We start from the raw sequence: 144,179 nt of genomic DNA, 5'->3' as shown, positions 1-144,179 counted from the left end.
GCAGCTATCCAAACTGTTACGCCTGATATGCTACAGAGAGTGTGGAACGAGTTGGAGTATCGGGTTGATATTGCTCGAGTGTCTGGAGGGGGCCATATTGAACATCTCTGAACTTGTTTTTGAGTGAAAAAAACCTTTTTAAATACTCTTTGTAATGATGTATAACAGAAGGTTATATTATGTTTCTTTCATTAAATACACATTTTTAAAGTTGTGGTATCCTTTTTGAATCACCCTGTACAGTTAGTTCTGGCCCAAAAAGCCATTTTAAATGTTTTTAAAGTACAACAAACAGTAGCATTTCTACTGTAATTTGTAAGCCATGATGAACAAGTAGCACATAGTGTGAGTTTGCTGCCTTTTTATTTCTGTGGGACCTCGCTATGTGTGTAAACCGAAAAATTGCTTTTCGAGCTGAAACTAGTTGCTTAATTAAAAATATTTTTAGTAACTCTATTATCTTAAGTTGAAAAATATCATTTTCATCCAATGACATTAATAATTTTTGTGTCCTCTTTTTCACTTTTGCCATATGGGTGTGTTCTGAGAAGGTCTATCACATGTTTCTTTCTAAGATTGGTACAGTTGTTTTCTGTCATTAGTTATTGTATGCTGCTTTTGACCACTGAGAATCAAATTTTTCAACTGTTTAATATCAGGATTTAGCAGTAAGTTTTTTTACTCAAGTGTTAAAAGGTGTTGTATCTAACAACTATTTTTCTGATCTTCACAACTATTTTTCTGATCTGAAGATTGCCATGCAGGAACTCAACAAACTAGTTCTGATCTGATTCAAAGATTGCATTCATTTTGTTGGTAGAGACAGTGGGGAGCTGTCCTCTTCAGTCATCATTATCCAGAGGTGAAGCTAGTTTCTTTCAGTAGTGGCTGTCATTATTGACTTCAGTCTTCAAGAGTGTGTCTCAGAAATCATTAAATCAGCAGCAGACTGTTGGTTTATTGCATGAAGAGATTCCAAATACTGCTTTAAATTCACTTCTATCTTAAATTCAGTGCCATGTATGAATGTCTTCTTTTAAACTCCATTGCTACCTCAGTCTAACTGATGTGTGTACAAAAGGAGTGAACAAGTGGCCCGTGTAATATGCCTAGTGTGTTAACAGTGTACACCACTACACATTGTCTATTTTAGAAAATGAATCACTCTGCAGCAACCCAGAATGTCTCAGAATTCCCACACTATGCAGTACAGTATCCAAAGATTGTTATTCTGTGAAAAGAAATCCATTGGTGTTAATTAGATGTGTACTGTACTCTCCATTTAATGTACAAAAGCAGTTGTCCAGTAGCAATTCATTGCAAGAGAAGGGACAATTTCCAGTTTTGTTATTTATTTTATTTGGCCATTTAAATAAAGCTGACTTAGGAATTTTCCCTTATGTGGGGACTGTTTGTACTAGATAATGTGTCTGTTTGAAGTTCTATATTTGTGTATTTTGCTGTTCATGTCACTTCTGCGTAATTTTTCATTGATTGTATCGATACTTGTTTGAATTCTGATATGTTGTGAAATTTCAAACATTTGGGAATCCCGTGATAAACTAGTACTATTAGCATCAATTGTAGGCTTAAACTAAATTGTGCTCTTTCGAAAATTTTTAGAACAGTATGCCCATCATCCTCATTCAAAATAGTCTGTCTCTTATTTTGTTGTCCAGTTATGTGAGAAATAGTTTAGTTTCAGAATTTTGAGATGCCTGCAAAACTATACTTTGTAAGTTAGTGCTACCAGTGTTTTGTATATGTAATTTACGTAGCAAATCAATGCTTTGTGGTTCACAGCTCAGCCAAAGTATACATCACCCCTGAATTTCATTGTATATCAATGCAAATAAATGTGTATTTTTGAGAATTTTCGGAAGTTACCATTGTCCTTTGTGTAATCTGTGAGCAGTCGGGGTTTGTGATGTAGTTCCTGTAGCAGATTTTCTGCCAGACATTTTGTGTTACATCTGGTTTTCCCTTAACCCTTTACTGGCCAAAACTCTATTGGATCTTTTTTTTTGCAAACTTTTATACATAAATATGTTACATTGAGTGATAAATTGAATAAAAAGTTGTTTTGAAAAGTTTATTAGAAGTTTATTAGAACAAAAACTACAGAAGTCCCATGTTTGCGACATTGGCCAAATGCGCTATCCAAATTCACAATCTTTTTCTCCATGCATAATATTGTAAGAAGCAACACAAACATTAAATAAAGAATATTTTAATGTTATGGAATGTATATTCAGTATGAAATGAAGCAAAACACTTGTCATGTACACCAACATTGCACCTATCACAAATTTTTGTTGTTTTTTTCTTGCAGTAAGCACATCTCTTCTGTGTTTTACTTGGCACAAAGAAATGATTTCCTGGATCTAGTCGTACATCTGTGCTCACCCGTCCTCCCATCAATTTGCTTCCTTGTGGTCCTCTTTGTTTTGGTACTGATCCTTTTTTCTTTGATAGAAAAAACATCAATATTCTCTGTCGGACATCCAAAAGTAAGAGCTTCTCATTAGAGTTAGCAATTTGGTATGCACGCCATGTGTTTACTACGCAGATATATACCATCTGTGTGAATAATGGCCACCACCATTTCTTTGACCTTATCCTCGTCCTATAAAGTGATATCTGCTTGTCCAGTAGATATATGCCACCCATATGGGCATTGTATTCTTCAATGATATGTGGCAGTGTAACAGATATTTCCTTTTTTTTGCCCGTGAATATCTTTTTGTAGAACTCGAGGAATAATAATACTGTTATTTGTCACTACACATACTGGTTTGTTGTCACTCCATTTCACAACCAGAACTTCATGCTCTTTGTCAAATATGTAGTCATAGAATCCTCGTTCCTTACTTTTGCCATTCTTTTCGAGTCAATCAAAGGACATGCATTAGTTCGGATCTCTGTTATTGTTCCTGCAGCTTTCATTTTACTCTTTCCGAGTGTGATCAGTGTGTCAACACTGGTGAACAAGTTGTCAAAGAAAAGCTTGTAATTCGGATACTCTGATTCTGGAATCAAGCTGGTTAGTTCATTTATTACCCTTGCACCTAAAGGCTCCTGTTTGTTGTCAGTCTTGCCACAGTATGGTGAAAAATTATAAAGAAAGCCATTGGAACTTGTAAGACACCAAATTTTATATCCAAATTTGATAGGCTTTTCCCTCAGAAACATTTTAGCTGAATGTTTGCCATAATAATGTACCATTATTTCATCAGTTGAGAGTTCTGAATGAAATACGCCAAATTTACCAAATTCCTATTTCAGCATTTCAAATTATAACCTCAGTTTGTACATCTTGTCGTTTCTGTCTATTTTGGAGTTGTCATTGAGATGAATGAATCTCTTTATTTCCCAAAACCTATTTCTTGACCCGGAGTTGAAGACTAAAGGAACACCGACATCAGGAGCCTGTTCCCAGTACTTATTCTTGTGGGGAAGCTTAATGATAACCACTCAGAAGTAGTACGCCAATAAATAATTTTAGTTCTTCTTTGGTTAGCAGAAAATTTATTCTGTTATGTTGGCAAGCATAAATTTCGCTTTGTTCAATAATAGTATCCATTAGTTTCTCAGAAAAAAAAAATCCTCAAACACCTGGGGCACTGTGTTATTTGCTAGACATTCCGCATCATAATGTTTGTTGCTCTTCCCTGGTTCACTATTGTTTGTGTACGTTGGTTGACATTTATACCACTTACATATATATTTTTTTGTAGATAACATACCACTTTCTCCTCCACCTCCCAACGCTTTCCTTCTTTTGGCTTCTGGATGTACAATTGTAGCATTAACTTCATCTCAGCTGGTTGTGAGCTCTAAAGTACTGGCGTCATCTTGTACAACAGTACATTTTCGTCAGTGTCTTCTTCATCTGTTATTACATCTGCATCGGGTGGAATAATCGCCAATTCTGTATATCATCTTCATCGTCACTCTCTTGATGGTTCTCTAGTTCTGCTAGAATTTCTTCAAATGTAAGTTCACGCGGCATGTTTTTGTCCTGTTGGAATCGTAAAATTCGAATAGATTATGAAAAAAGCAGATATAAAGAACATAAAATGCAATTCTTCTCTGTATATTATGTGTATACAAGAATAGGGCACATCAACAATAAATGATAGTATGATTATATTTATATAATAGAGGGAAAAACACACAGGGAGAGGGTAAGGAGTCATTCCAATCCCGGGAGCGGAAAGACTTACCTTAGGGGGAAAAAAGAACAGGTATACACTTGCACACACACCCATATCCAACCACACATACACAGACACAAGCAGACATTTGTAAAGGCAAAGAGATTCGGCAGAGATGTCAGTCGAGGCAGAAGTACAGAGGCAAAAATGATGTTGAAAGACAGGTGAGGTACGAGCGGCGGCAACTTGAAATTAGCGGAGGTTGAGGCCTGGCGGATAACGAGAAGAGAGGATATACTGAAGGGCAAGTTCCCATCTCCGGAGTTCTGACAGGTTGGTGTTAGTGGGAAGTATCCAGATAACCCGGACGGTGTAACACTGTGCCAAGATGTGCTGGCCGTGCACCAAGGCAAGTTTAGCCACACAGGGTGATCCTCATTACCAACAAACACTGTCTGCCTGTGTCCATTTCCCCCCTGCGGGTTCGGGGGTTAGAATAGGCCCGCGGTATTCCTGCCTGTCGTAAGAGGCGACTAAAAGGAGTCTCAACTGTTTCGGCCTTTAATGTGATGGTCCCCATTAGGGTTTGACCTCCATTTTTCCAAATTCAACAGAAGTAAGAGCCTTTTGGGGAAGGACCCCCTACGTGGTGCACCATCAGTCCTCTGTGCCCTAAGACCTTGGCACTCTTTATCGTCTGGGCGTCGTAACTGCACCCTCCATCCCTCATTTTGGGCATACACACCTGATGGATTGTGTAAGTTACGCCCTTAGTGCATCATCATCTGCACCCACGATCACTATGGACTACCCATGGCACCCAAAATCCAGCACGGTAGCCAGCCCGTTGTGGTGGGGTCGTCATGTACCCTCTAGGTTGTAGCCCCCTGACAACACAGGGATCGTACTGCCGATGCCTGAGCTGCCGCCTCCCCACGTAAGCCAAGGAGTAGATGCCCGTCTCTCTGGGGCATCAGGACTCCCGGCAACGGCCATCCTGCTAGGTGGCCTTCGCTGTGGCTGGGTGCCACCCGTGAGGAGAGCCCCTGGTCGGAGTGGGTGGCATCGGGGCGGATACCCCGCAATGAAATGAAATGGGTACAATCTCAATCCGGTGGTCGCACGACCACCAACGTCTCTAAGCGCAATAAAGTAGACTTTAACGCTGTGGCATATAACCCCAAATCATCCCCTTCCCTAGCCACGCCCTGGGAGGGACGCAGGGCTGCGGACAGACAGGAGCCATATTCACCGCGATATCTTGTGTGCAGCAGAATTGATGGGGATTCATTTTTGGGGACTAAGCCTCTGTTCTTTGTGACCCATCTTGAAGATAAGTTCGGGGAAGTGGCCTCTTTCCAAAATGCGGAGCGGGGCCATTTTGATACAAGCACCTTCCTCTGCACAGTCAAGGGCGTTGCTCGCCTGTGAGAAGCTTGGTGACATACTTGTTAACGTCACTCCCCATAAGTCACTAAATTTTGTCCAGGGGATTATCTTTCATAAAGATCTTCTGCTACCGTCTGATGACGAGCTACGGGAGAACCTGGCACGACGAGGTGCACACTTCGTTCGTCGTGTCTTTAGGGGACCCAAGGATAATAGGATCGCTACCGGTGCTTTCATCCTGGCCTTTGAAGGCGACTGCTTGCCTGAGAAGGTCAAGGTCATGATCTACCGGTGCGATTTCGAGCCCTATGTCCCGCCCCCTATGCGATGCTTCCAGTGCTGGAAATTCGGACACGTGTCCTCCAGATGCACTGCCAGCCCCACATGTCGCGATTGTGGACGACCTTCGCATCCAAATGCTCCGTGTGCTCCACCTCCCACCTGCGTTAACTGTGGGGAGCATCATTCTCCCTGCTCGCCAGACTGTGCAGTCTACCAACGAGAGCGGAAGATACAAGAAATTAAGACCCTGGACCGTTTAACTTACCAAGAGGCGAGGAAGAAATTAGAATGGCTGAACCCCACACCTATGTTGAGGAGTTATGCTGCTGTAACACCGCAGCCACCAGTTCCTGCAAAGACTCCTTTGACAGTTGGCCCACCGAACAGTCACGTTTCGCCTGCCCCACCACTGGTGGGGGCCACTCTCTCTTCCACTGCTCCCAAAACACACAGTTTGGGAGCAGTGCGCCCCAAGCAACCGGGGACGTCGGTCCCCACCTCTCAGCCGGAGCGGCGACAGCCCTCTCCGGCTCCTCAGCCGGGGAAGCGACAGCTCTCTCCGGCTGCTCAGCTGGAGACGCAACAGCCTCCTCTGGCCTCACTTGTTCGGAAGGGATCCCTTGGGGGAGTCCTTTCCAAGGACTTCCACAGTGTCTCACAAGACACTAGCCAGTGGCTGAAGAAGCCACCAGCTGCTGGTCGAAGGGCTTCACGCTCTTCCTCTGTTCCTGATAATGCGTCAGGAAAGCCCTCCCAGCATGCCAACCCTCCTCCGAAAGACAAGAGAGAGAAGAGGAAGCTCTCCAAGAAGGATAAGGACCCAGTGGTTCCCGCACCAACGCTTCCTGTCAGCTCAGCCTCTGAGGATGAGGTCGAGCTCTTTGCATCCCCTGATGACTTGGATCTCACCGTCTCCTCAGAAACGATGGCCGTAGCGACGTCCGTCACTCAGTCGGTGGCAGCATGTGACCCTGCCAAGTAATTTGCCTTTTCAGTGCCTGAATGCCTCTACAGGACGCGCTTTGTACAATCCTCCAGTGGAATTGTGGCGGTTATTTTAGCCATCTACCTGAGCTACGTCAGCTTGTAAGCTTGACACCTGCTTTATGCATTGCTCTCCAGGAAACCTGGTTCCCGGCAATGCGGACCCCTGTCCTCCGTGGATACAGGGGTTATTACCGCAACCGAAGCACTTACAATAGTGTGTCAGGTGGAGCCTGCGTGTATGTCCTTACCTCTGTATATAGTGCTCCTGTGCCCCTTCAGACATCTTTGGAAGCTGTGGCTGTCCGCGTAAGGACTACCCAGGACATAAACGTCTGCAGTGTCTATCTCCCTCCAGGTGGTACAGTCTCCCTGACCGAATTGGCTGCACTTGTCGCCCAACTTCCCATGCCTTTTCTTCTCCTTGGGGATTTTAACGCCCACAATCCCTTGTGGGGTGGATCGAAGATTACTGGCCAAGGCAGAGATGTCGAGAATCTCATCTCCCAACTTGACCTCTGCCTCTTAAACACTGGCGCTGCCACGCGTTTCAGTGTGGCGCATGGCACGTTCTCGGCCATAGATCTGTTGTTGTGCAGCGCAGGGCTTGTACCATTGGTCCACTGGAGAGTCCATGACGACTTGTGTGGTAGTGACCATTTTCCCATCTTCCTTTCACTACCCCAGCGTCGATCCCATGAACGCCTGCCTAGATGGGCATTTAGCAAGGCAAACTGGGAAACATTCTCCTCTGCTGCCACTGTTGCATCTCTCCCCCACGGTACCATCGATGTGGCGGTTGAGACACTGACTGCAGCAATTGTTTCCGCTGCGGAACGTACCATTCCTCGTTCGTTAGGGTGCCCCCGGCGAAAGGCAGTGCCTTGGTGGTCTCCGGAGGTCGCTGAAGCCATTACAGAACGTCGGCGGGCTCTTCAGCGACATAAGCGGCACCCGTCTTTGGAGAACCTCATTTTCTTCAAACGTCTCCGTGCTCAGGCACGGCGGCTCATCAAGAGGCGGAAACAGAAGTGCTGGGAGAGGTACGTTTCCACCATTGGTTCCCGTACTTCACCCTCCCAGGTGTGGATGAAGATTCGGCGCATCTTTGGAGTGCAGCACTCTACAGGTGTCCCAGGGCTTACCATCAAGGGGGCGGTATCCACCGATGCTGATGCAATCGCCGAGCATTTCGCACAGCACTATGTTCGGGCCTCTGCGTCGGAGAATTACCCGCCTGCGTTTCGCGCGCTTAAACGCCGGGAGGAAGGCAAACGGCTTTCTTTTGCTTCTGCCACCCTGATACGTATAACGCCCCATTTAGTTTGTGGGAACTCCAAAGCGCCCTGGCACAGTGCCCCGATACTGCCTCTGGGCCAGATGGCGTCAACAATCAGATGCTCAAACACCTGTCCCCGGTCTGTCAGCGATGTGTTCTTGCCATCTTCAACCGCATATGGGGCGATGGTGTCTTTCCGTCGCAGTGGCGAGAAAGTACCATCATTCCGGTGCTGAAGCCTGGTAAGGACCCGCTTACTGTGGATAGCTATCGACCCATCGGCTTGACAAATACTCTGTGCAAGCTACTGGAACGTATGGTGAGTCAACGGCTGTGTTGGCTGCTCAAGTCTCGGGGTCTTCTGGCTAAGTGCCAGAGCGGCTTCCGTCAGGGCCGTTCCACCGCCGATACTTTGGTCTTTCTTGAGTCTGCAATCCGCACTGCTTTTTCCAGGCGCCAACACCTTGTCTCCGTCTTTTTCGACCTCTCCAGAGCATATGACACGACGTGACGGCACCATATACTCGCCACGTTGCACGGGTGGGGTCTCCGGGGCTCTCTCCCCATTTTTATTCAGAATCTTTTATCTGTTCGAACATTCCGCGTTTTAATTGGCACATCCCATAGTTCACTTCATATCCAGGAGAACGGCGTTCCACAGGGCTCAGTATTGAGTGTGCCCCTTTTCCTTGCAGCAGCAGTTGGGTCGTCTGTCTCACCCACGTTATATGCAGACGATTTCTGCATCTTGTTCAGCTCCTCCACCATTAGTGTTGCAGAACGTAGGTTGCAGGGAGCCATACGCAAGGCGCAGGCATGGGCCCTAGCTCATGGGTTTCAATTTTCTCCTGCGAAGACTTTTTTTATGCACTTTTGTCGGTGTCGAACTGTCCATCCCCACCCTGAGCTCTATCTTCAGGATGCCATGCTCATGGTTGTTGACACTTACCGTTTTCTGGGATTGCTGTTCGATGCCCGGCTTACTTGGCTTCCACATATTCGTCAGCTCAAGCGTCAGTGCTGGCAGCATCTGAATGCCCTTCGCTGCCTCAGCAACACAACTTGGGGTGCCGATCGTAATACGCTGCTGCAGCTCTACAAAGCCCTTGTGCTGTCCCGGCTTGATTATGGGAGTGTGGCGTATGGCTCAGCGTCGCCCTCAGCGTTGCAACTGCTGGACCCCGTTCACCACTGTGGGGTTCGACAGGTGACAAGAGCATTCCGCACCAGCCCTGTGGACAGCATACTTGTGGAGGCAGGTGTCCCTCCACTGCGATTGAGGCGCCAACATTTACTGGCCGCTTATGCTGCCCATGTTTTTAGCTTGCCCGGGCATCCAAACTATCGTCTCCTGTTCCCGCAATCGGTCGTCCATCTTCCTGAACGTCGGCCCCGGTCAGGTTGTATGATCGCGGTCCACGTCAAAGAGCTTCTCTCCGGGCTTAGGGTTTTTACAGTTCCACCTCCTTTCCGGGCCACTTTGCGGACACCCCCATGGTGTGTTCCTCACCCTTGCCTTCGGCTCGACTTGGCACAGGGCCCGAAGGACTCCGTCCCTCCAGAGGCCTTCCGCTGCCGTTTTTATTTCATCTTGGCCACGTATCAGGGCTCTGGCGTTGTATACACTGACGGTTCGATGGTTGCTGGTCGTGTCGGATATGCGCTTACTCTAGGGGACCATTCTGAACAACGTTCCTTGCTGGATGGCTGCAGCGTTTACACAGCTGAGCTGGTCGCCATCTTTTGTGCCCTAGAGTATATCCGCTCCTGCTCAGGTGAGTCCTTTGTTATCTGTAGCAATTCCCTGAGCAGTTTATGAGCTCTCGACCAGTATTTCCCTCGTTCTCGTCTGGTGATGGCTGTCCATGAGTCCCTGCATACTCTTGCACGTAGCGGCCGCTCTGTGGTCTTTGTGTGGACCCCAGGCCATGTTGGGATCCCCGGCAATGAGAATGTTGACCGCCTGGTGAAAGAGGCCATCAGTAAACCACCTCTGGAGATTGGCCTCCCGGCGACTGATTTGCGGGCACTATTACGCCGCAAAGTTTTCGATTTCTGGGACACTGAATGGCGCGACCTGCCCGTGCCAAACAAACTCCGTCGTATCAAGGAGACGACGACTGTTTGGCGGTCATCCCTGCGAGCCACCCGCAGGGACTCAGTCGTCGTTTGTCGGCTCCGCATTGGCCACACCCGACTGACGCACAGTTATTTACTGTGTCGTGAGGATCCTCTTATTATGCGTTCAGTTAACTAAGTAGAAATTAGTAATATCTTATCTCAGTGAGGAACTTGAAACTTTCAGGACAGGTCAGGAGCATGTAGAGGTGCTCTTCCTCTACTTGAAAAGAACAGTTGACCATGCACTGAGTAGATAGGTTCCTAGTAGAACAGTTCATAATGGGATGGAACCTTCGTGGTATACAGTCACTGTAAAGAAAACGTCTAAAGGAACAGAGATTACTGCATAATAGGTGTAAAACAAAGTGTAGGATTATAGATTGAGAGACGCTGGATGAAACATGTTTGGCTGTCAAGAGAGCAATGCATGAAGCCTTCAATGACTACTGTAGCAGAATATTGTCAAATGACATTTCACAAAATCCAAATAAATTCTGGTCGTATGTAAGGGCTGTTAGTGGCACAAAAGTTAGTGTCCAGTCCCTAGCAAGTGAGACAGGAACTGAAATTGAGGGTAGCAAAGTAAAAGCTGAAATTCTGAACTCGATTTTCAAATGTTCCTTTGCAAATAAAAACCCATGAGAACTGCCCCAATTCAATCCTCGTACACTGAAAAAATGGACGAAATAGGTATTAGTGTCAGTTGTGTTGAGAAACAGTTGAAATCATTAAACAAAGCTCCAGACCCGATGGAATCGCAGTCAGATTCTATATTGAATTTGTGGCTGAGTTATCCTCTCTTCTCACTGTAATCTATCCAAAAAACCTTACCCAGTTTTTGGAAAAAGTTACAGATCACACCCGTCTACAAGAAGGGTTGTAGGAGTGACAAAACTACCATCCAATAGCCTAGACATCGATTTGTTGTAGATTCTTAGAAAATATTTTGAGCTCAAACATAATGAGGTATCTCGAACGGAACTACCTTCTCAATATCAACCAGCATGGTTTTCAAAAACATTGATGATATGAAATCCAACTCTCACTTTTCTCACATAACTTGCTGAAAGTGTTGGGTCAAGGCAACAGGTAGATAGTGTTTCTTGATTTCCTAACAGTATTTGATTCTGTTCCACACCTACACTGACTGTGAAAAGTACGATCATATGGGGTATCAAGTGAAATTCGTGACTGGATTGAGGACTTTTTGATAGGAAGGACACAGCATGTTACCTTGGATGGAGAGTCATCATCAGATGTAGAAGTAACTTCAGGTGTGCCCCAGGGAAGTGTGTTAGGGCCCTTGCAGTTCTTGTCCATTAATGACCTTGCTGTAAATCAGGATTTTTGCAGATGATGCAGTTATCTGTAATGAAGTGCTATTTCAGAGAAGCTGCATAAATATTCAGTCAGATCTTGATGAGATTTCAACATAGTGCAGTGATTGGCAACTTGCTGTGAATGTTTAGAAATGTATAAACTTAGTATCCTGTGACTATAATATTGGTGAGTCACTGTCGGAATCTGCCAACTCGTACAAATACCTGTGTGTAACACTTTGTAGGAATATGAAATGGCATGATCACATAGGTTCAGTTGTGGGTAAAGCAGGTTGTAGACTTTGGTTTATTGGTATAATAATGGGGAAGTGCAATCAGTCTACTAAAGAGATGCTTACAAGTCATTCGTGTGACCCCCCCACCCTAGACTATTGCTAAAGTGTGTGGGACTTGTACCACATAAGACTAGCAGGAGACATTGAATGTATACAAAGAAAGGCAGCATGGTCACAGGTTTGCTTAATCCATGGGAGAGTGTCACAGAGATACTGAAGGAACTGAAATGGCAGACTGTTGAAGACAGGTGTAAACTATCCCAAGAAAGTGTATTAGCAAAGTTTCAAGAACTGTCTTTAAATGATTACTCTAGGGATATACTACAACCCCCCACATATTGCTCTCACAGGGGTCATGAAGATAAGATTAGAATGATTACTGCTCACACAGAGGCATTCAGACAAATTCAGACAATCATTCTTACACGCTCCATACATGAATGAAACAGCAAGAAACCCTGATAACTGGTACAATGGGACTTACCCTGTACCATGCACCTCCTGGTGGATTGCAGATTATAAACGTAGATGTGAACTGACAGTCTCTTACATGTGCATGAGGGAAACAGCTAATCACCTTTATTTTACCAAGACAAAAATTATGATTTACTAAAGTTTCAAACCTTGACAGGAAATAATGGATTAGGCTGTCCATAAATTATAAACTAACATTATTGTGATGATGGAAAATCTCATATAAAGACGTGAAACAAATACTAACAAAGAGATAGAGGGGCTGGCCAGTACAGCCAATAGATACACAAAACATAACAGAAAATTTACGTATCCTAGCTTTTGGAACTTTGTTCCTTCATCAGGGAGGAGAGAGGGGAAAGAAGGGGAAGAAGAGAAAGTGGATTCAGTTACTCACAACCCAGGTTGTGAAGCAACAGGGTAGAAGTAAACAGGGAGGGTAGCAAAGATGGAGGCATGGGTGTATACTCTACAGTATGTCAACATGTTGCCTTGACCTGTTTGATCACCAGGTCTGGCTCCAATTCAGTGCACACGGGACATCATTGAACAACTCCAGTGTCTCCCAAAAACAGCATTAACCATCCCTATTTCGATGAAAATGTGAAACAGTCATGGAACTTCATCCCACAAACTCATATCCAGCACAATGCATGCACGTTTGCATGCTTACATTCGGGCAGTTACACTGGATTTCAATGTATTACTGTATCACATTTGCAATGGTGTATCTCGCACTTATATTATCCTGTGATCTTGCAACGTTAATCACTTAAATAAGTTACTTAGACATATATGTTCCTGAAATTTCATTACTCTACGTTAATTACTTTTTGGTGTTGCAAATTTTTTATTTTTTTTTTTTTTCAGTGTACATGATGACTACAATAATACATTATAATGTTTCTCCAGTGGTTTCAACATTAACTTTTTAACAGAAAAGATTTTGCTTACAGTTCATTTTTAAGTTAACGTTTCAAAACTTTTTAACCATCCATATTAAAGCTAGCAATAGTAACTATATTAATAATTGCTACTGTAAACAGTTACACATATGGACATCAGTTTTGAATAATGGGTTTTGAGTGTAAATAATGTTTTATGTAAGTGTTTGTATTGATACTTAAAATTAAATGTCATGTAATGAATGTCCAGATACTCATATAAAAAGTTTTGTTGGATCAAGTTATTTACGAACGCGATGTACTGTGTTCTTCCATTAGAGAATAAGACTGTATTGTTTATCGGTTTCATTACAAAATGCTAATAAGCTTTTAGTTAGAAAACCTTCTATAACTAGAATTATTAATATGAGAAAAATAGGAACAATGAAAGAACGGAAGATCAGTTGCAGAAACAAGAGTAGCTCTGAGTTGCAAGAGTGGTTGCTTTTCCCACACATGTAATTAACTGGCATTATCGCCACTATTAACTTACCATGGTTTCACATCTCATCTGTTCATTGTTCCCCATGTCCTGCCCTTCTGTTCCCCCTTCCTATTAGATCATATATGCCTCTGTTACTGTAATCGATATGTAAACAATATTTATCTCATGACCTTTTTTTGTTACAGGTTGTAATATTTGACATTGCAGCTTTTGAAAATGGAGCAGGATGTTGTGCCCTCTTTCCTATTGGAGTGTTTCTCTGTGATCAGAATTGGAGGCAGACAATTCACTTGAACGTCCATTGCTGTTGTTGATGTCTTTGAATCATGTTGTTTCTTTGTGATTAATAAAAAAATTATACAATCCAATGGTTTCTTCGCCTTGTCTTTAAAAATTCCAGACCTATTGTTCAAACACATATTTTGAGAGTTATGCATCTGAGCCTTTTTGTGGAAAGTGCGTTTCACACGTACTTTCAAGATAAATTGAATAATGACCCCCATTTTGTGTGTTGGGGAAGATAATTTGATACAGCTAAATGCATATACGGGTACACACATTTGCTCGCGCCTGAGACAAAGTGAGAGTGATTCAAAGGAAGAATTCACTACTTTTTACCTACTTTCTGAATAACTCGTACTTTCGTCAGAAATGTCACACTGCAAAGTTGATTAGATAAAGGGACAAAAATGAGAGTAAAATATAATTCGAATATCAGAAAAAATAACCACTTAGTGTTTGTGTAATGCTTTACGGCAAGCGTAAAATTAATTTTTAAACATTGGGAAATCTGGGATGGAATAACAATAATATGAAATAGGATAGCTTTCTGCTCCCCACCTAGAGGAGACACTGAGTGGCAGACTGGCACATTGAAGGAAGATTTTTAGATATTAGAAAGTATGGGACAGTCCTCATCAAGCAGGTGTGAGGCTGGGGTGGGAGCAGGTAGAGGCCTAGATATGTGAGACAGAGAGACTAGCAAAGGTTTACGTAACGGGGTTTACAGGAGTGAAGAATATGTCGCAGCTAAAGTTTCTAGGCTTCGTTCCTGTGGCCCCACACCTCAATGCCCTCCCCTGCTCCCATTCCAATCTCACACACTGTTACTGTCTCCCTAGTACACCTCTCTCTGTCTGTCCACCTCCACACTCCCAACCAGCAGAGACTCCCTATGCTCAGGTGGGCTCTGTCCATTAGATTACACTCGTAAGATAAAAATAAACATTATGCAGCATGAAAGAATTATCTGTGTGGGATGGAAATATGTAGATGTGATGTACGTGCACAGACACAAAAAAAAAAAAAAAAAAAAAAAAATTACAATGTCAGAAAAATTGAATGATTTATTCAAGAGAAAGAGCTTTACAAATTGAGCAAGTTGGTCCACCTCTGACTCTTGAGCAAGCTTGGCATTGATAGATTTGTTGGATGGCCTACTGAGGGACATTAAGCCAAATTCTATCCAAGTGGCGCATTGTATTGTCTAAATCATGAGCTGGTTGGGTGGCCCTGCCCATAATGCCCCAGACATACTCAGTTGGGGAGAGATCCCGCGACCTAGCTGGCGAAGATAAGGTGTGGCAAGTATGAAGACGAATTGTGTGTGGGCAGGCATTATCTTGCTGAAGTGTAAGCAAATGATGGCTTGTCATGAAGAGAAACAAAATGGGGTTTATAATATCGTCAACAGATGTCTGTGTTTTAATGGTGACACAGATGACAACCAAAGAGGTCCTGTTATGAAAAGAAATGGCACAGTAGACCATCAGTCCTCGTTGGGCTGTATGGCAGCCAGCAGCCAGGTTGGTATCACACTGCTATCTGGTGTGCCCCCAGGCACGTCCCTGGTCTGGAATTGCATTGACTGGAATATAATTGGCTTCAGTGATGAATCCCACTATGAACTGAGCCCCAATGATCAGCACAGATGTGTCTGAAGACGCCCCAGACGGTGGGATACCACCGTGAATGTCACATCCCATACGGTCCAACTACCAGGACTGATGATCTGGGGTGCGATTTCTTTTCATAACAGATCCCTTTTGGTCAACAGACGACTATGCTGTAGGGGTGACATGGATGTCACCCCTACAGCATAGTCGTCTGTTGACAATACTGTACATCCTATTTTGTTTCCCTTCTTGGCAAGCCATACGTTGCTTACATTTCACCAAGATAATGCCTGTCCGCACACAGCTTGTCCTCGTGCTTGCCAAACCCTACCTTGGCCAGCAAAGTTGCTGGATCTCTCCCCAATTGAGAATATAAGGAGCATTATGGGCAGGGCCGTTAGACCACCTCGGGATTTTGACTATCTACCGTGACATTTGAATAGAATTTGGCATGATGTCCCTCTGTTGGACATCCAACAACTCTATCAGCCAGAGCCAAGCTTGTATAAGGGCCAGAGGTGGACCATCTCATCCAATTTGTGATGCTCTTTCTCTTGAATAAATTATCTAGTTTTTTCTGAAACTGTAATTATTTTTCTGTCTTCACATGTATGTCACATTTACTGATTTCAGCCCTATTTGGTATTTGGATAATTCCTTCAGTACCTAAGTGTTTTTTTGAGTATGTAATATCTGACAGTTTCTATTTTTTTTCAGTATGCTTGTCTGCTGCCCATTGCCTGCTCTAACTGGTGAGTAGCAATCTGTCCTATTTCATATTGTTAGAATTAACTTTTGACACTCAATATTTATGATGCAAGCAAACTGTTATTGCCACTTGACATGATGGTGAATGGTACTCTGTTAGCCATTGGCACAAATGGATTGACATGATAAAACAAGGGTCCACAGCTTTTACAAACTCTTTGCATGTGATAAATACAGCTTACTACTGTCAATACTTTTGTTAATTACAATATTGATCGTTTGTTATTTTCAAGCATACATGTCGGGTGCCACGACACCTTTGAATTACTGCAAATGGACAAAGATGACCAGACTCATTTCTCTTCAGTAGAAACAACTATCGACAAGAGAAGAAACTTGATGTCATTCAAATCTACTTTTTCATTGGTAGAGATCTTTCACTCATGGGATTAGCAGCAGAGATTAAAAAGAAGCAGCAGCAAACAGATCCAAGGCATCCATTGTTTGGAACTCATGTTCTTCCATCACAACTCCTTATAATAGTATCAGCTCTGGAGAACTAAGTCCCGATTCATTTTCTTGTAACAAAATAGACTGGCATTACCTAGCAGTTAAAAATGGGAAGCTTTACATGAATGTCCTACATGCAGTTTTTTTATACTTGTGCTCTTTGAGTTCCAGTCCTAGAATACATTAAAATATTAAAAAATGTGTAAATTAATCTTTGAAACAATCCAAACCTTTCAATGGAAACCAGGAAAGACTTAGAAACATTATCATTTAAAAAAAAAAAAAAAAAAAATCAAGGAAAGGTAATGTAAGGAACAATCAGGGAAAGTCTGCTGTACCCTTCCTGTTGTGTACTGTGTTATTGTTATTCGTAATTTTTTAAAATTTGATAATGGCCATTAAAGACCATGCAGAATAGCAATTGCACATTACTAGTAGCTGCCTTTGCATTCTTCCTCCAACAGCCCGTTGTATTTGCTCAGCGTAGAAGCCTTTAAAGTTGTAACTCTGGTCGGTCTGAGACGCCGCCTAGATTTAAGCCAGCCTGTCAAAGATCCCTTTGTCATTCCCCTGAACTACGTCAGAAACTTTAGGGTTGTTTCCAAGAGTATTAAAAATATGTTTTGTCAACCTGACCTTAAAACTTTCGTCTTCCTGACTCGACAGGTGCAGGCAGTATTTCTCGATTTCTGAACAGCTTTTGACTTAGTGCCAGATCGATGCTTATTATCAAAATTGCTACCGTGAGGGGTATCGAGTGAAATTTGTCACTGGAATTGAGGATATTTTGGTAGGAATGACTTACATGTTATCTTGGCTTGGGAGTCATCATCTGATGTAGAAGTAACCTCAGATGTGTCATAGAGAGGTATGTTGTGACCATTGCTGTTCATGTTCATGTACATTAATGACTTTGCAGACAATATTAATAGTAAAGCACTCTTTTCACAGATAGTGCATTTATCTAGAATAAAGTACAGTCTGAAAGAAATTGTACAAACATTCGTCAGATCTTGATAATTTCAAACTTTCTTTTAAATGTTCAGACATGTAAAATCGTGCATTTTGCAAAATGAAGAAAACGCAGTGTGGTATGACTACAGTATCAGGGTGTCTTGCTTGGATTAAGTTTATTCGTACAATTACCTGGGTGAAGCACTTTGTAGGGATATGAAATGAACAGTCATATGGGCCTACTCAGGGGTAAGGCAGGCGAAAGAGTGAGATTTTTTTTTTTTTTGTAGAATACCATAGAAATGCAGTCATTCTACAAATCGTTTGTATGATCCATCCTAGAATATTGCTCAAATGTGTGGGACCTGTATCAAAATGGATTAATGGGGAATTGAACGCATGCAGAGAAGGGCAGATCAAATGGTCACAGGTTTGTTTGACCCAAGGGAGAGTATCACAGAGATGCTGAAATAACTGAATTGGCAGACGCTTTAAGATAAGATGTACACTATCCTAAGAAAGTATGCTTACCAAAAGACGACTCTAGGAATATGCTACAACCTTGTAACTATTGCTCCCATAGGAACTGTGAGGACAATATTAGATTAATTACAGCATGCCGAGAAAGATTTAAATGGTCTTGAAACATGAACAAGCTTTAATATCTGGTACAGTGAGATGTACCCTCTGTCATACTCTTCATAGTGGTTTGCAGATTGTGGATGAACATGTAGATAGCATCATCAAGAACGCAATCAATGTGTATCTGAAACTTGAGCTTCTCCTAGTGTGTAGTGTCACAAACGTTTTGACATTATTATACATGCTTCTGCCACTGGGGCAATCATAGGTAATGACTAATTTGGCAGTAATATGCAGTGCTAGATTTGTTAAAAGAAAAAAAATAGACTTCTTAACATGTATTTATGGTAAGTAGCACTCTATCATTTCCTATATTTCTAAGCTCCTACCGAGAGTTTCCATAGTTTGATTTAGACTTCTGAAAAAGTTATAACACTTTTCTGAGCTTTTTAAAAGTGTGAATACAACATTTGCATCTTACCGCTTCAACTAGAGCAAAAGTTCTATTGTACCACATCTCAAAATCTTTGGGTCCAATTTTTTTCGTCATCAGCGGTATACTGTCACAAATCAAGCCTTGGTTATGTGTATTGTTAGATTTTGTTTATTATTATTTATGTGGGGTGCATGAACAATGCAGCTGACTGGGATTCACCTGCTGCAAGTCATAGACTGACCGCTGCTGTGTTCACTGCCTGGGTCAAAGGTGCTGAAAGGATGTTCTCATTGATGCTATGGAGACACTGTTCTGTGTTTTATTTTAACGACAATTATTGTCAGTTTTTTCTTGTTTTGTTTATAAGAAAGGAATGAGGACATCATTAGATCTTTTGAAGAGTACACAACATAAATCACAAAATGTTATTTCTGTATTAGCAAAACATTGGACTACATTGTATGATAGAGATGAAAAAGAAACCGTGATTAAATTCTTTCTGTGTTAGATTTCTGAACCTGCCGATCTTTGAGAGAGAGAGAGAGAGAGAGGGGGGGGGATGGGATTTAATTGTATCTCCCCATGCAGCCGTAGCATTTTGGCGTGTCGTACATTGGTCAGATCATCAGTAGCTTGGAGGACTCGTATGTAGGGCATAAGCAAGACACGCACACACTTAATAATAGTCAAGAAAATTTGCAACCGCAAAATATTGCTTCGGTACAGGTCATAGAATCTAATATACAACACAGATATTTCAATATGCATATCCAGTTACTGGAATAGTGTTATTAAGAAAGCTGTTGAGAGACAGAAGTTTTTGCTTAAATTCTTATAATTTATACCAGATGATGTACAAAATAAACTCCAAATTACTGTAACAACATAGTGCACAAGGCACACATTCATTTTCTAATTACAACAATCATACCCCAAACTATAACAATTAAAATATTGAAGACCAGCATTTAATTTTAGCTGCTACAAAATTATGTCACAGGTAACAGTTATTTAATTCACTTCTTAAACATAACAATTTAATTTAAAAAAGACAACAAATAACATTTTTAAGTACAATATTCAAGTTTAACTGCTGCAAAGATGCATAACAATCATCTATATTTCAACATTCTTATAAAAAATACAACATAAAAAGGAAGACCTGATTGTAGATCATGGGTGGGCTACGTAACATAAATGACAAAAACCAGCAGCTGTAAAAGGCAGATTTTTTTTCCAACTACAACCAATTCCTCCATTTTACAACAGCATAAATGAATGCAGCTCTTTTTCCCCAAATTTGCTGCTTCAGAGTATTAGTGTCATAATGAAGTCTTTTAAGAATTAGGGGCACAAACAGATTAATAAATACAAACAAAAGCAGGAATATTCAATTTGCTCGAGGCTACCAAATGAAAGAAGAAAGGGGGCTAGGGAGGAGAAAAAAGATCACGTAAGAAAGAAATAAACTGCTGATTGTTTGCATCATTCCTAGACTCAAAACCCTAAGCAAAAGAAACAGTGATGATAGCATTGATTTAAAATCATGTCAGAAAAGACGGCAGCTAATTCTAGGTGATGCTCCATAAAGCCATGGTCTCACGTTGTCAAACCCCTGCAGGATTGTTTGAGGGACAATGATTTGACATTGATTGTTAAGTCAAAAAGGCAATGCATCTTTGACTGAAGTAACAATCAAAAATATATTCTTTTAATGGAATATTTACATTGCAGTGTACTGATCTGAGAAACATACTGAAAAGAAACATGACTATGTTGAGAAATTTTCATTTTGTATTTTCTTATATTTGTAACCGCAGTACATGAAAAAAGTGACACTCGACATTTGAGTTAACTGAAAGATGAAAGATTAGGGTTTCATGCCCTGCCGATCCTTGTCCCCAAACGGGGACAGCCCGCAAACAGTATTCTACCAGCCAGCTTGGACTGAAAACATAACACACAGGGATCGTGCCCGTGAGTGTAGATGGCACTCAGAATATAACGCAACACGGATACCCGAGGATGGTGTCTGTCAGAGCAGATTGCAGATGAAGCACGAAGGCAGAGGGAACAAATTACAGACCTGCTCCATATGACGATCAGTCTCAAGTAGCACTTTGTAAAAGCAACGACTAATGTCACCGAAATATGCGAGGAAGACAATGATGTCCGACTGCAAAGGACAACTCGGGAATTTCAGCAAACTTCTGGAAAAACCTGAAGAATTAAATTGACAGAAACCTGTTCTGGATTGGTAACTTACAAAATAAAACATTTTCAGTCTCTGGACAAGTCACACACAAGAAAGATAATAGGCCTTTAAAAAAGAGGATACCATACAGTGTAAAGCTGAAACATGTAAATTAGTCTGGCCAATATACTCTACACCTGAGCAAAAGTGTCAATGAAGTGGTGCACCTTTTAGGAACTGTTAAAAAAGTGTCATTTTACTTCAATGAACACAGCAATGACAACCTGATCCTAGGAGAAAAGAGCTGATACACACTATTTATTTAAGAATGAACACTTCACCTCAACTTTTCACAGCACGGGACCATCAAAAATTGAAACAATAGAGCAACACAGAGGACACTACCACACAGCTGGGGGAGGGCACAGAGAGAGAGAGAGAGAGAGAGAGAGAGAGAGTTTAATGACCGACTTACTCACTTTTTACTGGCAACAAGATAAGAGTGCAGGTGGTGTCATATCAAAATTGTAGAGAACATGCACGAGAAAAAGTTTTAACAATAGCAAATTAACGTACTTGCTAGTGCTTATTTTTTGTTTTAAATATCTCTCTCAAATTGATCAGGTATTGGAAAAAGAAAGATAAATATTTTGAATTAAGACTAAAAAACAGGATGGAAACGGGTACCATACTGGCCTGAATATAAGATACACCATTTCTACAAAAAATCTCCAAAAAAATTAGAGTATACAGCACACCCCATAAAAACTGGGACTTTTATGAATCATAGAAACCTCAACTGTAGTGCTTCTACTTAAGTTTGAAATGAAACAAAAATATCGCTACAGTTTGTAAATCAGTTGTTGTGTATGAGGTAGCAATGCAAACATTCTCTTTGTTGCTATCCCATTTAGGTAGTGACTACAGAGGGATCCAGAAAAATGTAGACATTCTCTGATAGTTATTACCTTTGGAACAAAGTGTTATATGGCTGCAATTTTGAGTGGTAGCATAAACCACTGTTTTCCCAACAGATCTTGTCGTGTGGGTTTCCAGCAGATGACAATGCAGCACTGAATGAAGTACAACTATTGTTTGAGCAATGCAAGGCTGTACTGAAACAACAATTTATTGTATTTGGTATAAATTTTAAGCCGACAATACTGTTTAAAATGTGCACAAGGAAAGGTCCTCCGAACAAGAACATCAACCTCCAGGTTCCAGCACTGCTGTATTGCAACATTTTTCTAGATCATCTCAAAAATCTATGAAGCAGGATGTATGGGGAAGTGGGGTAAGCTGATCAAGTGCATGATAAATTCTGAAGACTGCGAAGTGGAAAGTGTACATTCCAAGATTGTTTCACACTATGAATGAGGACAACTCAAATCGAAGGATGGAGCACTACGAGTGGTCTGAAGGCATGCTTCACGAAGATGAATGGTTTGCAGGGAAGGTTATCTGGCCTAATGAGGCACAATTCAACCTGAATGGTAATGTAAACTGTCATAGCTGCGTGTATTGGGCTGCTGAAAATTGTCATGTTCACATGGACAAACATGTTACTTCACTTGGTGTTAATGTGTGGTGTGGTCCGTCATAGTATTGTTTCTCTGACCCATTCTTCTTTGAAGGTACATAACTGGTGAGGTGTATCATATGCTGCAAACATTGATTTTATTAGCCATCCAAGTGGTGTTTGGAAACAAAAGATTTTTACCTACAAGACTGTACTCCACCTCACCACCACAGAGATATCAGATTCTACTTAGATGAAAATCTACCTGGACGACGGATAAGTCGAAGAGGAGCTGTCAAGTGCCCAGCAAGATCACGGGACCTTACAATTCTCGACTTCTACCAATGGGGGACCTCAACAAACAAAGTTTACCAACAGAACCCAGCTACACTGAATGAGATATGAGAAACCATCAAGACATCCTGTGCAGCTACCACACTGGCAACACTGACAGCTGTACTTCAGTCAACAATTCAGCAACATTGATGTTGCTTGGCTGCTAACAGGTGTCACTTTGAACACACAAAATGATCTTCCTCCCATGCAAGAATTTTGACACTATGCCATTTTGTTCCATCAATATTGACTATCAAAGAGAGTCTACATTTTTCTGGACCCCTCTGTATTACCATTCTCACAGTTTCACTATTTTAGACAATGGGACAGGCACAGTTTTTCTCTAACTAAAGAATATAATTTATTCTTCACCAATGAAGCACAACATTGAGAGAAAATTTTGGAATTTGGTACAGTTACGTTGCAAATTTCAAACTCACAGTTATTCATCTAACAGATGTGCTTTTTAAAGGTACGGTTCAAGAAATGCTGCACATGCAATGCCCGGGATTGTAGTGACGGCACTGTACTTTGGGAGGAGAGTGACAAAAATACTGACAGTGACAAAACAATGAATGTTAGTGAAGTTAAGAGTGTCTTACATGAAAACTGCAACTGAAAGCTTTGTTTTTGTGTGTAATTTATCTACAGTGTACTACAAAAAAAGTGGTTAAGGGTAAATCACATTTTGAAAAGCTTTTGTAAATGGGCAACTTGACAAATTATTTTTAATTAAGTTTCTCTCTTTTTCGAAATTAAAGGCGCAACTTATATTCAGGCCAATTCGATGTGTATATAATTTGTGATAACTACGAACAGACTTTGAAATTTGCCTACATCACACCAGGTGTACTTAACTTATTTCACTGACCCACACAGATGCTCATGTCCGGTGGAAGTCTCCTCTAGTTCCCCCACTTTTGGCCAGAAGCATTATTTCAGATATCACAATGTCATGACTCACAGCTTTGCACATATCGTACACTGTTAAGGCAGACACCGATACAGCAGTGAGAGCTTCCATCTCCACGCCCGTCTGCCCTCTACACTTTGCCGTGCCAGTTATAATCACACAGTTGAGAGCAGAGTCCAGTTCAATGTCCACAGCCACAGAGGATAAAGATATATTATGACACAGAGGGATAAGGCTGGATGTCTGCTTGGCCCCCACAATTCCCGCCAGGCGAGCAACGCTAAGTACGTCACCTTTCTTCAGGCCATTTTCTCGTACGAGTTTCATCAGTTTGGGTCCCACAAAAACCTTTGCTCATGCTGTAGCAGTCCGTTCTGTCACCGGCTTCGAACCCACGTCGACCATTTGCGCACTGCCGGTCCGGTCGACATGAGTCAGACTTCCGGACTGTGCTCCCGAACTGCAGAAATGGCAAGAGAAGACAGAGGGCTGTGCTCTGTGTGTTTGGCTTGTTAGGAGTCCTGCATTGCACATAATGCTTGGGGTACAGGGAAGCAAAAGAAATTGTTTTCTAGATTCAGTCACTACACTCAAATTATGTGATAACAACTTAGACATCTGTGTATCTGACACAAACAGGGGCAAAATATTGGTATCTGAGAAGAAGTACTTTTGAAAATCTTGTTTCTGAAGGTTTAACAACTTCCAACTTTGTGCCTTCACGACATCACTACAGCCATCAAGTTCAGTGCCACCTGGAACAAAAATACAAGCTGTAACAAAGAACTCTTCATAATCTGAAAATAGGTTAACTACAAAAGAATTTTTAAGCATTCGTGTTGAAACACCCCTGATTAATTCCTTTACTGGATTTTGGGTAATTTACCGAAGCCACCAAACAGTTAATTATTATGATATATGACTGTGTACTTAATGGATGAAAGGCTATTGGTTGTTCTGCAAATGCGGCTGTTCTGAGACAGAATAGCTAATGATTGAAAGTTTGTCTATTATTAAGTATCACAAAGGTTGCGATGTACAACTGATATATATTTCCTACTAACACACAAATTCTGAGGCAGTTGCTACCTTTGCCTTACACGTCTAATTGCGGTATTTCTTTTTATTGATTGCTGATTTTCAGTACTTTGTCACACGCAATGCTGATCGTTAACATTCACAACAATCCTCACTGCAATCCATGGTTGTTGCTGGCCGACGCGGTTGACGCGAAACACGTAATTCGGCACTTGTCACTTTCTGTTTCATATCACTCGCGAATCGGCATTAGTGAGAGTCAACCCCACGATGATCAGGGGGACGTGCTCACTCGTCATACTCCAGTGAGTTTTACCGTTTACAACTCACTCGACCACCATTCTCGCCGGTCATTCCCGCACTACTTCTCACTCGACACTCTACCATACTACTGCGCACTCAGCACTAGTCTCACTGCCTACTGCAGTGCTCGACAATCGACTCCTGTCCACTATCGACCTGGGCGTCAGATACTAGCATCTATGTTTGTGGGATCACAGATCCCTTACAGTGTTCAAGACAAGTTCTTTGAACCTTAATGATCTGTGATGATTCTTTTCTTTCCTAAACTAAGGTCGAAAATCTGTTTTTCTGCAGAAGTGTGCAATATGAATATTACACAAAGTTGATAGGAACATCTCGCATAAATCTCCTCAGTGGCTGTAGATTTCACAATCTTGCAGGAGTGCATACAAGGGGAGGTCGTGGCAATGGTGATAACTACCACCCACTTCCCAAACAACATATTATACTGGGGTGCACTTAAGAAGGCAGCAGTGTGGTGCATTCTGTGCAGAAAGAGATGGGGAATGCTTTATGGTGCTGTCTGTGTGCTTTCTCTCTCTCTCTCTCTCTCTCTCTCTCTCTCTCTCTCTCTCTCTCTCTCTCTCTCTCTGTCCCACTTCAAACCCTCGTATCTGGCACAGGCCACTGTGTCTGCTTCTGACTCTGCCTATTAGAATTTATGCGGTCGGAAATCTATCGCTGTTGCTTTCTAATGTAATACTTGTCATGTTTCCTTTATGCCAGCCATTGTGAACACTAATGGCTAAGTAACCTCACCATACCTAAATGCCTTGTATCGTACACGCACTCCAAAATGCACACTACAGACAGATGTGGCAGAATGACACGATGTCTTTATATTTTTTACTTCACCAATTTCCAAATGCACACATAACTTTTGGAGAAGGAGGTAGCGTGGAAACAGAAGTGTGTAAAAACTGCCAAGTTCTTCCAGCAATGACAAGCTACATTTAATAAAGGACACTTTTCAGTTGCTCGTGCTAGGGTCTGCCCACAAGGACATGCTTTTGGTCTGATTGACAACATTCCAGCCGGATAAAGCTGCACAGCACTGGGTTGAACATACCAGCTGTCAACAACAGATCCGATACAACAACAACAGAAAGAATGACTTCCCGAACACAGTTGGAAATCACTGATAGAAACAGTATTCCCCTCATTCACATGTGTTTGCAGACCTCTGTTCACTCATAATGTTTATTGAAATAATGATGTTGAGCACACACTTTGACAGAGTTCAACTTGGTTGTTACGTGATTGTTCAGCTTTTTCCTTCTTTCCTCCTCCCTTTTCTCTTTCCAAAATCTTTTCATTCTTTGACTCTGTTCTTGTTTCTTTTGATATGTACATATTCTCTCTGTTTTCTTCCTTCCCTTTACTTCAAGTTTTATGTTCATAATTTTGTTTCTGAATTTGTCTCTTTCATTCATCATTTCCATTCTGATTCCTGCTTGTTTGTAGCCTTCTTCTATTTCTTGAAACCAACTGGTTTTTTTGATTAAGGCATTTACTACATCCTAAATCCCTTTGTGAATCTGTCGCTATTCATTGTGTGTATGTGTCCACAGAATGTTAGTCGGTGTTTTCTGATTGTGACTGAGTCTGCCTCTGTGTTCATATAATTCTCTGGTTGATCTCTTCATCCATATACCATCTCTGTGCACTGCTCCAAAAAATTTTCTGAGAATTTTGCATTGTATTCTTTCTGCTTTGTGGTGCCTGGTCCTCAGATTGTGGTCATTTCTGATGCGAAGAGTGCTTCTGATACTATAACTGTATTGTAGTGCATGTGTTTGCCTTGTACTGAAATGTTTCTTTTATTATAGTGTGTCCATGTCAGTTTGTACACTTTCTGAAGTTCTTTTGTTTGTTCTATGTTTTCTTCCTTCTTTGATCAACCTATTTGTATTGTTACTATTTTATTGAATAATTTAATATAATTTTGTGTGTTTATTATTGTTATTAAAATTGTAGATGTCTGTCGTATGCTAACAGCGAGGTTGCTAGCGAGTTGCATTTTTGAGGGAAGCTGGCCGAGGCGGGGTGGAAACAATAACAAACCGTCACTTCCCCCCCCCCCAAATAACCAAACCCTGGATGCCAATACATTTGCTCTGTATAGGTGTTTGTGTCCAGAAGTAAGAGTCAATTTAGCAAAAAAAAAAGCAAAGGAAAGCTTCGTGTTCTGGCCCACATCAAAACCAGATGACCAACCACAGTGTAATCCTCTGCAATGGCATCACTGAAAGCAGAAGGTGGGAGGGGGGGGGGCGTCAGCACACCCTGTTCTGGTCACTGCCAGCTTTCTTGACCTCAGAGTCACTACGCCTCAGTCCAACAGTTCCTCAATGGGCATCACAAGGCTTGGTGCACCTCGTTCCAGTCCTCCCACCAAGGAAAACCACGGGCAGTACTACGGGTGAGTCGCAGCTGAGCAGCTGCCTTCCCCCTGTACCTGCAGTAGCTGCGAGCGAGAGGAAATTTGTGTTACACATACGCTAAAACTGGCGTAGATGCCACAGGACACTCTTTGGAGTGTCACTAACAAGCACACGCTGCTACACACTTGACAGTGCTAGGTGGCCAAGAGTTCTGGCTCAAAGTTCCTGCAACTGTGGTTGGAACTTCCCCAGTGTGACTCTCCCATTCTTTAATAGGGTATTTCAGTGTCCGGGGCACGTTCACATTGGACAACACTGTCCAGTACAGGCTGCTGTCTTCCACCCGTGCTCTCTTGCACTGAGCATTGCATCTTGCACAAGTGAGTCATAAGGACTCCCCTCTTCTTTTCAGACGAAAAAGTAAAATTGTCTCATATCCACATTCTATCCTTAAAAGTATCCTTATGTCTGGGAGACGCAGATCCACCGAGCAGATCCCACCCGACGACCCGTAGCAAGACTGCAGCACAAGAGGCAGGAGTGCCATCTGTTCCCTTCGACGTTTCTGTCTTGCTTTGCCACCTATCAGTAAGTGATGAACCAGCTAAATCTGGACTTTGCTGCCACAAATCAAGAAGCAATGGCTTGGAGACAGCATGAGCTCATTGTCCAACTGACGGGTGGACATTGGGCATTGTTCAAGGAAATGCTTGAAAAGTCGTATCCCACAAATTCCCAAAATTACACAAAGCAGGAAACTTGTTGAAGCTGTCAAAGCCCTTACCACCGCAGTTCAGGATGCAATAGCAGGTACCATTACGGTACTTATACCACAAGAATGCTCAATGGCCCTGCTCCCAGAAATACAGGGGCCAATGTCAATGAGAGATCATCTCGGGAGATACTGGCTGTACAAACAGCATATTAGCAGGCTCCAGGGGATCATACAGGCTAAATTAAAACTTTTAAAACCACAAACTGGGACAATACACTCGCAGGGCTGCACACCACATCACCTGGAGTGTGGCAAATAGCTGTCCACTCCACCAAGAAGAAATACTACACACCAAGTTTACAAATACCTTACAGACCAGCATACTCCATGGAGGAGAAGCATGAGCTGATGACCAGAACACTAGCAACATCATTCACACTGAATCTGGCTCCTTCCAATCCAGCACTGCTACTTGAAATGGACCAGGAGGTTACATGGCTTGTAACCCAGCCCAAGTGCAATGTAACAATACATACTGCTACACATGAAATTACACAGGTTATTAAGCACAAAACAGCTAGAAAAGCTCCTGGTCCCAATCACTTTCAAAACCGTGTCACCCAGGAGTTCATGAATAAAGCTATAGAGCATCTCACACATATGACGAATACCATTCTACAACATCAACACTTCCCTGTCCTGATGTTCAGGAAGCCAGGGAAATACCACTCCCTACCACAAAATTACGGAGCCATCAGCCTGCTGAGCTCCCTGAATAACATTGTTGAGAAGATGATTCTCAAACATCTTACTATGCACTGCAACACCAATGACTCGCTGAGACTGGAGCAATTTGGATTCAGCAATCAGCACTCCACAACACAACAACTCCTCCATGTAGTAGAACATATTACACACACCCCCAACACCAACAAAGCTACAGGAGTGCTGTTCCTGGTCTTCAGTCATCTACGGCACAATCGTCTCATTCGCAAACTCTGCACTGCTAGTCTCTCCGACGAGCTTGTACATCTTACACACTCATATCTCACCCACAGAAGCTTCAACACCGACATTCAGGGCAAACAGTCAACACAACACAGTATACAAGTGGGAGTACCCCAAGGCAGCATTCAAGGGCTCCTCTTGTTTAATCTCTACGTCACTGACTTTCCAACTGAACAAAACACAATGGCAACCATCTACGCAGATGACACTACCATCCTAGTGCAAGACTGAAAACCATCAGGCATAATTCGCAACTGCAAACAAAACTGCCTAGCTGGAACGACAGTGTGTTAAAGCAAATGCTGACAAGTGTGAAGCAGTTCTGTTCACTGACAAACCATAACAACTGCACAAACATTAAGTGTTCTGGCATACACAAAAGCTCTGGAATGAAAATTAAGATAGCAAGAGCAAAGAAGGAAGTGAACACACCGTCAGCCAATAGCCCACTGACAAGGACCACACCACGACGGGAGCAGGCCCCTAGACAAAGAGAATATAAGTGCCGCTCCTGCCATCCTCGGCCACTCAGTATTTGGACAGGATTAGGAGAGTATACGGACAGGCCTAGTGCAGAATGCTACAATAACAGTTATTAGTGATCCACAAACTGTGTGTCAAACTTGCACGAACATTGTATATAGCAAAGGACTCGGATTTATACTGCATGTCGCCTATTGCTTGCGACACCATTGTAAATTCCAGGTTAAGCATTGTCAAGCTTCTTATTTGTAATAAAAACTATTAATGTTGTTTGCTTGAATTGTTGTATAGCATTTTGAGAATGCAGCATCCTTTAGGCACCCTATACGAGATGAGTGGGCAGGACCCCACATTAAGACTGCAGACAAATAACACTACGCACACGCCCAATATGTTTCAGTGTGAAAGTCATATACTTCAGTGACAGGCCAACTGAGCAAATGCAAGGCTCAAACAGTGTTACTCTAAGCTCAACAGGTAAAGCACACTGAATAGGAGGGTATCGAGGTCCGTGTACATGATACTGATTAGACCCATGATGATACATGCAGCTGCAGTCTGGGGTTACGTGGCTCTGACCGCCTGTGCTGCCTACAGGTGATACAGAACGAAGTGCACCACAGTCCACACACACTGTCGACCTTCACAGAGAATACTGCCTTGAAACTCACACACAGATATTCAAAAAACTCACCACATGACTGTACAGGAACTTGAGACACTCTGACAATCACTTCATTCTTAACCTGCGAAACTACGACCACAACCACGGGTGAAAACACAACTGCTGAAAAACACTTCTATCTAGGGACAATTAATCACCTGTTGACAGCACAAGCTCACAGACAAAATAAACACTGGTGAATCCCTGCATTACAGCAAAACTAAATGGCATTGCCAGCTGCAAATATCTAGCTGACCAACTGGCAATACGGGAAAGCAGTATTGCACACTAAACATAAACATATCCAACCAAACCTCTTTATGGCCAATTGACCACTCGTATAACGACCTTGGCATGTTACAAGTACAGATGCTGCAGGTGGCCCAGGAGACACTCAGGTGCATAGCCCAGGAGTACCCCTCCTCAATAGGACTGACACTTGTAAAGAGTGTTTTAAGCTGCGACAATGGTATCGAGCATCGCACAATACCCAAAACTAATGACAACCTCACCCTTGCAGACAGAAAGAAACTGCTACTGCTCTTACTATCTGTCCAGACTATTGCAGAAGTTCTTTTCCTTTGGTGCTTGCCTCGGCACTTTTCTCCCTCTGCCCTTAAAACTGCTACCTTCTGCTCACTTCTCGACCACTTCTATCACCTCAAAGTGCCTGTATTAGTGGGTAATCCTATGGGCAACATCATGACCCCACATCCTGTGCACTTCTCAATTGTAACGAAGCAAACGGAGGTGATGGTAGAACTTTGGTGATGGTCACCATGTCAGTGTGGGTGTGGAGTAGCTTCGCCCTTTAAAGAAAAAGGCATTACCACGAATTGGACCTGGGTCCTCCACATAGCAGCAAGATATGCTGACCTCTGAGCTGCTCAAATGGACAATAGAGAATTTAGCATTAATTGCAAAGTTTGCAACTGTAACAATCACAATATAAATAATTTCCATAGAGAATATGCATTGAAGCTTAGGGTTAAGAAAACTGTTTTATATTCAGGTGCAACACCCTTTTAACATCTGCCAGCCAACATTAGGAGCACTCTGGAAATCCCCAAATATTCAAAATTAAAGTAAAAAATGTTTTATTAGCCAGTCCACCAATAATTTACCTGGATATGTGAATTTACCTACCTGTCCCATCTCAGATACACAACGCACAAACACTTTCTAAAAGAAAACCATATTTAGCCATGCAACATATTCTCTAGGAGCAGACAGGAATGGTAGATGGTTTACTCCACAGAGGGAAGCTGGCAGCAGCTTTGGAATGCCTTTTGAAGTGGTGATTCCATCATAATAATAGCCTATGTGCAGGTACGGTTGGTTCTCCACGGAACAGAAACTACTGTACCGGTCCCAACGTGGCATTGACAGCATAAAGGGCATTGCACAGGAAGGAAGTATATGAATTTATCAGAATAAGTTTAGATGACAGTGTCCTGTGTAAAATTAAATGCCCATTTAGCATGAAGTATTAAATCAAGATAGTGGCAGAGCAGTTTAAGTAGCAGGGCATTGGCTTTTTTCAAGTAGTTGCTTCTCTGTATATTTATAAAAATAAAATGATGTAGAACTGATCCCCTTGAATAATGATAAATGTGAGCAGATTAGTAGTAGATGAAAATGGTTGTTAGTAGTTCAGTGGCACTTCTCACTTACTCGTTTTACACCCCTGAAGGCTCTCATTGGTGATGGAGCTGTTGGAATATTACATGTGAATGAATGGCTGAACTCGATAATTTTCAAGGTATTCAGTATTCTTGTACAGTGCATTCAAAACAAAGTTATATAAAAATGAAGAGGGATGTGTACTTCATAAACTGGCTTGACAACAAGCACACAACAAAGCAGTGTGATGTAGCTTACTCAAGCACCTCAGTTTCGCAGGAGACCCTGAGGCAACAAGTACACACATCATGTTTGCTCACTGTTTTTTATTGCCTGTGCTCGAGCACAGTATGAAATGTATTAATTTTTATGGAGTCAGCTATCCGTCCAATTTCCTTCTCCAATCTGGGGCTGCTTCCCATCTCTAATTAATTTGTCGTTAACAGGATGTTAATTGTAATATTCCCTTTAATGAACTAATTTTCAGCAAATTGCTAAGCTGGTAATCTTCCTTTCTGTATTGAATAATAATAGTAACTCTGACATTTACATGAAGAGGCATACCAGCAGCAGCAGTTAGCTGTCTTTTAAACTTCATTTGATGCATCCAGAACATTGGAGATATACTGCAACGTCAGTAGGACATATTTACTGAGAAAAATGATACACAACACACTTGCCTCCACTGAACGCATCCACACCCATTAATGTACAGGCAAAAATCCACAAAACCTAACATTCTAGAAGTGGAACAAAATGAATAATATTTTTCAAATACAGTGCTTAAAAAAGTTTCACACTGCCCCCACAGCTTGTATACTTTGTTTTTAACCCATTTGTGGGCACATTTTTTGTAGCAGCCCTGTAAAGTTAATTGTTTTGGTATCATTTTAGAAGTGTCAACTACATTTAATTTTTGATTATTTTATTTTTGTGGTTTAGGAGCAAAAAACTATAGTGGTAAGTATACTTCCCACTGTCTTTAGTAAGCTGTTATGAGTTACTACTACATGTGAAAAAAAAGGAATTTTCTGTTTTTATTTGACTATCTATTTTACAATCCTAGAAACTTCATTTAACACTACATAAAAAAACGAGCTGAGACAAGTCGCAATAGCATATATTGCAGAATGAAACAATGTGTTCTGTTGTAACAAGTGACAACAGCACTGATGTCATGACAAACAGACACCAGTTGTTTAGCATATTATCACAAAAGGTCAACCACATCCAGAGGAGGTAAAACATTTTCCCAAGAGCATAGTAAAACAACTAAATTAGTGGTAAGTATGGTCAGTTGGTGGTAAGTATCCTTTCTGCAGTCCAAAAAAGAAATTAATTTTGTGGTAAGTATATTCCCCTTGTATCATGGAAAAATTACTTTGGTAGTAAGCATACTTCCCAGTGGCCTTCAAAACAACATTATTTGGTGGCACATATAGTTGCAACTGCTTCTGAAAGGAACAAGTGACATTTAATGACAATTAAAAGCTACATTTCATAACAGACAAAAAGTTCAGCTGGTGCAGCAAACTAACATCAGGTGCCAGGTGCATACAGAGCTCGTATGATGTGTTCTCAGGAATACAGTAAAGAAATACAGTTGATGGTAAGTACACTTCCCACATCCTGTGAAATGGTTAAATCAGGAACTTCTCTCACAATATATCGAGAAAGGTGGCACAGTGGTGAGCTCACTGGACTCACATTCAGGGCGACTAACAGTTAAAGTCCATGCATTACTCTCCTGTGGCAACCTGTTCATCTCAGAGTAGCCCTTTCAACCTACAGCCTCAATTATCTGCTGGACGTATTCCAATCTCTGTCTTCCTCTACAGTTTTTGCTCTCTACAGCTCCATCTAGTCCACCCAGACTTGGGTTACCTGAGCTTTCTCTAAGTCAGTACAGGCAAATGCCGAGATGGTTTCTCTGAAAGGGCACAATAAATAGCATTCCCATCCTTGAAACAATCAGAGTTTGTGCTCAGACACTAAAGACCTCAATGTTTATGGGACATTAAACACTTATCTTCCTTCATTTCTCCTTTCTCAATATTCTTTTATCTACCAGAAATCACTAAGTACAACTGACTGTGTAATGTAGGTGAAAGCGAACCTGCACTCTCATTTACTTTAGCAGAGTGCACTGTGTCTCCATTCGTTAATGGGACAGTGTGACTCACGTGGGCCGTACAGTCTGTCGACCTGCTGCAAAGAGTCACTTACGGCTTTTACTGGTCATGAGAGATATACTTAGCAGTAGCTGTGTTTCTTTACTGCATTTATGGGAATACATTGAACCACTTCTGCATGCTCCTGGCATCCAGTGATAGTCCGCTGCACCAGTTTACTTTCTTTTTGTTATGAAATATAGCTTTTAGTGCTGTGAGAAATATACAGCCCACCAAATAACAGTGTTTTAATGGCTCTAGGAAAATATGCTTTCCATCAAAATAGTTTCTCAAAATGGTTTGGGAAGTACACTTACTGTATTTACCCGAATCTAAGCTGCACTCGAATCTAAGCCGCACCTGAAAAATGAGACTCGAAATCAAGGAAAAAAAATTTTCCCGAATCTAAGCCGCACTTGAAATTTGTGACTCGAAATTCAAGGGGGAGAAGCGTTTTAGACCACATCTCCAAACCGAAGCAAAGTTGGTCCATTGTAATATGAGACAATTTAGGTCGAATGAATGACGATACAGCTACAGTAATTTGGTGCGTGTGGTAAACTTAGCAGTTAAGCTTTACCACGTAGTCATTGCTATGCGTCAGGCTCTCCGTCCATATTTATACTAGAGAGCCTTTTTCACGTGCTTCATCTGGTTGGAATTGATTGCTTATTTTTCTTTGATCTGATAAGTGCCGTTCTCTTTGTTATAGGTGTTTCCATCACTGTAAGCTCAAAATGCATTATTGTACTGTGCCATGCATTGTTTGTTGCATTCTAATTATGCGTGTTTATGGCCTGTTGCCGCTCGCGGAATGGCTTGCTTTTGCGCACGCTACCGCCGCTTACAATTAAAAAAAAAAAAAAGAGAGAGGAATCGTCTCATCAGCGAAACAATGGCAAAAGACCGCTATTTGTTGTTACTTACACTGCCGCTTTCTTTGATAATGATCAACAAGAACCATATAATAGACTGCATATGATAGATGTTCCAAACGAAAGTTTAGCGAAAAATTTTCTCCGTTTGAAAATTTTTGCAGACGCCTCTTTAGTGCATTACATTCTGCACAGAAATTAGAGCCATCTTAGGTTTAAAAATCTAGTCAGTTGCCATGCTTCATTTCTGACTGTATCACTATTCAGCATAGGAATAATACGAATATAAACATGACATGATATATATATTCTTCCGTGTTTGCTGTTGTCTCACTCTAGTTTCGTAGTTTATTAGGAAGACAGGATTTAAATGAGATAGCAGGAAACACATAGGAATACATGGCAAAATGTTTACATTCGTATTATTCTTATGGTGAAGAGAATACTGCATGTGATTCACAATTCATAAAAGTTGCTATTAACAACCATCTCTTGTCACAGGTAGGACAAAAATTCAGAACGTAGACTTGGCCATATTGACAAACATCCCAAACAGTCTTCCAGTCGGATTTTCGTAGCGCATTGAAAGGCTGCAGCATTCGGAGATGAAGAATACGGAATTTGTATTTACTTCGTTGGATAAAGTATGAAAATGCAGTGGTCGAAACTTGGGGCAGAGAAAAAAGCTCATCTTCCACCCCCCACGCCCGTTTTTTTTAAATTTGTTTACTGACGCAGAGGTTTTGGCGCCAGTATTTATCTTTGTGCCTGCAAAGCATGCCTGTGTAGTGCTACATATATTCAACGGCAGAAGTTAGTTGTGGCAGCACCTACCAACATTTTTCAGAACTTCCGCTTACTTTGCACTTGATTCTAAGCCGCAGGCGGTGCTTTGGATTACAAAAACCGGAAAAAAGTGCAGCTTAGATCCAAGTAAATATGGTATTACTCAATTATGTCTTTTGTGAATCTCGGGAAGCATACTTGCCAACCACTTAGTGGTTTTACAAAGCTTTTGGGAATATATATTACCATCTGTAGATGTACCTGGTATCTTGTGATAGTACACTGTACCAGATGCATAAAAATTGCTACAACAAACAGTTTGTGGCTATTCTAACAGATATACATAAGGCACTACATTCTAAAATATTTGCATCTTTCACTGAAAAGCAAGCAACTAGAGGTAAAGTTCTCTTGCAATTTGTAAAAACAGTCGCAGATCGCGACCTCCGAGTGCTAGGAAGAGAAGGTATTGACGCAGTGCTTAAACCAAACTGAAGACCACAACAGCAGCCATACCCAAGTAAATTGCTATGCAGTAGTTTCAGTGAATTTGACAATGATGTGGCTGCTTTCATGGTGGCCCAGTCACATTGTGGGGTAAAAATACGTTTTGTTTATAACAAGTTGTATACCAATAAAAACATCACACACAGATACTCTTTATAAAATTATTTAATTGGATAGATAAAAAATCTACTCACCAAGCAGTGGCAGAACACACACATAAAAGACTGTTGTGATAGGCAAGCGTTTGGACCCAGTGACTCCTTCTTCAGGCTGAAGGGTTGCAGGGGAAGCAAGAAGGGTGAAGGAAAAGGACTGGAGAGGTCTAAGAAAAGGGGTAGATTTTGGGAAAGTTACCCGGAACCGTGGGTCATGGGTTACTTACCGTACAGGATGAGAAGGAAAGACTAATTGTTGGGGACTGCATCGGGCAAGATTCGGAAACCTGAGAGCTTAAAGGTGGAAGACAGGGTAATATGCAAGACAGAGATTACTACTAAAACTGTACATGAGTTAATAAGAGTGAGAAGCTAAGTGTATTGTGTGCAACAGCTGTTGAAGGGGCAGTGAAAATAGACGGGAAAGACAATGAAAGATGTAGAAAGCTAAAACGGGGTGAAGCAAAGAGTAATTACGGTGAAGAAAGGCTGAGACAGGAGAAATTAACGTAAATTAAGGAGAGGTGGGTGGTGAGAACCAAGGACACATTGTAGTGCTAGTTCCCACCTGCGGAGTTCTGAGAAACTGGTGTCTGGTGGAAGAATCCAGGTGGCATGTGTGGTGAAACAAGTGTCGAGGTCAGGTATGCCATGTTGTAGAGCATGCTCTGCAACAGGATATTGTGAGTTTCCAGTATATACACTATGCCTATGCCCATTTATCCTAACTGATAATTTGGTGGTAGTCATGCAGATGTAGAAAGCTGAACAGTGTTTACATAATAGCTGGTATATGACATTTGTCGTTTCTATTTTTCGCCTGATCCGCAGTTCTGGGTGACTTTCCCAAAATCTACACCTTTTCCTGGAACTCTCCAGGCCTTTTCCTTTACCCTTCTTCCTTCCCCTTCAATGCTTCTGTCTGGAGGAGCCACTGGCTCCGAAAGCTTGCCAATCACAACAGTCTTTTATGTGTATGTTCTGCTGCCAGTTGGTGAGTAGATTTTTTATCTATTCAATTAAATAATTTTATCAATAATTTATTGTTTTTGTTGTTATAGTTACTCTTTATAACCTACTTAAATTACATCACGTACCCTCCTCTCCACAATTCTTCGAACACATAATTTTGCCTTTTGTAAAAAATCACTGCATTTCTGTATAACATACTTGGAGTCAAAGTGTCCAACATCTATTACAATCATAAACAGAAGAAAGAAAGTCATTGTATTTATTGGCAGTATTACGCAATCAAATATTTTGAAAGAGTTCCAGTGGTATAAATTTACAAAATCTTACAAATAAATATATACGTTTATCCGTTAAATCAATTCTTAGCAATAACATAATAGTATAAATTGCAGAATCAATATAGCCAATTTTAATGTAATGACTGCAATACAAATACAAAATAACAGCGGTAAGTTATAACAAATGAGAGAGAGAGAGAGAGGCATTTAGACAATGTTTCATTACAGTGTGAGACTTATTAGAATTAAAATGAAGCCATAGTGAACTATTACATTCCAAAAATAATAATTATTGTGCTCTTTCAGCCCAAAATAATACATTCATTAGGTAATATATACTTTTAATTTCAGAAATTTTTACAACAGCTCTGGACTTCACTGCCTCGATGAATTTATTACATGTGTCAATGAAAGAGGGTTGATAACACTGCTTTAGTCATTCAATTGTTCCTCATGTGATATTCGCAATGTTCTTAATAACTTCTTATGTAAAGTTCTATCATGAAAAAGATAATCTACGTAAGTTTTAAAAGTCGCGAATCTTTAAACAACAACTTGAAAATGGGTATATCAGTATTTTGTATACATTCTAGCATTGCTAGATTTACTTTTAAATTTTAAAGTATATGAGCAGATTGAGTGACTTTCCATCCAGAAAATTTGCTGTTGGCAAGACCTCACTACAACGAAAAATGGTCTTTCCGGAGTCAAATGCTAAAAAATTCATAAATACCAGCATTGTAAGTGATACAAACAGGTATTAAGCAACGGGCATAAATATCGTTCTGCTTGATGAGAAAAAAAGTAGGTAGATGAAAGAGTAAATTGGGCGCAAGCATTGAACATAAACTCACCCAAATTGCAAAGGTTTTTTTTAAAAAAAATATGTAAAGAGAATTACAGATGAAGAGTTTTCTAGAATGAGATTTTCACACTGCAGCATAGTGTGCACTGATATGAAACTTCCTGGCAGATTAAAACTGTGTGCTGGACCAAGACTCAAACTTTGTGATCGTAACCCCAGACCTGTGTTGCCGTTTTCGGAGGTAAATCTCGTATCTGGAAAGAGGAGATGACAGTTAGGGTACTATGGGCGAGCAGCTGCCATCAATTTTTGGTTGTGCAGAACCCACAATAGTGGAACTGCTGCCTAGTCCAAAGGCACCTGTTACCAGTCTTACCCCACAATAGTGTATCGAATCCAGACTTAATGTCGAAGCTGATAAAGAGTCATATGAGAGATTCCTGTAATCTAGGTGTGACTGCACCAATGCTGCATACAGCCATATCAAACTAGAGTGGACCACACCGCGGTCGGTGTCGCTGAGGCATAGAAGAGCATTCAGGTGCGACCTACGTGTCTGCTTTAGTTGACAAAGACGGGCAAGCCATGTCAACTAGGCATCAAAGACCGGTCCTAAAAAACACAATGACAGAAATGCATAAAGTAAGTCATGGCAGCCAAAAAATGGATGCTATGAGTGAAAGCCCAGGATTGTGCTTGGTGTATTGCTCCCTGCATTCTGCCTCCAGCAATAGCCATCGCGGACGAACAGAAAAGATGGGGACACCATATGTCATGCAGCTGCCGCCAGATCATTGATAGCCACAAAAAGGAGAGCGACACTCAAAACAGAATCCTGTGCAAGCCCCTTCTCCTGCAGGGGGGGATGCTACAGGAGGCACCAACGTGTACCCAAAAAGTGAGACATGGAAGAAAGTTCTGGATAAAAATCAGGAGTGGGCCATGGAGGCCTCACTCCTTTAAGGTGGCAAGGACGTTATGGCACCATGTGGTATCACAGGATATATACGCAGATCAATGAAAACTGCAACAAGGAATTGATGCTGAGCAAAACCTGTTCAGATAGCACACTTCAAGTGGACTAAATTATCTTCAGTAGAGCGCCCTTGGCGAAAAGCACCCTGGATCGAAGCCAAAAGATCCGGGGATTCAAGGACACAATACAGCCTTCGACTAACCATATGTTCAAGTAACTTGCAGGACACTGAGTAAACAATCTGGACGACAGCTGTCCGTTTGAAGAGGCAATTGATCTGATTTCAAAATTGGAATAATGGCATTTTCTCGCTACTGGGAAGAGAATTCTGCATTGCACCAGGGATGGTTAAAGAAAGGCCAGGTACACTGACGGAAAAATTTGCAACACCAAAAAATAATTAATGTAGAGTAATGAAATACCAGGAATATATTTGTTGAGACAACGTATGTAAATTATTAATGTTGCAGGATCAGAGATCAATGTAAGTGTGGGAGAAGCCACTGCAAATGTAAAAGTAAATGCTGGTACGCTGTTGTACACGTGTCATGTGTCAGTTTGCGGGATGGAGTTCCATGCCTGTTGCACTTGGTTGGCCAATATATGGACAGTTAATGATGTTTGTGGATGGGTTGAAGCTGTCATCAGATAATGTCCAATATGTGCTCGATTGGAGGTAGAGCTGGTTATCAAGCAAGCCAAGGCAATATGTTGACACACTATAGCATGTTGGCTTACAACAGCAGTATGTGAACAAGTGTTATCCTGTAGGAAAACACCTCCTGGAATGCTGTTTGTGAATGGCAGCACAACAGGTCAAATAACCAGACGGACATACAAATTTGCAGTCAGCGTTCGTGGGATTCATACAGACAGTTTTGTCAGTGGAAAAGTGAAAGCCATTGTCGATGCTCCAGGAGTAAAGACAATCAAGACATTGCTGAAGATGCCACTAAGTGAGACAGGTTCATAGAGAACTGCAATAGAATGCAATATCGTCAAAAAAAGGGAGCCGGAGATGCCCAGTGGGAGACAGGCCATTATATTGTTAATGGCGACAGCAAAGAGAATGACACTCAGAATGGAACCCTGATACACACCATTTTCCTGGATAAAGGTGTCCGACAAGGCAGACCCTTCATGCACCTCGAAAACTCGGTCTTTTAAAAATGTCTGAAGGAAACAGGGTAGGTGGCCACGGAAGCCCCACATGTGAAGAGTATGGAGGGTACTAGCTCTCTAGCAGGTGTCATAGGCCTTCTCCAAATCGAAAAACACGGCGACAGTCTGGGATTTCTGCAGAAAACCATTCATGACATGGGTGGGCAAAATAATGAGACGGTCAACTGCAGAATGCCGTGTTGAAAGCCACAGTGTGCATTCATCAAAAATTGTGAGACTCGAGCCACCATATCATCCAGGCATGAATCATATGTCCCATCACCTTACGAACACACTGGTAAGAGAGATGGAGTGGTAGCTAGAAGGAATAGTGTGTGTGTGTGTGTGTGTGTGTGTGTGTGTGTGTGTGTGTGTGTGTGTGTGTGTGTGTGTGTCAGAGAGAGAGAGAGAGAGAGAGAGAAAGAGAGAGCTAATTTCGGCAAGAGCTGGATTTCCATCAATAAACTGAGTTGAAGTCTGCTGTTGTGGTCTTCATCCAACTACTGCTTTGGTGCATCTCACCAGCCTATTCCAGCCTTTGTAAACCTCTTCATCTCTGCATAGTATTTCAACCTAAATCCACTTAGAATGGTGAACCACCATTCAGAGAATAACTTTTTAACAGCACAGTTTGACTTCTGTAAAGGCTTCTATACTGAGAATCCAACATAATATCTCACAAATTCAATTCCAGTAGAATTAAATAGTGGAAATTATCCCTTCTGTCATCTTGCCAAAGCCTTTGACTGTTTGGATTAAAAAATTCTGAGAGGGGAAGCTAAAATAGTATGGCATTAAAAGTCTTCCCCCTGCATGGATTGAGTTGTACTTTAACTACAGAAAATGGAAGGTCACATTAACAAATGATAAGACAGGAATAAGATTAAACTCAAAAAGGGAGAACATAAAATATGGTGTGGCACACAGTGTTTGCTGCCAAGTCCACAAAAATGATTTACTTGGGGCACTGGAGGTCTTTGGAAAAACTCTAATGTTTTGCAGTGTCACAAACTTATTGATGCAAGATCTAAACTCATCCATACCAGAAACATCCAGGAGAATAACAGAACAGCCTTGTACTGATCCACAGGTACCAGCTTAATGCCTAAAAACTTGTATTGTGCAGTTCTAAAGAAATAAAACGACTTACAGATACGAATATCAAAAGTAGGGATAAATGGGCAATTATGTTCCCGTGTTCTAAGTTCCTGGGTATGCAGATTCCACTCACGTGTGAGACCAGCATGTGGGTCAGTTAACTGAGAAGCTCAGTTCCGCCCATTTTGTGCTTAGAAATCTCTTACTGTATGAAACTGGACAAAGGATTGCTAACACACTTTCACTCAGTTTACTCATATGGCATAATCTTCTGAGGTACTTCAGCTAAGCGGAAAAAAATATTTATTCTACATCTTGAAAAAGCTTCTTCAGGGACCCATAGATTCTCACACTTACATGCCTATAGAAGTTATATTCCCTAATGGTATTTGTGATTAGTAATAAGAGTTAATTTAAGATGAACTCAGCAATTCAGAACTGCAATACTAGAAGCAAAAATAATTTCCATATATAAAAACCTAAAATCAGGGTTGCCACAAGTTTCTCCAAGTGAAATTCCCTTATATTTCTCTGATTCCACAGACACGTTTTAGAATTTTTCCCCGACAAATTTTGAGGTTTCAAGGAGAGGTAAAGACACAAGTCGACAAAAGAATGTAAGGGCTTTGTATTTCTTCCCCATTTTGTTTTAGGGCGCAAAAACAACTAGGGTCATATGTGTCCATGCCAAAACTGTGAAACACAAAGATGAAGAGAGGAGTTAAAAATGATTATATGTCAACGTTTAATGACAGAAGAGAGGACAGCTACAAACAGGGACATGGAGAAAGGTCTATGAAGTACGCAATAGGGAAATGGGGGCCCAGAACTAAAAATTAAATGGCCTTCACCGTATTGCTACAACTGATAAAAAGTAAAACACGGTCGACAGCCCACGCATTGTTCACTAAAACGGCCAATAACTCAGATGGCAAACCCAAACGGGAATGTAAACGGTAAAAATGGGCATCCCCTCAGGAAACAAATGGTGATGGCTAAAAAGGCAGTGCCCAATATGCAACCTAGTTAAAATGACCTCTTCGCTGCAGGAGGACTGAGAGGAGGTTGTCCAAGCCACTCGGAGAGGCTTAATAACCCAGAGCTTATTCCTACGAATGGACGACCAGTGGCGATGCCAAAGTGACACCACCTCCTGACAGAAAGCAACAAGAGATCATCAGATGGAACGCAAGAATTATTGGGCTGAAGTACGAGAAATGCAGCTTTGGCAGCAGTGTCAGCAACCTCTTGGACCGATATGACCTGGAACCCACATAAACATCACAGTGGCTCCATAAAAAGTGAGCAAGTGGAAGCTTTCCTGGAACCGGTGCACTAAGGGATGGACAGTCTACAGTGCTGAGGCTTTGAAGGGTGCTGAGAGAGTCTGAGCAGTGACACAGTTGAAAAGAGTATGTCACCAGATGTACTCCATGATCTGATACAAGGTGAAGAGCTCTGCTGTAAATACTGAGCAATGTGCCAGAACTCAGTACCAAAAATGTTGGTTGACGTTGAAGGCACACCCGACACCATGGTCAGTCCAAGAGCCATCAGTGTACACAAAGATACTATTGCGAAATTCCATGCAGAGGTCGTGAAACTGAAGGCAATAGAGTGAGCCTGGTACAGTGTCTTTAGAAAGTGAATGAAGGTCAAGGTGAAGATGGGCTGCCGCACGAAGCCAAGATGGTGAAGGTTTCACACCCATCGAAAAAGCTGCAGGGAGCATGAAGTGGGAGGACCAAGATAGTTTTGTATAAAGCAGGAGCCTCAGGAATTTTGTAGTTTCAATGAATGGAAGCGCAACAGGCCCAAGATGTAAAAATGGTGGGAGAAACCAACTGTGCTGCCAGAAATTCATACAAATGTTTTTGTCAGTAGAAAAACGAAAGCCACTGTCGATGCTCCGTGAGTAAAGACGATCGAGACATTGATGAAGACACCACTCAATGAGACAGGTTCATGAAGAGCAGCAGTAGATAGCAAAATTGTCAACAAAAAGAGAGCCAGAGATGCCCGGCAGGAGACAGGCCATTGTAGGGTTAATGGCGACAGCAAAGACGACGACACTCAGGACAGAACCCTGAGGTACACCATTTTCCTGGATAAAGGTGTCCGAGGAGGCAGACCCCATACGTACTTCGAAAACTCGTCTTTTAAAAGTTCCTCAAGGAGATGGGGCAATTGGCCCCATGTGTAGAGAGTACAAACGATACTAGTCCTCCAACAAATGTCGTAGGCTTTCTCCAAATTGAAAAACACAGCCAGTCTGGGATTTCCACAGAAAACCATTCATGACATGGGTAAACAAAGTGGGTGATAGCCAGAAGGAAGTTGTTTGTCCTTACCGGGCTTAGGTGTGGGTATGACAGTGGCTTCACGACAGTGGCTGGGAAACATGCCCTCTGCCCAGATCCGGTTGTACGTATTAAGCAAAAAGTGTTTGCCCACAAGAGAAAGGTGCTGCAACATTTGAAAGTTAACAGTGTCTGGTCCAGGGTGGAGGATTGAGATGAAGTGAGAGCGTGATCTAGCTTCCTCATAGTAAAGGCAGCACAGTAACACTCACGATTCTGAGAAGAGAAGGGTATTGCCCGAGTCTTCTCTGCTCATTTCCAATAGAGGTAGGCAGGACGATAGTGGGAGCAGCTCAAAATTTCTGCAAAATGGCGACCCAAGGTTTTGGAGATAGCAATAGAGTACACGATGATATTGTCTGCTACTGTCAGGCCGAAAATTGGGGAATGGATCTTGCTCCCAGAGAACCGTCAGAGGTTGGTGCACACGATGGAAGAGGGGGGTGAAACTGTTAAAAGAACTAGTGAATGAAGTTCAGCTGCCTTTCTGGTTATCCCGAAGAATACGAATTGCATTGCAGCAGGCTTCAGTCCACCAAAGGACTGGGACACAGCATGGTAAAGAGGAAGTGTGAGCAATGGAATGTTCTGCGATGGTAAGGATAATGTTTGTAAGAAATTCCACCTGGTCATGACAACTGCGGAAATCGTGTTCTTTGAAGGTCGCCAGGGAGGAGTAAAGTCTCCAGTCAGCCTTAGTGAGCTGCCATTTCGATGTGCACGGAGGTGGGGTAGGAGTTAGCAAATGGATAGCACACAGGAAATGGTCGCTCGAGTAGGTGTCAGAAAAAACGGACCGTTCAAGATGATGTGCAGGACGGGCAGTGAAGAAGGAAAGGTCCAGATGGGAATAGGTGTGTGACGAGTCTGAAAGCAACATGGGTGCCTCTGTGTTAAAGAAGAAAAGGTTAAGTTGATTAACAATGGCAGTGAAGAGGGCACCTCTCGGATAGGTTCTGGAAGAGCCCCAAATGGGATGGTGTGCATTAAAGTCCCCAAGCAGCAGAAATCGGCGAGGAAGCTGTCCAATAAGCTGGAGGAAGTCGAACCTGGTGACATCGAATGATGGTGGGATGTAAATGGTAGAAAGGGAAAAGCTCAAGTGAGGAAGGAAAAGACAAACTGCAACAGCTTGATGACAGGCAGTCAGGGAGATGGATGGGTTGACTATGAATGTCATCCCATAAGAGCAGCATGACTCCCCCATGAGACAGAATGCCAACCTCGAGCGGAAGGTCAAAACAGACCAGGAAGAAATGCGAAAGCTCAAAGCAGTCGTGAGGATGCAATTTTGTTTCCTGAAGGCAGAGTACAAGTAGAAGCTGCGATTCTAAAAGCAGTCATAAATCCTCTTTGTTGGATCAAAGGCTGCAAAAGTTCCATTGGAGGACATTCACGATGAGGACAATACAAAGGGGTGTCACCTCGGCAGCTGCCGAGTGCCAGTCTGCAAAAACTCGCTGCTACAGGGCACAGAGGCAAGAGGATCCTGCTCCATGAGGTCCTACAGAAGTGTCGGCTTTCTTCTGCTGTTTACACGAGGAATCCAGGCCATGTTGTCTGTAGTTCAACAGTGTCTAGATGATCAATACTGCAGTTCGATTGCATCTGCATTATTACTTTGTGCCAAGAAGGGCTCTCAGCAAGGGTAGTGTCCAGGCATCGTGGAGTGAACTGTGGCAATGTTGTTTGGACATGGAGGAGATACAGAGAGACAGGAACTGTCGGTGACATACCTTGCTCAGGCCACCTGAGGGCTACTACTGCAGGGGGTGACTGCTACCATCGGATTATGGCTCTGAGGAACCCTGACAGCAATGCCACTGTGTCGAATAATGCTTTTCGTGCAGCCACCGGACGTCATGTTACGACTCAAACTGTGTGCAATCGGCTGCATTATGTGCAGTTTCACTCCACACATCCATGGCGAGGTCCATCTTTGCAACTGCAACACCGTGCAGCACGGTACAGATGAACCCAATAACAAGCTGTATTGGACTGCTCAGGATTGGCATCACGTTTTCTGCACCAATAAGTGTCGCATATGCCTTCCGACGATTGTCAGAGATGTGTTTGGAGGCAACCCGGTCACGTTGAACTCTTAGACACACTGTCAAATGAGTGAAGCAAGGTGGAGGTGTTGTGGCGTAACAAGCTTGCTACGCCACACTGGGAAGGGAGCCGAAAGAAAGGCACGCGTACACACACGCCGACTGGCGTCAATTCTGGAACAGGATACGTTATGACTGCAATAAAGAAAATACATAGCTTTGGAATATACTTAACTTTATTCTTTGTTGGTTTACACGTTCTTCTTGAGACATTTATACGATAACTCTCAAACTAGGTAAGGCTAATGGCGCCTTGCTAGGTCATAGCCATGGACTTAGCAGAAGGCTATTCTAACTGTCTCTCGGCAAATGAGAGGAAGGCTTCGTCCGTATTGTCGCTAGCAATGTCGTCTGTACAAATGGGGTGAGTGCTCTATCGTATCTCGAGACCTGCCTTGTGGTGGCGCTCGGTCTGCGATCACACAGTGGCGACATGCGGGTCCGACATGTACTAAATGGACCGCGGCCGATTTAAGCTACCACCTAGCAAGTGTGGTGTCTGGCGGTGACACCACATTCCTCCCCCACAAATCGGCGAACGGTCGTGTTATAAGGCTTCCGCCTGCCGTGGGGAGGACCCCATGTTGACGTATGCGATGAGGTGGGGAGCCTAACAACAGGCGAGGCTGTGCCACCCGCACCCGGCCATTCGGTCCGAGGGGAGCTAGGAAACGCCTGAAAACCTAGTCCAGGGTGCACGTCAACATGCGGTGTATGCGCCCGTTAAGAGACAGGAGGGGCCGAAGGGTCGACCTCCATTGCGTCGGGGTATCTGACGCGCGATGACGTCATGTGGTCCGGAGCGGGCAAGAGTTCCATGGCGGAGGACGGCTGGTTACGGTAAGCGATCGGCGGCGCGTGACCCAGGGAGGCGCTTGGCGGCTGCAGCGAAGCGTCGAATGCGGGCGGCGCCGGCTGGAGTACCGGCGGCTGCGGCGGCAGCTGGGGCGGCGCCGCGCAATGGGGCAAGATGGAAGGCATCGTCGGTAACACCTGGGGATGAGGCGAGCCAGTAGATGGCTCCTCAGGGCACTGACCGGACGGCACCGTCTCTGAAAGCAGACGGGGAGCGGCAGAACCCGTGTGATGACAGAGGCGCAGCTGATTGAGATGCCGACGCACCTCACCAGAGGCCCCCAAAACCAAATACATCGCGCGGCCGAGGCAGCGAAGAATGCTCCCTGCGAGCCAACGCCGTGAACCGCGATAGTTGCGATAAAATACAACGTCGCCTGGAGCAAAAGCAGGAGTCTGCCGCTGCACAGGAACCTGATGCGGCGGATGCAGCAAAGACATCAAGGTTCGATGAGGACGACCGTGGAGCAACTCAGCCGGCGAGCGACCATCTAGGGGCTGAGAGCGATACGAAGACAAAAAGAGCAACAACGCGTCCTCCCATGAATGCGACTCTTTCAACTTCAACATCTGGGACTTGAAAGTCCGGACCAATCGTTCAGCGGCACCGTTTGACTCAGGCAAAAACGGCGCGGATGTCAGATGTTGAATACCATTGGCCTGGCAGAATGACTGAAATTCTGCAGACATGAATTGTGGGCCATTGTCGGAAACAATAGTCTGCGGAAGACCTTCAATGCGAAAGATAGCAGACAACGCTTGGATGGTGGCAGATGACGTCGTGGAAGACATCCGGACAACAAAAGGAAAATTACTGAAGGCATCTACCACAACCAACCATCTAGCATTCCAGAATGGACCCGCATAATCAATGTGCAAGCGTTGCCAAGGGGAAGTGGCTTTTGGCCATGCAAAGACTTTCCGCGGCGGTGCGGATTTGTGTTCGGCTCACGCCATGCAAGAAGAACACATATTCGTAATCGCAGCTTCGATTCCGAACCAAGTACAGAGCTGACGAGCAAGTTATTTCGTTCGCACTATACCCCAATGTCCTTGGTGAAGAAGCCGTAAGACAGAGGACTGTAACGAACGTGGGACCACGACTCTGGACTGATCATTATCAGAACGCAACAACAAAACACCACGTTGAACAAAATGTCTCTCCTTATGAGCAAAAAATCGGCGAACCAACGGATCCTCGATCCGTGAATTTGACAAGGGCCATTGCGTAGCAAGAAAACGCAAAACGGTAGCAAGGACTGGGTCAGCAGCTGTGGCTGTTGCTACACGACGAAAATCAATCGGAAATGATTCGACCACTTCATCGGTTTCCGAATCAATGAACCTGCAAGCAAGTTCGGAAGAATCGAATGCTTTATCCTCAGCAACAGGCAAACGGGACAACGCATTGGCGTTTCCGCGCTTAGCAGTGGACCGATACAAGATATCGTAGCGGTACTGCGAGAGGAAAATAGACCAGCGAATGAATTTCTGTGCTGTACGCGGAGGTACAGGCTTGTTCGGATGAAAAAGTGACGTCAAAGGTTTGTGGTCTGTGATGATGGTAAAGTGACGACCATACAAGAAATCATGGAACTTAGTAACACCAAACACGAGAGCCAAAGCTTCTTTCTCTATCTGTGAATAATTTCTTTGCGCAGACGAGAGCAATTTGTACGCAAAGGCAATGATCGCGAGCCAACTTTGTGCGCAAGCACAGCACCGATCCCGAAATCCGATGCATCTACCATCAACAAAAGGGGTGTCTGGGGATCGAAAGGCGTGAGGCAAGTATTAGAAAGCAACGCCGAGTTCAACCGGCGAAAGGCGCGTTCGCATTCCGTCGTAAGCGATGAAGCGGAGCTGAAATGGAAGAGGCATTGCTCACATTCACTCACACCTTGTGATTCTAGATCGTTTAATGTTCTTGCGACCTCAGCACGCAATGCGTGGGGAACATTGCGCGCTCTGAAAAATTTCGGTTGCGCGTTGACTTGCAGTTCCAAATGTGCTTCATAGTTTTTAGCGCAACCCAGGCCTGGTGCAAAAATGTCTGCAAATTCTTCACATAGACGAGAATCACTGTCTGAAGGCACAGTCTGATTCACTGATAGGACCTGATTTACAATAGACATGTTAAACAACTGAAATAAATCGAAACCAAACAAGTTCACTGCAGTAGAAGAACGAAGAACGTAAAATGACACAAGTTTTGTTTGTCCCTTGTATGTTGCAAGAAGGGTGCACTGTCCTAACACAGGTATATTCTGTCCTGAATAACTATGTAACGTAACATTTGCGGCACGCAACGGAGGTGCGCCCAGTTGTTTGTACGTGTCGTGATTGAGCAATGAAACTGCAGCTCCAGTATCGAGCTGGAATGGTATGACCTTGCCATTAAAGTCCAAATCTACAAAAAGTTTATTGTCCTGCTGACGACAATAGCGACTGTTTTGTGGAATTTGAACAGACACTTGTACAGAATCACTTGCTAATTGACGTGATTTCCGGCGACGTCGACGCACAGTGTTTGTGGGACGAACACAGTCACTGTTAGAGAAAGCGGCACTGGACGAAGCGGAATTAACTACATGAATGTCCATGGGCGAAGGTCCACGATCCTGAGTGTCCATGGTTCGATTCCGGCGCGAAGCAAAGGGCCTGGAATGATTGTGATTGTCTGATCTGAGCTTTTTCTGGCAAACACTTTGAACATGTCCTTTCTTATTACAGAAAAAGCAAATAGCTTGGCGTGACGGGCAATGTTCACGCGAATGTCTAGTAGCACACCGCGGGCATGATTTCACTGCATTTGTGTGCTGGCGCGGCACACCTGGTTTAGAGCGCGGCTGCAGCTGCGTCGAAGTGCGCGAGGGCAGGTTACCGGGCCGCGCAGCGCGTCCAGCGGGCCGGTTAATGTTACACACGGCTGGCGAAGTTTCAAAAGATTCCTGAGCACAGTCAAGTGTGTCTTGTCCATCCAATATGTCTATCACTTGTTGAAGGGAGGGATTAACTAGTTTCAAAATTTGCTCCCGTATGCGAACATCAGAAACGTTCTGTGCAATTGCATCACGTACCATTGTGTCTGAATAAGAAAGGCCACAGTCAGAGTCAAAGGCACAGTCCATAGTAAGTCCTTGCAATGTTGCTACCCACTCTCTATTAGTTTGACCGGCCGTACGTTTTGTACGAAAGAAAGTATACCTTTTTGCAACTACATTAATTGTTTCTTTCAAATAGGCATCTAAAGCAGACAAAATTTCTTCATAGGACAGAGTTGCTACGTCGCGTCGGGGAAACAATTTCACTATCACACGGTAGGTGGACACACCGACACAAGAAAGCAAAAACGGCTGCCGCTCATTACCTTGAATTCTGTAGGCGGCTAGATGAAATGCAAATTAGCGGGACCATTCCGTCCAAGTCTCGTGGGTTTGGTCAAACTGGCGAAACTGTGGTGCAACTGCATGTTGTGGCTGCGGTAGCGGTGAAGCGGCGGCTGCCGCATCGTGTTGCAGTGCACGTTGACCCTGGACGAGCTGTCCAAGGGTATCCAATAACGCCTGCGTCTGCTGATTCTGCAAGCGATAAAATTCGGACAGTACATCTGGAGATTGTGGCGAAGCCATGACACAAATAAATCAGAGCAACGCAAGAAGAAAGAACACGATCCTTTAAGCCTCGTCGCCAATCTGTTGTGGTGTAACAAGCTTGTTACGCCACAACAGGAGGTTCCCTGCTGTTTTGGGTGGGATTATGGGGGGCTGATGCACACTGTTGGTGGTCATGGTAGGCACCATGACAGCTCTGCTATAAGTGAATACCATCCTTATATTAGAACAAATAAGCCCGTGGTCACAAATATTAAGTCAAAATTGACCAGGTTTCGATGCTACTATGAGCGTCATCTTCAGAATTAGACTAACTGTTCTAAAACATATTAGGTATATAATACATTAATAAAATTAAAGTTTGTACTGACTGGAAAAGATGCAGTACAAACTTCAATTTTATTAATGTATTATATACCTAATATGTTTTAGAACAGTTAGTCTAATTCTGAAGACGACGCTCATAGTAGCGTCGAAACCTGGTCAATTTTGACTTAATATTTGTGACCGAGGGCTTATTTGTTCTAATATAATTCTGAAACTGGCACTGAACCTTAGCAGCTATGTTCAAAGTTTTACGAATGTCATCCTCCGACCAATAGTGCAGTCGTATTGGCAACATATTGGCGAGGCATTCATCTTCGTGCATGACATTTTGCATCCCCATTAGCACATCTTGTGAATGACTTTTTTCAAGATAATGACATCACTCGACTAGAGTGGCCAGCATGTTCTCCAGACATGAAGCCTATCGAACATGCTTGGGATAGATTGAAAAGTGCTGTTTATGGGCAATGTGACTTGCCAACCACTCTGAGGGATCTACGCCGAATCGCCGTTGAGGAGTGGGACAATCTGGACTGACAGTGCCTTGATGAACTTGTGGATAGTATGGCACGATGAACACAGGCATGCATCAATCGAAGAGGACGTGCTACTGGGTATCAGAGGTACCCGTGTGTACAGCAGTCTGGACCAACACCTCTGAGAGTCTCGCTGTATGGTGGTACAACATGCACTGTGTGGTTTTCATGATCGATAGAAAGGGTGGAAACGATGTTGATCTCTATTCCAAATTTCTGCACAGGTTCAGGAACCGAGGAGATGCAAAATGTTTTTTGATGTGTGTATGTATGTATGTATGTATGGGATGGGCATTAGTTGTTCGGTAAGTGGTGCTTAGGTGTGTGTGTGTGTGTGTGTGTGTGTGTGTGTGTGAGAGAGAGAGAGAGAGAGAGAGAGAGAGAGAGAGAGAGAGAGAGAGAGTGGAGGGGGGGGGAAACTGTGGTTGGTAAGACCTTTTTCCTTTTTGTAAGAGTGTAGTGGATTTGTTTACGGTTCATTGAGGTAATTTATGTTTGATTAATTTGGTATTATTTTTTGGGGGTATTTATTTGCTTATATCGGTGGGTTTTATGGAGTGTGGTCTGGTGTTGTTGATTTGTGGCAGTTGGTAGTATTGTGCACCTTGGTTGAGCTATATAGGTCAAGTGAAATTTGCAGTACCAGGTTTTTGTGTCTGGTTTCATGGTATGTCTGGCTATGTTTGAGCGGTATAGACCAAGTGAAAGTTTCAGTGTATGTGTGGGTTTCTAGTATCACTGTCTTCATTGGAGCTGTTTAGTTCAGGCAAAATGTATGATACCAATAGCTGTTTTTCGCAGTTATGGCTAGTGCTTCTCTGCTTGAATTGATCATTATGAAATTACTTGTAGATTTGTTATGTCAGGGGTAAAACAACGATTTTTAAAATATCCACTGCTCGTCCTATACTATTTAGCTGCTATTTTTATATAATACTTCAAACAAAACATTCATCTAATGGGACACAGACTACTGTCAGCTCTCTATATATGGGTAAAGTCAGGATCTATATAATAGTATTAGTATGCAGAATTTACCTTCTGGAGCCCAGGTATTCTTATAAATTATGGACACCTTGTCTCATGGGGTATTTTTTTACTTCATTTTTAAGGATTTGGGGATTTTTGTTTGCCTGTCCGTCTCTTGTCATACAGTTACACTTTTGTAGCAGAATATAAAGCTGTAATCTGAACCGTACGGAGAGGTGCACAGTCTACATGGAAATATGCCATTGGTACTTGAGGGAACATAGATATATTAATGCTTAAATTCACATCATTGATTTTCCACAATAGTATTTGTTTTATAGTCTGTTATAAACCAGCTTTTGGCATTCTGTGTCATCCTCAGACAATTTCTGATGATGTCCTAAAAAGCCAAAATCTGATTCATAACGAACTGTAAAATAAATGACTTTGATCATGCTGAGCACCACAGCTGAGACCAATATTAATGATTATATGTGTTATTACATATTTATCATGCTGCAGTTGCTTTCACTGATTGAACATCTTAAAATTGCCCATTTGTGTCATGACTTCACACATGTAGGCCACCTGAATATGTTCAGTGAACAAATCTGGTCATAACACAATAAATGTGTAATAATACAGCTTAGATGGTTATTAATATGAAATAAATATTATTGTGGCACATCAATCATGTGTATTTCCAGGGTTGCCACATGTTCTGGAAATCAGGGAATTTCAAATGTATCAGGGAAATTTGAAAAGAGCACTGGAAAAATCTTGTTTTTGTCTCAGTAGATGAAATGGTTTGTTTACTGAGATGTCACGTGTCATCACTGGCTGCGTGCAGCTGAGTACGTGCGTAACTTCCCTACTCCCTTATTCTTACTGCTTCTCCCCTTTATACCACTCCCCTCAAATTGCAGTCAGTACCGCCACCACTTCTTGCCACTAGCCTAGCAGCTATCGATGAGAGACAGGGAGGCAGGAGGAGTGGTTATTTGAATCTGATTCTCAGAGATTGTTGACGCAGCAGCCAGAGGTGGTGATCACGTATACATGAGTTGTGTCTGGGTGACTGTCTGAATATCTGTGTGCTCTTGTTTTCTGACAAAGGGTATGGCGGAAGTTTAGTTGTGAGAATGTTATTGTCTTTTTTACATGCCTGGATGTGGCTCAGCACTCATCTTTAGCGTGAGTTGCTACTATCCTCATTAGTGTTGATTCTCAGAGTATTTGTGCAACTCACCAGCTACACAACCGGCAGGCCGGAAAGGACAGAAGGAAGACTCCCTTGAAGACTTGCTACATCCCTCCAGCCAATCAACACATGAGTCTCCCTCTGCCAACTGGAAAGGCTCGAAAAAGTCCAACAAAGGCAAATGGTCTTCTCTTTCGCTGACCCAAAGATCCTCTTTGACGGTGTTGCCATGTGATACCTTCTCCTGGCCGGCCACCATGTCGCCAGTGTGCCCCACCAACCTTTCTTGTGCCCTGGATTCCTCATGTTGACAGCAGAAGGAAGCCGACACTTCTGTAGGACCTCATGGAGCAGGATCCTCTTGCCTCTGTGCCCTGTAGCAGTGAGTTTTTGCAGACTGGCACTCGGCAGCTGCCGAGGTGACACCCCTTTGTATTGTCCTCATCGTGAATGTCCTCCAATGGAACTTTTGCAGCCTTTGATCCAACAAAGAGGATTTATAACTGCTTTTAGAATCGCAGCTTCTACTTGTACTCTGCCTTCAGGAAACAAAATTGCATCCTCACGACTGCTTTGAGCTTTCGCATTTCTTCCTGGTCTGTTTTGACCTTCTGTTCTAGGTTGGCATTCTCTCTCATGGGGGAGTCATGCTGCTCATATGGGATGACATTCATAGTCAACCCATCCATCTCCCTGACTACCAGTCATCAAGCTGTTGCAGTTTGTCTTTTCCTTCCTCACTTGAGCTTTTCCCTTTCTACCATTTACATCCCACCGTCATTCGATGTCACCAGGTTCGACTTCCTCCAGCTTATTGGACAGCTTCCTCGCCGATTTCTGCTGCTTGGGGACTTTAATGCACACCATCCCATTTGGGGCTCTTCCAGAACCTATCCGAGAGGTGCCCTCTTCACTGCCATTCTTAATCAACTTAACCTTTTCTTCTTTAACACAGAAGCACCCATGTTGCTTTCAGACTCGTCACACACCTATTCCCATTTGGACCTTTCCTTCTTCACTGCCCGTCCTGCACATCATCTTGAACGGTCCGTTCTTTCTGACACCTACTCGAGCGACCATTTCCTGTGTGCTATCCATTTGCTGACTCCTACCCCACCTCCGTGCACATCGAAATGGCAGCTCACTAAGGCTGACTGGAGACTTTACTCCTCCCTGGCGACCTTCAACGAACACGATTTCCGCAGTTGTCATGACCAGGTGGAATTTCTTACAAACATTATCCTTACCGTCGCAAAACATTCCATTCCTCACATTCCTCACACTTCCTTTTTACCATGCTGTGTCCCAGTCCTTTGGTGGACTGAAGCCTGCTGCGATGCAATTCGCATTCTTCGGGATAACCAAAAAGGTAGCTGAACTTCATTCACTAGTTCTTTTAACAGTTTCACCCCCCCCCCCCCCCCTCCCCCCCGCTACCATCGTGTGCACCAACCTCCGACGGTTCTCTGGGAGCAAGATCCATTCCCCAATTTTCGGCCTGACAGTAGCAGACAATATCATCGTGTACCCTATTGCTATCTCCAACACCTTGGGTTGCCATTTTGCAGAAATTTTGAGCTCCTCCCACTATCGTCCTGCCTACCTCTATTGGAAATGAGCAGAGAAGACTCGGGCAATACCCTTCTCTTCTCAGAATCGTGAGTGTTACTGTGCTGCCTTTACTATGAGGAAGCTAGATCACGCTCTCACTTCATCTCAATCCTCCACCCTGGACCAGACACTGTTAACTTTCAAATGTTGCAGCACCTTTCTCTTGTGGGCAAGCACTTTTTGCTTAATACGTACAACCAGACCTGGGCAGAGGGCATGTTTTCCAGCCACTGCCGTGAAGCCACTGTCATACCCACACCTAAGTCCGGTAAGGACAAACAACTTCCTTCTGGCTATCACCCACTTTGTTTACCCATGTCATGAATGGTTTTCTGTGAAATCCCAGACTGGCTATGTTTTTCAATTTGGAGAAAGCCTACGACATTTGTTGGAGGACTAGTATCGTTTGTACTCTCTACACATGGGGCCAACTGCCCCATCTCCTTGAGGAACTTTTAAAAGATGAGTTTTCGAAGTACGTATGGGGTCTGTCTCCTCGGACACCTTTATCAAGGAAAATGGTGTACCTCAGGGTTCTGTCCTGAGTGTCGTCGTCTTTGCTGTCGCCATTAACCCTACAATGGCCTGTCTCCTGCTGGGCATCTCTGGCTCTCTTTTTTGTTGACATTTTGCTATCTACTGCTGCTCTCCATGAACCTGTCTCATTGAGTGGTGTCTTCAGCAATGTCTCGATCATCTTTACTCACGGAGCATCGACAGTGGCTTTCGTATTTCTACTGACAAAAACATTTGTATGAATTTCTGGCAGCACAGCTGGTTTCTCCCACCATTTTTACATCTTGGGCCTGTTGCGCTTCCATTCATTGAAACTACAAAATTCCTGAGGCTCCTGCTTTATACAAAACTATCTTGGTCCTCCCACTTCATGCTCCCTGCAGCTTTTTCGATGAGTGTGAACCCTTCACCATCTTGGCTTAGTGTGGCAGTCCATCTTCACCTTGACCTTCATTCACTTTCTAAAGACACTGCACCAGGCTCGCTCTATTGCCTTCAGTTTCACGACTTATGCATGGAATTTTGCAATAGTATCTTTGTGTACACTGATGGCTCTTTGACTGACCATGGTGTCGGGTGTGCCTTCAACGTCAACCAACATTTTTTGGTACTGACTTCTGGCACATTCCTCGTACTTCAGCCCAATAATTCTTGCATTCCCTCTGATGATCTCTTGTAGCTTTCTGTCAGGAGGTGGTGTCACTTTGACATCGCCACTGGTCCTCCATTCATAGGAATAAGCTCTTGGTTAGTAAGCCTCTCCCAGTGGCTTGGACAACCTCCTCTCAGTCCTCCTGCGGCGAGGAGGTCATTTTAACTAGGTTGCATATTGGGCACTGCCTTTTTAGCCATCACCATTTGTTAAGTAGTGCTCCCCCACTACTTTGTGCACATTGCATCCAACTTTTAACTGTCTGCCGTTTCCTGAGGGGATGCCCTTTTTTTTTACCGTTTACGTTCCCGTTTGGGTTTGCCATCTGAGTTATTGGCTGTTTTAGTGAACAATGCATGGGCTGTCGACCGTATTTTACTTTTTATCAGTTGTAGCAATATGGTGAAGGCCATTTAATTTTTAGTTCTGGGCCTCCATTTCCCTATTGCGTACTTCATAGACCTTTCTCCACGTCCCTGTTTATAGCTGTCCTCTCTTCTGTCATTAAACGTTGACATGTAATCATTTTTAACTCCTCTCTTCATCTTTGTGTTTCACAGTTTTGGCATGGACACATATGACCCTAGTTGTTTTTGCGCCCTAAAACAAAATGGGTGAGAAATACAAAGCACTTACATTCTTTTGTCGACTTATATCTTTGCCTCCCCTTGAGACCTCAAAATTTGTCGGGGAAAAATTATAAAACGTGTCTGTGGAATCAGAGAAATATAAGGGAATTTCACTTGGAGAAACTTGCGGCAACCCTGATTTTAGGTTTTTATAAATGGAAATTATTTTTGCTTCTAGTATTGCAGTTCTGAATTGCTGAATTCATCTTAAACTAACTCTTGTTATTAATCACAAATACCATTAGGGAATATAACTTCTATAGGCATGTAAGTGTGAGAATCCATGGGTCCCTGAAGAAGCTTTTTCAAGATGTAGAATAAATATTTTTTTCCGCTTAGCTGAAGTACCTCAGAAGATTATGCCATATGAGTAAACTGAGTGAAAGTGTGTTAGCAATCCTTTGTCCAGTTTCATACAGTAAGAGATTTCTAAACACAAAATGGGCGGAACTGAGCTTCTCGGTTAACTGACCCACATGCTGGTCTCACACGTGAGTGGTATCTGCATACCCAGTAACTTAGAACACGGGGGCCTAATTGCCCATTTATCCCTACTTTTGATATTCATATTTGTAAGTCGCTTTTATTTCTTTAGAACTGCACAATACAAGTTTTTAGGCATTAAGCTGGTACCTGTGGATCCGTACAAGCCTGTTCTGTTATTCTCCTGGATGTTTCTGGTATGGATGAGTTTAGATCTTGCATCAATAAGTTTGTGACAGTGCAAAACATTAGAGTTTTTCCAAAGCCCTCCAGTGCCCCAAGTAAATCATTTTTGTGGACTTGGCAGCAAACGCTGTGTGCCACACCATATTTTATGTTCTCCCTTTTTGAGTTTAATCTTATTCCTGTCTTATCATTTGTTAATGTGACCTTCCATTTTCTGTAGTTAAAGTACAACTCAATCCATGCAAGGGGAAGACTATTAATGCCATACTATTTTAGCTTCCCCTCACAAAATTATTTAATCTAAGCAGTCAAAGGCTTTGGCAAGATGACAGAGGGGATAATTTCCATTAATTAATTCTACTGGAATTGAATTTGTGAGATATTATGTTGGATTCTCAGTATAGAAGCCTTTACAGAAGTCAAACTGTGTTGTTAAAAAGTTATTCTCTGAATGGTGGTTCACCATTCTAAGTGGATTTAGGTTGAAATACTATGCAGAGATGAAGAGGCTTACAAAGGCTGGAGTAGGTTGGTGAGATGCACCAAAGCAGTAGTTGGATGAAGACCACAACAGCAGACTTCAACTCAGTTTATTGATGGAAATCCAGCTCTTGCCAAAATTATCTCTCTCTCTCTCTCTCTCTCTCTCTCTCTCTCTCTCTCTGACACACACACACACACACACACAAACACACTCTCTCTCTCTCTCTCTCTCTCTCTCTCTTCCTTCTAGCTACCACTCCATCTCTCTTACCAGTGTGTTCGCAAGGTGATGGGACATATGATTCATGCCCGGATGATATGGTGGCTCGAGTTTCACAATTTTTGATGAATGCACAGTGTGGCTTTCAACACGGCATTCTGCAGTTGACCATCTCATTTTGCCCACCCATGTCATGAATGGTTTTCTGCAGAAATCCCAGACTGTTGCCGTGTTTTTCGATTTGGAGAAGGCCTATGACACCTGCTAGAGAGCTAGTACCCTCCATACTCTTCACATGTGGGGCTTCCGTGGCCACCTACCCTGTTTCGTCAGACATTTTTAAAAGACCGAGTTTTCGAGGTGCATGAAGGGTCTGCCTTGTTGGACACCTTTATCCAGGAAAATGGTGTGTCTCAGGGTTCCATTTTGAGTGTCATTCTCTTTGCTATCGCCATTAACCCTATAATGGCATGTCTCCCACTGGGCATCTCCGGATCCCTTTTTTTTACGATTTTGCCTTCTATTGCAGTTCTCTATGGACCTGTCTCACTTAGTGGCATCTTCAGCAATGTCTTGATTGTCTTTACTCCTGGAGCATCGACAATGGCTTTCACTTTTCCACTAACAAAACTGTCTGTATGAATCCCACGAACGCTGACTGCAAATTTGTATGTCCGTCTGGTTATTTGACCTGTTGTGCTGCCATTCACAAACAGCATTCCAGGAGGTGTTTTCCTACAGGATAACACTTGCTCACATACTGCTGTTGTAAGCCAACATGCTATAGTGTGTCAGCATATTGCCTTGGCTTGCTCGATAACCAGCTCTACCTCCAATCGTCCAATCGAGCACATATTGGACGTCATCTGATGACAGCTTCAACCCAGCCACAAATATCATTAACTGTCCTTATATTGGCCAACCAAGTGCAACAGGCATGGAACTCCATCCCACAAACTGACACATGACACATGTACAACAGCGTACCAGCATTTACATTTACATTTGCAGTGGCTTATCTCACACTCACATTGATCTCTGATCCAGCAACGTTAATCACTTTACATATGTTGTCTCAACAAATATATTCCTGGTATTTCATTACTCTACATTAATTATTTTTTGGTGTTGCAAATTTTTCCGTCAGTGTACCTGGCCTTTCTTTAACCATCCCTGGTGCAATGCAGAATTCTCTTCCCAGTAGCGAGAAAATGCCATTATTCCAATTTTGAAATCAGATAAATTGCCTCTTCAAATGGACAGCTGTCGTCCAGATTGTTTACTCAGTGTCCTGCAAGTTACTTGAACATATGGTTAGTCGAAGGCTGTATTGTGTCCTTGAATCCCCGGATCTTTTGGCTTCGATCCAGTGTGCTTTTCGCCAAGGGCGCTCTACTGAAGATAATTTAGTCCACTTGAAGTGTGCTATCTGAACAGCTTTTGCTCAGCATCAGTTCGTTGTTGCAGTTTTCATTGATCTGCGTATATATCTTATGATACCATGTGGTGCCATAACGTCCTTGCCACCTTAAAGGAGTGGGGCCTCCATGGCCCACTCCTGATTTTTATCCAGAACTTTCTTCCATGTCTCACTTTTTGGGTACACGTTGGTGCCTCCTGTAGCATCCCCCCCTGCAGGAGAAGGGGCTTGCACAAGATTCTGTTTTGAGTGTCGCTCTCCTTTTTGTGGCTATCAATGATCTGGCGGCAGCTGCATGACATATGGTGTCCCCATCTTTTCTGTTCGTCCGCGATGGCTATTGCTGGAGGCAGAATGCAGGGAGCAATACACCAAGCACAATCCTGGGCTTTCACTCATAGCATCCATTTTTTGGCTGCCATGACTTACTTTATGCATTTCTGTCATTGTGTTTTTTAGGACCGGTCTTTGATGCCTAGTTGACATGGCTTGCCCGTCTTTGTCAACTAAAGCAGACACGTAGGTCGCACCTGAATGCTCTTCTATGCCTCAGCGACACCGACCGCGGTGTGGTCCACTCTAGTTTGATATGGCTGTATGCAGCATTGGTGCAGTCACACCTAGATTACAGGAATCTCTCATATGACTTTTAATCAGCTTCAACATTAAGTCTGGATTGGATACACTATTGTGGGGTAAGACTGGTAACAGGTGCCTTTGGACTAGGCAGCAGTTCCACTATTGTGGGTTCTGCACCATCAAAAATTGATGGCAGCTGCTCGCCCATAGTACCCTAACTGTCATCTCCTCTTTCCAGATACGAGATCTACCTCCGAAAATGGCAACACAGGTCTGGGGTTACGATCACCAAGTCTGAGTCTTGGTCCAGCACACAGTTTTAATCTGCCAGGAAGTTTCATATCAGTGCACACTATGCTGCAGAGTGAAAATCTCATTCTAGAAAACTCTTTAACTGTAATTCTCTTTACATATTGGCTATTTTCTTCACATATGGGGGACATGGTCTCATCTGAAAAGTGAAAGCAAGCCTGTAAATGAAAGGGGGGGGGGGGGGGGGCAGTTCTCAATTCTTGAGCAGTGACCCTCTTTTTTTTTTTTTTTTTTTTTTAAAAAAAAAAAAAGATCCTTTGTAATTTGGGTGAGTTTATGTTCAATCCTTGCACCCAATTTACTCTTTCATCTACCTACTTTTTTTCTCGTCAAGCAGAACGATATTTATGCCCGTTGCTTAATACCTGTTTGTATCACTTACAATGCTGGTATTTATGAATTTTTTAGCAGTTGACTCCGGAAAGACCATTTTTCTTTGTAGTGAGGTCTTGCCAACAGCAAATTTTCTGGATGGAAAGTCACTCAATCTGCTCATATACTTTAAAATTTAAAAGTAAATCTAGCAATGCTAGAATGTATACAAAATACTGATATACCCATTTTCAAGTTGTTGTTTAAAGATTCGCGACTTTTAAAACTTACGTAGATTATCTTTTTCATGATAGAACTTTACATAAGAAGTTATTAAGAACATTGTGAATATCACATGAGGAACAAATGAATGACTAAAGCAGTGTTATCAACCCTCATTCATTGACACATGTAATAAATTCATCGAGGCAGTGAAGTCCAGAGCTGTTGTAAAAATTTCTGAAATTAAAAGTATATATTACCTAATGAATGTATTATTTTGGGCTGAAAGAGCACAATAATTATTATTTTTGGAATGTAATAATTCACTATGGCTTCATTTTAATTCTAATAAGTTTCACACTGTAATGAAACATTGTCTAAATGCCTCTCTCTCTCCCTCTCATTTGTTATAACTTACCGCTGTTATTTTGTATTTGTATTGCAGTCATTACATTAAAATTGGCTATATTGATTCTGCAATTTATACTATTATGTTATTGCTAAGAATTGATTTAAAGAATAAACGTATATATTTATTTGTAAGATTTTGTAAATTTATACCACTGGAACTCTTTCAAAATATTTGATTGCGTAATACTGCCAATAAATACAATGACTTTCTTTCTTCTGTTTATGATTGTAATAGATGTTGGACACTTTGACTCCAAGTATGTTATACAGAAATGCAGTGATTTTTTACAAAAGGCCAAACTATGTGTTCAAAGAATTGTGGAGAGGAGGGTACGTGATGTATTTTAAGTAGGTTATAAAGAGTAACTATAACAACAAAAACAATAAATTATTGATAAAATTATTTAATTGAATAGATAAAAAATCTACTCACCAAGTGGCAGCAGAACATACACATAAAAGACTGTTGTGATTGGCAAGCTTTCGGAGCCAGTGGCTCCTCCAGACAGAAGCATTGAAGGGGAAGGAAGAAGGGTAAAGGAAAAGGCCTGGAGAGTTCCAGGAAAAGGTGTAGATTTTGAGAAAGTCACCCAGAACTGCGGATCAGGCGAAAAATAGAAACGACACATGTCATATACCAGCTATTATGTAAACACTGTTCAGCTTTCTACATCTGCATGACTACCACCAAATTATCAGTTATGATAAATGGGCATAGGCATAGTGTATATACTGGAAACTCACAATATCCTGTTGCAGAGCATGCTTTACAACATGGCATACGTGACCTCGACACTTGTTTCACCACACATGCCACCTGGATTCTTCCACCAGACACCAGTTTCTCAGAACTCCGCAGGTGGGAACTAGCACTACAACGTGTCCTTGGTTCTCACCACCCACCTCGCCTTAATTTACGTTAATTTCTCCTGTCTCAGCCTTTCTTCACTGTAATTACTCTTTGCTTCACTCCGTTTTAGCTTTCTACATCTTTCATTGTCTTTCCCGTCTATTTTCACTGCCCCCTCCCACAGCTGTTGTATACAATACGCTTAGCTTCTCACTCTTATTAACTCATGTACAGTTTTAGTAGTAATCTCTGTCTTGCATATTACCCTGTCTTCCACCTTTAAGCTCTCAGGTTTCCGAATCTTGCCCGATGCAGTCCCCAACAATTAGTCTTTCCTTCTCGTCCTGTACGGTAAGTCACCCATGACCCACGGTTCTGGGTAACTTTCCCAAAATCTACCCCTTTTCTTAGACTTCTCCAGTCCTTTTCCTTCACCCTTCTTGCTTCCCCTGCAACCCTTCAGCCTGAAGAAGGAATCACTGGGTCCAAACGCTTGCCTATCACAACAGTCTTTTATGTGTGTGTTCTGCCACTGCTTGGTGAGTAGATTTTTTATCTATCCAATTAAATAATTTTATAAAGAGTATCTGTGTGTGATGTTTTTATTGGTATACAACTTGTTATAAACAAAACTTATTTTTACCATTTAATATGTTTCCAGATATTTACCAGTGGTAAAGATGAAATTGGGTTGATTGTACTTGGTTCTGACAAGACACAGACTCCACTTGATTACCCAAATGTGAGTGTGGAATTTCCTCTTGCACTGCCTACATGGCAGATGATATCCTTTGTGGAGAAATCTTTACATGAAAGAGAAATAAAAACAGATTGGATAGATGGTGTTGTTGTTGGCATGCAAGTCTTGAAAGATGAGCTAGAGTAAGTATTTAAAGCTGTCTGTTTCATGACATTCCTGGAACATGTTCCAGAATGTGTGTTACACAAATCACAGTGACATAGTTGTGACTTTATAAACATGAATCAATATGTTTTTGTAATGAAAAAGAACCAGAAGGCACAATACCTGCAGAAATAGGAAATTTTTTTGTGTGATTTTACTGTATGAATGTTTTTTACAGTTTTTCAGCTCAATAATTAAGGAGGTATTGATACAAGGCTTTGCCAAAAATCCATCTGTCACCTACAATTCCAGCCCTGTCACTGGCATTCCCTACCCCACAATATGACTGGGCCACCATGAAAGCAGCCACATCATTGTCAAAATCACTGAAACTACTGCATAGCAATTTACTTGAGTATGGCTGCTGTTGTGGTCTTCAGTTTGGTTTAAGCACTGCGTCAATACCTTCTCCTCATAGCACTCGGAGGTCGCGATCTGCGACTGTTTTTACAAATGGCAAGAGAACTTTTCCTCTAGTTGCTTGTTTTTCAGTGAAAGATGCAAATATTTTAGAATGTAGTGCCTTATGTATATCTGTTAGAATAGCCACAAGGTCTGAAAGTTATTTTCAAATGATTGAGCTCTTCTACAGAGTATTGAAATTCACAGATTCTTCCAACCTGGTCCACCAATGTCTTACATACTCCTCTTCCTCCATGGATTGTTTCCAGCATTTGGAGAAGAGACATTAGGCAGCAAAACGTGCCTTATAACCAAAATCTAATGAACATATAATTAAATTAACCAAAGATGTAATGTTGCACTCTCAGGTAAGACTGATCTTGAATGCAAAGCCAAAGTGGAAATTAAATGTACGCTGCAACATTCATCACACTTTTTGTTATTGAAATTATTCACAGTGCCATAGGGAGAACTGAGTTTATGTGTTTTATAGAGTCAGATGCACGTTGTGGCATAGGGTGCTGTCCATTATTCTCCTGACTATGATGTGCAGGAATGGTAGTCTTCCTTCTTCTTTGGTCTCCATAGTGAATTTGATTTTGTGGCGTTTGGAGTTCAGATGTACAAAGAAGTCAAGAAGTTTGTCTCTTCCATGAGGCCAGATGACAAGTGTGTTATCCACATAACAGAAGAAGAAGAAGAAGAAGAAGAAGAAGAAGAAGATGGATTTCCATTTGGATGACATCAGGGCCTCTTCCTCGAAGTACACCGTAAACATATTCACAATCTCTGGTCAGAGTGGGCTGCCTATTGCGACTCCATCTGTTTGCGGGAGGGGGGTGTGCCACGAGTCAGTGAAGTGGGAAAGCTGACCAAGTAATATGCGTGACGTGTCGTACCTCGACCGATATTGAGAACAGAATAAAAAATTCAGAGGCATTACTTTTCAGCACTCCCATGCATATTCTGTATGCAGGAAAAGCTTATGGAGCAGGTTTCTCATTCAGAAATTTTATTCCGGTGTTGGTTGTTTACACGAAGACCGTGTTAAGCATAATGGAAGAAGGAGAAATGTTTATCAGCATTCCAGATTTGGCAGTGGCAGGCTCATGGTCTGCTGAGACTCTGGTTTATTGTTTCACTATATTGCTGCTTGCATTGCTCAGAATCTCATTTTGTGCGAACATAGAATTGGTAGGTTCAGGAGGGCCATGCTAAACGCCTTGCAGGGCCTCAGTAGTGCCACCCAACTAGCAACTGAGAGGGCAGACAAGTGTTCGCTCATGCGTACGTGATCCTGCAGTGAAGTTGTGTACATTTAGTCAGGAAGTGGGCTTGTATACAGTGAGACAAGTATCCACACAGACAATGTGATGGCATCTGGAGCAGCACAGACTGTCAAGCCCTTAATGCCAGACACAAGAATGGCACTGTGTCATCGTATCAGGTGAGTCTCGGTTCTGAAACATCGTCACAATTGATGTACTTGTGTGTGGAGGCTCTGATGCCAACAGACCTGGCCAGATTGTACCTGTCATTCCCATGCGGGTCCAGCATGTGATGTGATGGTATGGGGTGCAACTGGATACATGTGACAACCTCTGGTTCACATAGCCAGTAATTTGGACAGCAGCCATTGCATTTTTGTTTTGTTAAGGCCTATCGCTGTGCCCTATTTTCAAGGGCTCCATGATGTTATCTTTTAACAAGATAATGCAAGACTACACATCACCTGAGCTGTACTGAGCTACCTCGATACAGAGAGTGTTCCACTGTTGCCATATCCAGCATTTTCTTCAAATCTGTCACCTGTGGAGAACGTCTGTTCACAGTATGCCAAGAGATGGGTATGCCACCAGTCGCCAGCCACCAGTCGCCAACCACTACAGTTGATGAACTCTGACATATGACATACAGTTGAGTAGCATGAATTAATGTACCCATGGCTGTAATCCAACCTCGATTTGATATCCAGTGTGATGAGAGCTGTTCTGCTGTTCCAGTTTCAATACTGAAATTCATATATTATTTTTATTCTATCCTTACCAGATTGGACTGTGGTGTCATACAGCATAAAATATCTTACAACGTGTTGAATCAGTGATGAGAAGTGTAGAACAGCCAGCAGGGGAAAGATGTTGGCAATGAGACAGCTTTTATGTAGAACAGCAGTACAGTGTTTTACAGTGCATAATGCTTCCGCAGATTGAGAACAAAATGTGCGGTTTGCTGTCATCCATTTTCACAAACATAGCCTTGAAAAATAATGTTGACATTACTGTGCATTTCACTCTGAGGCATATTGCACTCTGAGAATGTTCATTGAATTCAGTTACTTTGTATTATGTTTCAGTAACAGTGACATAATAGCAAATTGGACTGTATGAGTTTTTATGGATTTTTTTTCCAGACACACACTACCATTTCTTCAGATTTATTTAATTTGGGTATAAATCCTTTCCAGCATATATGCTGTACACAAAATGTTGAACATAAAATATAGCTATCTGCTGATTTAACATCTTGCTGAGTATACCAGTAAATGTTTTGTTGTAACAAATAGTTCAATGTATTTTACACACTTATAAACTTATTTATACAGTTATAGTAATTTATACCATTACATTAATGTTGTACCTTAATGTTCTGGAAGATGATATTATAAGGAACCTCATACTTTTCCTGGATGATAGAGTTATCTATAATGAATTATTGCCTGAAAAAGATCTGCACAAATTTGAGTCAGATCATAACATTTCAAATTGGTCCAAAGATAGGCAACTGAGTTTAAGTTTTCAGAAATGTAAATTGGAGCACATCACAAAACAAATAAAAGACAGTATTGTATGACTACATTATCAAATAATCACAGTTTTAATTGGTCAACTCATACAAATATCTGGATGAAATGAAATGGTGACATAGACTCACTTGTAGGCAAAGCAGAATGCAGACTTCAATTCGTTGGTAAGATACTGGAAAATGCAATCAGTCTATAGAGGACATTGCTTACAAAATACTTGTGTGGCCCATTCTAGAATATTGCTTAAGTATGACCCGTAACAAATAAGGCTAATGGCAGACATTGAATGTATACAAAATAGTGTAGCATGATTGATCATAAATTTATTTGATGCATGGGAGAGCATCAAGAAGCTACTAAAAATTGTAAATGCCAGACAAGTGTAGATAGACGCCAAATATATGACAAAACCCAACTTATGAAATTTCAGGAACCTGTATTAAGCGAGGTATTTAGGGATTATACAATAACCACATATGTATCACTCCTATAGGGACCATGAAGGCAAGATTAATTACAGCATGCACAGAACCATTTAAAGAATCATTCTTCCCACACTCCACATGAGCATTGAATGGGGAAAAACCATAATGTGTGGTACAACAATGTACTTTGTCGGACAAACCCACAGTGGTTTATACAGTGTGCATGGAGACATGGAATCAGTTGACAGTAGCTGGGTAATGGTTCATATTGATTCCCATTTCCCTGTTGCAGTAGGTGATCTTATGCCTCTAATTATTTTTTCATTGCTATCTTAATTTGCATTCTTCAATTCAGTTTATTAACCCTTCTTATCTCTTTGTATTAGGGCAAATGTACAGTTAACTTTTAAGGAATTTGTATTTTCAATTTATCAACTGGAGTTTTGTTTGATGTTGTTGTTGTGGTCTTCAGTCCTGAGACTGGTTTGATGCAGCTCTCCATGCTACTCTATCCTGTGCAAGCTTCTTCATCTCCCAGTACCTACTGCAACCTACATCCTTCTGAATCTGCTTAGTGTATTCATCTCTTGGTCTCCCTCTACGATTTTTACCCTCCACGCTGCCCTCCAATGCTAAATTTGTGATCCCTTGATGCCTCAAAACATGTCCTACCAACTGATCCCTTCTTCTAGTCAAGTTGTGCCACAAACTTCTCTTCTCCCCAATCCTATTCAATACCTCCTCATTAGTTACGTGATCTACCCACCTTATTCTCAGCATTCTTCTGTAGCACCACATTTTGAAAGCTTCTATTCTCTTCTTGTCCAAACTGGTTATCGTCCATGTTTCACTTCCATACATGGCTACACTCCATACAAATACTTTCAGAAACGACTTCCTGACACTTAAATCTATACTCGATGTTAACAAATTTCTCTTCTTCAGAAACGATTTCCTTGCCATTGCCAGTCTACATTTTATATCCTCTCTACTTCGGCCATCATCAGTTATTTTACTCCCTAAATAGCAAAACTCCTTTACTACTTTAAGTGTCTCATTTCCTAATCTAATCCCCTCAGCATCATCCGATTTAATTTGACTACATTCCATTATCCTCGTTTTGCTTTTGTTGATGTTCATCTTATATCCTCTTTTCAAGACACTGTCCATTCCGTTCAACTGCTCTTCCAAGTCCTTTGCTGTCTCTGACAGAATTACAATGTCATCGGCGAACCTCAAAGTTTTTATTTCTTCTCCATGGATTTTAATACCTACTCCGAATTTTTCTTTTGTTTCCTTTACTGCTTGCTCAATATACAGATTGAATAACATCGGGGAGAGGCTACAACCCTGTCTCACTCCTTTCCCAACCACTGCTTCCCTTTCATGCCCCTCGACTCTTATAACTGCCATCTGGTTTCTGTACAAATTGTAAATAGCCTTTCGCTCCCTGTATTTTACCCCTGCCACCTTCAGAATTTGAAAGAGAGTATTCCAGTTAACGTTGTCAAAAGCTTTCTCTAAGTCTACAAATGCTAGAAATGTAGGTTTGCCTTTTCTTAATCTTTCTTCTAAGATAAGTCGTAAGGTTAGTATTGCCTCACGTGTTCCAACATTTCTACGGAATCCAAACTGATCTTCCCCGAGGTCCGCTTCTACCAGTTTTTCCATTCGTCTGTAAAGAATTCGCGTTAGTATTTTGCAGCTGTGACTTATTAAACTGATTGTTCGGTAATTTTCACATCTGTCAACACCTGCTTTCTTTGGGATTGGAATTATTATATTCTTCTTGAAGTCTGTGGGTATTTCGCCTGTATCATACAACTTGCTCACCAGATGGTAGAGTTTTGTCATGACTGGCTCTCCCAAGGCCATCAGTAGTTCTAAAGGAATGTTGTCTACTCCCGGGGCCTTGTTTCGACTCAGGTCTTTCAGTGCTCTGTCAAACTCTTCACGTAGTGTCTTATCTCCCATTTCGTCTTCATCTACATCCTCTTCCATTTCCATAATATTGTCCTCAAGTACATCGCCCTTGTATAAACTCTCTGTATACTCCTTCCACCTTTCTGCCTTCCCTTCTTTGTTTAGAACTGGGTTGCCATCTGAGCTCTTGATATTCATACAAGTGGTTCTCTTCTCTCCAAAGGTCTCTTTAATTTTCCTGTAGGCAGTATCTATCTTACCCCTAGTGAGACATGCCTCTACATGCTTACATTTGTCCTCTAGCCATCCCTGCTTAGCCAGTTTGCACTTCCTGTCGATCTCATTTTTGAGACGTTTGTATTCCTTTTTGCCTGCTTCATTTACTGCATTTTTATATTTTCTCCTTTCATCAATTAAATTCAATATTTCTTCTGTTACCCAAGGATTTCTATTAGCCCTCGTCTTTTTACCTACTTGATCCTCTGCTGCCTTCACTACTTCATCCCTCAGAGCTACCCATTCTTCTTCTACTGTATTTCTTTCCCCCATTCCTGTCAATTGTTCCCTTATGCTCTCCCTGAAACTCTCTACAACCTCTGGTTCTTTCAGTTTAACCAGGTCCCATCTCCTTAAATTCCCGCCTTTTTGCAGTTTCTTCAGTTTCAATCTGCAGTTCATAACCAATAGATTGTGGTCAGAATCCACATCTGCCCCTGGAAATGTCTTACAATTTAAAACCTGGTTCCTAAATCTCTGTCTTACCATTATGTAATCTATCTGATACCTTTTAGTATCTCCAGGTTTCTTCCAGGTATACAACCTTCTTTCATGATTCTTGAACCAAGTGTTAGCTATGATTAAGTTATGCTCTGTGCAAAATTCTACAAGGCGGCTTCCTCTTTCATTTCTTCCCCCCAATCCATATTCACCTACTATGTTTCCTTCTCTCCCTTTTCCTACTGACGAATTCCAGTCACCCATGACTATTAAATTTTGGTCTCCCTTCACTACCTGAATAATTTCTTTTATCTCGTCATACATTTCATCAATTTCTTCATCATCTGCAGAGCTAGTTGGCATATAAACTTGTACTACTGTAGTAGGCATGGGCTTTGTGTCTATCTTGGCCACAATAATGCGTTCACTATGCTGTTTGTAGTAGCTAACCCGCACTCCTATTTTTTTTATTCATTATTAAACCTACTCCTGCATTACCCCTATTTGATTTTGTATTTATAACCCTGTAATCACCTGACCAAAAGTCTTGTTCCTCCTGCCACCAAACTTCACTAATTCCAACTATATCTAACTTTAACCTATCCATTTCCCTTTTTAAATTTTCTAACCTACTTGTCCGATTAAGGGATCTGACATTCCATGCTCCGATCCGTAGAATGCCAGTTTTCTTTCTCCTGATAACGACGTCCTCTTGAGTAGTCCCCGCCACTAGATCCGAATGGGGGACTATTTTACCTCCGGAATATTTTACCCAAGAGGACGCCATCATCATCTAATCATACAGTAAAGCTGCATGTCCTCGGGAAAACTTACGGCTGTAGTTTCCCCTTGCTTTCAGCCGTTCGCAGTACCAGCACAGCAAGGCCGTTTTGGTTAATGTTACAAGGCCAGATCAATCAATCATCCAGACTGTTGCCCCTGCAACTACTGAAAAGGCTGCTGCCCCTCTTCAGGAACCACATGTTTGTCTGGCCTCTCAACAGATACCCCTCCGTTGTGGTTGCACCTACGGTACGGCCATCTGTATCACTGAGGCACGCAAGCCTCCCCACCAACGGCATGGTCCATGGTTCATGTTTGATATGCAGCAGCAATGTTACAAATTATTTGTTTCAGTTTGTTTAGAATAATTTGCTGTTTCACAGGTGCCTTGAAGAAAATAAAAGATCTCGAAAGTGTCTTAATGACAACCGATGGCCTCATATTGACAAGACAGCTGGTTGCCTTGCAGAGGGCGGGGCTTGATGGTCTGAACATCAGCTTAGACACCCTGCAGTCCCAACGCTACAACCAGATCACGAGGAGGAAAGGCTGGGAGCGTGTCATGGCTGTCATAGATCTAGCCTTGCAACTTGAATACGACCCTGTGAAGGTATTACTAGTGCAGCTGTCATCACATGCAGACTTTCATAAGCAAAAGATATAAATCTGTTGTTAAGAATATCAATACAAGAATCACCATTTTAAAGCAGTACGCCCTCACCCTCGCCCCCATCCCCGCTCCCACCCTCACCCCTGTCTCCACACTGCAGCTGTAAGTGAAGGAAGGTATATTAAGACAGAAGAAGTAAATTTTAGCTGATGATGCTAACAGTTTCGTAGTTTATACAACATAAAAAAGTATGCCTTGCAAGTTTACCAATTAAATATCTTATATTTTCCTCCAAAGAGAGTCTTATGAGACTCAAGATCTTTACAGTTTCTCTTTTTTTCTTTTGTGTCTTTAGTTTAAAATAAGTTTCCTCTATTGTAGTGTTGTTTTGAAAAAAATACTCAATTGTTTGGAAAAATTATTCTTAATTCTGTAGTCACACTTTTGTTGTGTCTAAGTACTACTGGTTTCAGTAGCGAGTACCAGCATCAGTTCATCTTATTATCAAAAATTTCTTTGCAAAATAAAAGCTGACCACTGTGGCCGAGCGGTTCTAGGCACTTCAGTCCGGAACCGTGCTGCAGCTATGGTCGCAGGTTCGAATCCTGCCTCAGGCAGGGATGTCCTTAGGTTAGTTAGGTTTAAGTAGTTCTAAGTCTGGGGGACTGATGACCTCAGATGTTAAGTCCCATAGTGCTTAGAGCCATTTGAACCATTTTGCAAAATAAAAAGCTTCTGTACAACTGCAAACTAGACATACCATTTTCAGTGTGCAGTTCACATCTATTGAAAGCACAACAGTGACCTTTACTTTTAGTAGATAAGACACCTACTGGGGTAAGTGACTTGATGAATGCACACAAGAAGTTGTCATTTATTCCATATGTAGCTGCCGTGCAGAATCATATTTTGTATTAGTTTGTCCTTACTCTTCCAAAAGGTTAAACCTTGTCTCTGCAGCCACAGCTTCCTCTCTTCAGCAGTTGTCTTCATCTCCATGTGTGAAGAAAATCCCATTCATTGATCATATTGTTTAAGTAGGATGTTCTCAGTCATCCCCTTGTTTTCTTACCTATGATCTTGCCTTCAGAAATGTTTTTTAAAAGATTATCATCTCCAGTTAAGTGTCCGTGTATTTTGCTTTGCTCTGGCCTATAACTTTCAGTGGTTCTTCCTTCTCTCCTATTTCCTTTAATTTTTCTGTCAATGCAGCTAGTTCTTGTACTTCTCCTCCAGAACCACATTTCAGCAGGTTTGAGGTGAGCTTCCTTTGGCTTTTCTAATGTACAGATTCTGCATCTTTGTGTCAGAACACTCCACACAAAGGTCTTTACAAATATTTTCTTAATGTGGGAGCTGATATGTTTATTCAGTTGCAGCTTCTTCTTATTTTGGAAGGAACTCTTCACCTGTGCTATTCTTTTCTTGAATACCTTGAAATATCGATTGTTTTCTTGCAAAATGTTACTGAGATAGTGAATTTCAGTTCCTTTCTTGAGTTGCTCATTGCCTGTTCTTGTGTCAGTCCTACCTCCACCTCCTTTCTTGTCTGTAGCCATAACTTTTGTCTTCTTTGTATTCATTTTTAGCTTTAGTTTTACCATTTCTTGATTTAAGGCCTGAAACATTTTATTTAGTTCCTACTCTGATTTACTATTGCGATGTCGTCAATCTGCAGTGTATATGCATGCAATTAAGTCTCCATATTGACATCATGCTCCAAAAACCACCTAACTGTGTGTGGCAGGGAGTACGTCTCATGCCACCAACTGATCCCCTCTGCCTTGTTCCACTTGTGAACAGTGCTTGGGAAGAATGACTGTCAGTACGCTTCTGTATTATCTCTAACTTCTCAAATTTTCTTCTCGTGATCATTTCGTGAATTGTATATGAGAGAAGCTATTATGTTGTCAGACTCTTCTCAGAAACTACTCTCTCGAAACGTGGGTAGTAAATCTTTCCGTGATGCACGACTGCTCTCTTATGGCATCTACCACTGGAGTTGCTGAGCATCTCTGTAATGATCTCACAGTGACTAAATGATCCTGTGACAAAACACTCCGCACTTCATTGGATCTTCTTTCTCTCTTCTGTCAGTCGTACTGGGTAAGGACACAGGGGTAATTTACATTCACTTAAGATTCTTCCTGTGGATGTTAGTCTGGCATCTGCTTTTCTATTGCTGTTTTATGTGGTCATTCCACTTTAAGGTTGCTCTGGATAGTTACTTCTAGATATTTTATGGTAGATTCTGTTTCCAGCAATTTGTCATTAATAGTGTAGTTGTACAGTATTGGATTTCTTTTCCTGTGTGTGTGTGTGTGTGTGTGTGTGTGTGTGTGTGTGTGTGTGTGTGTGTGTGTGTGAGTGATATGTTACATTTATTTATGTGCAGGGTCAACTGCCAGAGCCTGCATCATTCACCAATCCTCTGCAGGTCATTGTGCAAATTGATACTGTCTTCTGTTGTTGATACTTTCTTATGGACAAGTGTAATACCTGTGAACAATATTAAGGAGCCTCTGACACTTTCTACTGGATCATTTATATACATTGTAAATGTAATGGTCCTATCACATTTCCTTGGAGTATTCCAGAAATTACCTTTTGATTCTTGTCATCTTTTCTTTGTTGTTGTTATTACTTCCTTGATGAACATATTAAGGAAGTAAGGTGATAGAAGGCACCCGTCTCTCACTGCCCTTCTGGTTTTCCTTCTTTCATATCTGGTTCAGTACTCTGACTTTTGTATATACTCAAAATTAATCATCTGTCCTTCCACTTTGGACATTGCTTTAAGGAATGATGATATAATGGTAATCTGTTTATTAAACAATATTTTAATGATACACTATGCTTTCTGATCATATAGTGGCTTGATGATGGAATTTGATACTGAAATTAGTAATCATTAGACAAAATAAAAGTGAAGCTATAATAAAAGAAAGTAATATTTTGGATCATGTCAGTTGTTCCAGACAACAGCACGTCAGGAATAGGTTCAAATGGCTCTGAGCACTATGCAACGTAACTTCTGAGGTCATCAGTCGCCTAGAACTTAGAACTAATTAAACCTAACTAACCTAAGGACATCACACACATCCATGCCCGAGGCAGGATTCGAACCTGCGAACGTAGCGGTCACTCGGTTCCAGACTGTAGCGCCTAGAACCGCACGGCCACTCCGGCTGTCCAGGAATAGGTACTAAATTATTTGTCCACTGATGACCTCACAGCTTAGAACACTAAAACACAAATGTTAATTGTTTGTTATGTGCCCTGGTAGAGTGTACAACTGTTTACAGTTCGCGATTGGTTGTTGGAGATTGGGCGTTACTCACATAGTGTATTTGGTGCACAGTGCAGAAAAAGGCAGTGTCCAGAAAAGTAAACAAGTGTAAAGGCAAAAGTTTCATGACAGGATGTTGTGTCACCATACTTGGAAGACAATTATAGCCAAAGACAGAAATTTAAAAGAAACTGGCTCATTTGAGCTGCGGAGACCTAGTCGAGGATTCTCAGTAGATAATTGTTAGCACAGTAGAATTTATAAAGAGACAATGTCAGTTCGTGTCAGGGAAGGTTGATTGGTAAGTATCTATCAGCTTTCTCATAAAACTCACAATTTGAAGAATACACATCAAGGAAAAGGTAGAAGTCCAACAGTGTCAAATCTAGACAATAATATCGATCATCCAACAGTTTTGCAAAATCCCCATTTGTACTTACTTTACTTACTTACTTACTAACTTACTCAGATTTGCTGTGTACCATACAAGGAACTGGTTTCCACTAGTTCACTCAATCAGCTGCCAAGTTCTCACCTTCCTCCAAGTTTGTGTCCATGCATTGAAGATTCATTGCAAAAGTTCCAGGTGTTAAAAGGTCTTCCTGTACATCTTTATCTGTCCATTGATTTCCACAACAGTGTTTATTTTGGGATTCTTCCACCTTACATGCGTAGAAAATAACCTGCAATCTTCAGTCTTCTTTCAACAATAATTTTGTGCAGGCTGTGTAGAGCTCGTATTCTCAGCACTTCATTGTTTGTAACTTGGTTGGGTTAACATCTTCAGAATTCATCTCTAGCATTGTTGGTGAAAAATATGGAGACTGTGTGCTGATTTTACTGACATTTTCCAAGTCTCACACATATAAACGATAAAGGAGTACAGTCAAAGCTTTGTTGACATATTACAGACCTAAGTGCCATATGGACTGATTTTCCAGTTCTGCTGGTGATTTCTGCATCTGTGACCACATTATTACATATAAAGCTACCGAGATATGGCAATCTGTCAACATCTTGTAGTATCTTCTATTGCACTGTAATTGGGGAAGAGACGAGTAATTTCCACTTACTTTGCACATTCTGTTTGCCTTATCTCTATTAATTTTTAGCCCTACACAATAGGACATTTAATGAGAAAGCAGATAAAAATTAACTTGATGCCTTCCAAGGAGACGGTCTCTACTAAGTCTCTACTCCTTCAAGTCTGACTATGTAAGTGTAGACCAGAGATGGTTTGAATTCAGAGAAATAGTATCGACATCAATTAAGAGATATATACCAAATAAATTGAAAGGATACCAAATAAATTAAAAGGGTGGTGCACAAATATGTCAAAACTCAGCTGCAGAAGCAATGAAAAAAAGCATGTCAAAATTTAAAAGAATGCAAAATCTCCAAGATTAGCGATGTTTTACTGAAGCTCGAAACTTAGGGTGGGTTTCAGTGCAAGATGTGTTTAATAGTTCCCATAGTGAAACTTCGTTTTGAAATCTGGAAGAAAATCCAAAGAGGTTCTGGTTGCATGTATAGTACACCAATGGCAAGACACAACCAATACCTTCACTGTGCAATAGCTGTGGTAATGTTACTGATGACAGTGCTACTAAAGCAGGGTTACTAAACACGGATTTCTGAAATTTCTTCACCAAAGACAACAAAGTAAATATTACAGTATTCAAATCAAGAACAACTGCAACTGTGAGTAACTTAGTAGTAGCTCTCCTCAGTGTCATAAACCATTTATGTTTCTTTCAGAGAATGTTGATACAATAGCTCCATTAGAAATCATATATAGCCGCTCATTTGATAAAGATCCATACCTAGAGACTGAAAAGTTGCTCAGGTCACACCAATGCTCAAGAAAGAAAAGAGGAGTAATCTACTAAATAACAGACTCATATCACTAATGTTGATTTGCATTAGGATTTTGGAACATATATTGTGTTTGAATATTATGAATTATCTCAAAGATAATTGATAAATAGGCAAGATAGATTCAGAAATATTGACCTTTTAAAACACAGCTAGCTCTTTAGTCACACAAAGTAATAAGTGCTGTCGACTGGGGATCTCAAATTGATTCCATATTTGTAGATTTCCAGAAGACTTTTTGAAACAGTTCCTCACAAGCATTTTCTAATCATATTGTGTGCCTATGGAGTATTGTCTGAGTTGTACAACTGGATGTGTGGTTTCCTGTCAGAAAGGTCACAGTTCATAGTAATTGATGGAAAATCATCAAGTAAAACAGAAGTGATATCTGACATTCCTCAAGGAAGTGTTATAGACCACCTGCTGTTGCCGATCTACATTGACAATTTAAGAGAGAATCTGAGCAGTCCTCTTAGATGATGCTATCATTTACAGTCTTGCAAATCATTTACTGTCTTGTAAAGTGATCAGATGATCAAAATGAACTGCAAAATGATTTAGGCTACCTATCCATATGATGTAAAAAGTGGTAACTGACCTTAAATAATAAAAATTGTTATGTCATCTGCATGAGTAGTAAAAGGCATCTACTAAATTTTGTTTACATGATAATTCACACAGATCTAAAGGCTGTGAAGTCTACTGAATACTTAGGAATTACATTTGCAAATAACTTAAATTGGAATGCTCACATAGATAATGCGGTGGGAAAGCAAACAAAAGACTGTGATTTAATAGTAAAACATTTAGAAGATTAGGATTACTAAAGAGACTATCTACAACTATACTTGTCTGTCCTCTTTTGGAGTATTCTGCATGGTGTGGGATCCTTACCAGATAGGGCTGACAGAGGACATCATTTAAAAGTTCAAAGAAAGGCAGCTCATTTTGTATTATTGGGAAACAGGAAAGTGCATGCCACAGATATCACATGTGAAATGGGGTGGCAGTCATTAAAGCAAAAGCATTTTGCTGGAGCAGGTTCTTAAAATTTCAATCATCAACTTTCTCCACCGAATGTGAAAATATTTTGTTAGAGCCCTCTTACATAGGGAGAAATGATCATTGTAATAAAATAAGAGAAATGAGAGCTTGTACGGAAATATTGAAGTGTTTGTTTTTCCTCAAATGCTGTAGGGGATTGTAATGGTAGATAAATAGGTTGAGGGTGGTTCTCTGAACCCTCTGCCAGCATTTAATTGTGAATTACAGACTAGTCATGCAGATATAGATAATGTAGATAGGCTTTCAATATTGTGCACCGATTCTCTAATTTTATACATTGCTCAAATACTTTCGTGGCGCTTTGGAGTGACCCCTTTAAAATAATAATTTACCAGTCTTCTTAATATGTATTTTGGTAACGAGGTTGATAAGAAGTTACAACAATATTCTCTTATTGCTCCACAGTTTTGGGTTTTATTAATGAACAAAATCACCACAGTGTTCCATAACAATTACGGGCTGAAGTTTCCTGCTGATGGAACCAATATGATTTTCTGTGTTTCTGAGCATACAGGTTGTGTACGCTGATTGGAGTCTGGTGTATGCTGAATCAAATGTTTTTATTGTTGTGATCTTCCATCTGAAGATTGGTTTCATGGAGTTGCCCATGCTAGCCTATCCTGTGTGACCCTCTTCACCTCTGAATAACTACTGCAGCGTACAATAACTTGAACTTGCTTACTGCAGTCAGTTTTTGGTCTCCTACAGTTGTTACCCCCATTATATTCACAGATGACCACATATTGTGGAAATTGCATATTGTAATGTAGGATGCAATAATAACGTACGGAAAGTTTCTGTTGAAAATTACGAATTATTTAGGAATAAAGCAGATGGCTCACCAAAAGGCAGAAGCACTGTCTCATCGATAGGCACACGAACAAAAGGTATGTAGAATGAGATTTTCACTGTGCAGTGGAGTGTGCACTGATATGAAACTTCCTGGCAGATTAAAAGTGTGTGCAGGACTAAGAGTCAAACTTGGGACCTTTGCCTTTTGTGGGCAAGTGCTCTACCATCTGAGCTATCCATGCACGACTCACGACCCGTCCTCACAGCTTTACTTCCACCAGTACCTCGTCTTCTACCTTCCAAACTAAAAGGTACGTTGCTTGGCGAGCTTCCAGAATGCACTTTCTTTTTCTAGATGTAGGGAAAACATGCGCGCACGCACACACACACACAAACACACACACACACACTCACATGCGCATGCATGTCTCCTTATGTTGTGGTCGCTCAACTGCCAGCTCTTTACTGGCCCATGGTGAGTGTTCTGGAGTGAGGTGGGGCTTTAGAGTGGGGTAGGATGGGGTGGGTTGAGGCAATCTGAGGGATGGAGAGAGATGGGAGGGGTTTGGAGGGAAGCATTTAGTGGCTTGTGGGAGAGTGGGGAGCCATCTGTGGCCTAGCTAGGGGTGCAGGTAGAGGGGTCAGGCGACAGACAGCTGGGCACTCATAGACTAGGGTGTGACGTGAGATAACAGCACACAACTAGCTGATTGGGGGGGGGGAGAGGGGGGGGTGGGGCGTGTGTGTGTGGGGGGGGGGGGGGGCAGGGGGGCTGGTAGTTAACTTGGATTTAGGCCAGGAAGCAAAGGATGTGCTGTAAGTATGGCTACGAAAGTTGAGTATTCTTAAATAAGATCAGCTGGTGGCAATGTATTGGAAAGTAACTGGCACACAAAGTGCAATTGTGGCTCCTTTTTCTTTGTGAATTTTAAATAGTCTGCAGAGCAAATTGAATTAGGAGGATCAGGCATTTGTGTGGGTCTAGGAAAGTAAATTGTAGAGCCAGATAAAAGGCGCGCAAGACAGGAGGGGTACTACTGCTCATCACTGCTGTATTGTGCTACTAGTACGTGTCAGTGTGAGTGCACCGAGAGTGGTGTTGCCGTACATGCGTCTTTAAATTGGTCACCCACTGATCATTGCAGGCTGGCTGCTGGATGCCGTCTCTGGAAGCCAAGCGTGTGGTGCGGTCCCTGCCGTGCCATCTGCTGGCGACTCTCACATATATAGGTGTGGAACAGTGCTGACTGTCTCTCTGTGTGATTCTAGTTTGTAATGTGCACATCAGTGTTCTGTGTCTTGTTGAGTCCTTAGAGGCATATTGTTCGGAGGTTATTATTAAAGCCATATTTGTGCGACTTGGATCACACTTCAGTATTACTTGGTTATTACATCACCACAAATATATGGACCGGGAATGTACATGCTTTGACAGTATGCTATGTCTCTCTCTTCTAGGACTGACATGGTAGCTGCCTTGCATTTCTTAATGACTCTGACCTTGTCAACCACAAACCGAATCTTAGTACAGTCATGATTTCCCTGAAGAGATTACATGACAGCAGAGACTTGTAAAATTGTGTTACCCATTTCTCTAGCCAGTGAAGATTCATTCTATACCTTCAGATACAGTGTCATGTAGGAGTAGAACAGCAAGAAAGACGTAGCTCCTCTAACCGTAATGATAGTTTATCACCTCCCAACACTACATGTGCCAATGTTTCAGTGCATTTTTGAATATGTTTGTTAACAGATTCATCAACACAACAAAAATTTACGATCTCAGTAGCATCTTATTTCTTAACTCATACTTTACTATTCATCAGAATCTTCATCGCTGCTCTTTGATTCGTCAGAGCTTCCTGCTGTACTTTGTTTTATTTCATAGTCAGAATTAGTTGAAATACCACCTACTGTATTTACTCAAATCTAAGCTGCACTCAAACCTGAAAAATGAGACTCGAAATAAAGGAAGGAAAAAAAAAAAAAAAATCCCGAATCTAAGCCGCACCTGAAATTTGAGACTCGAAGTTCAAGGGGAGAGAAAAGTTTTAGGCCGCACCTCCAAATCGAAACAAAGTCGGTCCATTTTAATATGAGACACAATTTAGGTCGAATGAATGACGATACAGCTACAGTAGTTTGGTTCGAGTTGTAAGCTTAGCACTTAAGCTTTACCAGGTAGCCTTTGCTATGCGTCAGGCGCTCCGTCTGTATTTATACTGGTACCCTTCCTTTTTCACGTGCTTCGTCTGGTTTGAATCAATTGCTTATTTTGCTTTGATCTGATAAGTGCTGTTTTCCTTGTTATAGGCGTTTATGTCACTCTAAACTGAAAATACATTACTGTACTGTGTCATGCATTGTTTGTCGCATTCTGATAGTGCGTGTTTGCGGCCTGTCGTCGCTCGCGGCATGGCCTGATTTAATGCACGCTACCACCACCTACAATTAAAAAAAAAAAAAAAAGAGAGAGAAATTGTCTCATTAGCGAAACAATGGCAAGAGACTATTTGTTGTTACTTACACTGCTGCTTTCTTTGATAATGATCAACAAGAACCAAATAATAGACTGCGTATGATAGAACATGTTCTGAACGAGAGTTAGGCGAAAATTTATCTCCATTTGAAAATCTCTGCGGCCGCTTCTTTAGTACATCAAATTCTGCACAGAAATTAGAGTCATCTTAGATTTAAAAATCTAGTCAGTTGCCGTGCTTCATTTCTGACTGTATCACTATTAGGCATAAGAATAATTCGAATATAAACATGACACGATACGTATATTCTTCCGCATTTGCTGTTGTCTCACTCTAGTTTCGTAGTTTATTAGGCAGACAGGATTTAAATAAGATAGCAGCAAACACGAAAGAATACGTGGCAACATGTTTATATTCGTATTACTCTTATGATGAAGAGAATACTGCATGTGATTCACATTTCATCAGGTTCCTATAAGCAACCATCTCTTCTCACAGGTAGGAAAAAATTCAGAACATAGAGTTGGCCATATTGACAAACATCCGAAACAGTCTTGCCAGTCGGATTTTCGTAATACATTGAAGTTCTGCTACATTCGAAGATGAACAATACGGAATTTATATTTACTTCATTGGATAATGTATGAAAATCGTCTTCCACCTTTTTTTTTAAATTTATTTACTGACACAGAGGTTTTGGCGCCAGTATTTATCTTTGTGCCTACGAAGCATGCCTGTGTAGCGCTACATATATTCGATGGCAAAAGTTAGTTGTGGCAGCACCTACCGACATTTTTCAGAACTTCCACTTGCTTTGCACTCGATTCTAAGCCGCAGGCGGTTTTTTGGATTACAAAAACCGGAAAAAATGCGGCTTAGATTTGAGTAAATACGGTACATCCTCTCCTTTGGATTCAACTTCTTAAGTATTATCTTTCAAGTCAACACCTGCTAATCTGTGAGACCGAATTGATGAGCCATACTACTCTATTTCACTGTGCCTGTTTGTTTCATTTGTATAACATTTTATTCCAGCATAGATGCTGCACTTACAGTTTCATATATGCATTGCAGCAGCAGACACAATAAAAGTAGCAATCAGCAGTGCTTAGTTTGTTGAATGGGTAAAAAATATGCCATTGTCCCAGTTCCACATATCCCCAAAATTTGATTCTGCCAAATTCTGTCCTCTCTGAAATCGAATGTTTAATCCAAAGATGAAAGTGAACAAGTTTGATGCAGTATTGCTAATATTGTTTATTACTCATCTTGCTGAATGAAGTGCATACCGTGTCCTTTCTGAAAGGTTTGCAGAAGTAATGCACATATCAGTTTTCTAAAAACTTACATTGAGATTGTGCTCTCCTTCCTCTTGTACAAATTAGTAGAGCCCTTCGGATTACTCCACAATATGCCTCTTGGCAGGGTGGTAACGACAGTATTATGAAAAGGATAGATTGGCACTCACTGTAAAGTGTAGATTTTGTGTTGCAGGCAGGAGGAAAAAAAAAAAAAAAAAAAAATACACCACCCATTAAACACGTAAGCTTTTGGTGCAAACCGCCCCCCCTTCCCCCCCCCTCCCCCCCCCCCCCCCCCCCACACACACACACATGCGCGCAAATGCAGATCACACATACATGACCACGGTCTCTGGCTGCTAGGGCCAGACTGGGAGCAACTGCGCATCATGGGAGAAACAACGGTCATGTGTGTGTGTGTGTGTGTGTGTGTGTGTGTGTGTGTGTGTGTGTGTGTGTATGTGTGTGTGTGTGTGTGTGTGTGTTTTGTCCACTTAGGAAGAAGACTTTCTGATCGAAAGCTTATGTGTTTAGTAGTCTTTTTGTTGTGCTTGTCTGTGACCTAACATTTCCTGTATACAGTGAATAGCAATGTATCTTTTTTATAATATGGTCATTATTCCAGCCTAGATTTTCTATTGTTTGTTTCCTTTTAAGACCTTATAGAGACAGTTACTGACAATTTCTTTTTTCTTATTGGAGAAAAGTAAAACCATATGGGGGCCAGACGTAGATTGTGAATGAATATGGAATAGAGTATTTTTATGCTCCCTGTATGCAGTTTCAATAACGTCACCTCACACACTTCATTTCTGGTAGCACCTCCTCCTCAACACATGACTGTCCCCCACCACCTCACCATAGTCTTCAAGTTATATCCTATAGCACTTCCGGGTGGACAAATAGATGAAGGATGTAGTTTAAAACAGTATAACTAAACTTAAAAGCTGAACTGCCCTTTTATAGAGACTGCCATCATTATTTAAACATACTAAACAACATCAAAACAGTCAAAAGAAATTGTTTTTCAAAAGAGCAGAAAATTGTAGTGAAATTCATGAAAGGATTGTTTTAAATTGTTATATCTTAAATCTGTCAGCATTTCCCAAGATTTTCTGGCTTAATTAAGACTAGGTCATGCCAATACAGTGGTCAGACGGTGGACTTGCCTTCGAGAGGACAACGGACCCGAGTCCCATCGGGCCACCAAAATTTGGGTTTTCCTTGATTTCCCTAAACGATTTAAGACAAATTCTGGGATGGTTCCTTTGAAAAAGATGACATTCGGCTGAGGAAGCTACACAGTGCTGGTGGAAGCACGAGTATTTCAGAGCACACCATTCATTGCACATTGTTAAACATAGGGCTCTGCTGCAGACAACCCCTGTATGATCCCATGTTGACAACACTGTTGAATTACAATTTCTGTGGCTCAGGAGCATTGAGATTGGGCAGTGAATCAATAGAAATGTGTCATCTGGTTGAATCATTCATGTTTCGCATTACACCTGCTTGACGGTTTTGTGCACATACACTGTCAACAGAGTGAATTGGTGCTTGAAAGGTGCACTTTGCTACAGACTTAGGCCAGTGGGAGCAATATTATTCTATGGAGGACATTCACCTGGTCTTCTGTGGGTCCTGTGGTAGTAACTGAAGGCTCCATAACAGCTTTGTTCTGTGTGAACATTATTGTGCACTGTCCGCACCCTGTCCCTAATGAAGGTGACATGTTTCAACAATATGACTTTCAATGTCACGAGGCCAGAATCAAATTCACCCCTTCTGAATCTGATGGAATACATCTGCGATGCTATCAGATACCAGTTCTGCACCCAGAAACCACTGATCTCCAATTTATGGGAATTACATGACCTGTGCTTAGACATGCGGTGCTGCATAATGCTGGGAACATACCTCACATAATGCTGGGAATATACCTGAAATTTGTTGAACTTGTCCCACGCAAAATCACTGCTGTATTGTGTTCCAACTGTGGACAAACACATTATCAAACAGGAGGTCATAGTGTTTTGTCTCATCAGTTTATATATTCAATGCTTGAATGAAAGGTGTGCTCTTTTCCTTTTTTCTGCCATTGCATGTATGTGTAAAGCAGGATGTTCTACCATTTGGGCTTGTTTATATGAAGGCTGTCAGTGTTACCAACTGCAAAGATACTAAATGCTCCTTTTGTGAAGACCTTTTATCTTGAGAACACTTTTAACTTTGTTTCACAAAAGGCAGCACAGTTTCAAGAAAGCTTCTTAATTTAATGTGATATTTAAAATAATACCTTCAGCAAAAGATGTTTGCGTTGGAGTGGGGAAAAAGATTGGAGATGTATGTAGTTTAATTTTCGTAAATTGTTAAGAAGGTTAACAGCTTGGCATGCTAAGATAAATTCCCACATTCTCTAAAAAGAGAGAAAAAGATTAATTTTACAGAATCAGTGAGGTATACAAATATAACAGCAGACTTGTAGAACCATTATTTTGTAGGTTAGATTAGATTAGATTCAGCTTTTGTTCCAAGACCCAAAACATGAGATGATTCTCATGGGTGAGTAACATGCCTGAAAGTATAACATAAAAAATATAAAACATTTGAATACCCTGATCATTTGTCAGGAGATTGTCAAACTAGGTGAATACAATACAAACTGGAACAGCTAATATTTTCAGAATTGATACACTGTCAAACTGAAACATTGTTATGCACTATTAATAAATTTATCAAACAAAAAGTACATAATCTTGACTGTTATGACAAAGTGCTCTCAGAACTGAAATCTAACAGACATTCTTATTTAAGCTGGCCCAACAGCCACTGTTAAGATATTCATCTACAGAGTAGGATGAGTTGCCTATCAAAAAGTCTTTCAAACTCTGTTTAAACCATGCTTTATCTGATACCAAGTTTTTAATGGTGTCTTTCTTCCACAGATAAATTGTGTTGTAATGCGAGGTTTTAATGAAGATGAAGTGTGCAGTTTTGTGGAGTTAACAAAAGAGAAAAATGTTGATGTAAGATTTATCGAGTACATGCCTTCCAGCGGCAACAAATGGAATGATGGGAAGATGGTCTCATTTAGTGAAATGCTCCAAATAATTAGAAAGCAGTGGCCTGATTTTGATCCTCTTCCCAATGGGCCCAATGATACCTCAAAGGTAAGTGCAGTATTACATATGAACATACAATGAAAATAATTTAATGTTTATGACTTACTACCAATCACAAGAATACTTCACATCTGCTGGTGGTATGAGAGATAGACTGGTTTAGTTACATATTTCTCATCCCATTCAGTAAGTCTGTCCTGGCCTGGGTTTCTCTGCAGCTTTTCTGCAACTCTCCCCATTTCCTAAACCTTGACAATCCTTTTCTTTCTTCCCTTTTCCTTCCCTTCATTGTTTCTGCCAGAAGAACAAGCAACTGGCTCCGAAAGCTTGCACATTTCCATAACTTTAAGGGGAGTTAGAAGGGGAAAACATTCTTTTTCACTTTTTCGGGTTTTTGTCTGATTATAAAATTTGCAATTTTCCAAATAAAATGATATGTATATTACTTATAAACTTGCGTGGGAAGTATTTTATTTTATTTTCTAAAATATAATCTACACCAGTTGAAAATGTTAAAACTTTTACATGCATTACTTCAAGACCTAATAAAATCTGTAATTTTTTATATACAGGGTAGTCCATTGATTGTGACCGGGCCAAATGTCTCACGAAATAAGTGTCAAACGAAAAAACTACAAAGAACGAAATTTGTCTAGCTCGAAGGGGGAAACCAGCTGGCACAATGGTTGGCCTGCTATAAGGCGCTGCCATTGCTCAAACTGATATCAACTGTGTTTTTTAAAATAGGAACCCCATTTTTTATTACATATTCGTGTAATACGTAAAGAAATATGAATGTTTTAGTTGGACCACTTTTTTCGGTTTGTGATAGATGGCGCTGTAATAGTCACAAACATATGTCTCATAATTTTAGACGAACAGTTGGTAACAGGTAGGTTTTTTAAATTAAAATACAGAACCTAGGTACATTTGAACATTTTATTTCGATTGTTCCAATGTGATACATGTACCTTTGTGAACTTATCATTTCTGAGAACGCATGCTGTTACGGCGTGATTACCTGTGAATACCACATTAATGCAATAAATGCTCAAAATGATGTCTGTCAACCTCAATGCCTTTGGCAATACGTGTAACGACATTCCTCTCAACAGTGAGTAGTTCGCCTTCCGTAATGTTCGCACATGCATTTACAATGTACTGACGCATGTTGTCAGGCATTGTCAGTGGATCACGATAGCAAATATCCTTCAACTTTCCCCACAGAAAGAAATCCGGGGATGTCAGATCCGGTGAACGTGCGGGCCAGGGTATGGTGCTTTGACGACCAATCCACCTGTCATGAAATGTGCTATTCAATACTGCTTCAACCGCATGCAAACTATGTGCTGGACATCCATCATGTTGGAAGTACATCGCCATTCTGTCATGCAGTGAAACATCTTGTAGTAACATTGGTAGAACATTACGCAGGAAATCAGCATACATTGCACCATTTAGATTGCCATGGATAAAATGGGGGCCAATTAACCTTCCTCCCTTAATGCCACACCATACATTAACCTGCCAAGGTCGCTGCTGTTCCACTTGTTGCTGCCATCGTAGATTTTCCATTGCCCAATAGTGCATATTATGGTGGTTTAGGTTACCGCTGTTGATGAATGATGCTTCATCGCTAAATAGAACACATGCAAAAAATCTTTCATCGTCTCGTAATTTCTCTTGTGCCCAGTGGCAGAACTGTACATGACATTCAAAGTCATCGGCATGCAATTCCTGGTGCATAGAAATATGGTACGGGTGCAATCGATTTTGATGTAGCATTCTCAACACCGATGTTTTTGAGATTCCCAATTCTCGCGCAATTTGTCTGCTACTGATGTGTGGATTAGCTGCCCCAGCAGCTAAAACACCTACTAGGGCATCATCATTTGTTGCAGGTCGTGGTTGATGTTTCACATGTGACTGGACACTTCCTGTTTCCTTAAATAATGTAACTATCCGGCAAATGGTCCCGACACTTCAATGATGTTGTCCAGGATACCGAGCAGCATACATAGCACACGCCCCTTGGGCATTTTGATCACAATAGCCATACATCAACACGATATCGACCTTTTCCGCAATTGGTAAACGGTCCATTTTAACACGGGTAATGTATCACGAAGCAAATACTGTCCGCACTGGCGGAATGTTATGTGATACCACATACTTATATGTTTGTGACTATTACAGCAGCTGGCCGGAGTGGCCGAGCGGTGCTAGGCGCTACAGTCTGGAAATGCGCGACAGCTACGGTCGCAGGTTCGAATCCTGCATTGGGCATGGATGTGTGTAATGTCCTTAGGTTAGTTAGGTTTAAGTAGTTCTAAGTTCTAGGGGACTGATGACCTCAGAAGTTAAGTCCCATAGTACTCAGAGCCATTTGAACCATTTTTGACTATTACAGCCCCATCTATCACAAAGTGAAAAAGTGGTCCAGCTAAAACATTCACATTTCTTTACGTACTACATGAATATGTAATAAAAAATGGGGGTTCCTATTTTTAAAAAATGCAGTTGATATGAGTTTGACCTATGGCAGTGCCATCTGGCAGGCCAACCATAGCGCCATCTGGTTTCTCCCTTCAAGCTAGACGAATTTCGTTCTTTGTAATTTTTTCATTTCATACTTATTTCGTGAGATATTTGGCCCGGTCACTATCAATGGACTACCCTATAGAAAGCTGTGGATTGCTGTGTTATAAAGGTTAAATTATGTGTTTTTATTGGTAGCACTGTCAAAAATAGTATCATATCTTTTCATAGTATAAACATGCTTTGTATATCGAAGTGCTAACGTTTTTCCGAGGAAAAGTGACGAATAGACTGGTAAATCTCTCAAAAAGTATGACTCCAAAATGAAGTGTTTTTAAGAAATGTGGGTTTCATGGTAATAAATTTTTGAATAAAGAGAAACATTGTGTTCAGCATGTGGTGTGTGAAGTTGCAGACAATGAAATACTGGCAAACTCATGAGTATCTAGAGAAACACCCATTAGTGCTTCGAAGATTAAAATAAAACATAGTGATAACACAGTTATCTCAAAACAAAACTCATGTAAACGGTAGGTTAGGTTATATTCTGATACATTTACACATCCTAACAGGGTTGTTATGTGAATGTGTGTGCTGTATGTATGTGGAGGGCCAGTTAGTTTACATGAAGACATTGAGGTATCAAATGGACTAGCCAGGAAACTTATCATTAATTCTGCCAGTTGTAAATACACTCATTCATTTTGGAATTCTGATAAGTGTAAAGATAATTATTTTGACATAAATGTTAGGTGGTTTTATGGATTGAGAGCTATTGGCAAAGGACACACTGCAGCAGAAACAATGTGTGTCGTGATGTATATGCCACGCCCACTTTGTAAAATGGACAAGTATGCAGGATTTATTGGAGCTGCTGTGAAATCCACTGCATGTGAGTCAATTAAGGGTGCTGCAAATGAAGCTGCTGAAATAAACGATTGTATGATTGACACATCAGTAGCTTTTGGGGCACTTGGTAGAAGCGCAGCTGCAGTTCTAAGAATTCTGTTGCTACAGTGACCAGTGTGGATACTGGAAAGCTAATAGATTTCCAGATTTTAACCAAACATTGTTATAAGTATAAATCAGGGAATGAAGAAGGGCATATCTGTGACAGAAATTATGAAGGACAACTAGTCGTACGGAGGCCTGTGCAGCTGTTGAAATTTATAATCGATCTGTAAACTAAAGGCGAGTGTGTTACACTAAGTTCTTAGGTTAGGCAGACTCAAATGCATATAACAGTGTAGTAGCCACTCAGCCTTATGGTGAGAAGCTTATCACAGAAATGGAATGTGTTGGTCATGTCCAGAAGAGGATGGGTACCAGATTGAGGAAGTTGAAACAAAGTTTGAGAGATAAGAAACTTTCAGGTGGTAAGACCATAAGAAGCAGGCTGACAGACAAAATGATTGATGAACTACAACAGTATTATGAGATTGCCATTAGAAATAATACTGAGGATTTGTTGAAAATGAAGCAGGCAGTATGGGCTACCTTCTTCCAGAGACTGTCAGCTGATGATAAACCAGTACACCATCTTTGCCCTCCTAGATCTGGTTCATGGTGCAATTACCGCAATGCCCCGTACTCAAACAGGTCATACAGCCATAAACATTCTATCCCAGCAGCAGTTGTGGATATCATGAAACCTGTTTACAGAGACCTGGCAATCCTGAATTATTGAAGAAGTGTCTGCATTGTCAGACTCAAAATCCCAATGAGTCGTTCAATAATCTTATTGTGTCAGTGTCATCGTAACAGCCATCTGCGTCACGTCTGCTGTGCAGCGAGCTATGCTAATTTAAGTATTAACTCTATTTTTCTTACTTGTCACTTCTTTTTCCATGTGTTTTTGCTTTTAGGAAGCTTTAATTGTCAGGTGCTAGTAATAGTGTTCCATAGATTTCGTGTTTGTTTTGAATACAGTCAGAGAGAGTCCGTTTAGTCAGCCATAGTGCCAGTAGTGCTAGTGTTTGTTTTCAATACAGTCCAGAGACAGGTAGTGCTATTTTCATTGTTTTCTACAGGAAGTGTCTAGTAACCACAGTTCAATCAACTATCAGCCGCCTTTAGTGAATTAGCAGTCTAGTTATAAGTTGATTAACTCTCTACAGTAAATTGATTTCTTGGGATGGATAGGATGTGTGACTGCTGTGTACGGACACAGGAGGAGCTGGCCACTGTTCGCGAACAGCTGAATGTGTTGAAGCCATGGTTAGCCATCTTCAGGCTGCTGCCTCAGAGTGTAGCGGCAGTGGGGAGTCTGGTGCGTTGCATGGTACACCCCAGGTGTTACATGCTTCACCCACTGACCCTGCTGTCAAGACATCTTTGCGGGTACCGGGCGCGGTTGGGCCACCCTCTTCCCAAGGGGAGTGGCGGGTTCAGCGGCATTCGCTGCGCATGAGGTGGAGGGTCAGTGTGGAGGCTGCCCGTGTGGCATCGCCCGTTCTGCCTGTGAGTGGACATGTGGCCACTCCTTCAGCAAGGTCCGAGCAGGCACATGGGGGGAGGGGTATATTAGTTGTTGGGAGCTCCAACGTTAGGCGGGTGATGGAGCCCCTTAGGGAAATAGCGGAAAGGTCAGGGAAGAAGGTCAGTGTTCACTCTGTCTGCTTGCTGGGGGTCTCATCCGAGATGTTGAGGAGGCCGTGCTGGCAGTGATAGAGAGCACTGGGTGCACCCGACTGCAAATTGTTGCTCATGTCGGCACCAATGACTCCTGCCGTCTCAGTTCAGAGGTCATCCTCAGTTCGTACAGGCGGTTAGCAGAGTTGGTGAAGGCGGAAAGCCTCGCGGGGTGGAATCTGAGCTAGCTATTTGTTGTATCATTCCCAGAACTGATAGTGGTCCTCTGGTTTGGAGCTGAGTGGAAGGCTTAAACCAGGGGCTCAGACGATTCTGCAGAGATCTGGGGTGCAAATTTCTCAACCTCCGCTATCGGGTGGAGAAATGTAGGGTCCCCTGAATAGGTCACGTGTGCACTACATGCAGAAAGCGGCTACAATGGTAGCGGAGTATGTGTGGAGTGCACATGTGGGTTTTTTAGGTTAGAGAACTCCCTCCCTAGGCCCGACAAGACACCTCCTGAGATGCAGCAAGGTAGGAGTAGACAAAATGCAGCAGGGAATAACAATATTAATGTGCTAATAGTAAACTGCAGGAGCATCTATAGAAAGGTCCCAGAACTGCTCTCATTAATAAATGGTCACAATGCCCACATAGTACTAGGGACAGAAAGTAGGCTGAAACCAGATGTAAACAGTAATGAAATTCTAAACTCAGATTGGAATGTATACCGCAGAGACAGGCTGGACAGTGAAGGGGGAGGCATGTTTAAAGCGATAAGAAGTGCAATAGTATAGAAGGAAATTGACGGAGATCCGAAATGTGAAATAATTTGGGTGAAGGTCACGGTTAAAGCAGGCTCAGACATGGTAGTTGGATGTCTCTATAGGGCCCCTGGCTCAGCAGCTGTTGTGGCTGAGCACCTGAAGGATAATTTGGAAAATATTTCGAGTAGATTTGCCCACCATGTTATAGTTCTGGGTGGAGATTTTAATTTGCCGGATATAGACTGGGAGACTCAAACTTTCATAACGGGTGGCAGGGACAAAGAATCCAGTGAAATTTTTTAAGAGCTTTATCTGAAAACTACCTTGAGCAGTTAAACAGAGAACTGACTCATGGCGATAACATATTAGACCTTCTCATGACAAACAGACCCGAACTATTTGAAACAGTTAACGAAGAACAGGGAATCAGCGATCATAAAGCAGTTACTGCATCGATGATTTCAGCTATAAATAGAAATATTAAAAAAAGGTACGAAGATTTTTCTGGTTAGCAAAAGTGACAAAAATCAGATATCAGAGTACCTAACGGCTCAAAACAAAAGTTTTGTTTTAAGTACAGATAGTGTTGAGGATCAGTGGACAAAGTTCAAAACCATCGTACAATATGCGTTAGATGAGTATGTGCCAAGCAAGATCATAAGAGATGGAAAAGATCCAGCGTGGTACAACAACCGAGTTAGAAAACTGCTGCGGAAGCAAAGGGAACTTCACAGCAAACATAAACATAGCCAACACCTTGCAGACAAACAAAAATTACTTGAAGGGAAATGTAATCTGAGGAGGGCCATGCGAGAGGCGTTAAATGAATTCGAAAGTAAAGTTCTATGTACTGATTTGGCAGAAAATCCTAAGAAATTTTGCTCTTATGTCAAAGCGGTAGGTGGATCAAAACAAAATGTCCAGACACTCTGTGACCAAAAAGGTGCTGAAACAGAGGATGATGGACTGAAGGCCGAAATACTAAATGTCTTTTTCCAAAGCTGTTTCACAGAGGAAGATTGCACTGTAGTTCCGTCTCTAGATTGTCGCACAGATGACAAAATGGCAGATATTGAAATAGATGACAGAGGGATAGAGAAACAATTAAAATCACTCAAAAGAGGAAAGGCCACTGGACCTGATGGGATACCAGTTCAATTTTACACAGAGTATGCGAAGGAACTTGCCCCCCTTCTTGCAGCAGTGTACCGTAGGTCTCTACAAGAGCGTAGCGTTCCAAAGAATTGGAAAAGGGCACAGGTCATCCCCGTTTTCAAGAAGGGACGTTGAACAGATGTGCAGAACTACAGACCTATATTTCTAACGTCGATCAGTTGTAGAATTTTAGAACATGTATTATGTTCGAGTATTAAGACTTTTCTGTAAACTAGAAATCTACTCTGTAGGAATCAGCACGGGTTTCGAAAAAGACGATCATGTGAAACCCAGCTCGCACTATTCGTCCACGAGACTCAGAGGGCCATAGACACGGGTTCCCAGGTAGATGCTGTGTTTCTTGACTTCCGCAAGGCGTTCGATACAGTTCCCCACAATCATTTAATGAACAAAGTAAGAGCATATGGACTATCAGACCAATTAAGTGATTGGATTGAAGAGTTGCTCGATAACAGAACGCAGCCTGTCATTCTCAATGGAGAGAAGTCTTCCGAAGTAAGAGTGATTTCAGGTGTGCTGCAGGGGAGTGTCGTAGGACCATTGCTATTCACAATATACATAAATGACCTTGTGAATGACATCAGAAGTTCACTGAGGCTTTTTGCAGATGATGCTGTAGTATATCGAGAGGTTGCAACAATGGAAAATTGCACTGAAATGCAGGATGATCTGCAGCGAATTGATGCATGGTGCAGGGAATGGCAATTGAATCTCAATGTAGACAAGTGTAATGTGCTGCGAATACATAGAAAGAATGATCCCATACCATTTAGCTACAATATAGCAGGTCAGCAATTGGAAGCAGTTAATTCCATAAATTATCTGGGAGTATGCATTAGGAGTGATTTAAAATGGAATGATCATATAAAGTTGATCGTCGGTAAATCAGATGCCAGACTGAGATTCATTGGAAGAATCCTAAGGAAATGCAATCCGAAAACAAAGGAATTACGTTACAGTACACTTGTTCGCCCACTGTTTGAATACTGCTCAGCAGTGTGGGAGCCGTACCAGATAGGGTTGATGGAAGAGATAGAGAAGATCCAACAGCATGCTTCATTATAGGATAATTTAGTAATCATGAAAGCATTACAGAGATGTTAGATAAACTCCAGTGGAAGACTCTGCGGGAGAGATGCTCAATAGCTCGGTATGGGCTTTTGTTGAAGTTTCGAGAACATACCTTCACTGAGGGTCAAGCAGTATATTGCTCCCTCCTACGTATATCTCGAAAAGAGACCATGAGGATAAAATGAGAGAGATTAGAGCCCGCACAGAGACATACTGACAATCCTTCTTTCCACGAACAATACGAGACTGGAATAGAAGGGAGAACCAATAGATGTACTCAAGGTACCCTACACCGTCAGGTGGCTTGAGGAGTATGGATGTAGATGTAGATGTAGACCAAAAAATGTTTTTCTTGTAATGAAGACACTAAAGTGGGGGTCAGTCGTGCTGTTATTGCTTTTAATGATGGCAACATTGGTAGCGTGAAAGTGCTACAACATATGGGAATTAATTCTGGAGCAAACTGCATCAGAGAATTTGAAGGGATGGACAAGGTTTGCACTGGTAAAGCAGAGTATGCAGCACAGTTGGCCACTACGGAGTCCAGAAAGAAGAAAACAAAAAAAACTTGAAAAAGATCAAGAGGATGATATACAGTATGGTGCAGGGAGCTTCTGAGTGACTAAAAATAAAATGTTAAGCATATATTGAGTTACAGTCTATTAAAACTTTAAAAACTCTTCCTGAAAATTTACATTTTCTCTTGCATTTTTCCCTAAATCTGAGAAACTACTTCAAGTAGCGAATTCAAATTTTCAGGGAGTAATGACATACGTATCCTGAGTCTTCTGAACTAAAAGAAGAACATAATGTTATGTATAAGTAAAATTATTTAGAATAACATACAAAAAAGTACACAAAATTTTAACTGTGTAATTAAAAAATTGTATTTCCAAAAGCAGTGGCTGAAATGCAATTATTGTAAGACTCAGAACATATAGTTTAATGTCCTGTAAAAGTTTCTTGTCAATGGCTACAGTTGTTCCTGAAATACGGGGAAGTTAAGTGACTAAATTTAACATTGTCAGGATAGGGCGTTCAAACTCCCCTTAATGCACATTTTCTCCTTCCTCCACTTGGTGAGCAACACATTTATAGTATTTTCACAACAGCAGTAGCTATTTTCTTACAATTTCTTTTTGCAGGCATACCATGTCCCAGGCTTCAAGGGACGTGTGGGATTTATTACCTCAATGAGTGAACACTTCTGTGGCACGTGCAACCGTTTACCGATAACAGCTGATGGCAATTTGAAGGTGTGTCTCTTTGGGAATTCAGAGATATCTCTCAGGTGAGTGATGAAACATAGAATAATCATGTCCAAGTGAAAATTCATGCGAGGAAACCATAAAATTACTAGAAGACTGACAGACTGATCAGTATTTTACCTTCAGGAGGTGAAATTCCAAAACTTCTTATAGACACATTTGTTCCTCTTGTCCTCACATTAGTTGTGGAGTCCGAGTGACCTTTCAGACCTTCAGAAACTTATCCCTCTTTCCTCTCTCATGAAGGAACTGATAGTTCCAAATGCTGAGTATAGAATAATACTTTCAAACTGTTTGCCATGCACATTAGGTATGTGGTTGGTATATGGAAGAGATAAACTGCAGTTAAATCCAGCAGGTATGAAATGAGTAATCTTTTCTTGAAGTTTTCAGCTTGCACCCTCCTCCCTCCCAGACATACAAACCAGATACCTCTAGCTAAATAATTTGTGAGTATATATAATTTGCCTCTGTCAACATGATGTTACACTAACCTATTTGTGAGATTAAATTAAAGGAAAGTAATCAGGACTGGAAATTATGTAAAGACATTTTTAGCTATGTCCCTAGGTTGTAATAAAGTTAACACAGTATTTCTGTCCATGTGATGGTAACTATGATTTGCCAGCCGCCGTTGCCGAGCGGTTCTAGGCGCTTCAGTCCAGAACTGCGTGACTGCTACGGTCGCAGGTTTGAATCCTGCCTTAGCTCAGATGTTAAGTCCCATAGTGCCCAGAGCCATTTGAACTGTGATTCATGATTATCAGAGTCTATATGTTCCAAATAAAAATTGGAACTTCATGTGTATAAATGTACAAATTATTAGACAATGGGAACAACAACTGACACTTTTAAATTGATGACTAGACTAAGAGATTAATAATAGGAAAAAAACTGCAAGATACTTGGCGATAAGTTTGTTTCAGGACAAGGTAAGGGAGGTGGGGGGTGGGAAGAATCAGCTCTCTCTTTGTGAGCATGCCAGAAATCCTTTATCAACCGAAGGTAAAATAAGATATAAAAATACAGGGTCAAACAATTAATTTAAGTATCTTAAAAACCAAATGACTAATAAAATTGGAAGCTAAGAAAAGTAAGTTCGTAGTAAGTAGGGTGAAACACAGGGGGCTGCAACATATTGCCATTGTTGTTTGACTTGTCTATCAAAGAAAAAAGAAATGGATCAAAACAAAATAAAAGTGAGAATGGAAATGTATCAGAAGCAGATAGAAATAAGCAAGGAACATATTCTTTAATAAAAAAAAAAAAAACTGACATGTGAGGCAGATGTTCCTACAATTTTATGTTCAAACACAGCAGTCTGTGAAAGCAAAATATTTATGACATTGAAAAAAGAAAATCAGTGAGTGAAAAGTGTGTGTAGGTGAATTGTGGTGAAAGACTGGATATTGGAACTTCTGTTAGGCTGCCCAGTATTAGTTAACTTGGTAGTAAAGGAGCAAGTTTGCAAGGGCAGATAACTGTTTGACTACGTAAAATAGAGTGGGAGTATGGAAAAGCTAGTCCAAGATAGGATGAAAAAGATAACAGCAACTTAAAAAATGAATTGATAAGTTACCATGAACCCCATTCCAATCTAGTGAATGCAGTGGTTGACAATATCTTGTGACATTCGCCTATAAGGCTCAAACAATAATTGCTAAATAAAAATACAAAATGTTGACAAGACTGTATCTAAGCTGTCACTCTCTTTTGAAACAAGGGTGTTTAAACCAACAAACATGCAGGAAAGCAGGGACAACTCGCACACTAGAGAAGGATGGGCAGTATCATTGAAGGAGTGAGCATAAACCGTGTGGAATATGTGTGGTAAAAAAAAAAAAAAAAAAAAAAAAAAAAAAAAAAAAAAAAAAAAGAAGAAGAAGAAGAAGAAGAAGAAGAAGAAGAAGAAGAAGAAGAAGAAGAGGAAAAATGTTGATCTGGAAACAAGGGAATAAAAATTTTCCACGTGAAGAGACAATATGGTACTGTGCTGATGAGTGTGTACAAGTGGTGATATACAATATACATTGATAAAGGAACTCTGCATTGGGCCCAGAAGACCACGCAATGCTCTTCGAGAGATGTCCTCTACTATATATCTATGGAGAGTTAGGGGGTCAGTATACAGCTCTCCAGGCTGTTATCAACTTCCAGAAGTTGAAGACACTACTTCTCACTTGAGTATCTCCTCAGCTGGAACTACAAGCAGAGTGTACCCTATTCCAGTCTGTCCACCGAGCAGAATTTCCCGGCTCTACAAGGAATTGAACCTGATCCCTTTCTATGGGACGCCTGTGGCATACTGACTGCATGGCTGTGGCAAGAGTCATAATATACACTTGTGAACAATTGAGTTATAATTATTCTGTTTATTGGGGAGAGAGTATGTATATTGCCACGGTGAATGAAACAGTTTAGTGTATCATAACTGGAATGTATTCAGACCTAGTACTTGTTGTGTGAGAGTGCAGTGTCTTAGACACTTGTAGTGTTTGTCTTAGCATGTACTAACCGATGTGCATTACTTTCTAGTATTTTTAATTGTATATCATTACTGGTGCCTCTGGCCCTTTTGTGTTGCAATAGCAATAGCTTGCAATAGCAAACATTGAGTCAACCATGGTTTTTGGATTAGAAGTAGAGGTCAGCTGGGTTGACATTGGGAATAGAGTGATGGGAAGTGGACAATAAGCAGTTATATCGAAGGGTGCATTATTTGATATGTTAAGGTTAATTACAAAATGTGAATTGGAGAATTTTTCACGTTGAGCAGAAGTAAGTTTACAGGGCCAGGTGTCAAATTACACATGATCAGTGTGAATCCCTATAGTCAGCATGAACACTGGCACACAGAATAATTTATAGTAGCCTTGCTGTATATAAAAAATCAGATTTGTGCTGAACTTTCATGAACAAACTGTCACTTCTCTGGAATAAATAGACTCTGATTTGTTAATTACATCTGTGTAAATGAAAAATACAGGAAAACATAGATTGCTGCTTACTGTAAAGGAGACATGTTACATTGTAGACAGGCACAATTAAAAAGGCACTTACACAAAGCTTTCGGCCACAGCCTTCATCAGCAAAAGAGATACAGAGAAACACACACATTCATACACACAGGCAAGCACATGTCACACACATATGACTGCCAACTCCAGCAGCTTGCCCCTAGCTGCTGGACTTGGCAGTTTTTTTTCTCTGTGTTTGTGCAGGGAAAGATAGATCACTATATACCATAAAGAAAACAAAGTTGCACCAGGCACAACACACAAGCATTCATTACGTATCCTGTTTCAGACCTCACGCCCTCCTTTTTTAACTTAGCGCGTGCCTTTCGGCTTCCTCTCATTGTGTCTAGGCTGTCTTGTCTAGACACAACAATTTTTGGCGACAAGTCAACGGAAAGGGTCTTGTTCTTTCTAATTGCTTACATTTACTTGTGTCATGGCTTCGCCAGATGTACTGTCCGAATTTTATCGCTTGCAGAATCAGCAGACGCAGGCGTTATTGGATGCCCTTGGACAGCTCGTCCAGGGTCAACGTGAACTGCACAACGATGCGGCAGCCGCCGCTCTACCACTACCGCAGCCACAACTCACAGTTGCACCACCTTTTAGGCCGTTTGACCCAGCTAAGGAAACATGGACGGAGTGGTCACGCCAGTTTGGATTTCATCTCGCCGCCTACAGAATTCAAGGTAACGAGCGGCAGCCTCATTTATTGGCGTGTGTAGGGGTGCAAACGTACCGTGTGATAGTGAAATTATTTCCCCGACGCGATGTAGCAACTCTGCCCTACGAAGAACTTTTGTCTGCTTTAGATGCCTATTTCAAGGAAACAGTTAATGTAGTTGCAAAAAGGTATACGTTCTTTCGTACAAAACGTACGGCCGGTCAAACTAATAGGGAGTGGGTTGCAACATTGCAAGGCCTTACAAGGGATTGTGCTTTTGAGTGTGAATGTGGACTCCCTTATTCAGATACAATGGTCTGTGATGCAATTGCACAAAACGTTTCTGATGTTCGTATACGGGAACAGATTTTGAAACTAGTTAATCCCTCCCTTCAGCAAGTGATAGACATATTAGATAGACAAGACACGCTTGACTTTGCTCAGGAATCATTTGCAACTTCGCCAGCCGTGTGTAACATTAACCGGCCCGCCGGGCGCGCTGCACGGCCCGGTAAACTGCCCTCGCGCACGTCCACGCAGCTGCCGCTACGCTCTAAACCAGGTGTGCCGCAACAGCATACAACTGCAGTGAAATCATGCCTGCGGTGTGCTACTAGACATTCACGTGAAAATTGCCCGTCACGCCAAGCTATTTGCTTTTTCTGTAATAAGAAAGGACATGTTCAAAGTGTTTGCCAGAAAAAGCTCAGGTCAGACAATCACAATCATTCCAGGCCTTTTGCCTCGCGCCGGAATTGAACCAAGGACACTCAGGCTCGTGGACCTTCGCCCATGGACATTCATATAGTGAATTCCTCCCTGTCCAGTGCCACTTTCTCAAACAGTGACAGTGTTCGTCCCACACAAAGTGTGCGTCGCCGTCGCCGGAAATCACGTCAATTAGCAAGTGATGCTGTACCTGTATCAGTTCAAATTGCATGAGACAGTCGCTCTTGTCGTCAGCAGGACAATAAACTTTTTGTAGATTTGGACTTTAATGGAATGGTCATACCATTCCAGCTCGATACCAGAGCTGCAGTTTCATTGCTCAATCATGACACGTACAAACAACTGGGCAAACCTCCGTTGCGTGCCGCAAATGTTAAGTTAAATAGTTATTCAGGTCAGAATATCCCTGTGTTAGGACAGTGCAGCCTTCTTGCAACATACAAGGGACAAACAAAACTTGTCTCATTTTACGTTCTTCGTTCTTCTACTGCAGTGAACTTGTTTGGTTTCGATTTATTTCAGTTGTTTAACATGTCTATAGTAAATCAGGTCCTATCAGTGAATCAGACTGTGCCTTCAGACAGTGTTTCTCGTCTGTGTGAAGAATTTGCAGACATTTTTGCACCGGGCTTAGGTTGCGCTAAAAACTATGAAGCACATTTGGAACTGAAAGTCAACCGTCAACTGAAATTTTTCAGAGCGCGCAATGTTCCTCATGCATTGCATGATGAGGTCGCAAGAACATTACATGATTTAGAATCAGAAGGTGTAATTGAACGTGTGCAGGCTTCTCTCTGGGCCTCACCATTAGTAATTTTGCCCAAACCTTCCGGAAAACTGAGACTTTGTGTGGACTTCAAGGCCACTGTGAATCCACAACTAGTGATTGCAACTTTTCCATTACCCCGCCCGGAAGATCTTTTTGACAAACTGTGCCTGGGTAAATATTTTTCAAAGTTGGACGTCGCAGATGCGTACTTGCAAATACCAGTGGACGAAGAATCCCAGCGCGTCTTGGTGGTTAACACGCATCTTGGTTTGTACAGATTCAAAAGACTGCCATTCGGGTGTGCATCCGCCCCTGCATTGTTTCAGCAATATTTACAAACTGTTTGTGCGTCGGTCCCTACTGCTGCGAACTATCTGGACGATATTGTGATCTCCGGAAAGACAGCAGACGAGCATTTAGCACACCTATGAACATTATTTCAGATATTGCGACAAAATGGTCTTCGCTTGCGGAAGGACAAATGTGTGTTTTTTGCTCATGACTTACCATACCTGGGACATGTCATCAATGCCCAAGGCATACATCCGAGTCCAGAGCACCTCCGTGCCATACAAGACTTGCCTTCGCCGCAGAATTTGAAGCAGCTACAGAGTGTGTTGGGTAAAATTAACTATTATCATTGCTTTTTGCGCAATGCCTCTTCCATTTCAGCTACGCTTCATAGCTTACGCCGTAAGGGTGTTCCGTTCGTCTGGACGACGGAATGCAAACGTGCCTTTCGCCAGTTGAAATCGGCGTTGCTTTCTAATACTTGCCTTACGCCATTCGATCCCCAGAAACCCCTTTTGTTGATGGTAGATGCATCGGATTTCGGGATCGGTGCTGTCCTTGTGCACAAAGATGGGTCGCATGATCGCCCTATTGCCTTTGCATCCAAATTGTTCTCGTCTGCGCAAAGAAATTATTCACAGATAGAGAAAGAAGCTTTGGCTCTCGTGTTTGGTGTTACTAAGTTCCATGATTTCTTGTATGGTCGTCACTTTACCATCATCACAGACCACAAATCTTTGACATCGCTTTTTCATCCGAACAAGCCTGTACCTCCGCGTACAGCGCAGAAATTCATTCCCTGGTCTATTTTCCTCTCGCAGTACCGCTACGATATCTTGTATCGGTGCACTGCTAAGCACGGAAACGCCGATGCGTTGTCCCGTTTGCCTGTTGCTGAGGATAGAGCATTCGATTCTTCTGAACTTGCTTGCATGTTCATTGATTCGGAAACTGATGACATGGTCGACTTGTTTCCGATTGATTTTCATCGTGTAGCTACAGCCATAGCTGCAGACCCGGTCCTTGCTACCGTTTTGCGTTTCGTTGCTACGCAATGGCCTTTGTCAAAGTCTCGGATCGAGGATCCGTTGGTTCGCCGATTTTTTGCTCACAAGGAGAGACTTTTTGTTCAACATGGTGTTTTGTTGTTGCGTTCTGATAATGATCAGTCCAGAGTCGTGGTCCCACGTTCGTTACAGTCCTCTGTTTTACGGCTTCTTCACCAAGGACATTGGGGTATAGTGCGAATGAAACAACTTGCTCGTCAGCACTGTACTTGGTTCGGAATCGATGCTGCGATTACGAATATGTGTTCTTCTTGCATGGCATGTGCTGAACAACAATCCGCACCGCCGCGGAAAGTCTTTGCATGGCCAAAAGCCACTTCCCCTTGGCAACGCTTGCACATTGATTTTGCTGGTCCATTCTGGAATGCTCGGTGGTTTGTTCTGGTAGATGCCTTCAGTAATTTTCCTTTTGTTGTCCGGATGTCTTCCACGACGTCAACTGCCACCATCCAAGCGTTGTCTGCTATCTTTTGCATTGAAGGTCTTCCGCAGACTATTGTTTCCGACAATGGCCCACAATTCATGTCCGCAGAATTTCAGTCATTCTGCCAGGCCAATGGTATTCAACATCTGACATCCGCGCCGTTTTCGCCTCAGTCAAACGGTGCCGCTGAACGATTGGTCCGGACTTTCAAGTCACAGATGTTGAAGTTGAAAGAGTCGCATTCTCGGGAGGACGCGTTGTTGCTCTTTTTGTCTTCATATCGCTCTCAGCTCCGAGATGGTCGCTCACCGGCTGAGTTGCTCCACGGTCGTCCTCATCGAACCTTGATGTCTTTGCTGCACCCGCCGCATGAGGTTCCTGTGCAGCGGCAGACTTCTGCTTTTGCTCCAGGTGACGTTGTATTTTATCACAACTATTGAGGTTCACGGCGTTGGCTCGCAGGGCGCATTCTTCGCTGCCTCAGCCGCATGATGTATTTGGTTTTGGGGGCCTCTGGTGAGGTGTGTCGGCATCTCAATCAGCTGCGCCTCTGTCATCGCATGGGTTCTGCCGCTCCCCGTCTGCTTTCAGCGACAGTGCCATCCGGTCAGCGCCCTGGGGACCCATCTACTGGCTCGCCTCATCCCCAGGTGTTACCGACGATGCCTTCCATTTTGCCCCATGGCGACGCGCAGCTGCCGCCTCCGCCGCCGCCGCCGCCTGTCCTCCAGCCGGTGCCGCCTGCAGTGGACGCTTCGCTGCAGCCGCCAAGCGCCTCCCTGGGTCACGCGCCGCCGATTGCTTCCCATGACCAGCTGTCCTCCGCCATGGAACTCTTGCCCGCTCCGGACCACATGGCGTCTTCGCGCGTCGGGTACCCCGACGCAATGGAGGTCGACCCTTTGGCCCCTCCTGTCTCTTTACGGGCGCATACATCGCATGTTGATGTGCACCCTGGACTAGGTTTTCAGGTGTTTCCTAGCTCCCCTTGGACCGAATGGCCGGGTGCGGGTGGCACAGCCGCGCCTGTTGTTAGGCTCCCCACCTCATCGCATACGTCAACATGGGGTTCTCCCCACGGCGGGCGGAAGCCTTATAACACGACCGTTCGCCGATTTGCAGGGGAGGAATGTGGTGTCACCGCCAGACACCACACTTGCTAGGTGGTAGCTTTAAATCGGCCGGGGTCCATTAGTACATGTCGGACCCGCGTGTCGCCACTGTGTGATTGCAGACCGAGCGCCACCACAAGGCAGGTCTCGAGATACAGACTAGCACTCGCCCCAGTTGTACGGACGACTTTGCTAGCGACTACATGGACGAAGCATTGCTCATTAGCCGAGCCGATAGTTAGAATAGCCTTCAGCTAAGTCAATGGCTACGACCTAGCAAGGCGCCATTAGTAACATTGCATGTATATAAAGAGTCTCACTTGTATCACCACAATCTCCAGAAGCACCAAAAGGATGGATTAAAGTTAAGTATTCCAGAAGCTACGTACTTTTCTTTATAGCATTCATTACGTATCCTTTTTCAGACCTCACGCCCTCCTTTTTTAACGTAGAGCGTGCCTTTCGGCGTCCTCTCATTGTGTCTAGGCTGTCTTGTCTAGACACAACACAAAGCATGGATATATGTGTGTGTGTGTGTGTGTGTGTGTGTGTGTGTGTGTGTGTGTGTGTGTGCGAGTGTATACCTGTCCTTTTTCCCCCCTAAGGTAAGTCTTTCCACTTGCAGGATTGGAATGACTCCTTACCCTCTCCCTTAAAAACCACATCCTTTCGTCTTTCCCTCTCCTTCCCTCTTTGCTGATGAAGCAACTGTGGGTTGCGAAAGCTTGAATTTTGTGTGTGTGTTTGTTTGTGTGTCTATCAACATACCAACGCTTTCGTTTGGTAAGTTACATCATCTTTGTTTTTAGATATATTTTTCCCGTTTGGAATGTTTCCCTATATTGTATTATATATCAGTGCTTTCCTCTCCCACAACTATCCTGCAGACCTTGTCCACAAACAGATCCCCCAAGCAATACATTCCTCCCCACCCAACAACAATGTTACTACCCCCAGACCACACAGAAGCATCCCCCTTGTCACCCAATATTATCCTGGCCTCGAATACATCAACTAATTACTCCGCCAGGGATATGACTTTCTCAAGTCAAGCCCTGAAATGAGATCATCCCTTGACAATATTCTCCCCACACCACCCAGAGTTGCCTTTTGCCAACACCCTAACCTCCGTATCATCCTTGTCAAACCCTACAATATTCCCAGACCACCTTCTCTACCCAGCGGTTCCTACCCCTGTAACCGACCCCGATGCAAAACCTGCCCCATGCATCACCCCACAACCAACTACTCCAGCCCCGCTACTGGTAAAACATACACAACTCAAGACAGGGCCACATGTGAGACAACACGTCATTTATCAGCTGACATGCCTGCACTGCACAGCCTTTTACATTGGTATGACGACAACTAAACTGGCTGAGCGCATGAATGGGCACAGACGAACTGTCCGCCTAGGAGATGTCCAATACCCAGTAGCGGAGCATGCCCTCCAGCATAATTCTAGGGGCCTAGGAACCTGCTACACCATATGTGCCATTTGGCTTCTCCCACCCAACACCAGTACCTCGGAACTGCGGAGATGGGAACTTGCACTCCAACACATCCTTTCATCCCACCATCCCCCTGGACTGAACCTATGTTAACCAACCTCACTCCCATTTACTCTTTAGTCTTCTCCTCTTTCCCTTTCCTCTTTAGCCATTCATGCATCTTTTCATCCTACATAGTTGCATTTATCTTTATACTATGTACCTCTTTACTTCTGTATTCATCCTCCTTGGTTGAAGCTGGCACAGTAATTACAGTAGAATATCTTTGGCTTCCCTCTGACATCCATGCCTTCATCTTTGCTACCCTCCCTGTTTACCTTTCCCCTGTTGCTTCATAACGTGGGTTGTGAATAACTGAATCCACTTTCCCTTCTTCCCCTTTTTTTCCCTCTCTCCTCCCTGATGAAGGAACGAAGTTCCGAAAGCTAGGATACGTCAATTTTCTGTTCTGTTTTGTGTATGTATCGGCTGTACTGAGCTGAGGTAAGTACTGGCCAGGCCCTCTATCTCTTTGTTAGTATTTGTTTCATATATATAAACACACACACACACACACACACACACACACACACACACACACACACACACACACACACAGACAGACAGGGTGATGCGTATTAACATTTAAAAACCTCCAAAGCACTGTAGATGACCCTGAGACAAGTAATTTAATACAAGACACATGGGATCACAAATGTTGGATACGATACAAATGTTGGGAAATGTGTCAAAAGTGAGTGATAAATGTCACCAGATGATGTACCTTGCCATGCCTGCAGTGGTAGAGCCTCTCGGTCTGTCACACTTGATCATCCCAACCCAAGTCAAGTATTCATATCATTGTGGCTACGGACACACATGTGTGACTTTAGTGATGGCGTTCAGGATTTGAGTCTTGCGTCTGGCAGGCAGTATTTTTTCATTGTGTTAAACAATTATGTATTTATATTGAAGTTTATTATTTTATTTACCGATCTTGCAGTTTCCTTGATTTCTTGCAAAATACAGTACAATGAAAACCTACCGTATTGCATAAAAAGTAGATGAGTATAAACTTCAGAATAGCATCATTGCCATTAAATGACCTATGTTTTCTTTACTAACTAATGTCTGTAAACAAAAAGAGGACAGAAGCAAAAAACACAAAATCAGAACTGCTTTTGCTTGATTACAGCAGGGACAATAATTTTGTAACATCTACATTTACAACAGATCATATTTACAAAATGTTTTCAAAATTTGCTCTGTTTGCTCAAATGAAAGTATTGCACTGCTCAATCATTCCTTTACACTCAACCCTGACTGCTGCACATGCTGTGGGGTATGTCATCTGGTTATGTCATATGTTCAGTGTTTCTCACCAATTTTTGGGGTATTTTGAAATGTACAAAAAGGCAAATGCAGAAAATTATCACATTTTGCTGCACATTACCTGCGTCACAGAAAAATAATGTATACAAATCTTCTCAGATTTGCCACTGAATAACTTTGTGCAAGCCTCACAATATTTCACCAACACAACTGTTCGTCATCTTCAGGTAGTGGTGGGTCCTGTCATCACTGCTACAAGATGTGACTGGTGATATTTGCACAGCAGAATTGAAATTTGTCAGGCTAGAAGCAGGAGTACGAATGTGTGGACAGGCACTCCCAGTTGGATGGAAATGCCATTCATAGTAGCCTTCTGCTTATGTGTTGTGGGCAATGACTGCACTTCTGGACACTCGTGTGGTTAAAAGCTGAATTAACTCTCTGCAAGGTGCTGCATTGGAGGATCTGGTTTCTACTGTTTTAATTTCATGGCAGTCAGTGCTGGATTCTGGGCAGTGCTTAGTCAAAATTCCATATTCCTGTTGGTAAGATTGCCCACCGTATGGATACATGCCTCATTCTTAAAAACACAATCCTAGAGTGATGATGCTGAGGATAAAATTTCAGTCCTCTTGGGAAACGTGTGGTGCCCTGTATTCAGGCAGTGCTCTGCTACCACTAATTTACTGGGTGGCATTTTTGTCAGCGCTGTTGAACACAGTGTTCTTGCACAATGTGAGGTGTCTGCCCTATATAAGATTTCCCATAATGGCATCAGATCTTATATATGATCTGTGTTTTCTAAGGTCAAGATTGTCTTTAACTGAACACAAACAATTCCTTAGTTTTGCTGGTAGACGAAAAACACACTTGATTCTGTTTCTCTTAGTGATTCTTTCTATTTTTGAAAACATGCCACTGAAATATGGTAGGAAAGCCATTTGCAGTGCTTGTCTAAGTATCTTCATTTACATCCCTACACTGAACTTGCTTTGCTCAGAACACATTGCAAATCTGTTTACAAGAATAAACATTCTGCTGGAACACTGTTCTTAGGTGTTACAGTTCGCCAGGCAGACTGTCGGTATCTGAGATCACGTGTGCTCTATGTGCCAGGGAGTGTAAGACACTACCACATTGTACAGGGTGATGGCAACTTTTGGACCGCAAATATAACTCTGCGTGTATCAGTTTGCAGTAGAGACTAAGCCCCAGTGTTTTGTCAGCTTTTCTTCTAACCGTGACATCCAGGAATGGTAAGCTGCTATCTTTTTGTACTTCCACAGTGAACTGAATATTCAGATGGACCGAGTGCAAATGCTGCAGGAACATAGGTAGTGTCTGTATTATGTGGGCCACACCACAAATGTCTCTTCAGCATTCTGACAGAAGGAGGAATGTTGGATATTTACTAAGGGAAATAGAGGATCTCCCATGGGAACACTGTCCACTTGATCAAAGTAGTTGGTGTTACATAAGAAATAGGATGAGGTATGCACATGTTTAAACAGCACCACAATTTCTTTCTCAAACTTGCTGCTAATAACCTCTAATGAGGGCTGCAGGGCACTTTTGTAAGTAATGATATAACATTTGAGCTAACTAAAAGATCTGAAAGTTCTAGTTTAAGCATCTTCAGGTATTCTATGAAATCCTCTGAATTCTAAATATGATGGTCATAGTCATCCACATGATAAATTTCAAAGCTGTCATGTGGAAATTGCCAGTTCCATCTTGCAGCAGTGATGGAAATCACCACCACCTGAAGATGCCAAAACGTTGTGTCACTGAAATATTGAGGGAGGGAGTTGCATAATGTTATCTGGTGGGGAACCCAAAGTGTTTTTGCAACAGATCTATTAGGCAAGCCTGAAAAGTCACATATACTCCAAGCAGTAAGTACCTGTTGTAAAATGGTCACATTAGTGAGCTTGGCAATTAATTAAGAGTTTATCAATAAATTTGGCTTCATTTTGCAAGAAATTGTGCTGTGTTCCAGTACTCCCTCTTCAACAAAACTTTCAGTTTCTGCTCCACCTCTTCAGCCCGAGATCCTATGTATACTCTTGAGCATTTGTGCAAGATACCTGTTTATTTATAGAAATAAAAGTAACTTCTATCATGACTTTCCCATTCTTGTCCAGTGGGTTTGTTATCCTGCTGTTGCCTACTGCAGACTACAAGATTACTGTTGAAGATTTCTGCAAAGTTTTTCTTCCTTTTTAGTGTACCAACATTTCACTGTGTGGTAATTGCATGGTACTGTTTAACGGGTGTTTTAACTGTTGTTTCAGAGATGCAATACGAAGCAAATGCAGTGAGGATGACTTGCTTGCCATGATTGGGGCAGCAGTGAGAAGAAAGAAGAAACAACATGGAGGTAAGATACATTACAGCAAATGTAACTCTATACATAGAAAGAAAATTTCTGCTTAACAAGTCATAGCAAACATAAGAGCAAAATAGAATGAAAAGCAACAGTGATAGAACCTGTGTTTTTTGTGTAAACTTGGATTTAATTTTTTATTTAGTATTCATTCTGATTGATGCCCATTGGTCAACAGTATATTTCAGCCCTAGAATTTGGTTCTGCAAGGTCCACCAGATAACCATATATGGCTGTTGTAACTCCTTTATTGGACTTCAGAAGTTTTCCAGCAACAAATCCTTTTTTTTTTCTTTCTTTCTTTCTTTGTTTTTTCTTTTTTTAAAAATAGCTAACATGCAGAAAACATCATAAAGGAAACACTCACAGAAAAGCATCAGTGTCCTTGAAACAATGGAAACTCCAGTAGGAATATCAACAATGTTGGGAAAGACAGATTACTACTTACTGATGAAGGCTGTGGCTGAAAGCTTTATGTAAGTGTCTTTTAATTCTGCCCATCTGCAGGGTAAGGTATCTTCTTTATGGTAAGTAACAGTCTGTCTTTTCCTTCATTATTCATAAGTGTTCTTTGTTTTTATTGCTGTTTAGCAAGCATCGTGTGGTATATAAGAGATGTGAATAGCGTCAGATGTTGAATCATCACTCTGGAGGATATGAAGGTGCTGCATATTGGTGTGAGACAGCATTATCTGATGAGAGTTTGAAAGAAACCTCATTGTGGATGTCCATTTGGTCGCCTGGTTAAACCTTGCAACATCTGTATTTTTGGAGTATTTGGATCTGACAGTGGCCTGATGTTGGAAAGTAAGGGCATACTCATCATCTATCTTCCAGTTGACTACATCAGACCGCTACAAGGGAGCATCACTGTGTAGTGTACTGAGTACATTGTAATCTGTTCACGTCTGTGACTGCCATCTGAGAACAAGTACAGTAAACTCTCGTGCAGCTACACTTTTGGCTATCTAGATTGACACTTGACAAGTTTCAATTTGCGTGCACCTGGAGCCAAGCATTTGCTGGTGTTGTTTGGCAATCTACTGCTAATCAGTGCACTGGTGCGTGTCAAAAGTCCAAGTATCGTCAATTCGTGCGTGTGTTGGTTGAAGCTCTAGTGTGTTTCTTATTCGTATTGCATGGTTTCATGCCACTGCCATCTATTGGAACTCCTTGGAAGTACAGTACATACAGTATTGTTCTATGCACGCGCAACGTAGCCCTGTTGAAACCGACAATTAGAGTGCGCCGCCTAACACTTTCCACTTGTTGTCGGTACATCAAAGCTGAGTGTTTAACAGTGAATGTACAACACCCTGTTGTGTTGCCACGTGGGCTTGGGTAGAACAGAGGAAATGGCATAGATGTATCGAATGCTTTCATTTGATGGCTGCCACAGCCTGGTTTCAAAAGTCAAAAGTTTGTCTAGTGCATCTCGAGTGTTGTCAAGTTGTGCATCTGTGTGTTTCTGATTTGAGGTTTTGTGCTCCCACTATGTGCCTTAAAGTGTCCAGAGATAAAACGGGCCAAAAACCATAAAGGAATCAGTCGAGTGTCTGTAAAAACAACACTGAACGTGACTACGGGCACAAAACATAAAACGAATGTGATCTTGTTGGAAAAAGAGCTTCACACTTTGCAGAGAATTGATGCTGGTGAGCCACCCACAAAAGTTGCTACAGAGTAGGAGTACAATTACTGATCGGGAGACAAATCGATCAGGAATTGAAAAAATTTTGTTCCATCCAAGCATTGGGCAGCGCAGTGAAATCTTGAAAAACGATGAGAAAAGGTGCACATCCTCAGTTAGAAGAGGCATTATTTTTGTGGCACGAATAAATAAGAGCCAAAGGTGTGTCAGTTTCAGGTCCTCTACTTTGTCAAAATGAGCTGATGAGCTGATTGAAGGAAAGAAGCAAGAATTCCTCGGAAGTAATGGCCGGCAGGATCGTTTCAAGAAGCAGCATGGCATTCATGAAATTGTCATCAGTGCCAAATCATTATCTGGGGATGAAGCTGCTACGCTGATTTTAAGAAGAAACTGCACACAATCATTGACAAAGGAGGTTATACTGGCAATCAACTTTACAAATGTGATGAAACTGAGTTGAATTACAAAATGCTGCCAACGAAAACCCTTGCCTCTAAAGAAGAAGAAATGGCTTCCGGATACAAAAAAATCGAAGAAAGATTTACTGTCCTCACTTGCAGTAATGCCACTGGCAATCATAAACTGTGCCTTACTTTAATTGGCAAATCCAAAACACCAAGAGCATTTAGACACCGACCAACCAGCTTTGCCACTGAGGTACACGAATCAGTCTTAAGGCATGTATGAACAGTGCCATCTTCAGAGAGTGGTTCCAGGCAGAGTTTGTTCCAGCTGTAGTAAATTACATGGAAGGAAATGGACTTCCTTGAAAAGCGCTACTTCTTGTGGACAGTGCTCCTTATCACCCAGGTGATCTGCAAGATGGGGATATCAAAGTTGTATTTCTCCCACAAAATGTCACATCTCTATGTCAACCAATGGACCAAGGTATTCTTGAGGCGATGGAAAAACATTACAGACGCAAGATGCTGGAATACTTAATAGGTGTGATTGATGCTGCAGATGATTTTGTGGAAGCTCTTAAAAAAATCGATGTTGTAAGTGTCATTCATTGATGGCTGAAGCTTGGAATCTAATTCCTCCAGTTCCTCTTGTTAGGTCTTGGAAAAACTCTTAGATCATAAAGCAACCTAAGTGGTGGGAAGGAGGAGGCAACACCGAAACTCAAGCTGACATAATTTTGGTGAATTTACTGGAGAAGCTGGTTGTAAAGACACACACTTCGAAGACACTGAAGAGTGGATGGAAAATGGCATTTTTTCATGTGACTGAGGATGAAATCGTCCAAATTGTGACCGATCATAAAGTGTCAGAAGACTATGTTTCTGATGATGAATCAGAGAAAAATATTCCTCACACATTCTGTTACGAAGTGATCCAAACTGCTCTGGAGTACATTAGCCAACAGGAGGAGACAATTTATCCTGAAATAGTTTGATTTCAACGTTGGAGATGTATTGTTGCAGCAATAGTTTCTCAAGCAAAAAAACAAAAAAAAAGACTTTTGTGACTTCGTTACCAAAAAATAAACTCTAATGAAGCATCCTAGAACTTCTATGTCCATAACTTAAAAAGTATTTTTTTTTAAATTTTCTTGAAAGTTCCTCTGGACAGACTTTTCGTTCCTTTGGGTAATCTCTAGATTTGTTTCATAATTTTGTTCAGTAGTTTATTTTTTATTCAAAAGAGCAGGTAATAAAATTAAAACTCCTGTTTTTTCCTGCTGCTAAATAAGGGAGATTTTTTTCTGTAAGAATGCAAAATAAACGAGCTTTGTTATACAGCATTTAAAAACTTTGAGTTTTCAATCATAGTTTGGTGCCTTTTTAACATGTCAACACAATTTTTTCAGTAAAAAAGTGCAGGGTTATTTGCAACCGTATCAGAAACGTTTTACATACCCTACGCACGTTTTACGATCGTATTTCGCAATATTGACACAATGTGGAGTGTTCACATGTGAAAACAGGGGGACTTTGATTTATCTGAAATTTTCGTTATCGGAACCGGCCACCGTCCTGATCATTTCGGATAAACAGGAGTTCACTGTAATAGACTCCTTGCAACATGCTGTGTCATACAGCTAGGAGCAGCCAGACTATGGAATTGCCATCCTGCACATAGGCTGCCATTAACACCCAAGCAAATGACTGCATGTGAAGTGGTGCCATGATCGAGAAGTATGGACTGCTAATGAATGGTGTCACATTATGTTCACTAATGAGTCTCAGTCCTGCACTGCTCCAAATGACTATCGTGGAGAAGTTTGACCCGGGGAGATTGGGAGAGGTCCCATTCTTCCACATTTTGGGGGGGGGGGGGGGGGGGTCACAAAGGAGTCCCATGGTATGGGAAGCCATTGGGTATGACTTCAAGTCACGGCTTGTAGTGGCCGAGGGAACTCTGATGGTACAGCAGTGTGTAATAGTATTGTGGTGCTATTTTTCAACAGGCCAGTGCTTGTCCACATGTAGTATGTGTCTCTTTAAATTGTCTGCGTGATGTTGATATACTCCTGTGGCCAGCAAAATCCCCATATCTGTCCCCGATAAAACATTATGGGACCAACATGGACGTCAACTCCGTCCCACTGCCTGTATCCATGATTGCAATGTCCAGTTACAACAGTTGTGGATCACCTTTCTCAGGAGGGTATGCAGCAGCCTTACGACATCCTCCCGCACTGTCCAGGCCAGACAGGGTGCACTGCTGTATTGATAAGTGGGCTCAAACTGATAAGTTCTGTGTAAATTTGACTCTGTTTTGTTATCACTGAAATAACATCACATATCCTCTAAATTTGCTGTGTTTCAATTTGTTTTCTCCCCACCTTCTGAGTGTCTCACTTTTTTTCAAGCAGTGTAATTTAAGACAGACATAAGAATATGAAAATGGGATGGCATATCACATTGCTATTCAACTATGCCCCTAAGAAAATTGTAAGGTAATGGAGAAGAGCAGGTGCACTATTACACTGACTAGAACGTAAACTTAAAGATAGAATTATATTGTGTAACCTATACCGATGACATAATACTAATTGACAAAAACATCACTGATGTGCTAAAGCAATTTGAAATATTAAGGGAGCAAGCTAGGAAAATTGGACTACTAATTTCACCTGGAGAAAAAATTCTTGGCTGATACCAAAATGGCACTAGTTGAACTTATATAGGCAACAACATAGTATTTGGTGTTAAAGAGTTTAAATAATTAGGTGAAAAAGACCACTGAACATCATAATGAAAAGAAGGCCATAGAATCCAGACTTCAGAAAATACAAACTGTCTCTCAGTTAACTAAAAGTATTTTTCCTGGAACTTTAAAATCTAACATTGTACAACAGTGATCAAATTATAATTTCTTTATGCATGAGAGAGACTCTTTGTCCAACACAAGACATGAAAACAGCAAACTGAATTAGAAGAATGTAAAATTGTAGTAAAAATCTTAGGTCCAAGAATAAAAGATGGAACACATCACACAGAACCCAGCGTGAAATCTCCAGGCAAATTCCTAAAAACTCTTGTTACAATGTGTCTCCAAAGACACCAACTTGTGGGACATACAGAAAGAATGTATCCAAACAGGCAGCTCATTGGATTCCCACATACTTGAAAAATAAGATCCAACTGATGAAAACAAACAGGAAGAGACCTTAAGAAATGGGAATCACTACATTTACAGTATTCTGATGTAGTGATGAGTCACACAGAGTGCAGTTTCACAGTAGCTTGATCGATGCTTGTACTTGTGTATGTAGTATATGCAAGTGTGTACAGCGTCTATTCTGGTGTACTCACAATATGCTAATTTAGTGGCCGAGCAGTAAACCGGATCCCTACTCGGTTCCAGTGTGCTGTGCTAATTATTCTTCTTTACTTGACATTTATGCTTGGAGCTGCAAGAGAGGTCATTTTCCAGATAGTGCCACAAAAACAACAAATTCTCAGATATCAGTTTAACTTACACTCTTCAACATCATAGACAACATTTCACATTAATATGTTGCAGAACACTAGATTAGTGTTAAAATTGCCAGAGTAAACATTGTTCTCCATGTGGCAGATTGTCACCCGACGTCCAAAATCGATAAATTTTATATCTCTGCACAGAGAAGCAGCTGGTTGCTCATTGTCATCTGTGGTGCTAATCAATGGGTCGTGCTCATTGCTGGCATGCCACCACAGAGTAAGTGGCCCCTCATCCCAGCAGGTGGCGATGTTTTAACACCCGTATAGCTCCCCAGACTTACCACGTCTGTGGATAACTCCGTCTCTGCACAGAACTTCCCACATTTCCCACACAGTGGGCCATAGTGTCTTTTACACACAATAAATCTTCAAACTTATTTCATTGGCTAAGTTAAATTTCGAGTGAGACATGCTATTTCGTAAAAAATTGCAAACGGTAGACATGGATGTTATTGTGACTCTTTCCTAAGGCAACATTTGTGTATTACACTTGTAGAAATGCACTGCAACATAAAACAGTAGACCGTAAGTTCAAACAATGGAAACTCCAGGTTGGAATATCAGCAGTGTAGGAAAAGATAGAGTGCTAATTACCATAAAGATGGCACGTTAAAATGCAGACAGGCACAGTTAAGACACTTACACATAAGCTTTTGGCCACAACCTTCATCAGAAAAAGAAATAGAAATACACACCATTCATTCACACAAGCAAGCACACCTCACACACACATGACCGCCAACTCCGACAGCTCAGAGCAGAATGCTAGTCTGTAAGTTTGCTACACAATAAAATAATTATTCTGAGCTACAAGAAAAATGGATTCAAAGAACTAAACTGCTTGAAGAAAAAAAAGGGAAGCTCCCTGAAGCAACGTAGATTCACGAGTGTGCATACCAGTGGTAAATTATGAGAGTCGCAACTCTCTGAAATGGATACAAAGGCCACCAGATTGCATTAGCTTTGTTTGTGTCTCGGATTGTTACCAGGAATGGTAGGAGCTATAAGAGATGTGAAGAGTGTAAGATGTTGAGTGATCCCTGTGAAGGACACAGATGCCCTGTACTTCTGTGAGTCAGCATTATCAGCACGTAACAAAATTTGAAGGGGCCTAATTGTGTATCTCCATTTGCCAGGCTGATTGAATTATGCAATATGCAGATTTGTGAGACTTTCAGATGTGGTAGTGGCCCCATGTTGGACTGCTTGGGAATGTAAGGGCGGCGTGCTTGTCAGCAAGCTTCCAGTTGACCGTGTCTGACGAGCCCATGGGAGAATCGCTGTAATGTACGCCGAGCACATTGTAACCCTTTCACACCTGCACCTGTCATGTGATCAGCAGTGAATCACATTCTGCAAGACCCGCGATGACAGTTGTCAGTGAGTATAACAACGACATAGGGAGAGGGCGTGTGGGGCAGCATCGGATATGACTTCAGGTCACTCTGACAGCACAGCAGTATGTCATGGACATCCTACATCCTCATTTGCTACCTCCATGTCCAACGGAGTTACAAGAGACAGAGCAGTGAAAACATATCCAGTTGTTGACTCACAAAATGGTTTTGAGCTGTGACGCATGTAGTCTTAAGTGAATCATTCATACAAAAAGAAAAGAAGAAGAAGCTAAAGTCAGAATGTGAAAAAATTGGAGAATGGAATAGGTATTTGAAGACTTCACACTTGAAACTCCCAGTTTTCCTATTGTGAAAGTGCCTTTGTGACCATATGCATTTCACTGACGATAAACTTTTTTTTCCCCCTGGGTCTTGGCTCCATATTTTTTCATCCAGTTGAGTCAGAATACTTGCATAGTATTTGTGAGGTATTGTTTCAGTCTTGCAAGCTAATCTAAAATACAAATCCCTTTTGCATCCTAGAAAACAATGACCACTCTTTCTCTCCGATGAAGTCACCTTGGCTATTTTTGTGCAACTGCTGTTTCATTTCGGTCATCTCTCATCCACGGGAACAGATTGGTGCATAGAATCAGTTGTGTGTCAGATTGTCCCAAATTGCTTTTCACATTAGGTTGTAGTCAGGCTTCAACAGACATGCCACTCACTTTCTGGTACAGCCACAGCATCAACTGTTTTACACATCTTTTTAATTACTGATCTTGCAATATCACACTGTGTTCTTTCTCAGCATTTTCATATTTGATTGTAATTCTAGGAAGTTGTTCATGAGTCATCTTACAGACATATGCCACATATGAATTCAGCCACCCATTCCTTAACTGTTGACTATGGAGGAACTCCCCCCATGAACCATGGACCTTGCCGTTGGTGGGGAGGCTTGCGTGCCTCAGCGATACAGATGGCCGTACCGTAGGTGCAACCACAACGGAGGGGTATCCGTTGAGAGGCCAGACAAACATGTGGTTCCTGAAGAGGGGCAGCAGCCTTTTCAGTAGTTGCAGGGGCAACAATCTGGATGATTGACTGATCTGGCCTTGTAACATTAACCAAAACGGCCTTGCTGTGCTGGTACTGCGAACGGCTGAAAGCAAGGGGAAACTACAGCCATAATTTTTCCTGAGGACATGCAGCTCTACAACTTGACTAGAAGAAGAGATCGGTTGGTAGGACATGTTTTGAGGCATCAAGGGATCACAAATTTAGCATTGGAGGGCAGCGTGGAGGGTAAAAATCGTAGAGGGAGACCAAGAGATGAATACACTAAGCAGATTCAGAAGGATGTAGGTTGCAGGAGGTACTGGGAGATGAAGAAGCTTGCACAGGATAGAGTAGCATGGAGAGCTGCATCAAACCAGTCTCAGGACTGAAGACCACAACAACAACAACATGAATGAACTGACTCCTAATAAGTAAGATGATGCCTGTAGAAAAGTACAGCAAACAGTAATCTCAAAAAAGGACAGGATAGACAGTACATTCTGTAGGACATATTAAAAATGATTGGTAAAAGAGACTTGGCGTGTTAAATGCAGCTTTTGATTACATGATAATTGAATTGGATAGATAAACAATCTACTCGCTAAGTGGCAGCAGAACACACACATAAAAGAAGATTATAATTAGGCGAGCTTTCAGAGCCAGTAGCTCATTCTTCAGGCAGAAGGGTTGAAGTGGAAGGAAGAGGGGTGAAGGATAGGTCTAGGAAAAAGGGTAGATTTTGAGAAAGTTACCCAGAACTGCAGATCAGGGGAGACTTTCCAGATGGGATGAGAAGGTAAGACTGATTCCACATCTACATACATACTCCACTAGCCACCATATGGTGCATGGCAGAAGGTACCCTGTCTCACTACAATAGTCTGAATAAAATTACTTGATAGTTGACATCAATCACTTGCTGCAACAACGTTGCCACATTGGCTACCAGCTTCCGTTTGGTTACAGGTGACAACAAACAAGCGGCTCACTTCACAAATTATGTTAAATGTTTAACACAGAGCAATTTTTCTAGTGGCTGGTGCAAGGTATGTCAGAAATGTTGGATACTCTGTCGACTATTGATTTAAAGTGACCAGTGACTGAACTGGGGCAGACAACCCGTTTTGTATCCCTGACTGTAAACTTGTGTCCTAACCCAGCTGAGAAAATTGTGGTCAACAGTCTGCAGCAGTACTAATATCATTATCGCTTTGTTCATGGCGATTAAAGCTAACCCTTAAGGGTAAACTCAAGACAACAAAAACTCAATTTCAGGGCTGAAAGCAAATTGAAATTTCTCCATGTCATTTGTTACCTGTAACTATCCTTATTCTAGCTGCACATGCTGCCATGTTAGAAACCAGTGAACAGTCCGTGTGGGCCCTTAGTCGTGGATTATAGATGACTGAGGCAGATTCCAAATGAAGAAATAATGACAGGACGAAAAATAAGACCAAATAGAACAGTCAAAACAATGATGAAAAATGATGCAGCAAAGTATTAAAAATAAAAAAATACATTTAAACCAATTAATTGAATGAAAATAATAATCACACTCATTTGGTTAGATTTAGAAATAAAAATTTTGCTACATTGATGAGATTCAAACCTACGACATGCTACACATTAGATTAATCTGCCAACCATTGTGCTATGCCACAGCACTGCATGAAGTATTTATATATGTGAATGTAGTGACCCAGTTGCAACTATGAATTGCAACCTTAAAAATTTCAGTTTCACGCAGTGTAGTGAAAAACTTATCTAATGTAACATGATCTCTGTGAATATGATAACTCTGTGAATATGATACTGAATTACACCTTGTGCTGATTTATTCGGTAGTGTTTGGTTAGTGCTATGAATGAAATGTGTGTCTTTCATTAGCATTGTTAATGTGTGTTGTTTTTGGTGTAGTTATCGCGTGTCATGAAATACATAATACAAGTGTCGTGCTCATAATTCGGGATACAAATACATCAAGAAAGAATGCTGAACCAGGAATTGGAAGTGACTGGCCAATTTTGGTGGAGTTTGGCAACAGCAGACAGTTCAAATGTGACGCTGACAACTCTTATTGGCGTTTGAAGTGCCAACTATCAAGTAATTTTAATTCGACTGTAGTCAGTTCCTTTCCCGTTCCATTTGCCAATCGAGTGGGGAAAAAGTGAATGTCTGTATGCCTCTCTATGAGTCCTAATTTGTCGTCTCTTATCTTCGTGGTCCTTATGCGTAATGTATGTTGGTGCAAGCAGAATTGTTCTGCAGTCAGCACAGTGTTCCTCAAAATCCCTCCAGGGATTCCCATTTGAGTTCCTGAAACATCTCCATAATACTTGTATGCTGTTGTTTCAACCTACTGTTAACAAATCTAGTATCCTGCCTCTGAAATACCTCAATGTCTGCTTTAATTCGACCCCTTGCGGATCCCAGACACTCAAACTGTACTCAAGAAGAGATCACACTAGCACCCTATATGTGATGTCCATCACAGCTGAGCCACACTAGTAAAATCCACCCAACAAACGAAAGATGCTTATTTACCTTCCCTACCATGACCCTCACAAGTTTGTTCCATTTCATATCACATTGAAAAGTTATGTCCAGATATTGAAACAATATGACTTCTTCATTCATGACACTACTAATGCTGGATTCTGGCATTATGGATTTGTTTTTCCAACTCATTTGCAGTAACTTATATTTTTCTACATTTAGGTTTAGCTGTCATTTATTGCACCAACTGGGAACTTTGTCCAAGTCATCTTTTATCCTCCTAAATCACTCAACAATGACACCTTCCGTACACCACAACATCATCAGCAAACAACCATAGATTACTGTCCACTTTGTCCATCAGATCAGTTATGCACATAGAAAATATGAGTAATAGCGCTCCTATCACACGTCCCTGGAACGATCCTAATGATACCCTAGTCACTGATGGACACTCATGATCGGGATAATGTAGTGGGTTCTATTACTTCAGAAGTCTTTGAGCCACTCACATGTCTGGGAACCTATTCCATATGCTTGTACCTTTGTTAAAAGTCTGCAGTGAGGCACTATGTCAAATGCTTCTCGGAAATCAAGAAATATGGAATCTGGGTTTGTGAATTTTGTGATGGCAAAGTTAGAGGAGTAATGCATCTGCATTAAATTTTGCGTGAAACTCAAGAAAACCTTTACAGAGACACACCAAATGATGCAGGGAGCCTATAGCGATGAGTGCTTAAGCCATACTCGGTGTTACGTATTATTCACACGTTTTAAAAATGGCTTTACAAAAGTCAAAAATGATCCTTGTTCAGGACGCTCTTAGATGTCCCCTGATGACGCTTGTGTCAGGAACGTCAACGAAATTGTGTGTGCCAGTCGAAGATTCACTGTCCGAGAGATTGTAGAAGAATGTAACATTTCAATTGGATCATGTTATGAAATGACACAGCATCTTGGAATGCATTGTGTTGCCGCCAAGTTCATTCCACGGCTCATGAGTCAAGACCAAAAAAACTTTTTGGATCTCACAAAAGAGAATGAGATGTTCCATGTGAGAATAGTATGACCCCTGCAGACTTCTTTTTATTTCCAAAGTTGAAAAGGATGAAGTTTTGCAATGGTAGATGAGATAAAAGAAAATTCGCAGATGGCACTTTATGCGACCCAGCAAGAGGTGTGTCAAGACTGCTCCTGGAAGTGGAAATGATATTGGGAGCAGTGTATCAATTGTGGAGGAGAGTATTTCGAAGGAGACAATCCATAGTAACTAAAAGATAAGCATAGAAAATTTTGTGGACAAAGTTCTGGAATTTTTTGAACAGACGTCGTATGACAAAAGAGCATGCTGAGTTGCCCATGAGCGATGCTTTGTATTGATTTGTGGACATAAACTTATTGGTCTCTATGAAACTAATTAGATTCAAACCCAGAATATGTTCAAGAATTCTGCAGCAAACTGATGTTACGGGTATTGGTCTGTAATTTCGTGGGTCTGTTCTTTCGCCCTTCGTATATACAGGAGACGCCTCTGTATTTTTTTCCCCAGTTGCTTAGGTCTTTCTGCTGGGTGAGAGATTCACAATAAATACAAGCTAAGTAAGGATCCAGTGCCATATAGCACTCTTTGTAAAACCAAATTGAGATTCCATCTGCAACTGGCGACTTATTTGTTTTTAATTATTTCAGGTGTCAGGGATGCTTACGAGGGTGATTTGAAAAGTTCTTGAAACAGAATAGAAAAAAAGTACTTATGTCACTGAAACTTTTTTGTTTTTCAATGTACCCTGCTTGTAGATTAATTCACTTGGTCCAACAGTGTTCCAATACCTTGATCCCATCTCGACAATGATTTTCCTCCAGGCCTACAAAATAGTTGTCAACTCAGGCTACCAATTCTTCATTGAAGTGAATCTTCATCCACAAAGAAAAATTTTCAGTTTAGGGAAGAGGCACGTGTGGCAAGAATTCATACCTTACTTTGTGTAATTTTACCATGGCGACGGCACACGCGTGCGAGCGTGCATTGGCTTGATGGTAGATGACTTTCTTCCTTATTAAACCTGGCCTTTTTCGCATACCTTTTGTTGTAATTTGTCCAGAAGGTTAGCATAGTATTCTCCAGTAATTGTTTGCCCAGTGGGGAGACAATGTACAAACAGAATCCCCTTCTCATCCCAGAACACTGATGCCATGATCTTCCCCTGCTGAAGGAATTTGGTGGCGCATCCCAGAACACTGACGCCAAGTCCTTCCTCGCTGAAGGAGTTTGGCAGCGGAGATTCAGCATGTTTCCACTGCTTTGATTGTTGCTTTGTCTCTGGGGTTTAGTAGTAAACCAAAGTTTCTTCGTGGTCACAAACCAGCACAAAAGATCTTGTTTGTTTCTCCTAAAACCGTCCAAACGTTGTGATATGTCCATTCTCATGCGTTTTTGACCCAGCGTCAAGAGTCGCGGCACCCATCTTGTGAATACCTTTCAGATACATCTGGCAAGCGTGAGCAATTTCATGCCCTCTAAATTGGTGATCCTCGTTGATCATTATGCGCACTTTTGCAATGGTTTCTAGAGTAGTGACACATCTTGGCTGACGTATTCATGGATGATCATCATCTAAGCTTTCCTGACCAAATTTAAATTCATTTATCCACTTGGCAACAGTTGAAGACAAAGGAGCAGAGTCCCCTGGTGTATTCTGGAAATCGGCATGAATGTCCTTCACTTTCATACCTTTCTTTATGAAGTACTTAATCACTGCTTGAATCTCGACCCCCCCCCCCCCCCCCCCGTGTACCGTCCCGTCTTTGCAGATCACTACACAGGAACAACAACAGAGCCGTGTCACTGCCACAGCTCTCTTCCAAGAGCACTGACATGGCACGTGTTTACAGGCAACAGTCCAACGAATATCATGTGAACAACTTGTGCTAGCGCTGGCCTCTTGTGGTGATTGTTGTTAGGTGTCTTTGTGCTATTGTCAAATGATGGTATGTTTATATGATTCTCTTGCATGAATGATTTCTTGAATGCAAAATTTAAAACATTTATCTCCTACTGCCACACCAGACTGGTAAAGTGACTTGATGGAAAACTTTGACTCACTTAGTGATTTTACATAGGACAATAATTTCCCCTGCTTCTCAGCCAGATCTTTTGCTGAGGTATGACAGTGGTAGTAACCTTTCCTTGTTGGCATTTGGCATTCTCTTTTGAACTAAGAGTGCAGTAGCTTTTCCTTCCTCAGTATTTTCTGAATTTCATTGTTAAACCACAGTGGCTGTTTTGCATCCATAATTCGTTTACTAGGTACAGACTTGTTGAGAGTGCAATTCACGATCTATTTAAGCTTTGACCATAACCTCTCTACGTCCATCTTAATGGAACTAAGTGATGTCATTTCTGTCTAAGTGAGATGCTAACATCTGCTTATCTGCTCTTTCTGGCATGAACATTTTCCTAGCCTTCTTGACTGATTTGTTAATTTTTGTAATCTTAGTTGTTATGATGTTATCATGATTATTAATCCCCATCTCTATGCTGAAGTCATTGATGATATCTGGGCTGTTTGTAACTACAAGGTCTAAGATATTTCCATTGCATGTGGCGTGCCAAACTAGGTGCTCAAGACAATTTTCGAAAACCACATTCAAAAGTGCTTCACAAGATTGACTGCACCCCCTGCAATAAAGGCATAGGCTACCATCTATACTCAGTAGGCTAAATTCACCTCCAACTAGTATTGCATGATCTAGGTATTTACATGCTACTGTCTGTAGACTTTCTTTGAATGGCTCCAAAACTGTCATAGCAGAACTGGGTGGCTGATTAAAACATCCATTAATTAACGTGATTTCACATAGACTTGTTATAGGCAACCAGATAACTTCACTGTCACTATCAGCTTTGACCTCAATAGAGACAATGGACACTCCCTCTCCTACAGTGTCTAACCTGCCTTTCCGATATGTATTCCATTAATCACTAAATATGTCAGAGCTTTCTACTCTGGGTTTCAGCCAGCTCTCAGTCTCTGAGAATAATTTGAGTGGGAGACTTTCCTGGATGGCAGTAAATTCGGAAACTGTGTTACAAGTACTTTGACAACTGATAAAATTTTGACAATCTACACTGGAGTGAATTCAAAAGATAAACCTCAACCAACATTGAATGTATCTTGGTGATAAAGAGCCAAAATAAATAAATTGATGATTTTATTCCATTTCATCTGATTGAATGAAACACACACAGCATAACTACTCAGAAAACAACTATAGTGCGGATTACATTTACTATCATACATGTAGCACTCTGAGAACATTTCACCTTGTCATAGTAGTCCTGTGTTTTGGAACTAGGCAGTGATTCATTTCACAAAGCGAAAGGAATGGCTTGTGTAAAAAAAAAAAAAAAAAAGAATAGGAAATAGTGGTTGCTGGTGTTTTTAACACTATCATTCAATTTAGTTCCTACTGTGAACTTTGCAGCTAGGATATGTAAATGCTCTGAGACTGCTATTGATAATATCTTTATGAACAAATCTAGGGGAAAAAAGTCATATCACAAAACCAATAGTAAATGGACTATCTGATCACGACGTGCAGCATCTTGTGTTAAATGTTGAAACTTGTCAGGATAAAAAAATATAAAATCTGAGTACAGGAGGATAATAAATAAGCCAGAAATTGAGGAATTCAGGAAATTGCTCAAAGACATGAACCGTAGAGATGTTTACCTGACTCAAATGGAAAATACTAAGCATTTATTAATAAAGTTACCTCCTCTTTTGAAAATTGTTTTCCCCTAAAGGTAACTCAAATCACACAGAAAAGTCAAAAGATAAACCATGGATTACACAAGGAATAAAGATATCATGTGGGGCAAAAAGGAGACTGTATCTACTATCTAGGAACATTTCTGATATTAGCATTGTAATGCATTACAAAGAATACTGCAAAATATTGAATCAAGTAATCCAGAAATCGAAGTAGCTTTATTAAGAGAAAAAGATAATTGTATCGGGCAACAAAATAAGAACTGTATGGGATATAGTGAAGACAGAGAGAAGTGGGGCCAAAAAGGAAGTGGAACAGATAGCTCTAAAAGTAAATGAGGCTTTGGTAACAAGTGCATGTAGTGTTGTAAATCTCTTAAGCAAGACTTAATTTTTGTTACTGATGGCTCGGGGTTATCAGGTTCGGTGAATGGTGCAATGGAGTATCTGGGACCAGTCTTTGAAGAACATCGTGTAGAACCTATTCGAGGAACTTTGAATTCCAACCATTGCTTCTCAGTATACTTACTCCTTAATGAAATTTGTTGCAAGTTATATATCTATATTTCCAACAAATAGCTCAATACATATTATCAATACTAGGAATAAGAACAATCTACATAAAGACCTAAAATCACTTATGTTGGCCCAAAAGGGGGTCCAATGTTCAGGAACACACATTTTCAATAAATTACCAGCAACCATTAAAAACTTGGTTTCAGATAAAGCACAGTTTAAACAGAGTTTGAATGACTTTTTGATAGGCAATGCCTTCTACTCTATAGATGAATATCCTAACAGAGACTGTTAGGCCAGCGTAAGTAAAAATATGTTAGATTTAAGTTTTGACAGCACTTGGTTGCAACAATCAATATTAGGTATTTTGTGTATGCTAAATTTATTAATAGTGCATAACAATGTTTCATTCTGACAGCGTATTAATTCTGTAAATATTAGCTTTTCCAGTTTACTGTATTGTATTCACCTATTTTGACAATCTCGTGACCAATGATCAGGGTAGTATTCATTACATTAAAATGTTTTGTGTTATACATTCTGACATGTTCCACACCCTCGAGAATCATCTCATTTTTTCGGTGTATGTAACGAAAACTGAATCAAATCAAATCCAATCACCATCTCTTGTCATGTAATAACTTCACTTCTTCTTCTTTTCTTGTTGTCTCCTGTTTTTCCAGTACTCGTTCATCTCCTCCTCATGTTTTCCCCCTTTATTCTATTCGTGTTGTTCTCAATCCCCTATTTCTTCTGCATTGAAAGCCTTTTATTTTTATTTATTTTTTTTTTTATCGAGGTGAGTCTCTATGGACTGAGTGGTAACAACCGACTTCACTCTAGTGTCCAGGTCTTGTTCTTGCTCCAACTTTGACTTCCTGCCAGTATCTTCTGAGCCCTTCCAAGAAGTGCCTTTTTATGCCCTTCAGATAATGGTCCTCACTGTCTTTCAGATGTTGATGCCATGTTAAAACCTTGGTAGTTGGTCACTAATCTTCTAAATTTGTTCCTTTCAGGAATTTCTCTCTGAGATACCAATCTGCTTAAGATCTTTTTCACATTCTTTGAACCATCTCGGCCTCGTTTTCTTAGATAGGATGAAACTCTGTATTCTTTTTGTTAGTCGATCACCATCCATTTTCATGAGATGACCATAAAATAACAATCATTTCTTCGTAATGGATGCTGTGATAGGTTCTGTCTTGCTGCACGAGTCCTCATTTGCTGTCATTCGCCATTGTCCATTGACCCATCTATTACCTTAGGATTTTCCTTAATATCCTACACTCACGCTTTTCCAGCCGCTCAGCTTGACCTTGTCTATTCGTGGTCAAAGTTTTGGATGCTTATAAGCCCTCAGGTTTTACAACTGTATTATAATGTTGGAACTTGGCCCATATACTCATAGACTTTTTGTTATAAGTATTCTTTGTCAGTTGGTATGCTTGGTCTAACTTCCTCATCCCGACAATTGCTTCTTCTTTTAATCCATTCTCCTGGTGGATGACTTCACCGAGATACCTGAAATTCTTAACTCATCCGATTTTTTCCCAGGTTGGTTATCATCCATTAAGGTCCGTTACAGATGTTCGTCATATATTTTGTCTTTTGAATAGAGATCTGGAGTCTAACTTTTTTCAGCAATTTCTGACAGCCTATTTATCTTGTTGACTGCTGACTCTATGTTGTTAGCAAAACTGGCCAGGTCAGCCGCAAAATCCAAGCAGTCAATGCACACCCCTTTGTTCTTAGGACCAAGTCTGAACCACTCTTCATTTGTTTCTTCTTGGGCTAATAACTTTCTCCACTCTCGAATGACCTTTTCCAAGACACAATTGAAAAGGAGAGGGATAGTCCATCTCCTCGTCTTATGTCCATTCTGATTGTAAAGAGTTCAGATACCTCACCCATAAATTTAATTTTTGACACTGTGTTAGTAAGAGTTTGTTTGATCAGCTTTCTTGATGTATTATCCATCCCAAACTTTTCCAAAATATTCATTAATGCCTGTCAGTCGATGGAGTCATATACTTTTTGAAAATCAGCCAACATGACCACATAGTTATTTCTTCCAGTTTTTTGGACCTGATGATGTTCTTCAGGCTAAAGATCTGTTCTGCGCAAGAATCGCCCTTTCGGAAACCAGCTTGATAGTCCCCAATCAGTTGGTTACAATGACCTTCTATTCTATTCTGTATCACTTTGGAGAGAATCTTATATGGAACAGATACTAATGAGGTACCCCTATAGTTATTGACATTCTATTTATCACCTTTCTTGTGTAGATGATGGATTAAAGCTGACTGCCATTCAGTTGGTATCATCCCAGCTCTCCAGATCTCCTCAAAAAGTTGGACTAGTATATCTAGAGTTTCATTATTTGCCAGCTTCAGTAGTTCCACCACTATTGAATCCTCTCCAGTTGCCGTATTATTCTTAAAGTTGTTGATGATCTCTTTGGTCTCCTCTTTACTAGATGGAGGTGAGGGGTAGTTTGTGGATTGGGGCACATACAGGGAATCTTTCTTTTGGTTCATCACAATTAAGTAGGTTTTCAAAGTAACGAGACATGATCTTGCAGTTTTCTTTGTTGGTCAGGCCGAGTGTGGTGTGCGTACTGTAAGACCTTCAGTACACACACCATCAGATTATTTGACTTGTTGCTCTAACGAAGTAAGCGAGTGTCAGCAATATGTCTCGTGGTCTTATCATGGTGTGTTTATCTTCTGCCATTAGGTCAGATGATAGAAATGCCACTTGCACGCTTAGAGTAGCAGATTGACGGTGACCAACTTTAAACAGAACTTGATTAATTTTCACACACATTTATTAAAATAATAACAAATATAAAAATTACTTAACTTGGTTCTGGATGCTATTTACAATTGACAATCTGAAGTTCTTTGGGATTGGTACGTTAATCTTATTCTCACATATATCTCAGATACTTGACAAAAGTGTCTATACATTTATCTTCATGGCTATGTACAGGAATATGGTAATCTTATTAGGCGCAGACTGAATCTTGACTATGGACTGGTACAGACAATTGTAGAACTCGACAGACTGGTACAGACTAATGCAGACTGGTACAGACTAATGCTGACTGGTACATACTGGTGCAGACAAATGCAGACTGACTGATCGAAGGTCTTTACACTCGTTATAATACCTCGCACGTTCATGTATAACTGCGCGAGTGTGATGCGCGAGGAGAAAATGTTCTATGTTAGCAGCAATCTCATTGGCTGCGTTACATATTAATACACGGATCGGCGGAAGCAGAATTTGGTCCGTCTCTATGGCAGCGCCATCTCATAGTGCGGAGATGGACGAGCGCTGCACCTGCGCTGTTGTGCTTAGCGGGGCGCACTCCAGTGGGAAATTTGTGTACGCGCTGAATATGCGGAACTATGTACACAACACTGAGCTTTCCATTTTCGTCTGTAAAACAAAAACTAGGGGCTTGGTATCCTTTCAAATTCGATTTGAACGTCTGATAGAAGTCTCTGACATTGTTTATCTGGAAATGCTGATCGATCTGTTCTAACTGCGGTTTCTCATGCAATTGCTTAGACCTTCATAGAGTTCTGGCTGCATATTTTCGAACTTCATGGAATACATCAAAATCATCAGGTCTCCTGATAGAGTTCCACTTTTTCCATGCACTTGCTGTTTGGGCCACCACCTCGCCACAAACCTCATTCCACCATGTATGATTCCTCTTTTTAGCTGTCAGGATTGTAGTATTAGCTGCTTGTTGGATCATGGAGGCAATGTCTGCCCATTTATGGGATTCAACTGTCAGTTACTGGTGGCATTGTTCCAATATGTTTTGATTGATTTTGAGCTTCGCAATATCATATTTATGAATTTTATTTCCGGTTTTCACGGTCTTATTGAGAGGGATGAAATTAATTTTGATCTTGGAGAGGTGATGATCCTTTTAAATTCAGTATTTTATCTGTAAAAAGGCTACTAAATCAAATGTTTTCTTGAAACCAATACATGATACTATTATAGGTTTGGTGATTAGCAGTCTGTGGAGGATTATCGATTTTCTAATAAACATCTGCTCTGTGCAGGGTCTTCCCTTTCTAGAGCTTCTCGAGATTCTCCCAGTTATTTGTCTAAAGTTTCTACAACTCTGTCCAGAGAATTTTTGATAATATTTTGTATACCACTGGCAGAAGTGAGGCATCTCTGCAATTGTTGACATTTTGTGTGTCCCCTTTTTTTCATAGCTGTGGATTAATGCTTTCCATAATCTCTTCAGCTTTCCAAACGTTCTCAAACAGCAGTTGTAGATCATTTGTGTGTTCTGACTATTTCAATAATTTTGCTGTAATGGAGTCTTCATTTGTTGCTTTGAAGTTTTGGAAGATTTGATGGCTTCATGAATTTATTGCTCTGTTAGTGGAAAATCTTCCTCCAGATGTTGTGGGACTGCTATTATATATTGCTACAATGTGCTGTTATTATTACTGTTGTTGTTGTTGTTGTTGTTGTTGTTTGGTTGCCTGTTCTTCAGCACTATCTTTCTGTTTCCTTTATCTATTTGCCTCCATTTTAGCCCATTTACCGGTATTTTCAGCTTGTTCTTCACTTATTTGACCTTTTGGTGGCTCCTCTTGAAGAGATCTTATTTCTCAGCATTTAAAATTACATCATCTGCTGCTCTTTCACAACTGAATTTCATCATGTCCATCTTCCTTGACTCAAGATCCTGAATTTTCATCCTTAATTCTTGAACAGTCTCATTTCTCTTTTTACGTTTTCCAGATGAAGAAACTTTTGGTCCTCAAAGCTAAGATTAGTATCAGTTTTTTTATTTGTTTCTGCCTATGGCTGCTATATCTCTTTAGTTAGAATATTTTCTCTCTCTTTATTTGATTATAGGCTAAGTCTGAATATTTTTATAAGTAAATACTAACAAAGAGATAGAGGGGCTGGCCAGTACTTACCTCAGCTCAGTACAGCCGATAGATACACATAAAACAGAACTGAAAATTTACATTCCTAGCTTTCGGAGCTTTGTTCCTTCATCAGGGAGGAGAGAGGGGAAAAAAGGGAAGAAGGGAAAGTGGATTCAGTTACTCACAACCCAGGTTATGAAGCAACAGGGAAAGGTAAACAGGGAGGGTAGCAAGGATGGAGGCATGGTTGTCAGAGGGAAGCCAAAGATATTCTACTCTAAGTACTGTGCCAGCTTCAAACCAAAGAGGATGCATACAGAAGTAAAGAGGTATATAGTATAAAGATAAACACAACTAGTAGGATGAAAAGATGCGTGAATGGCTAAAGAGGAAAGGGAAAGAGGAAGAGACTGAAGAGTGAATGGGAGTGAGGTTGTTTAACGTAGGTTCAGTCCAGGGGGATGGCGGGATGAAAGGATGTGTTGGAGTGCAAGTTCCCATCTCCGCAGTTCAGAGGGACTGGTGTTGGGTGGGAGAAGCCAAATGGCACATACGGTGTAGCAGGTTCCTAGGTCCCTAGAATTATGCTGAAGGGCATGCTCCGCTACTGGGTATTGGGCATCTCCTAGGCGGACAGTTCGTCTGTGTCCGTTCATGCGCTCAGCCAGTTTGGTTGTTGTCATGCCGATGTAAAAGGCTGTGCAGTGCAGGCATGTCAGTTGATAAATGACATGTGTAGTTTCACACGTAGCCCTGCCTTGAATTGTGTATGTTTTACCAGTAGCGGGGCTGGAGTAGGTGGTTGTGGGGGGATGCATGGGGCAGGTTTTGCAGCGGGGTCGGTTACAGGGGTAGGAACCACTGGGTAGAGAAGGTAGTCTGGGAATATTGTAGGGTTTAACAAGGATGTTACGGAGGTTAGGGGGGCGACGAAAGGCAACTCTGGGTGGTGTGGGGAGAATTTTGTCAAGGGATGATCTCATTTCAGGGGTTGACTTGAGAAAGTCATATCCCTGGCGGAGTAATTTGTTGATGTTTTCGAGACCAGGATAATATTGGGTGACAAGGGGGATGCTTCTGTGTGGTCTGGGGGTAGGAACATTGTTGTTGGACGGGGAGGAATGTATTGCTCAGGAAATCTGTTTGTAGACAAGGTCTGCCGGATAGTTGCGGGAGAGGAAAGCACTGGTCAGGTTATTGGTGTAGTTGTTGAGGGATTCGTCACTGGAGCAGATACGTTTGCCACGAATACCTAGGCTGTAGGGAAGGGAGCGTTTGATGTGGAAAGGATGGCAGCTATCAAAGTGAAGGTACTGTTGTTTGTTTGTGGGTTTGATATGGACAGAGGTGTGGATGTGAGCTTCAGCAAGATGAAGGTCAACATCCAGGAAGGTGGCTTGGGTTTTGGAGAAGGACCAGGTGAAATTCAGCTTCGAAAAGGAGTTGAGGTTATGGAGGAAATTAAGGAGTGTTTCTTCACCATCAACTGACATGCCTGCACTGCACAGCCTTTTACATCGGCATGACAACAACAAAACTGGCTGAGCGCATGAACGGACACAGACGAACTGTCCGCCTAGGAGATGCCCAATACCCAGTAGCGGAGCATGCCCTCCAGCATAATTCTAGGGACCTAGGAACCTGCTACACCGTATGTGCCATTTGGCTTCTCCCACCCAACACCAGTCCCTCTGAACTGCGGAGATGGGAAGTTGCACTCCAACACATCCTTTCATCCCGCCATCCCCCTGGACTGAACCTACGTTAAACAACCTCACTCCCATTCACTCTTCAGTCTTCTCCTCTTTCCCTTTCCTCTTTAGCCATTCACGCATCTTTTCATCCTACTAGTTGTGTTTATCTTTATACTATATACCTCTTTACTTCTGTATGCATCCTCTTTGGTTTGAAGCTGGCACAGTACTTAGAGTAGAATATCTTTGGCTTCCCTCTGACAACCATGCCTCCATCCTTGCTACCCTCCCTGTTTACCTTTCCCTGTTGCTTCATAACCTGGGTTGTGAGTAACTGAATCCACTTTCCCTTCTTCCCTTTTTTCCCCTCTCTCCTCCCTGATGAAGGAACAAAGCTCCGAAAGCTAGGAATGTAAATTTTCAGTTCTGTTTTATGTGTATCTATCGGCTGTACTGAGCTGAGGTAAGTACTGGCCAGCCCCTCTATCTCTTTGTTAGTATTTGTTTCACATCTTATATGAGATTTTCCATTAATTATTTTTATAAGTACATTTATTGCTGTAGCAATGAGTAAAATAAATTGTATTGCACTGCCTGTAGCATGTAGCACCATTTTGACTGTTAGTCCTCTTGCTGTACAAAAAGTAGCTTTGATGATTACTTAATGCAAGTATTTTGTAAGAGCTGTGGAACGGTTAGTATCTGTTTATATTTTTCTGATTAATTCAAGCTCGTCAATGCACATCCTGTGTTAAGGAAATATTTGCACTGAATTTACTGTGTGTTAAATATAAGCAGTGGATCCATTGGGGTAGTCTTTTTGGTAGAAATATGTCAAGGTGAACAAAACAGGAGATGGTGAAGGAAGAGAGGGAAAAGATCAACATTTGCTTCTCATCAGCAATATAACTGGGTTGCAACATTCAGTGAAAATTATCTGTGACAGGAAGTTGTCAGAAATACATTTTTTGAAGAAACTTTATGTTTGTATAAGCATTTATTAAATTTAAAAAGTTGGATTTCATCTGTTAATACAAAAGATAATGTTTTGCATTGCAGGCATGCTGAACCTGTCAAAGATGAAGAATCGGCCAATGATTCTTATTGGAGGATAACAGTATGTATAACTTAAACTTGAGATTCTTGAAAATAAAGCTAGTCAGTATTTCTTAACAGTACTGATTTAAATACATCTAAAAGATCGCTGTTACGTAAATGAAAGTTGACGAGCAAAGTCTTAGTGGACATTTGTATAAAATTGTCATAGCTGTTATTTACAAGAAGAGTAAATAGTTTCAATAGGAATGTGGTGAGACATTTAACAAATTTCATGACCACACATTAATAGGACCTTATAACACTACCATTATGATATTAGTATGCTTTTACGTAAATAACTGAAACCCTGTCTCTATGTTGCCACGTATAACCCTCTTACTAAAATTTAGTTTAGTTTCCAAATAAAATACACTATGGAAGGATAGTCCTGTTTATAGGAAAAGATAATCAATAGAGTTATCCTTCTTACAGGATTTACCATGTGTTGTGTCTAATGGATAAGTAAATTGGACTATTCACTTCTTTTCCTAAGATCTTACCCAGTAGCTAGATAGGACAACTCATTTCCAAGTTCATTTAGTGGTTTAAAACATGTACTTAATGGTCACCAACCTATCCTGGCAATGAAATAGTGAAGCCTACTTTCTTGCTACTGTTTAGTTTGGCTCTTCAAATAAATTACCCCACTTAAACAATTTTGGGCTACATCTTTATACATTATGTTTTTAAAAAAGAAAAAGCCCAGTAGATAACTTCAAGGAAGGTAAAAAAAATTAGCTGGGGTGGGGGGGGGGACTATCTTTAGAAAAGCACTTTCCATAATCAAGAAACTTAAATACTTAGACACTAAAGCACACACTTTTTAACTGAACATTTCACTTAAAGAAAACCTCTTTGTTGGTGGAATTTACTTTCAAAAGCTATTATTCTTTGAACTAATTCTGTATAGCCATCTAACAGGTTCTTGTAACTTGGCTTCACTCTGATTGAATTTTATGTAAGCAAACCATAACACTTTACAATAGTTAAGAAAACATTTTTATTATTTACACTAAAGCAATTTAAATGGTGCCTCTTTATATTAACTTTTCACTTCATAAGTCTGTAAAACAGGACACTCGGATTAATCAAACACCAGGAAGGAACCCTATACAGATGTATGATTTGGATGAAATAACAGGGTGAGCCAGTTTCCGTAAAGTTCAAGAATGATTATTAAAACACAGTTTAAATTAATGGTTCATGCTGTACAAAGGTAAAAATAGAAAAAAATCTTATCTGGTGGCTGTAGGCTTGGGTGTGGCGAACAGTTATGACGGCTACACTACCCACACTACGGCCTGCAAGTTTCTTGCTGTATGGGCTCAATTTCTCTTCTTGGCTCCATTCAGTTTTACATACAGTAGCTCAACAACTCGCAGCTATGCTGTAACCTGTTTGCAGTCTTCAACCAATGCATTTTTATGAAAATTTGCAGGCAAAGCTTCTGCTCCACAAAGGAGTTACCTCAATCACTGCTGCCTTCAGACTGTGTGACTTACTTCCCGAACTTGCTCAAGGTAGCACGCCAATTCACCTTTCGCACCTTTTCCACTCGCCACAGCCATTTTCGTTTCAAACAAAAGCACACTGGCTTTTACATAACACCTATTTCTTACATTGTTCCTAAGCATGACCATTTCTTAAATTGTCAAATTTACATCAACATGAACAATTTATACACACACATAATTTTAAATACAAGATGTTATCAAAACATTATTTAGACACTTGGTATCCTTTGTAGAGGATTTGGGCAGGTTTGTCCCATCCTAGTACACATTATTTTGTTACTTCCCTTCAGATATTCCATTTAGCTACATCTACAATAATTCCCAATGTTCTGCCTTTTGAGGTGTCCAGTGTGGGTTGCTCTCCACTTCCTGGGTGTATTGTATCGAGTTAGCTTTTTCAAATTTCCGTGAGGGTTTATCAATGTATTTTGTAACTGATATTTCAGCACCAATGATAACTTTTGTGAGCCAATGTACACTCCCTGAAAAATGTTTCAGTACTACTATTGAGTGATTCAGTGGTAATTTGTTCTCATCAGTGGAAAAGATGGATGGGTCAGGTTTTGTACCAGTTTCCATCTGCCTGCCCAAAACATTTTAAATTCCTTGGCATCAAACTTAGATAATTTCTTGTGTGTTGATCCATTCGAACAATGGTTCTCTATTTTTGTTTCTATTTATGTATCTCCGGGTTGTGTTTTGGAATTAAAATCTTAAACATATACGTGCTGTCTAGTTGCTGTGTGTAAGACTAGTGTCAGACACTTTCCGTTAGGTGAATTTTGGACTGATGTAATAACCAGGCCTTTGAGTTTTATCCTAATTACTTCTACATCACTAATTTTCTGACAGCTTAAGCCAGCATAATCCAAGAGCTGTTTCTTTCTACATTTATTGTGGATGCACCTAACAATTGAGAGGAGTATTGATATTGCTTTATATTGCGTAATCTTGCATGTAGCTGCTGAATTATCACCTAAATGCATTTCCTATAGAGCTATAATACTGATGGCATGCTCATCATTTAATTTGCTTTGGTAACTGCATTTGTCACTTGTTAATCCTACGTTAATTTGCATAATATGGACACCTTGCCTGATAATTTTTGACTGTAAGCTCTGAGAAGTGCTGGACCATCTTTTGTGTAGAGTTTTTGCTGTATGCTCCTGCAGTCACACAGCCTTGGTGCACCATCTCGGGGGTTGTCTACATGCCCCACAACAGTCTTTTTGGTGTCCAGTGTGAATGATTCACTGGTAAATATCCTGTCCCATACACTTTTGTTTGTAGACAATACTTCTGTGTTAGCTGAAAATAGAAACCCTGAGCCAGGAAGCAGTAGTCTCAGTACCTCAGAGAATTAGTTTCAGGTAAAGTATATGGATCTAACATATCTAAAATATACATGGTTTAGTTTGGAAACCACACAAACACCCAAATGTACACACCCGCAGTAGCTGCAGGGGGGGGGGGGGGCAGAGTGATTGGAGAAGACAGTACATGGTCTGAATGGGAAAAGATTGGTGGGTACAGAAGAGAGAAGGGAAAAGGTAAAGTGATTCAGTGGGAAAAAAATTAGCAGCGGTTTAGGTCAGGTGGATGGCACTAGATGTGCAGGAGAGACAATTTCCACCTGCATAGTTGAGAAAAACTTGCACTGGAAGGGAATATCCAAATGGTATGTCTAGTGAAGCAGTTGTTGAAGTGGTGTACAGCCTCTTGGCAACTGCAATGTCAAGTCTCTGGTTTGCCACAGTTTGGTGCTAGACATTACCGCGAGTGAACAGTTGGTTACTTGTCATTCCTACATGGAAAATTTTATGGTAATTGCAGCATAGCTGATTTTTAACAGGTTGCTTTTGCACCTGATCAGGCCATTTATATGGTGGGAGATGCCTGCAACTGGACTGCTGTAGGAGGTGGTGGGTGGATTTGTGGGACAGGTCTTGCACCTGGGTCACTCACAGGATTAGTGGCGGACAAGTATGTTCTCTAGATTGTGCGGGCCGTGGACACTATTTTGCAGGACATTGACCGTGAAACACAGAGATTGCATCGGGATTGAATACAAAACACACAATGCCGACTTAAGTACAAGAAGAGTGAATCTTCTTAGAGTTTCTGTTTTGAGCGGCTCCCGGGAGACCAGTATTAGATTCCGATGCACTAATGCAGGTTTACTGTATACCTTGGACTTTCACATTGACCATGAAACACAGAAATTGCATCGGGATTGAATACAAATGTCACAATGCCAACTTAAGTACAAGAAGAGTAAATCTTCTAAGAGTTTGTGCTTTGAGCGGCTCATGGGACACCAGTATTAGATTCCGATGCACCAGTGCAGGTTTACTGTATCCCTTGGACATTCATATTGACCGTGAAACAGAAATTGCATTGGGATTGAATACAAAAAGCACAATGCCGACTTAAGTACAAGAAGAGTGAATCTTCTAAGAGTTTGTGTTTTCGGCGGCTCCTGGGAGACCAGTATTAGATTCCGATGCACCAGTGAAGGTTTACTGTATCCTTTATACCTTCACATTGACCATGAAACACAGAAATTCGATCGGGATTGAATACAAAATGCACAATGCCGACTTAAGTACAAGAAGAGTGAATCTTCTAAGACATTGTCCTTTGAGCGGCTCCTGGGAGACCAGTATTAGAATCCGATGCACCAGTGTAGGTTTACTGAATCCCATGGACCTTCAAATTGACCATGAAACACAGAAATTGGATTGGGATTGAATACAAAAGGCACAATGCCAACTTAAGTACAAGAAGAGTGAATCTTCTAAGAGTTTGTGCTTTGAGCGGCTCATGGGACACCAGTATTAGCTTCCGATGCACCAGTGCAGTTTTGCTGTATCCCGTGGACCTTCACATTGACAATGAGACACAGAAATTGCATCGGGATGGAATACAAAAGGCACAATTCCGACTTAAGTACAAGAATAGTGAATCTTCTAAGAATTTGTGCTTTGAGCGGCTCCTGGGAGACCAGTATTAGATTCCAACGCACCAGTGCAGGTTTACTGTATCCCTTGTACCTTCACATTGACCATGAAACACGGAAATTGGATCGGGATTGAATAGAATAGGCACTATGCCGACTTAAGTACAGGAAGAGTGAATCTTCTAAGATTTTGTGATTCAGTGGCTCCTGGGAGACCAGTATTAGATTCGGATACACCAGTGCAGGTTTACTGTATCCCTTGGACTTTCAGATTGACATGGAACACAGAAATTGCATCGGGGCTGAATACAAAATGCAGAATGCCGACTTAAATACAAGAAGAGTGAATCTTCTAAGAGTTTGTGCTTTGAGCGGCTCCTGGGAGACCAGTATTAGATTCCAACGCACCAGTGCAGGTTTACTGTATCCCTTGTACCTTCACATTGACCATGAAACACAGAAATTGGATCGGGATTGAATACAAAAGGCACAATGCTGACTTAAGTACAAGAAGAATGAATCTTCAATAAGTTTGTGCTTTGAGCTGCTCCTGGGAGACCAGTATTAGATTCCGATGCACCAGTGCAGGATTACTGTATTCCTTAGACTTTCACAGTGACCGTGAATCACAGAAACTGCATCGGGATTGAATACAAAAGGCACAATGGCGACTTAAGTACAAGACGAGTGAATCCTCCATGAGATTGTGCTTTGAGCGTCTCCAGGGAGACTTATATTAATTTCCGATGCACAAGTGCAGGTTTACTGCATCCATTGGACCTTAACATTGACCATGAAGTACAGAAATTGCATCGTAATTGAATACAAAATGCACAATGCCTTCTTAAGTACAAGAAGAGTCAATCTTCTGAGAGTCTGTGCTTTGAGCGGCTCTTGGGAGACCAGTATTACATTCCGATGCACCAGTGCAGGTTTACTGTATCCCTTGGACCATCACATTGACCGTGACACACACAAATTGGATCGGGATTGAATACAAAAGGCACAATGCCGACTTAAGCACATGAATAGTGAATCTTCTAAGTATTCGTGCTTTGAGCGGTTCCTGGGAGACCACTATTAGATTCCGATGCACCAGTGCAGGATTACTGTATTCCCTCGAGATTCACAAGGACCGTGATTCATAGAAACAGCATCGGGATTGAATACAAAAGGCACAATGACGACTAAGGTACAGGAAGAGTAAATCCGCTATGAGTTTGTGGTTTGAGTGTCTCCTGGGAGACCAGTATTAGATTCCGATGCAACAGTGCAGGTTTACAGAATCCCTTGGACCTTCACATTGACCATGTGACACAGAAATTGCATCGTGATTGAAAAAAAATGCCGACTTAAGTTCAAGAAGTGTGAATCTTCAAGAGTTTGTGCTTAGAGTGGCTCCTGGGGGTTAAGTATGAGATTCCGATGCACCAGTGCAGGTTTACTGTATCCCTTGGACCTTCATATAGACCGTGCAACACAGAAGTTGCATTGGGATTGAATACAAAATGCTTAATGCCGACCTAAGTACAAGAAGAGTGAACCATTTAAGAGTTTGTGCTTTGAGCGGCTCCTGGGAGACCAGTATTAGATTCTGATGCACCAGTTCAGGTTTACTGTATCCCTTGGACATTCACATTGACCATGAAACACAGAAATTGCATCGCGATAGAATACAAAACTCACAATGCAGGCTTAAGTTCAAGATGAGTGAATCTTCTAAGAGTTTGTGTTTTGAGCGTCTCCTGAGAGACCAGTATTAGAATCCGCTGCACCAGTGTAGGTTTACTGAATCCCTTGGACCGTCACATTGACCATGAAACACAGAAATTGGATTGGGATTGAATACAAAAGGCACAATGCCAACTTAAGTACAAGTAGAGTGAATCTTCTAAGAGTTTGTGTTTTGAGCGGCTCCTGGGAGACCAGTATTAGATTCCGCAGCACCAGTGCTGGTTAACTAAATCCCTTGGACCTTCGAATTCACCATGAGTCACAGTCATTGCATCGTGATTGAATACAAAGGGCACAATGTCGACTTAAGTACAAGACGATTGAATCTTCTAAAGTTTGTGTTTTGAGCGTCTCCTGAGAGACCAGTATTAGATTTCGATGCACCAGTTCAGATTTACTGTATCCCTTGAACTATCACATTGACCATGAAACGCAGAAATTGCATCGGGAATGAATAGAAAAGGCTTAATGCCGACCTAAGTACAAGAAGAGTTAATCATCAAAGATTTTGAGCTTTGAATGGCTCCTGGGAGACCAGTATTAGATTCCGATGCACCAGTGCTGGTTTACTGAATGTCTTAGACCTTCACGTTGTGCATGAAACACAGATATTGCATCGCGATTGAAACCAAAGGCACAATGCCGACTTAGGTACAATAATAGTTAATCTTCTATGTGTTTGTGCTTTGAGCTTCCCCTGGGGGACAAGTATTTGATTCCGATGCATCAGCGCAGGTAACTGTATACCTTGGACCTTAACATTGACCATGAAACACTGAAAATGCATCGGGATTGAATACAAAAGGCACAATGCCGACTTAAGTACAAGACGAGTGAATCTTCTAAGACTTTGTGCATTGAGCGGCTCCTGGGAGCCCAGTACTAGATTCTGATGCACCAGTGCAGGTTTACTGTATCCCTTGGTCCTTCACATTGTCCACAAAACACAGAAATTGAATTGGGATTGAATACAATAGGCACAATGCCGACTTAAGTACAAGAAGAGTGAATCTTCTAAGCGTTTTTGCTTTGACCGGCTCCAGGGAGACAAGTATTAGATTCCGATGCACCAGTGCAGGTTTACTGTATCGCTTGGACCTTCACATTGCCGAAGAAACACAGAAATTTAATCGGGATTGAATACAAAAGGCACAATGCAGACTTTAATACAAGAATAGTGAATCTTCTAATAGTTTGTGCTTTGAGCGGCTCCTTGGAGACCAGTAGTAGATTCCAATGCACCAGTGCAGATTTACTGTATCCCTTGGACTTTCACATTGACCATGAAACACAGAAAATACATCAGGGTTGAAAACAAAAGGCACAATGCCGTCTTAAGTACAAGAAGAGTGAAACTTCCAAAATTTTCCGGTGTGAGCGACTCCAGGGAGACCAGTATTAGATTCTGATGCACCAGTGCTGGTTTACTGAATCCCTTCGACCTTCGGGTTGACCATGAAACACAGAATTGGCATCGGGATTGAATACATAAGGCACAATGCCGACTTAAGTACAAGAAGTGTGAATCTTCCAAATGTTTGTGCTTTGAGTGGCTCCTGGAGACCTGTATTAGATTCCCACGCACCAGTGCAGGTTTACTGAATCCCTTGGACCTTCACATTGCCATGATGCACAGAAATTGCATCGGGATTGAATTCAAAACACCGAATTTCGACTTAAGTACACGAGGAGTGAATCTCCTAAGAGGTTGTGCTTAGAGCGTCTCCTGGGAGACCAGTATTAGATTCCATTGCACCAATGAAGGTTTACTGTATCCCTTGGACTGTCACATTGACCATGATACCCAGAAATTGAATTGGGATTGAATACAAAAGGCTTAATGCCGACCTAAGTACAAGAAGAGTGAATCATCTACGAATTTGAGATTTGAGCGGCTCCTGGAAGACCAGTATTAGATTCCGATGCATCAATGCAGGTTTACTGTATCCCTTTGACTTTCACATTGACCATGAAACACAGAAATTGCATGGGGATTGAATTGAAATGGAACAATGCCGACATAAGTACAAGAAGAATGAATCTTGAAAGAGTTTCTGCTTTAAGCGACTCCTGGGAGACCAATATTAGATTCCGATGCACCAGTGCAGAGTTACTGTATCCCTTGGACCTTCACATTGACCAAGAAACACAGAAATTGGATCAGGATTGAATACAAAAGGCACAATGCCGACTTAAATACAAGAATAGTGGATCTTCTAAGAGTTTGTGCTTTGAGCGGCTCCTGGGAGACCAGTATTAGATTCCAATGCACCAGTGCAGATTTACTGTAGCGCTTGGACTTTCACATTGACCATGAAACACAGAAAATGGATCGGGATTGAATACAAAAGGCACAATACCGACTTAAGTACAAGACGAGTGAACCTTGTAAAAGTTTCTGCATTGAGCGGCTCCTGGGAGACCAGTATTACATTCCGATGCACCAGTGCTGGTTTACTGTTTCCCTTCGACTTTCGCACTGACCATCAAACACAGAAATTGCATCGTGATTGAATTCATATGGCACAATGCCGACTTAAGTACAAGAAGTGTGAATCTTCCAAGTGTTTGTTCTTTGAGTGGCTCCTGGAGACCTGTATTAGATTCCCATTCATCAGTGCAGGTTAACTTAATCCCTTGGACCGTCTCATTGACCATGGTGCACAGAGATTACATCGGGATGGAATATAAAATGCTCAATGCCGACTTAAGTACAAGACGAATGAATCTTCTAAGAGTTTCTGCTATGAGCGGCCCCTCGGAGAGCAGTATTAGATTCCGATGCGCCAATGCAGTTTTATTGTATCCCTTTGACTTTCGCATTGACCATGAAACACAGAATTTGCATCGGTATTGAATTCAAATGGAACATGGCGACTTAAGTACAAGAAGAGTGAATCTTCTAGGAGTTTCTGCTTTGAGCGTCTCCTGGGAGACCAGGATTACATTCCAATGCACCAGTTCAGGTTTACTGTATCCCTTTGACATTCATATTGACCATGAAACACAGAAATTGCACCGCGGTTGAATACAAAAGACACAATGCTGACTTAAGTACAAGAAGAGTGAATCTTCTAAGGGTTTGTTATTTGAGCGGCTCCTGGGAGACCAGTATTAGATTCCGATGCACCAGTGGAGGTTTACCGAATCCCTTGGACTTTCACATTGATCATGAGACATAGAAATTACATTGGGATTGAATACAAAACGCACAATGCCGACTTAAGTACAAGAAGAGTGAATTTTCTAAGAGTTTGTGCATGAGCGGCTCCTGGGAGACCAGTATTAGATTCCAATGCACCAATGCAAGTTTACTGTATCCCTTGGACGTTCACATTGACCATGAAACACAGAAATTGCATCGGGATTGAATACAAATGGCACAATGCCGACTTAAGTACAAGAAGAGTGAATCATTTAAGAGTATGAGCTTTGAGCGTCAACTGGTAGACCAGTATTAGATTCCGATGCACCAGTTCAGGCTAACTGTATCCCTTGAACCCTCACATTGACCATGAAACTTAGCAAATGGCATCGCGATTGAATACAAATGGCACAATACCGACTAAAGTGCAAGTAGAGTGAATCTTCTAAGAGTTTGTGATTTGAGCGGCTCCTGAGAGACCAGTATTAGATTCCGATGCACCAGTGCAGGTTTACTGAATCCCTTGGACCTTCACATTGACCATGAGAAACTGAAATTGCATCGGGATTGAATACAAAAGCACAGTGCAGATTTAAGTACAAGAAGAGTGAATCTTCTAAGAGTTTTTGCTTTGAGCGGCTCCTGGGAGACCAGTATTAGATTCCTATCCACCAGTGAAGGTTTGCTGAATCTCTTGGACCTTCACATTGACCATGAAACACAGAAATTGCATCGGGATTGAATACAAAAGCCTCAATGCCGACTTCAGTCCAAGAAGAGTGAATCTTGTATGAGTTTGAGCTTTGAGTGGCTCCTGGGAGACCAGTATTAGATTCCTATGAACCAGTCCTGGTTTACTGTATCCCTTGGGCTTTCACATAGATCTTGAAACACAGAATTTGCATCAGGATTGAACACAAAAGGTACAATGCCAACTTAAGTCCAAGAAGAGTGAACTTCTAAGAGTTTCTGCTTTGTTCGGCTTCTGGGAGACCAGTGTTAGAGTCCGATGCACCAGTGCAGGTTAACTGTATCCTTTGGAACTTCACATTGACCATGAAACGCAGAAATTGAATCGGGATTGCATACAAAGGCACAATGCCGACTTAAGTACAAGAAGACTGAATCTTCAAAGAGTTTGTGCTTTGAGCGGCTCCCGGGAGACCAATATTAGATTCCGATGCACCAGTGCAGGTTTACTGTATCCCTTGGACTTTCACATTGAAAATGAAACACAGAAATGGCATTGGGATTGAACACAAAAGGCACAATGCCGACTTAAGTACAAGAAGTGTGAATCTTCTAAGTGTTTTCGGTTTGAGTATCTACCGGGAGACTGGTATTAGATTCCCATGCACCAGTGCATTTTTACTGAATCCCTTGGACTTTCACATTGACCATGAAGTTCAGAAATTTTATCGGTAATGAATACAAAAGCTTCAATGCCGACTTAGGTACAAGAAGAGTTTGTCATATATAGTTTGTGTTTGAGCGGCTCCTGGGTGACCAGTATTAGATTCCGATGCACCAGTGCAGGTTTAGAGAATCCCTTGGACCCTCGCATTGACCATGAGACACTGAAATTGCATTGGGTTAGAATACAAAAGACAGAATGCCGACTTAAGTATAAGAAGAGTGAATCTTCTAAGAGTTTGTGCTTTGAGCGGCTGCTGGGAGACCAGTATTAGATTCCGATGCACCAGTGCAGGTTTATTGTATCCTTTCGACTTTCACATTGACCATGAAACACAGAAATGTCATCGGCATTGAATACAATAGGCTCTTCGCAGACTTATGTACAAGATGAGTGAATCTTCTAAGAGATTGTGCCTTGAATGACTCGTAATGGATAAAGTATTAGATTCCGATGCACCAGTGCAGGTATACTGTATACGTTGGACTTTCACATTGACCATGAATCACAGAAAATGCATCGGGATTGAATACAAAACTCACAATGCCGACTTAAGTACAAGAAGAGTGAATCTTCTAAGAGTTTGTGTTTTGAGCTGCTCCTGGCAGACCAGTATTAGATTCCGATGCACCAGTGCAGAATTACTGTATCCCTTGGACTGTCACATTGACCATGAAACACAGAAATTGCATCGGGATTGAATACAAAAGTCTTAATGCCCACCTAAGTACAAGAAGAGTGAATCATCTAAGAATTTGAGTTTTGAGCGGCTCCTGGGAGACCAGTATTGGATCCCGATGCACCAGTGCCGTTTTACTGTGTCCCTTGGACCCTAACATTGACCATGAAACACAGAAGTTGCATCAGGATTGAATACAAAACACCGAATGCCGACTTAAGTACAAGAGGAGTGAATCTCCTAAGAGGTTGTGCTTAGAGCGGCTCCTGGGAGACCAGTATTAGATTCCGATGCACCAGTGCAGGTTTACTGTATCCCTTGGACCTTCACATTGACCAAGAAACACAGAAATTGGATCAGGATTGAATACAAAAGGCACAATGCCGACTTAAATACAAGAATAGTGGATCTTCTATGAGTTTGTGCTTTAAGCGGCTCCTGGGAGACCAGTATTAGATTCCAATGCACCAGTGCAGATTTACTGTAGCGCTTGGACATTCACATTGACCATGAAACACAAAAAATGCATCGATATTGAATACAAAAGGCACAATACCGACTTAAGTACAAGACGAGTTAACCTTGTAAAAGTTTCCTCATTGAGCGGCTCCTGGGAGAGCAGTATTACATTCCGATGCACCGGTGCTGGTTTACTGTATCCCTTCGACTTTCGCATTGACCATCAAACACAGAAATTGCATCGTGATTGAATTCATATGGCACAATGCCGACTTAAGTACAAGAAGTGTGAATCTCCCAAGTGTTTGTTCATTGAGTGGCTCCTGGAGACCTGTATTAGATTCCCATGCAGCAGTGCAGGTTAACGTAATCCCTTGGACCTTCACATTGACCATGGTGCACAGAAATTACATCGGGATGGAATACAAAATGCTCAATGCCGACATAAGTACAAGACGAATGAATCTTTTAAGAGTTTCAGCTATGAGCGTCTCCTGGGAGACCAGGATTACAATCCAATGCACCAGTTCAGGTATACTGTATCCCTTTGACATTCATATTGACCATGAAACACAGAAATTGCACCGCGGTTGAATACAAAAGACACAATGCCGACTTAAGTACAAGAAGAGTGAATCTTCTAAGAGTTTGTTATTTGAGCGGCTCCTGGGAGACCAGTATTAGATTCCGATGCACCAGTGGAGGTTTACCGAATCCCTGGGACCTTCACATTGATCATGAGTTGTAGAAATTACATTGGGATTGAATACAAAACGCACAATGGCGACTTAGGTACAAGAAGAGTGAATCCTCTAAGAATTTGTGCATGAGCGGCTCCTGGGAGGCCAGTAATAGATTCCGATGCACCAATGCAAGTTTACTGTATCCCTTGTACGTTCACATTGACCATGAAACACAGAAATTGCATCGGGATTGAATACAAATGGCACAATGCCGACTTAAGTACAAGAAGAGTGAATCATCTAAGAGTTTGAGCTTTGAGCGTCAACTGGTAGACCAGTATTAGATTCCGATGC

At 41.6% G+C, this 144,179-nt stretch overlaps 1 protein-coding gene across 1 annotated transcript; it reads left to right on the top strand.

Annotated features, from left to right (window-relative positions):
* Positions 1 to 39,128: 39,128 nt before the first annotated feature.
* On the top strand, positions 39,129 to 131,255 carry LOC124776191 (molybdenum cofactor biosynthesis protein 1-like). The gene is made up of 8 exons (XM_047251020.1): positions 39,129 to 39,146; positions 63,260 to 63,480; positions 66,258 to 66,285; positions 70,950 to 71,165; positions 84,913 to 85,137; positions 94,358 to 94,503; positions 107,670 to 107,755; positions 131,200 to 131,255. The coding sequence occupies exons 1-8, from the start codon at positions 39,129 to 39,131 to the stop codon at positions 131,253 to 131,255; spliced, it is 996 nt and encodes a 331-aa protein (XP_047106976.1).
* The last annotated feature ends 12,924 nt before the right edge of the window (positions 131,256 to 144,179 follow it).

Source organism: Schistocerca piceifrons, chromosome 2 (genome assembly GCF_021461385.2).
Source record: "Schistocerca piceifrons isolate TAMUIC-IGC-003096 chromosome 2, iqSchPice1.1, whole genome shotgun sequence".
In the NCBI taxonomy this organism is placed as follows: Eukaryota; Metazoa; Arthropoda; class Insecta; order Orthoptera; family Acrididae; genus Schistocerca; species Schistocerca piceifrons.
This window is presented reverse-complemented; position numbering and strand designations above follow the sequence as displayed.

Excerpts from the sequence above, each read along its gene's own strand:
- LOC124776191 (XM_047251020.1), top strand. Across the intron at positions 71,166-84,912 it reads TTGAATACGACCCTGTGAAG|ATAAATTGTGTTGTAATGCG; the intron begins GTATTACTAGTG and ends TTTCTTCCACAG. Across the intron at positions 107,756-131,199 it reads AAAGAAGAAACAACATGGAG|GCATGCTGAACCTGTCAAAG; the intron begins GTAAGATACATT and ends TTTGCATTGCAG.